Source organism: Oncorhynchus tshawytscha, linkage group LG24 (genome assembly GCF_018296145.1).
Source record: "Oncorhynchus tshawytscha isolate Ot180627B linkage group LG24, Otsh_v2.0, whole genome shotgun sequence".
In the NCBI taxonomy this organism is placed as follows: domain Eukaryota; kingdom Metazoa; phylum Chordata; class Actinopteri; order Salmoniformes; family Salmonidae; genus Oncorhynchus; species Oncorhynchus tshawytscha.
Window position 1 is genome coordinate 13524142 of NC_056452.1, and position 144179 is coordinate 13668320.

At 42.0% G+C, this 144179-nt stretch overlaps 3 protein-coding genes across 4 annotated transcripts in view; 1 reads left to right on the forward strand and 2 right to left on the reverse strand.

Annotated features, from left to right (window-relative positions):
• The window catches only part of LOC112223253 (SH3 and multiple ankyrin repeat domains protein 1), a 61378-nt gene extending 25810 nt beyond the window's left edge, over positions 1–35568 (reverse strand). The window contains exons 1-8 of the mRNA XM_042305209.1: positions 34875–35568; positions 15171–15751; positions 4242–4445; positions 1939–2010; positions 1721–1829; positions 1384–1535; positions 867–1034; positions 339–380 (exon numbers count right to left, since the gene is read on the reverse strand). Coding sequence (XP_042161143.1) covers positions 339–380; positions 867–1034; positions 1384–1535; positions 1721–1829; positions 1939–2010; positions 4242–4445; positions 15171–15689 — 1266 coding nt within the window. The 5' untranslated portion in view covers positions 15690–15751; positions 34875–35568. The remainder of the gene's footprint in view (positions 1–338; positions 381–866; positions 1035–1383; positions 1536–1720; positions 1830–1938; positions 2011–4241; positions 4446–15170; positions 15752–34874) is intronic.
• A 33696-nt stretch (positions 35569–69264) lies between these two features.
• On the forward strand, positions 69265–85496 carry LOC112223669. Of its 2 annotated transcripts, none has more exons than XM_024386784.2 (7): positions 69265–69384; positions 77810–77848; positions 78264–78482; positions 78830–79120; positions 83446–83937; positions 84246–84362; positions 84510–85496. In XM_024386784.2, the coding sequence occupies exons 1-7, from the start codon at positions 69351–69353 to the stop codon at positions 84938–84940; spliced, it is 1623 nt and encodes a 540-aa protein (XP_024242552.2). In that variant the 5' UTR covers positions 69265–69350; the 3' UTR covers positions 84941–85496. The 2 variants fall into 2 exon arrangements, with proteins under 2 accessions (XP_024242552.2, XP_042161279.1); XM_042305345.1 differs by lacking the exon at positions 69265–69384 and adding an exon at positions 73488–73640.
• Positions 85497–92532: 7036 nt separating this feature from the next.
• LOC112223668 (vesicular glutamate transporter 1) lies at positions 92533–117947 on the reverse strand. The gene is made up of 13 exons (XM_024386783.2): positions 117285–117947; positions 105171–105423; positions 103661–103779; positions 103156–103270; positions 102744–102831; positions 102345–102431; positions 101406–101548; positions 100266–100415; positions 99876–100008; positions 99089–99199; positions 94133–94260; positions 93609–93678; positions 92533–93265 (listed from the first exon to the last, which is right to left on the reverse strand). Exons 1-13 carry the CDS (start codon positions 117344–117346, stop codon positions 92979–92981), a joined length of 1746 nt encoding a protein of 581 aa, XP_024242551.1. The 5' UTR covers positions 117347–117947; the 3' UTR covers positions 92533–92978.
• Between the last annotated feature and the right edge of the window lie 26232 nt (positions 117948–144179).

Here is a 144179-nt window from a genome sequence, read left to right on the forward strand (position 1 = left end):
GCTAATATGAACAAAAGTAAAATAGCATGACACCACACTGGTGAACAGCACCGCACAGAAAAAGTGAGGAAATGATGCAAAGATAGAAGATGTCAGCACGGGATGGTCTATTCGCATTGGACTCAACTGTTACATGAGATTAAGGTATGGATTTGGCACTTGGGAAGGATCACTGTTTCAGGAAGAAATGACCAATCTCCCCTTTCTTTCTTTCTAGAATATTTTTTCTTAACCACTTTGAGACCATGGAAGGTTAGATAAGGTCATGACCCTAAGTGTTACTCTTCCCCCAACTTCATGACTTAAATCGAAGTATTAATGGATTACATGACGAGTACCTTGTGTATTTCTTGCATTCCAAATTCCTCTTCATCCCTGAGCTGTGGAGAGAAAGGAAGAGCGGAGGAAAGGGAATGAATGGAAAGAGATGAGTGAGAGTGTTTCTCAATGGAGGAGAATGGAGAGTAGAAAAAAGAGGGATGAAATGTTTAAGACATGGACAGGACAGGAGACTGAAAGTAAAGTAAAAACCTAATGTACTATACCAACGTATGATAATACACAGAAGACAAAAATATGAATAGACATAAAAACAACAGTATACATGTCACCTTCCACAAAAATATCCAGTTATTGTGTGTGACAAAACAAATTTCAGTTCATTACTGTAGCTACCGCCTTGGTCCAGTCAGTGTAGTTTTGTAGATATCATATCTCTATGGCAAGACACGTCCCTCAGCCAATTTGAGTCAAAATAGGGACAGTGCTGTCTGAGACATTGTTTGTGACGATCATACGGATGGAGGTGATTCTTTTTTAAACATTTTTTAGGGAAATTGATCTGCTTTAGACAGCCAGACGGATACCTGGTGAGACTCCTCCCAGCCGTTTTCATCTCTCACTCCCAGTCTGGCCCTGTAGTAGAGTAGGGTCTCGCAGCAGGAGGTGTCGCCACCTATCAGCACTGAGTGGTACAGCGGGGTCAGGCAACATCTGTCTTTGTAATCAGGAGACGCTCCCAGGGACAGTAGAGCCTGGCAAGGATGGAGAAAATACATGCTTATTAAACCCATGTGTGTGTATGTGTGTATGTGTGTGTGTGTGTGTGTGTGTATGTGTGTATGTGTTTATTTAACCTTTATTTAACTAGGCAAGTCAGTTAAGAACAAATTCTTATTTTCAATGACGGCCTAGGAACAGTGGGTTAACTGCAAGGATGGCAAGGATGGAGAAAATACATGCTTATTAAACCCATGTGTGTGTGTGTGTGTGTGTGTGTGTGTGTGTGTGTGTGTGTGTGTGTGTGTGTGTGTGTGTGTGTGTGTGTGTCTGTGTGTGTGTGTGTGTGTGTGTGTGTGTGTGTGTGTGTGGAGTCCTAGTTACCAGCAGCGCAACATGATTGTGTGCTTTGACAGCCTTGTGTACAGCTGTCAGTCCATCTCTGGTTCTGAAGTCGACATGGGCCCCACCTTGAACGAGCGCCCTGATCCCCTCCACTGTCATACCAGATTGCACCGCCACAGACAGGGGAGACTCTGAAGAGGAGGGAGCGAGAGAAAGGAGGGAGGGGGAAATGGAGGATCAAGAAGAGAGGGAGGGAGCAGGGAAAGAGTTTGAGATTATGGGGGTTGTTAATATCGGTAATGATCATTTGACATTTGACTGAAAACAGTGTCAGAGTCATGCAGTGGTAAGCCTATCAAGCTAGTTTTCAACTCACCTCCATTGTCAGGGTCATGGTAGTTTGGGTCGAGACCTTTGTCCAGGACCTTTGATATCTTATCTAATGATCCACTCACAATGTAGTCCATGAACTTTTTCAGACTCGCCTGCAATGGAAGATGTTCACTGGACATTAAAAACATTGGTCTGCCATAAACTTTCATTTCCATAGCTGTACAAATATATTTCACCTACAACAAGGGACATAGGAAGTACCTTGGTGTGCAGTTTAGTAAGTAGTTTTTCATCCAGGTTGGTTTGTTTGTATACCCTGGTCTTGTACCTAAACTGTGGAACAGAAAATATTTGCAGTAGAATCAAATCTTTAAAGCCATCTGAAGGATGAAAACACGTTATTTTCATACCCCTGGCTTCAACCTTGCCTAATCTAAACACTGTAGTCCTTCTGGAACCAACTCTAGCCCTGACCTCTTACATATTTGGAACCCCACCCAGGTCATAAACACCCACAACAGACATACCACTAGAGGGCATCATAATACCAGTGCATGGGTATCACTGTACTGTGTATTGGTTTCACAGTAAGTGGAGCTCCGCAGTGAAAAATCGAAGCACTGCAAACCCACTAAAAAGCAAATGTATATAAATACATCGATCCAAATCTGTTTTGACCTACAAGCTGGTTGTGGTTAAGGTTGAGGTCAAATCCATTCATATCAAGTCAGTTAAAGAAAATGCAATGAAAATCTGACTTGGGGGCAGCCCATTAGTCTTAGTGAGTTTTTAAATGCACTCCCCGAAAAGTCTCAAGCTAAATAGGATACAAATACACTACCTTTCAAAAGTTTGGGGTCACTTAGAAATGTCTTTGTTTTTGAAAGAAAAGCAATTTTTTTTTGTCCATTAAAATAACATCAAATTGATCAGAAATACAGTGTAGACATTGTTAATGTTGTAAATGACTATTGTAGCTGTCTTAGGTCAGTTAGGATCACTACTTTATTTTAAGAATGTGAAATGTCAGAATAATAGGAGATAATGATTTATTTCAGCTTTTATTTCTTTCATCACATTCCCAGTGGGTCAGACATTTACATACACTCAATTAGTATTGGGTAGCATTGCCTTTAAATTGTTTCACTTGGGTCAAACGTTTTGGGTAGCCTTCCACAAGCTTCCCACAATAAGTTGGGGGAATTTTGGCCCATTCCTCCTGATAGAGCACAGGTAACTGAGTCAGGTTTGTAATCTGTCTGTAAACAATGGTTGGAAAAATTACTTGTGTCATGCAAAAATTAGATGTCCTAACCGACTTGCCAAAACTATAGTTTGTTAACAAGAAACGTGTGGAGTGGTTGAAAAATGAGTTTTAATGACTCCAACCTAAGTGTATGTAAACTTCCAACTTCAACTTTACATATTGTAGGTGTACAGAGGCCCATTATCAGCAACCATCACTCCTGTGTTCCAATGGCACGTTGTGTTAGCTAATCCAAGTTTATTATTTTGAAAGGGTAATTGATCATTAGAAAACCCTTTTGCAATTATGTTAGCCAGCTCCTAGCACAGTTAGCACACATAGTACCCGCAAAACACCGGTCTCAACATCAACAGTGAAGAGGCGACTCTGGGATTTTGGCCTTCTAGGCAGTTCCTCTGTCCAGTGTCTGGGTTCTTTTGCCATCTTAATATTTTATTTTTATTGGCCAGTCGGAGAAATGGCTTTTTCTTTGCAACTCTGCCTAGAAGGCCAGCATCCCGGAGTCGCCTTGTCACTGTTGACATTGAGACTGGTGTTTTGCGGGTACTATTTAATGAAGCTGCCAGTTGAGGACTTGTGAGGCGTCTGTTTCTCAAACTAGACACTCTAATGTATTTGTCCTCTTGCGCAGTTGTGCACCGGGGCCTCCCACTCGTCTTTCTATTCTGGTTAGGGCCAGTTTGCACTGTTCTGTGAAGGGAGTAGTACACAGCATTGTACGAGATCTTCAGTTTCTTGGCAATTTCTCGCATGGAATAGCCTTCATTTCTCAGAACAAGAATAAACTGACGAGTTTCAGAAGAAAGGTCTTTGTTTCTGGCCATTTTGAACCTGTAATCGAACCCACACATGCTGATGCTCCAGTTACTCAATTAGTCTAAAGATGGCCAGTTTTATTACTTCTTTAATTCAGAACAACAGTTTTCAACTGTGCTAACATAATTGCAAAAGGGTTTTCTAATGATAAATTAGCCTTTTAAAATGATAAACTTGGATTAGCTAACACAACGTGCCATTGGAACACGGGAGTGATGGTTGTGGACAATGGGCCTCTGTATGCCTATGTAGATATTCCATTAAACAAATCAGCCATTTCCAGCTACAATAGTCATTTAACAATGTCAACATTAACAATGTCTACACTGTATTTCAGATCAATTTGATGTTATTGTAATGGACAAAAAAAAGTTGCTTTTCTTTCAAAAACAAGTACATTTGTAAGTGACCCCAAACTTTGGAACGGTAGTGTATTATTATTGCATCACTCTCTAACATCCAGTGTCTCCCATCAAAATACCTCCAGGTAAGGCACCCCTTTCTCAAAGGACTGTGGGTAGTCTCGGAGGCAGCGCTCCTCCTCCAGGAACATGGCGTCTCGTCCCTCTCCGGCGGGCTGGAAGAGGCCATAGTTGTAGATGTCCCACAGTGGCTCGCTCAGCGAACAGACGACCTGCTGCTTGGCACTCCACACCGTGAAGTCAGGGTCAAACTGCAGACACCTCTGACAGAGGAAGGAGATGAGAGACAAGAAGGCACAGTGGACAGTTAATAGGTATGAAAATCATGAGTGTATTATTTTCAAGGTGGTGTGCATGTGTGTGTGTGCATGTGTGTGCGTGCATGCGTGAGTGTTGGATGGAAGCAAGGATTGGGGCAAAGGTGAGTTCTACATTTTAAATGCCATTTGATTTGACTGGAAGGTGTATAATTAGCTTGACATACAATTTGTGATCCAAATCTAAAGCATCATGGCAGTTAATTATTCATAACATGGTGACATTTTAGCAACAAGGCTGTATTAACGGCATGTGATTGACAAGAGTTTGTTTTAAAAGTAGACGTAGAAAGTACTTTATGGAAATTGGTTTCACCTTTCTATCAATGGCCTTTTACTGGTCCCATTGAAAACGGACAATTATCATGTTTACTCTACTTGAAATGAACAAATACTCTAACTGATCTAGCACACTAACTACTGAGCATCAAATGTGCTCATTCGCTGCAAAGCTACCGATTCGCTTTCACCATTCTGACTCATTTGTATACAAATGAAAGGTGTGTAAATTATTAATCAGTCGCCATGTCCATTAACTATGTCTATTAACAAGACTCAAGACACACAATGAGAGCCAATTATTACTAGGACCCAGAGTACAACACTCACTCTGTCAACTAAACCAATTATCTGCCTTAGCCATAACCTTAGACCTGCATTGCAATCAATGGAAGACAGAGATTTTCTTCATAGACTTCTTTAGAGGATAAAGCGCGTTCCCCCCACGTATGTCTGTGTTTGATACATTAGAGGCTTTCTGGTCACAATGGACAATGTCTTTGATGTTTTAATATGCATCTGGTAACTTTGCATTAATTTGATTTTAGGCTGATGTTCGTGGAGTATATTTCCATATTATTGTTTAATTTTGGGGGGGGGGGACAACATTTTCTATAGTTTTCTCCCCTTCTGTCTATCCGTTTGATACTGTAGCCAACAGCACATGGCGAGATCATTAGAGGAGCAATGTACCCGTTGCCATAGCGATGCCGTCCCTTGGAGGAAATACCGAGTATGTGTGTCTGTGTGTCTGTGTGTGAGAGAGACGTGTGTATGCAAGACGTATGGTGTGTGTGTGTTGGTGTGTGATTCCTGGGAGAGAGCGGAACTTCAGAAAGTATTCACACCCCTGGACTTTTTCCACATTTTGTTGTGTTACAGCCTGGATTTAACATTTATTAAATATAAATTGTTTGTCACTGGTTCACACACAATAATGTCAAAGTGGAATTACTGTTATTCAAAATGTTTACAAATTAATTCAAAATTAAAAGCTGAAATGTCAATAAGTATTCAACCCCATTGTAATGGCAAGCCTACATAATTTCAGGAGTAAAAATATGCTTAACAAGTCACATAATAAGTTGCATGGACTCACTCACTGTGCAAAGACAGTGTGTACCCTCTTAATGGGGGACGGGACAGGGGGAAGGGGGGGGGTGCGTTGAATAACACATTAATTAATGGCAAAAAAAGACAGTCAAACAATTCATCACCAGGAATAAGGTTTTGAAGTGTCTGTCCTGTATTTAGTCTAGTAGATATAGACTACCAGTCAAAGGTTTGGACACACCCTACTCAAGGGTTTTTCTTAATTTTTACTATTTTCTATATTGTACAATAATAGTGAAGACATCAAAACTATGAAATAACACATATGGAATCACGCAGTAACCAAAAAAGTGTTAAACAAATCAACATATATTTTATACACTGCTCAAAAAAATAAAGGGAACACTTAAACAACACAATGTAACTCCAAGTCAATCACACTTCTGTGAAATCAAACTGTCCACTTAGGAAGCAATACTGATTGACAATACATTTCACATGCTGTTGTGCAAATGGAATAGACAACAGGTGGAAATTATAGGCAATTAGCAAGACACCCCCAATAAAGGAGTGGTTCTGCAGGTGGTGACCACAGACCACTTCTCAGTTCCTATGCTTCCTGGCTGATGTTTTGGTCACTTTTGAATGCTGGCGGTGCTTTCACTCTAGTGGTAGTATGAGACGGAGTCTACAACCCACACAAGTGGCTCAGGTAGTGCAGCTCATCCAGGATGGGACATCAATGCGAGCTGTGGCAAGAAGGTTTGCTGTGTCTGTCAGTGTAGTGTCCAGAGCATGGAGGCGCTATCAGGAGACAGGCCAGTACATCAGGAGACGTGGAGGAGGCCGTAGGAGGGCAACAACCCAGCAGCAGGACCGCTACCTCCGCCTTTGTGCAAGGAGGAGCAGGAGGAGCACTGCCAGAGCCCTGCAAAATGACCTCCAGCATGCCACAAATGTGCATGTGTCTGCTCAAACGGTCAGAAACAGACTCCGTCAGGGTGGTATGAGGGCCCGACGTCCACAGGTGGGTGTTGTGCTTACAGCCCAACACCGTGCAGGACGTTTGGCATTTGCTAGAGAACACCAAGATTGGCAAATTCGCCACTGGCGCCCTGTGCTCTTCACAGATGAAAGCAGGTTCACACTGAGCACATGTGACAGATGTGACAGAGTCTGGAGACGCCGTGGAGAACGTTCTGCTGCCTGCAACATCCTCCAGCATGACCGGTTTGGCGGTGGGTCAGTCATGGTGTGGGGTGGCATTTCTTTGGAGGGGCCGCACAGCCCTCCATGTGCTCGCCAGAGGTAGCCTGACTGCCATTAGGTACCGAGATGAGATCCTCAGACCCCTTGTGAGACCATATGCTGGTGCTGTTGGCCCTGGGTTCCTCCTAATGCAAGACAATGCTAGATCTCATGTGGCTGGAGTGTGTCAGCAGGTCAGGCAAGAGGAAGGCATTGATGCTATGGACTGGCCCGCCCGTTCCCCAGACCTGAATCCAACTGAGCACATCTGGGACATCATGTCTCGCTCCATCCACCAACGCCACGTTGCACCACAGACTGTCCAGGAGTTGGCGGATGCTTTCGTCCAGGTCTGGGAGGAGATCCTTCAGGAGACCATCCGCCACCTAATCAGGAGCATGCCCAGGCGTTGTAGGGAGGTCATACAGGCACGTGGAGGCCACACACACTACTGAGCCTCATTTTGACTTGTTTTAAGGACATTGCATCAAAGTTGGATCAGTGTGGTTTTCCACTTTAATTTTGAGTGTGAATCCAAATCCAGACCTCTATGGGTTGATAAATTTGATTTCCATTGATAATTTTTGTGTGATTTTGTTGTCAGCACATTCAACTATGTAAAGAAAAAAGTATTTAATAAGAATATTTCATTCATTCAGATCTAGGATGTGTTATTTTAGTGTTCCCTTTATTTTTTTGAGCAGTGTATTTCAGATTCTTCAAAATAACCACCCTTTGCATTGATGACAGCTTTGCACACTCTTGGCATGCTCTCAACCAGCTTCATGAGGAATGCTGTTCCAACAGCCTTGAAGAAGTTCCCACATATGCTGAGCACTTGTTGGCTGCTTTTCCTTCTCTCTGCATTTCAACTCATCCCAAACCATCTCAATTGGGTTGAGGTCGGGGGATTCTGTAGGCAGCATCATGCTGTGGGGTTGTTTTTCAGCGGCTGGGAGACTAGAGACTCAGGATTCACCTTCCAACAGGACAATGACCCTAAGCACACAGCCAAAACAACGCAGGAATTGCCTCGGGAAAAGTCTCTGAATGTTCTTGAGTGGTCCAGCCAGAGCCTGGACATGAACCCGATCGATCATACATCTCTGGAGACACCTGGAAATAGCTGTGCAGCGATACTCCCCATCCAACCTGACAGAGCTTGAGAGGATCTGCAGAGAAGAATGGGAGAAACTCCCCAAATACAGGTCTGCCCAGCTTGTAGCGTCATACCCAAGAAGAATTGAGGCTGTAATTGCTGCCAAAGGGGCTTCAACAAAGTACTGAGTAAAAGGTCTGAATACTTATGTAAATGTGATATTTAAGTTTCAGATTTGTTAAAAATTTGCAAACATTTCTAAAAATCTGTTTTTGTGCTATTGTGTGTAGATTAATGAGGGGAAAAAACTATTTAATCCATTTTAGAATAAGGCTGTAACGTAACAAAATGTGAAAAAAGTGAAGGGGTCTGAATACTTTCCGAATGCACTTTATATATGTGTGACAGTTCCACCCTATCATTCTGTTTTTTCTGACAGGGCTCTTCTGGGATGCTCTCAGCAGCTATCCTCATTGCAATAAATACAGTGGGGCAAAAAAGTATTTAGTCAGCCACCAATTGTGCAAGTTCTCCCAAGATGAGAGAGGCCTGCAATTTTCATCATAGGTACACTTCAACTATGACAGACAAAATGAGACAAAAAATCCAGAAAATCACATTGTAGGATTTTTTATGAATTTATTTGCAAATGATGGTGGAAAATAAGCATTTGGTCAATAACAAAAGTTTATCTCAATACTTTGTAATATACCCTTTGTTGGCAATGACAGAGGTCAAACGTTTTCTGTAAGTCTTCACAAGGTTTTCACACACTGTTGCTGGTATTTTGGCCCATTCCTCCATGCAGATCTCCTCTAGAGCAGTGATGTTTTGGGGCTGTTGCTGGGCAACACGGACTTTCAACTCCCTCCAAAGATTTTCTATGGGGTTGAGATCTGGAGATTGGCTAGGCCACTCCAGGACCTTGAAATGCTTCTTACGAAGCCACTCCGAAGCTGCTTACCTATTGCAGATTCAGTCTTCCCAGCCTGGTGCAGGTCTACAATTTTGTTTCTGGTGTCCTTTGACAGCTCTTTGGTCTTGGCCATAGTGGAGTTTGGAGTGTGACTGTTTGAGGTTGTGGACAGGTGTCTTTTATACTGATAACAAGTTCAAACAGGTGCCATTAATACAGGTAACGAGTGGAGGACAGAGTAGCCTCTTAAAGAAGTTACAGGTCTGTGAGAGCCTGAAATTTTGCTTGTTTGTAGGTGAACAAATACTTATTTTCAACCATAATTTGCAAATAAATTCATAAAAAAATTCTACAATGTGATTTTTTCGATTTTCTTTTCTCATTTTGTCTGTCATAGTTGAAGTGTACCTATGATGAAAATTACAGGCCTCTCTCATCTTTTTAAGTGGGAGAATCAAATCAAATCAAATCAAATTTTATTTGTCACATACACATGGTTAGCAGATGTTAATGCGAGTGTAGCGAAATGCTTGTGCTTCTAGTTCCGACAATGCAGTAATAACGAGCAAGTAATCTAACTAACAATTCCAAAAAAAAACTACTGTCATACACAGTGTAAGGGGATAAAGAATATGTACATAAGGATATATGAATGAGTGATGGTACAGAGCAGCATAGGCTAGATACAGTAGATGATATCGAGTACAGTATATACATATGAGATAAGTATGTAAACCAAGTGGCATAGTTAAAGTGGCTAGTGATACATGTATTACATAAGGATGCAGTCGATGATATAGAGTACAGTATCAACGTATGCATATGAGATGAACAATGTAGGGTAAGTAACATTATATAAGGTAGCATTGTTTAAAGTGGCTAGTGATATATTTACATCATTTCCCATCGATTCCCATGATTAAAGTGGCTGGAGTAGAGTCAGTGTCATTGACAGTGTGTTGGCAGTAGCCACTCAATGTTAGTGGTGGCTGTTTAACAGTCTGATGGCCTTGAGATAGAAGCTGTTTTTCAGTCTCTCGGTCCCAGCTTTGATGCACCTGTACTGACCTCGCCTTCTGGATGGCAGCGGGGTGAACAGGCAGTGGCTCGGGTGGTTGATGTCCTTGATGATCTTTATGGCCTTCCTGTAGCATCGGGTGGTGTAGGTGTCCTGGAGGGCAGGTAGTTTGCCCCCGGTGATGCGTTGTGCAGACCTCACTACCCTCTGGAGAGCCTTACGGTTGAGGGCGGTGCAGTTGCCATACCAGGCGGTGATACAGCCCGCCAGGATGCTCTCGATTGTGCATCTGTAGAAGTTTGTGAGTGCTTTTGGTGACAAGCCGAATTTCTTCAGCCTCCTGAGGTTGAAGAGGCGCTGCTGCGCCTTCCTCACGATGCTGTCTGTGTGAGTGGACCAATTCAGTTTGTCTGTGATGTGTATGCCGAGGAACTTAAAACTTGCTACCCTCTCCACTACTGTTCCATCGATGTGGATGGGGGTGTTCCCTCTGCTGTTTCCTGAAGTCCACAATCATCTCCTTAGTTTTGTTGACGTTGAGTGTGAGGTTATTTTCCTGACACCACACTCCGAGGGCCCTCACCTCCTCCCTGTAGGCCGTCTCGTCGTTGTTGGTAATCAAGCCTACCACTGTTGTGTCGTCCGCAAACTTGATGATTGAGTTGGAGGCGTGCATGGCCACGCAGTCGTGGGTGAACAGGGAGTACAGGAGAGGGCTCAGAACGCACCCTTGTGGGGCCCCAGTGTTGAGGATCAGCGGGGAGGAGATGTTGTTGCCTACCCTCACCACCTGGGGGCGGCCCTTCAGGAAGTCCAGTACCCAGTTCCACAGGGCGGGGTCGAGACCCAGGGTCTCGAGCTTGATGACGAGCTTGGAGGGTACTATGGTGTTGAATGCCGAGCTGTAGTCGATGAACAGCATTCTCACATAGGTATTCCTCTTGTCCAGATGGGTTAGGGCAGTGTGCAGTGTGGTTGAGATTGCATCGTCTGTGGACCTATTTGGGCGGTAAGCAAATTGGAGTGGGTCAAGGGTGTCAGGTAGGGTGGAGTTGATATGGTCGTTGACTAGTCTCTCAAAGCACTTCATGATGACAGAAGTGAGTGCTACCAGGCGGTAGTCGTTTAGCTCAGTTACCTTAGCTTTCTTGGGAACAGGAACAATGGTGGCCCTCTTGAAGCATGTGGGAACAGCAGACTGGGACACAGTCTTTGGTGGCAAGCTTACACAGTCTTTATCGGCAAGATGTGTTTTGATGGTATGACATCACTACTCTGATATTGTGACAGGTCCGCGAGAAATATGAGAAGGTGTTGGAGGATGTAACGTCCTACGCGCCTCGCTACATGGAGGAGATGGAGGCCATTTTTGACCAATCGCAGGAGGAGGAGAGGAAGAGGATCAGCTTCCTCAAACAGGCTTTCCTGTCCATCCACAGACACCTGGACATCACCAACAATGAAAGGTAGAGGAGCCTTGTCCTTCTCTCTCTCTCTCCTCACTCATGTGGGTGCGTGTGTGCATGTGTGTTTCAAGTTTTATTGTCACATGCAGTACAGTGAAATGCTTTTCTTGCAAGCTCTTTCCCAGCAATGCAGTAATCGATATCAGTAGTACTATTAAAAAAGTATTAGTTAAAAAAAAACACAAGAAAGTAAGTAACCTATATACAGAGTCAGTTTCAGAGTCAGTACCAATACCATATTTACAATGTTCAGGGACACTGGAGTGGTAGGGGTAGATATGCATAGGGGTAAGGTGACTATGCATCAGGATATACAGTTGGGAGAACAAGTATTTGATATGGTCCTTGACTAGTCTCTCAAAGCACTTCATGATGACGGATGTGAGTGCTACGGGGCGGTAGTCGTTTGGCTCAGTTACCTTAGCTTTCTTGGGAACAGGAACAATGGTGGCCCTCTTGAAGCATGTGGGAACAGCAGACTGGTATAGGGATTGATTGAATATGTCCGTAAACACACCGGCCAGCTGGTCTGCGCATGCTCTGAGGGCGCGGCATGGATGCCGTCTGGGCCTGCAGCCTTGCGAGGGTTAACACGTTTAAATGTCTTACTCACTTCGGCTGCAGTGAAGGAGAGACCGCATGTTTCCGTTGCAGGCCGTGTCAGTGGCACTGTATTGTCCTCAAAGCGGGCAAAAAAGTTATTTAGTCTGCCTGGGAGCAAGACATCCTGGTCCGTGACTGGGCTGGGTTTCTTCCTGTAGTCCGTGATTGACTGTAGACCCTGCCACATACCTCTTGTGTCTGAGCCGTTGAATTGAGATTCTACTTTGTCTCTGTACTGGCGCTTAGCTTGTTTGATAGCCTTGCGGAGGGAATAGCTGCACTGTTTGTATTCAGCCATGTTACCAGACACCTTGCCCTGATTAAAAGCAGTGGTTCGTGCCTTCAGTTTCACACGAATGCTGCCATCAATCCACGGTTTCTGGTTAGGGAATGTTTTAATCGTTGCTATGGGAACGACATCTTCAACGCACGTTCTAATGAACTCACACACCGTATCAGCGTATTCGTCAATGTTGTTGTCTGACGCAATACGAAACATCTCCCAGTCCACGTGATGGAAGTAGTCTTGGAGTGTGGAGTCAGCTTGGTCGGACCAGCGTTGGACAGACCTCAGCGTGGGAGCTTCTTGTTTTAGTTTCTGTCTGTAGGCAGGGATCAACAAAATGGAGTCGTGGTCAGCTTTTCCGAAAGGGGGCGGGGCAGGGCCTTATATGCGTCGCGGAAGTTAGAGTAACAATGATCCAGGGTCTTTCCACCCCTGGTTGCGCAATCGATATGCTGATAAAATTTAGGGAGTCTTGTTTTCAGATTAGCCTTGTTAAAATCCCCAGCTACAATGAATGCAGCCTCCGGATAAATCGTTTCCAGTTTGCAGAGAGTTAAATAAAGTTCATTCAGAGCCATCGATGTGTCTGCTTGGGGGGATATATACGGCTGTGATTATAATCGAAGAGAATTCTCTTGGTAGATAATGCGGTCTACATTTGATTGTGAGGAATTCTAAATCAGGTGAACAGAAGGATTTGAGTTCCTGTATGTTTCTTTCATCACACCATGTCACGTTGGCCATAAGACATACGCCCCCGCCCCTCTTCTTACCAGAAAGATGTTTGTTTCTGTCGGCGCGATGCGTGGAGAAACCCGCTGGCTGCACCGCTTCGGATTGCGTCTCTCCAGTTAGCCATGTTTCCGTGAAGCAGAGAACGTTACAGTCTCTGATGTCCCTCTGGAATGCTACCCTTGCTCGGATTTCATCAACCTTGTTGTCAAGAGACTGGACATTGGCAAGAAGAATGCTAGGGAGTGGTGCACGATGTGCCCGTCTCCGGAGTCTGACCAGAAGACCGCTTCGTTTCCCTCTTTTCTGAGTCGTTTTTTTTTTGGTCGCTGCATGTGATCCACTCGGTTACACTGGTTGTAAGGCAGAACACAGGATCCGCGTCGCGAAAAACATATTCTTGGTCGTACTGATGGTGAGTTGACGCTGATCTTATATTCAGTAGTACTTGTCGGCTGTATGTAAAGAAACCTAAGATGACCTGGGGTACTAGTGTAAGAAATAACACGTAAAAAAACAAAAAACTGCATAGTTTCCTAGGAACGCGAAGCGAGGCGGCCATCTCTGTCGGCGCCGGAAGTAAAGGTTTCTTGCACAATTGTTGGCTCAAAGGAACTTGCACAATTGTTGGCTGACTAAATACTTTTTTGCCCCACCGTATATCATTGTTCAGACATTAACTACTGAGAGATTTATCAATGTACAGAGATGTGTGTTGTAGTGTTGGGTCAAAAAAATTGATACAGTTACATATTGGGATATTATTTTTGGTGATATATCACAATATTATTGTTGACAATATCGCAATAATATTTTTGCGCTAGTCGGCTGTACCTGCACCAAAACTCCAGTATTTTTCCTTCATAGCTTGTTCTCCATCTTCTTTTTAAGTCGTGAGACAATTTGTTTTCAGCACCTTTATTTCCACGACTGATCAAAACAAATGTTCTCATGGGCTCACTCTTGTCCCCCTGCAGCAGACATATGGTGAGCAATATGTTTGGAACATCGATTCGCAATAAAATCGCAGTATCGAATTGCAATACATGTCATATCGGCACCAAAGTATGGTGATAATATCGTAACGTGAGGTCCCTGGGAATTCTCATCCCAAGTATGTTGTTTGTGACCTTTGTGACCTTGGTCCCCCTCTTTTGACCTATTCATGCCTCTTTTTGTCTCCCTCTCTAACATCCTGTGCTTCTCTCTCTCTCTCTCCTTCTCTTTCTCTCTCTCTCCCTCTCTCTCTCTCTCTCTCTCTCCTTCTCGTTCAGCCTCCACTCAACTTCATTTCCTCATTCTCTCCATCTAATTTTGAACAATTCTATTTCCTGTGTGAGGTCCTTGAAGTTGTTTGCTGGGGTGGGTGGTGGGTAGTCTAGGATGCCCCGTGGGTGACGGTGCTTTAAGACCAAGACACCAAATGCCCTCTTTTGTGTTCACGCCCTCCTCAAACTCATTAAAACTCTATTAGATAATTAGCAATTACTGTTATATTGAGGGCAGATCAGCTGACATGTAGAACAGTTGGGAATGTTCTGGGAATTGGAGTACGGAGAAGAGTCATAACGGGGGAGGGGTTAACAAAAGGTACTCATTCTCACCTGAAATGCCGCTGCAGTTTTGTGCAAGGGGGTTGGCCAACTCTCACCCACAATCACACCTATCTATGCAGTACAGAGAAAGCGAATTCATTGAGAAGTGAGAACACTGTCAATTACTTTGGATTATTAAGTGAGCCGTGTTTAGCACTTGCATGTAGCCTAACCTGAGTCAAGTCTCTGTTCTTCATAGATTCATAACCCATGTGAGAGAGACGGTTGTTCTGAATGTAGTATGGTTCCCCTCAGGATTGATCTCTGGCCTGGGCTTGGCTGTTACACTGTCTGTATCCAATGATAGTAATGTGAGAAGTATATAATAACAGCTTGACATAATTGTACTTAGCAGTACCATGAAACATGCACCTACTGTCTGTTTGATGTCAGGGATTCCAATGCGGAACACCATCATGGTCAGGTGAGTGTCCTCTATGGGCGCCACTGTGGTCATACTCCGCTCCATGTGAGCGCGTCTCTTCTGGGTCTGAGTGGACGGGGCCGGGTGATACTGCTGCTGATTGGCTGGGATGAGTTGGTGTTGCTGCTTTTGGGGAGCCTGATTGGATGTATAGGGGATGCCTCTATTTCTTGGATTGGCTGGCCTCAGTGTCCGGTCTCCTCTCTGTCTTCCAACCACAATGGCCGAGGGTTTACCTCCCTCCCATTTACCTTCGCGTGATTGTCTGCCTCCCTTTATCTCCATCTCCTCGAGCCCTTCTATCCCTCCATTCTCCTTCTCCCTACTCTCCCCCTTTCTGTTCTCTCGTCCCTGCTCCTCTTCCTCCTCCTCATCCTCCCCATACTTGTCGTCCTCCCCGGGATAATAGTGTTTGCTATTCCCCAGCATCCTTCGCTGTGCAGGGTCACTGCAGAGAGGGCCAGGTGACATTGCTGTCGTGGCAACGTGACATGGCTGTCCCGTGCGACATTGTCTTCACCCCCAAAAACATGCTGTGGAGGAGAGAGGGACGTAAAGGGTTAAACAAATGGCTAATTAACACATTGACTGACAATACTCAAATCAACACACTTCTCGAACTGCGAGAAAATAAATGAACTTGTAAAATGTAAAGCATTTGGTATTAACAGTAGCGTAGGCATATGCGATAGAAGCAATAACTCATTGGTGACATTGGCTTCTCGCATAGCCTAGGTGAATGAGTGCTGGTCCACATTTTACATTTTGCTGTCGGGAATACATGGGGGAATAGAGTTGATGAAAGACGGCCTATATATAAACTCTATGAATATTTGCAGGTTCATTGCAGGAGAGAGAGGACAGGCAGTTTAGTATTGAGCATGGTCAAAAGCTTTGTGCTTCGTTTTTTTAATGGTCATAGTCCCATTGTTTTCTCTAGTGAAACTAACAGCAAGTTGCCCAGTTTAATAATACTGTCCTTCCATGAGCATTTGGCTGGGAAATCCCTCCATATGCTTTTTGCTCGTTTCACTATGCGTCGTAGTCTGGCTACAGGGCCTGCCATCATGCAGAGTTGGATATGGTCCAAAAAAAAAACGTCTTAACGATGGTGGATGAAGTTGGGATTCCCCACTGCCCTATTGGCAGTTTTGAGGTCGGAATTGAAAATGAAAGCGGTGAGCCCCACATACTGTAGATGTGAATCTGTAGACTCAAATGGACAGACTGAGCTCAATAAAACATCCCATGATGCCACAGGGACAGCTTTCATTTTAGACTAGTAGCAGGCAAACTAACACAGAAAGGTTCTGGAAAGCTCATGATGCTTTGAGAATTACAGACATGAAAAAAAAGCACAGACACATCACTCACATAGGTTTACATGGCAAACATGATAGATAGATTCTAGTGTTTTCAACCAGTGTTTGTGTTAGTACCACTCAATGACAGTATGCTGGAGGTATGTTTGATGCATGCAGATCAATAGGGTCTGTCCATGTCTCAGTACCCAGAAGGCAAACAGGAAGCATACCCATTGAATAGCTGCTGTGTAAAGAGGATGGGGAACCGAGGGTTGAGCACGGTGGGAAAGTGATCCCCAAGGAGCCAGTGAGTGACGGGGATGGCCACTTCACCCTGAGCAACTGTCTGTCAACGGTAGTGAGGCGGGCAGGACAGAGAGATGAGCTGTCCGGCTGGAGAATGGTGAAGAAGGACACGTGTCTCTAACCACTTCAGTAAACACACATACTATACATTATAGAGGGGGGCTCGTTGAAAATCGCTTAGAAACAATGCATCAACACATGTAAAAGGAACTGCAGGGAACCACCTATGAAATGGACAGAGCTACCATTCATCCTACACTCTAGTTGTTGTTGGCGGCATTAGATTCGACATTCCCGAACCACGCCTCACATTGATGGTGATGGCGTCTATAATTCCCATGTTGCTAAACCGCAGCATGTTAAATGCTTAGAATATTTTAGGAGGTTGCCACCGTCATGAAATGAACAAGGAGGGACGGAGATAGGCTGATTTATGTACATTGTCTCATTAATTATTGAAGAACTTGGGAGTCTGCACTGGAGGAGAGAAGAGAAAGACAGAAGGCAGACAGGCCAATAGAGTGCCAAAGAGCTAACTCATTGGGGAGGGAAAGAGAGAGAGAGTGAGATGTATACTGCATAAAGCAGAGTAATCCGATTGAGGGAGAAATAGAGAGTGAGAACAATTGGGCGGTTGGAAGGCTGATGAGAGAAAGTTGAAGAGAGCGCTGAGAGGAAAAGTAGGATACAAGCGAAAGTGACTGGGTGAGGAGCGATGAGAGGAAGAACTCATTGGCAAACAAGGAGTGGAAGAGATGGTACTGGAAATAGGCCTACATCACAAGTTTGAGCAACATTTACAATCACAATAGGTACTGAAGCCTCATGAACCTCCCAATAAAAGGATAAAACTCTTATGATTTAAAAAACTGAACACACCACACTTGTTGGCTTGCTCCGCATGACCAATTGAACATGGAGGGCCCCCAAATGAATTAAAAACAGTGAGAGCTCAGCACCATCTGACGACTGTGTTTTTGAAAGGCTGCTGAAGTTGGCGAGAGAGGCTGCCAAGGGGAAAATTGAATGATCCCGAAAATCAGGGCCTAAAGCTCACAGGTTGGAACTCTGATTAGCACCATAAACCCTGGTGGAAACCCGGAGAAAGGGTTTGGGGCACAAACAGTGCCTTTAACAGGGATATGGGGAACAGAACACATGGGTTCACTGAGGTGTGTAGCCAAGGGGAGGGAGAAGGAGTTGAACATAAGAGGAGGATCAGAGGAGGATTAATCATGATAACGAGGAATAAGATGAATTGCCCTCCTTCAGGGCCCAGGAAGCAAAGATGGCTGGATGGATTTGGGGAAAGGTTTCATCATATATTTTCCTTCCATTTTTCTTTTCATCTTCACGTTGGAACATAGTATCTAGAGCTCATCAGTTGTGCATCTTGCAACAAAGTCACAATGACTTTGGGCTGGCATTGATGTCTAACCACCCTCAGTAGCTGTGTAAACAATCATAGACTCAACAAGACATGATACTGTATACAGTGCATTCGGAAAGAATTCAGACCCCTTCACTTTTTCCAAATTTTGTTACGTTACAGCCTTATTCTAAAATGGATGAAATATTTTTTCCCTCATCAATCTGCACACCATAGCCCAGACTGACAAAGCAAAAACTGTTTTTTTAGAATTTTTGCAAATTTATTATGAATCAAAAGCTGAAATAACACATTTACATAAATGTTGACACCCTTCACTCAGTACTTTGTTGAAGCACCTTTGACAGCGATTACAGCCTCAATTCATCTTGGAAAAAACTCTACAAGCTTGGCACACCTGTTTTTGGGGAGTTGATCCCATTCTTCTCTGCGAATCCTCTCAAGGTCTGTCAGGATGGATGGGGAGCATCGCTGCACAGCTACAGTGCCTTGCGAAAGTATTCGGCCCCCTTGAACTTTGCGACCTTTTGCCACATTTCAGGCATCAAACATAAAGATATAAAACTGTATTTTTTTGTGAATTTACCACAGGTGGATTACAATCAAGTTGTAGAAACATCTCAAGGATGATCAATGGAAACAACAAGCACCTGACCTCAATTTCGAGTCTCATAGCAAAGGGTTTGAATACTTATGTAAATAAGGTAAATAATTGTTGCTGTTTTTTTACACCATTTTAAGTTATATCCAATTGGTAGTTACGGTCTTGTCCCATCGCTGCAACTCCTGTACTGACTCAGGAGAAGCAAAGGTCTAGAGCCCTGCATCCTCCGAAACACAACCCATCCAAGCCGCACTGCTTCTTGACACAATGCCCGCTTAACCAAGGAAGCCAGTCGCACCAATGTGGCGGAGGAAGCACAGTACACCTGGCGACTGTGTCAGTGTGCATGAGCCCGCCCCGACACAGGAGTCGCTAGAGCACGATGGGACAAGGAAATCCCAGCCGGCCAAACCCTCCCCTAACCCAGACAACGCTGGGCCAATTGTGCATCACCTCGTGGGTCTCCCGGTTGCGGCCGGCTGCGACACAGCCCGGTATCGACCCAGGATCTGTAGTAACGCAGTGAAGAGGCGACTCCGGGATGCTGGCCTTCTAGGCAGCATTCCTCTGTACAGTGTTCTTTTGCCCATCTTAATCTTTTATTTTTATTGGCCAGTCTGAGATATGTCTTTTTCTTTGAAACTCTACCTAGAAGGCCAGCATCCCGGAGTCGCCTCTTCACTGTTGACGTTGAGACTGGTGTTTTGCAGGTATTATTTAATAAAGCTGCCAGTTGAGGACTTGTGAGGCGTCTGTTTCTCAAACTAGACACTCTAATGTACTTGTCCTCTTTCTCAGTTGTGCACCGGGGCCTCCCACTCATCTTTCTATTCTGGTTAGTGCCAGTTTGCGCTGTTCTGTGAAGGGAGTAGTACACAGCGCTGTACGAGAGCTTCAGCTTTTTGGCAATTTCTTGCGTGGAATAACCTTAATTTCTCAGAACAAGAATAGACTGACGAGTTTCAGAAGAAAGGTCTTTGTTTCTGGCCATTTTGAGCCTGTAATCGAACCCACGAATGCTGAAGCTCCAGATACTCAACTAGTCTAAAGAAGGTCAGTTTTATTGCTTCTACAATCAGAACAACAGTTTTCAGCTGTGCTAACATAATTGAAAAATGTTTTTCGAATTATCAATTAGCCTTTTAAAATTATAAACTTGGAATAGCTAACACAACGTGCCATTGGAACACAGGAGTGATGGTTGCTGATAATGGGCCTCAGTTGGCCTATGTAAATATTTCATTAAAAATCAGCCGTTTCCAGCTACAATAGTCATTTACAACATTAACAATGTCTACACTGTATTTCTGATCAATTTGATGTTATTTTAATGGACAGATTTTTTATTTTCTTACAAAAACAAGGACAGTTCTAAGTGACCCCAAACTTTTGAACGGTAGTGTATCTAAATATACAGTTGAAGTCAGAAGTTTACGTACAATTTAGCCAAATACATTTAAACTCATTTTCCCAATTCCTGACATTTAATCCAAGTAAATATTCACTGTCTTAGGTCAGTTAGGATCACCACTTAATTTTAAGCAGGTGAAATGTCAGAATAATAGTAGAGAGAATAAATTATTTCAGCTTATATTTCTTTCATATCATTCCCAGTTGGTCAGAAGTTTACATACACTCAATTAGTGTCTGGTAGCATTGCCTTTAAATTTCATATCTTGGGTCAAATGTTTCGGGTAGCCTTCCACAAGCTTCCCACAATAAGTTGGGTGAATTTTGGCCCATTCCTCCTGACAGAGCTGATGTAACTGAGTCAGGTTTGTAGGCCCCCTTGCTTGCACACCTTTTCAGTTCTGCCCACAAATTTTCTATAGGATTGAGGTCAGGGCTTTGTGATGGCCACTCCAATACCTTGACTTTGTTGTCCTTAAGCCATTTTGCCACAACTTTGGAAGTATGTTTGGGGTCATTGCCCATTTGGAAGACCCATTTGTGACCAAGCTTTAACTTCCTGACTGATGTCTTGAGATGTTGCTTCAATATATCCACATAATTTCCCCCCCTCATGATGCCATCTATTTTGTGAAGTGCACCAGTCCCTCCTGCAGCAAAGCACCCCCACAACATGATGCTGCCTCCCCCCCTGATTCACTGTTGGGATGGTGTTCTTCGGCTTGCAAGCCTCCCCCTTTTTCCTCCAAAGATAACGATGGTCATTATGGCCAAACAGTTCTATTTTTGTTTCATCAGACCAGAGGACATTTCTCCAAAAAGTACAATCTTTGTCACCATGTGCAGTTGCAAACCATAGTCTGGCTTTTTTATGGTGGTTTTGGAGCAGTGGCTTCTAACTTGCTGAGTGGCCTTTCAGGTTATGTCGATATAGGACTCGTTTTACTGTGGCTATCGATAGTTTTGTACCCGTTTTCTCCAGCATCTTCACAAGGTTCTTTGCTGTTGTTCTGGGATTGATTTGCACTTTTCGCAAAGTACGTTCATCTCTAGGAGACAGAACGCGTCTCATTCCTGAGCAGTAGGACGGCTGTGTGGTCCCATGGTGTTTATACTTGCTTACTATTGTTTGTACAGATGAACGTAGTGCCTTCAGGTGTTTGGAAATTGCTCCCATCCACAGGCACACCTCCAATTGACTCAAATGATGTCAATAAGGCTATCAGAAGCTTCTAAAGCCATAACATCATTTTCTGGAATTTTCCAAGCTGTTTAAAGGCACAGTCATCTTAGTGTATGTAAACTTCTGACCATCTGGAATTGTGATACAGTGAATTATAAGTGAAATAATCTGTCTGTAAACAATTGTTGGAAAAATTACTTGTGCATGCACAAAGTAGATGTCCTAACCGACTTGCCAAAACTATAGTTAACAAGAAATTTGTAGGGTGGTTGAAAAATGAGTTTTAATGACTCCAACATATGTGTATGTAAACTTCCGACTTCAACTGTATGTTGGCAAAATACATCCCTGACCGTTCTCACTGCAAAAAAAGCTGCAGATTAGGAGCAGCGAACGGAGGGGTGGGTGTCTGTGTCTGTGTCAACTTGCAGCGGGCAGCCAAGTCTGCTGTCACTCAGTCAGAATGTGCATTAGTTTAATCTACCCTTGCCCCATTTATTAGATATTATGCACATTGATATTAAACATCCTCCCCATGTGATTTATCATAGTAGTCGGCAGCAGCAATCTAAATGACCAGACCGAAAAAACATGCGAGGAAAAGTGATTGGGTGAAATGATGAATCGAGTAGATGGAGAAATACAGCTTCACTCTATCCAATCAGAGCAGCAGGATCAACGTACAGCCCGCCCTTCTCTTTACAGACAGGCAAACTAGCCCATTGAGTTATTTAGACCACATATGACTGACTTGAAGACAGTATAGAATGGTTTAGAAACTCTGTGACTAACTGACATGAGAAATATGCTAGCGCCACCTGAAAATATATCTTTTTTTCACAGAAAATTGCCCATATCCGTTACGATACTTGTTTTGTCTGACTATATGAAAGTTAACTGTGTTTGCGTGTGATCAGTGGTGGATTCATTCCGCCGATTCTGTTGAAAAACTTTCTTAAACGGAAGCAAATGGAACCAAGCGAAAATGAACATAACTGAATTTGTCCAATAGGAACTCTCGTTTGCAACTGTTGGACTAGTGATTACACTCTAGATCAGCTAGATGCGGGCAGGATTGCGCAAGGCTGAATTGAATGTGTTGATGTTTGTCGCCTTGATTACTCAAATTTCTCTCGACCCGTGTACCCACATTGTAAACTTTCATTCACAGGTTTGGTTGTAGCAACCTCATGATGGGTATAGGGAAAATGTGAGTATCATGTAGTTGCCTAAACCTATCAATGTTACATTGAGCTGGGGGAATGGAATATGAATGACAGTTATCTAATATGCTGTAAGAGAAAAAAAGATTTGTCCTCCCTCATCTTAAACAGCAGCAAACACTATTGCGCAAAATGCTGTATCATATGAAGCAAAATGCTGTATCATATGAAGCAAAATGTTGTATCATATGAAGCAAAATGCTGTATCATATGAAGCAAAATGCTGTATCATATGAAGCAAAATGCTGTATCATATGAAGCAAAATGCTGCATCATATGAAGCAAAATGCTGTATCATATGAAGCAAAATGCTGTATCATATGAAGCAAAATGCTGTATCATATGAAGCAAAATGCTGTATCATATGAAGCAAAATGCTGTATCATATGAAGCAAAATGCTGTATCATATGAAGCAAAATGCTGTATCATATGAAGCAAAATGCTGTATCATATGAAGCAAAATGCTGTATCATATGAAGCAAAATGCATCATACACGCTGTATTTCTGTATTTTGAAAGTTCTATGTATTGAAAACTTGATAGGTGACATGCAAAATATTTTGGGACTATATCAATGATGGACTAATTAAACAAATACCAAAAGATCGTTTTAGGGTGGAATTTTCCTTTAAAAGGCACAGCATTCCACTCTCTTTCACACTCGCTCTCTCCTCTCCCTCGCTCTCTATCTCTATGTAGGACAGAGCGTGAGTATAGATATATTTTCAGTGCATTGGTCCCCAGAAACTAGAATAGGAGAGTATCCAAGGAACAGATTGTCCCACTTTTACGTCCTGTTGAAAGTGGAGCGGCCAAGTTCTGTCCTCCATATCCCTCTCTTTCACTGGGTCTCCATCCTTCTAGTCCCCTCTGTTTAGACATGGGACAGTTAGGGATGTGCTGTAGCCTAGGTCTATTACAAATATAGAGAGACTGACGGAATAAACACTTTTAATGAGACAGGGGGCGATGATAAGTTGTATGGGAGGTACTGTACCTATGAGTGGGTCATTGGCAATCAAAGTGGGGAGTGGTCAGAGTTATCAGAGCTCTGACGTAGATAGTTACTCCCATGAGAGAAGATGAGGAGGAAGAGCTACAGTCTCGAGTGAAAGTCTACACACCTCTTGCATAGTCCTCACATTTTGCTGCGTTATATATATTTTTTATCTCAAAACTGAATAAATTGCGTCTTTTTCCTACTGATCTACACAAACTACTCAACATTGTCGAAGTTAAAGAAAATTACAGATTTTTTTCAAATTAATAACTAACTTTAAAAAACATATGTATTCACAACCCAGAGTTAATATTTGGTGGAAGCACATTTGGCAGCCATTACAGCTGTGAATAATTTTGAATATATTCTACCAACTTTGCAAAACTCTTAGGGCAATATTTATCTATTGTTTTTGTCAAAATTGCTCAAGCTCAGTAAATTTGGTTGGGAGTTCATTGATGGGCAGCCATATTCTAACCGTCTCAGATTTCAAGCAAATTTAAGTCAGGATTGTGGCTGGAACACTCAGGAAAACTCAACACCTCTTGGAAAAGCCATCTGACATTAAATTGTGTAATTGTCCCAGTGATAAATTAAAACTCTATCCCAGGGTTTTCAGAAGACTGAGGTGGGTTTTCCTCTAACATTTTACCAGGGCTTTGCTCCTTTCATTTTTATTTTGATCCTGACAAACTCCCCAGTCCCTGCAGGTGACAAGCATACCCATAACATGATGTGCCACCACAATAGTTGTTTTACATTTAATTTTAAAACAGCAAAATGTAAAGATTGTGCAAGGGGTGTGTAGACTTTCACTAGGCACTGTAAGCTTCAGTGGATCATTTCCAGGCCACAAACACTCCTTGAGGCCATGTTGTATGCTAGCTACGTTTCTAACTACTGTTTTATAACAAACTGAGGCAGCACTTGATGCAAAAATTCAATGTGAGACAGTGAACTATCTAAAATGTATACATTTTCAGATTTTGCAAGTAAATACAATTACATGTCTGTCAAAAATAAATGTCTGGTGCCTTAAAAATGTATTTTAAATCAGATAAGAACAAATAATAGTATAATTCAGCAACCTCAACAATGATTATCTTACTCTAATTTCATGGGGAAATGAAATTCAAACAGCTATTCAAACAGACATTATATCTAATAATTAATTAAGTGCTTGATTACACTATTTGGTAAACAATTCCCAACTCTTTGATCTACACTTAAGCCTCCCCATCCAACAACTTCCCTTCACAAAGGGTCATCCTTTTTCTGGAAACATCAAGCCATCCCCCAAGGTTACAGATGGGCTGACAACGTTTCAAACAGACAGCTTGGAATCACACTAATAGACAGCTATCACACTCATCTGTGCTGAGTCTAGCTAGAAAGCAGCTAAGGTGACAGACCACTCAATCCGGGCTAGGCTGGCGGTGGTCTGGTGCATATCAAAAGTGGGCTCTCTTTCCCCACCAGACTGGGTGTAAATGGGTCAGGTTGAATGTGTGTTGAGGGCCTTGCCTGCCTGGGATAGGCTATACTTGGTGGGGAGGGTGGGGAGCCTACTGTGCAGAGCACATTTTAGCTCTAATGTCCCCAATGCTATTTTTGAAAGCTCCCTTTCTACCGGAATGTAATTCTTTGGTTTTCAAACTGATAAATGTATTGCATTTACAATTAACTTTTAAATAAGACGCATGGTACAAATCTTGCTAAAGTGTTGGTCCCATGTTTCATGAGCTGAAATAAAAGATCCCAGACATTTTCCATATGCACAAAAAGCTTATTTCTCAGTTTACATCCCTGTAAGTGAACATTTCTCCTTTGCCAAGATAATCCATCAGAGACCCTGGGTTCCCGCCCAGGCTCTGTCGTAACCGGCCGCGGCCCGGGAGGTCCGTGGGGCGACGCACAATTGGCCTAGCATCGTCCGGGTTAGGGAGGGCTTGGCCGGTAGGGATATCCTTGTCTCATCGCGCACCAGCGACTCCTGTGGCGGGCCGGGCGCAGTGCACGCTAACCAAGGTTGCCAGGTGCACAGTGTTTCCTCTGACACATTGGTGCGGCTGGCTTCCGGGTTGGATGCTTGCTGTGTTAAGAAGCAGTGTGGCTTGGTTGGGTTGTGTATCGGAGGACACATGACTTTCAACCTTAGTCTCTCCCGAGCCCGTACGGGGGTTGTAGCGATGAGACAAGATAGTAGCTACTAAAACAATTGGATACCACGAAAAATTGGGGAGAAAAAGGGGTAAAAATTCAACAAACAAAAAACCCCAGCATGATCATTACAGAGGTGCATCTTCAGCTGGGGACAATAAAAGTCCACTCTAAAATGTGCAGTTTTGTCACACCACAATGCCACAGATATCTCAAGTTTTGAGGGAGCGTGCAACTGCAGGAATGTCTGCTGTTACCAGATAATTTAATGCTAATTTCACAACCATAAGCCGCCTCCAAAGTCCTTTTAGAGAACTTGGCAGTACGTCCAACCAGCTTCACAACCACAGACCATATGTAACCACGCCAGCCCAGGACCTCCACATCCGGCTTCTTCACCTGCGGGATCGTCTGAGACCAGCTACCAGCTGTTGAAACTGAGGAGTATTTCTGTCTGTAATAAGCCCTTTTGTGGGGAAGAACTCATTCTGATTGGCTGGGACTGGCTCCCCAGTGGGTAGGCCTGGCTCCCAATTAGGTGGGCTTATGCCCTCCCAGGCCCACCCATGATTGCGTTTATATTTTTGTTCAGTATAGGAACATTGTGCAGACTGCAGACTCTGTATGAGTTAGACTTCTGCAGATCTTATTACCAACACAATCCCGTCATCAAATGTTTCCTCAAGAATTTAGATTAATGACTTTCCAAATGGAAAGCCCCAGAGATTGTGGGTGGGGGGAGGGCAGTATATGGGGGATTCAAGGCAATAACAAACATGCTGTTAAATTAATATAGTACAAATTCATCGTTTTAACACCTATTTCCAATGTGAGGTGGCTGTCCCAAACCCTGACTCCTAAACTTCATGTTTGAAAATAAAGCAATTCATTATTTTAGTAATTTTTTAACAGTATTATTTTCATAGAACATCTTGAGTTGTTCATTTATAACATTGAAATGTACTGATCTAAATAGGTCTGTTCATTTTAAAACATCTTTCAAAAAAAAGTGTTCCCACCTTCTGATGTCACTACCAAATCACACACATTAAAAGACTATAGAATATCTGCCTTAAGCCGTATCCCTACAAATATCACCAGGTGATTTGGAGAAAATGAGTGAGCAAGTCAGTAAATTATGTGTTTTTAAAAAGTGTCACAACCGAACATCTAATATACAGTTTTGGGACTAAAATATGTTTGCTTGGACGTACACTATCATTCAAAAGTTTGGGGTCACTTAGAAATGTCCTTGTTTTTGAAAGAAAAGCCATTTTTTGTCCATTAAAATAATATCAAATTGATAAAAAATACAGTGTAGACATTGTTAATGTTGTACAGTAAATCACGGCTTCTGGTATGTGCGGTCATTGTGGGGACGACGTTGTCAATACACTTACAGTGCCTTCAGAAAGTATTCATACCCCTTGACTTATTCCACATTTTGTTGTGTTACAACCTGAATTCAAAATGGATAATAAAATAATCTAACAATATTTACCCATCTACAATACTCCATAATGACAAAGTGAAAACATCTTTGGAAATGTATTGAACATTTTAAACAGAAATATCTCATTTCCATAAGTATTCACACCCCAATACATGTCAGAATCGTCTTTGACATTTACCGCTGTGAGAGTTTCTGTGTAAATCTCTCTGCACTTCACAAAATAGATGGCTTCATGAAGAAGGAAAATTATGTGGATATATTGAAGCAACATCAAGACATCAGTCAGGAAGTTAAAGCTCATCGCAAATGGGTCATCCAAATGGACAATGACCCCAAGCATACTTCCAAAGTTGTGGCAATTGTCCATAGAGCTCCGAGACAGGATTGTGTCGAGGCACAGGGTAGCAAAACATTTCTGCAGCATTGAAAGTCCCCAAGAACACAGTTGCCACCACCATTCTTAAATGGAAGAAGTTTGGAACCACCTATACTCGTCCTAGAGCTGGCCGTCCGGCCAAATTGAGCAATCGGGGGAGAAGGGCAATGGTCACTAACAGAGCTCCAGAGTTCCTCTGTGTAGATGGTACAAACTTCCAGAAAGACAACCTTTTCTGCAGCACTCCACCAATTAGGCCTTTACGGTAGAGTGGCCAGACAGAAGCCACACCTCAGTAAAAGGCACATGACAGCCCACTTGGAGTTTGCCAAAAGCACCTAAAGGACTCTCAGACCAAGAGAAACAAGATTCTCTGGTCTGATGAAACCAAGATTGAAGTCTTTGGCCTGAAAAACAAGCGTCACGTCTGGAGGAAACCAGGCACCGCACATCACCTTGCCAATACTATGCCTGCGCTGAAAGATGGTGGTGGCAGAATCATGCTGTGGGGATGTTTTTCAGTGGCAGAGACTGGGAGACTAGTTAGGATCAAGGGAAAGATGAACAGAGCAAAGTACAGAGAGATCCTTGATGAAAACCTGCTCCATAGCACTCAGGACCTCAGACTTGGGCAAAGGCTCACGTTCCAACAGGACAATGATCCTAAGCACACAGCCAAAACAACACAGGAGTGGCTTAGGGACAACTGTCTGAATGTCCTTGAGTGGCCCAGCTAGAGCCCGGACTTTAACCCAATCAAACATCTTTGTAGAGACAAAAAATAGCTGTGCAGCAACACTCCCCATCCAGCCGGACAGAGCTTGAGAGGATCTGCAGAGAAGAATGGGAGAAACTCCCCAAATACAGGTGTGCCAAGCTTGTAGCGTCATACCCAAAAATACTCAAGTCTGTAATCGCTGCCAAAGGTCCTTCAACAAAGTACTGAGTATAGGGTCTGAATACTTATGTAAATGTGATATTTAAGTTTTTTATTTTTTATATACATTTGCAAAAAATCGAAAAACTTGTTTTAGCTTTGTCATTATGGGGTATTGTGTGTAGATTAATGAGGAAACAAATCTATTTAATACATTTTATAATAAGGCTGTAACGGAACAAAATGTGGAATAAGTGAAGGGGTTTGAATACTTTCCCGAATGCACTGTCTGTCCACTGTCTGTCCACTGTCTGTCCACCAGGTCTGTCCACCTGACGTAATGTATGCCGTAAAAAAATAGGTCATACAATTGAAAAAAAAAGTGGTTACCCCCAATTTACACAACTTCTGTGGAATGACCCTTAAACAGAACCGTAATGTGTACATGAGGCAGCACACTTTCTCCTAAGCTCCCTCCTCTCATGGCTGGCACGGTTTGACCGAGTGCATTAAAATGCCATGAAAAGAGCGACTGAACATGAAAGGGATCTCTGCTGCAGGTATCTTACTGTTTCACAACCACAGCAGAAAGACAGAAACACATAGGGCTAGTGGGAATATATATCAGGTTGAGAGAAAGGAAAGAGAAGAACCTGTCTCTGGGTCATTTCAATGGCCCAATAATTCCACTATAATCTGAGTGAGGCTCACTTAATATGTATGCCTGTTAGTACAAATGGTTCTGGTTGCAATTGTGAGGAACAGAAGCATACAAGATCCTAATAAACGTTGTCAGTTATGGCTGACAACTGGGGACTATGATGTCGGGTCTTGTTAAGGTTTGTTCTGTAACTCATTACTGTAGTGCAATTAGTTTTGGAGACTGTACTTCCTGACTATTAGGCACTTATTTGAGGGATGGAGTATAGACCACTGAGGATTTCTCTTCATCTGGCTCTGTGTTGGACTTGTTCTTAGAGCCTGTTATTACAGTGGAATCATTAGCTAGGAATTGTGGTGTTTCAGCAGAAGGGGAATGAAATTACTAGAGTATAATTCTGTCATGAAACCTACATTATGGTTTTGTTATTGGAATATAAGAGCAACTGACAATGTACATTTAGATTTTTTTACTTTATTTATTTTTATTTTTACAGTGCTCTATTATGATGGCTATGTCGCAGTTTACCAGCTCCAGCTTTGCTGGCCTGTCCACTAGCCTACATATTTACTCTAGGGACTGTCCTATGTAATATGAAAGGATTGCAGAGTCAGGTGGAACAGCTATTTTGTTGTGTTGCACCATCTTATTGAGTGTTGCTCTGGCAGGCTGTTACGCCAGTTACAGTAAACAACAGTCGAACGCTCGTTAAAAGGATACATCTGAGGATAGCTGTCTCAAGGCCTTTAATTGATGGCACTTAAGCAACAGAGCATATAGGACGTTTGACTTCAGTAAGTGTTTGTCCCATCTGCTGCAGTCCAGTTGTGATTTCCCCATGGGAGTGAATGAAGCTATATCGTATTGTAAATTCTGCATCTTACTGTGCAGTAGCTCGGAATTCACCCTCTTTATTCCTTGTAGGAGTCTCGCTGTCACAAAAACATGGTCAACATGTCTCCCTCTTGTCTTCCCCACTCTCCATAATAAAACCTTGAGAGATACTGCAGCAAACACCAGAGTTAAATCTCCTACACAGTGACCTGTCCATTGCTCTCCTTTATTCAGAAATGGTAGTAGGGGTACAAAGGGACATTTCCCAGTTCTGTCAAGTGGAAAAGCGCCCAATGAGACTAAGAGCATTGTGGTCTACATTCACACTTTCTTTCATTGTTGTGCTTTCCATGAACACCATTTTCTTTCGGTTCATTTGAACTCATTACGGTTTGTTAGTAATTTCACCGTCTTTGTGGAATTAAACTGCACTTCTGTGTATTTTCTCCTCTCTGTAAATGAATTCCCAGTTTCCCATAGAAAATATAAGTGTCTGCAGCAAGGCTGGTATAATGTACACTAAGTCCAGAGAGAGGCAGGCATAGACAATTACTTTCTGTATCTATAAGATCAACGTCTCCTTTAGTTGAATCTCATGTGCATGTCTTACACCATTGACGCATAGCACATTCCCATCTTATAACAACCTCTGCCACACACAACTTGGCTAGCTAATATGACTGGTTTTTATGCCAGGCCATGACCCCAGAGATACAACTAAAGTGGTGTGTGGCTGTCTTCAAGTAAACTGTTACTTAGTGCTCTCGGCAAAGCCTGAACCCATGAATAGAGAGATCAGGTAATGATATCTATTTTGTTGACAAGCAGCAGAAAAGGAAGTGTGTCAAATTGGGTGTTGATGAGTTCTGCGATGATTCTCCTCACCTTTCCATTTCCTCATTCTACCCCTCTGAACTCCCACAGCAAGATGCAACACATGTTATAACTCTAAAAGTTTATGCACCCATTGGATCAATATTTCCTTTCCAAAATTGTAGTACATAGGATGTAGGGTTGCAAAGGGAGGGTATATTACTGGAAAATGTCTAAGTTTACCAGTAAACTACCAGAAACTGGGTAACTTTAAATTATTGGGGGGAATTTTATCAGATGACATTTAGTGGCATTCTTGGGTACCTCTGATTATCCCAGGTGTCTAATTATCTCTCATCTCTGGCCCTCTGTGTGGCATTATCACATGTAAAATATATAAAATAATCTAATTAAATAATTTTAAAATAATATATAGAATGACGAAGCTGTAAAACATTATCCTAAATATAAACCATCAACTTAGCGAATACCATTGGTGTTTAATATGAAATTAAATATCGTTTTTCATTAGACTATGTCCATATGTCTTTGTTGTAAATGTTTTGGCGCCAAACTTGTTGCAGTTGTGAAAAAAAGTCAATATTTGGAAGAGTTGCAGAGTTCATTGAAAATAATGCCATTGTTGATTAGATGCTTTTTTCATTAATTAGGCTATTTTCGCTTGAACCTCATGGTTTATCCACTAGAAATTCATGGACAGTATTGTCACAGATGTAAAAAAATATATATATAATATAAATACATTTGTAAAAAATTATTCAAGCATAAATTACCTAAATTACCATAGACAAACAAAAATTACAGAAGATTGCGGTAAATTACCGGTAGCTTTGCAACCTTACTCGTTCTTCGGTTCTAGTTTGTACATACTCAACCATTTCCCAACCCTGGTCCATGTGGGGCACTACTGTACGTATTAAGGAATTATTCACACTAAGAAAACTCCATTTAAATGGATAAGGTGTAGACACTGTCAACTTCTACTATTTCATATTTCAGTTGTTAAACTGTTTTACCTACTAACTGTCCACAAGCGTTTGGCTACGTACTGTACAGTAATTATATGGAAATCAGGTATACATGGTATACAAGGCACAAGTAAGTCCTGACAAATCTGTAGAGTGATATTAAGGGATGGAGTTATATTAATCTACTCTTAAACTGCTACTTCAGGATTTTGGCAATGAAGCCCTTTATTTACTTCCTCGGAGTCCAATGAACTCATGAATACCATTTTTATGTCTCTGCGTGCTGTTTGAAGGAAGTTTCTAACAAGCGTTAGCACAATTGCTAACTAGCCTTCGCGCAATGTCTGGAAGGCTATAGTAACTGCTAGCATGCTAGTAGATACATAGCCTTCCAGTCATAGCACTAATGCTAGTTAGCATTGGCTTGTAAAACTTTCTCTATCTTCCTTCATACTGAATGCAGATACAGTACATGCAAATTATATTCATGAGTTCATCTGACTCTGGGGAAGAAGATAAAGGGCCAAAATCCCAAAGTATCCCTTTAAGTGATATGCCCGATTACACTAGTGTTGGCTTTGAAGAACCCCCGGTGATCATGTAATCCCTGTACTGTCCCACTTTGTATTCATTCCCATTGACTTATTCTACATTGTGTTACAGCCTGAATTCAAAATGGATAATAAAATAATATAATAATAATGACAAAGTGAAAAACATATTTAGAAATCTATTGAACATTTTAAACCAAAATATCTCATTTCCATAAGTATTCACACCCCAATACATGTTATAATCATCTCTGGCATTTACAGCTGTGAGAGTTTCTGGGTAAATCTCTTAGAACCTTGCACCACCAGGGTTGTACAATATTTGACGTTTGTATTCATACCCATTGACTTATTCTACATTATGTTGTGTTACAGCCTGAATTCAAAATGGATTAAATATAGGTTTTCACTCACCCATCTCACCCATGACAAAGTGAAAACATATTTTTGTACATTTTTGCACATTTTTTGAAATAAAATACAATAATATCTAATTTACATAAGTATTCACATCCCCTGAGTCAATACATGTTAGAATAACATTTGGCAGTGATTATAGCTGTGAGTCTTTCTGGGTAAGTCTCTAAGAGCTTTCCACACCTGGATAGTACAATATTGACATAATTATTAAAACAATTCTTCTAGCTCTGTCAAGTTGGTTGTTGATCATAGCTAGATTGCCATAGATTTTCAAGCTGATGTTGCCCTTCCCTGCAGTCAATGACCAAAAGAGCACTCTTTGGCCTCATGGGTGGAACTTTATTAATATTTTGTAAAGTTAATAAAGTTGTTTTTTTAAAATGGTGTTTCCATGTCAAACATTTTTGTTATATTTCAGTCTTCTGTATATAAAGTGTAACATTGGATGCAAACTCAAAATGTAATACATTTCAACTCTATATCTATTTTAAAGTTGACTTGTTTAAGACTACCAAGAATCACTCTGTGTGAACATGATTTAGCCCACTGCAGTAAAATGTTACAAAACTGTAACTAGGCCACTCAGAAACATTCAATGTACTCTTGGTAAGAAAATCCAGTGTATATTTGGCATTGTGTTTTAGATTATTGTCCTGCTGAAATGTTCATTTGTTTCCCAGTGTCTTTAGGAAAGCAGACTGAACCAGGTTTTCCTCTAGGATTTTGCCTCTGCTTAGCTCTATTCAGTTTATTTTTATCCACAAAACTGACAAGCATACCCATAACATGATGCAGCCACCACCATGCTTGAAAATATAAAGAGTTGTACTCAGTGATGTGTTGTATCTGCCCCAAACACGTTTTTTTATTCAGGACACATTTTTCACAGTTTTACTTTGTTGTCGTATTGCAAACAGGATGTATGTTTTAGAATATTTGTATTCTGTACAGGCTTCCTTCTTTTTACTTTGTCATTTAGGTTAGTATTGTGGAGTAACTACAATGATGTTGATCCATCCTCTGTTTTCTCCTATTACAGCCATTCAACTCTGTAAATGTTTTAAAATCACCATTGGCCTCATGGTGAAAACCCTGAGGAACCCTGTTTCCTTCTTCTCCGGCAACTCAGTTAGGAAGGACGCCTGTATCTTTGTAGTGACTGGATGGATTGATACACCATCCAAAGTGTGACTAATACTACTTCACCATGCTCAAAGAGATATTCATTGTCTGCTTTTAAAATGTTGACCCAGTTACCAATAGGTACCCTTCTTTGTGAAGCATTGGAAAACCTCCTTGGTGTTGGTGGTTGAATATGTGTTTTAAATTCACTGCTCGACTGTGGGCCTTTACAGATAATTGTATGTGTGGGGTACAGACATGAGCTAGTCATTCAAAAATCATGTTAACCACTATTAGTCCATTCACAACTAATGTGACTTGTTAAGAAAATGTTTACTCCTGAACTTATTTAGTCTTGCCATAACAAAGGGGTTGAATACTTATTGACTCAAGACATTTCATCTTTTTATTTTTTATTAATTTGTAATAAGTCCTCTTTGACATTATGGGGTATTGTGTGTAGGCAAGTGACTCAGAATCTCAGTCAAGGGGTGTGAATACTTTCTGTATAATGCATAAAACGTTATACATTATATTAGACCTCTTCACCACCATCACTCTGTAGTACACGCCCCCCCCGCCCTGCTTTTTCAACAGACTCCAGCGCTGTGCTCACTTCACTCTCTAAAGAACACAGCGCCTTTCCAGCTCACACCCCACTCTGTACAAATCATGCATCGCTGAGACTATGCCACAAACCCCTTGCGTATATCCAAGCTTCCTTCTAGGCGTCTTACCTTTCTCTTTTTGCACAGTGGATCCCTGTCATCAAACCATCGCCCCTGTCCTATTACTCGCTGTGCCTTCGCCTTCCTGACACTTCTCCTGTCACCTATCTCGGTCGGTCCCCAATCACCAAAACCTGCTCTACATTCCCGTGGCTCTTATGATTAATGATAGTACTAAATGTTACTCTATCAATTATTCTTTAAGACAATACATCAGCATATAACTAAAAAGAAACCTGAAGCATAAATACCTTTTACTGGACTGTGTTCTGTTTCTTTGTATCCGCAGTGACCTCCTTTATACACCCACAAAGAGAGCAAGGAGGACCAGTGGAGATGAGTAAAGATCCAGAAGGACAAATAAGGAAAGGTAAAAAAAGAGCAAATGTTTTTCCCTCCATTCAAAATGACATTTTCAGCTCTTCCCACTCTATAAATGAGTATTAATGGGACCCAGAGCAACTGCAATGAGCAGCAGCCTCTACTTCGAGGGGGATCTGACAACCTCTCTCTCACACACATGCACACACCATTTCACCTGCCCTACCCCCTCTATAGCACTGTCTCCATCTCTCCCTCGCACACACACTCACATACTCTCCCTCTCCAATGTGGCTCATTCAAACAGTCCTGCTCTCTCTTTCTCTTTCTCTCTCTCTACAGCTGGTAGGTGGATCTCACTCATTCACTTTACCCCCTCTCCCTTTACCCCAATTTTCCACTCACTCACTCACTCTAGCTGCTCTTGTTACTCTCTATTCTGACTTTCTATCCCTCTCTCTCCCTCTCATCCTACCCCTCTCGCTCTCTCGCTCTCACAAACACACACTTTCTTATTTCCTCTTGTCCCCCAATAATCTACCTCCCTCTCACAAACTCTCCTTCTCCTTGTCCCTTGCAATTCTCTCTCCCTGCATCCAACCTTCTCTCACATACATTCTCTCTTCTCTCATGATAGTATGCCCCCCCCTCCGGTGTACATCTACCACTGAACCTGCCGTCTCCAGCCTCTGTAGTACTGTTTCAGTACATATACGGTAAGGGCCCTCATAAGGGCTCTCTGCTTCACCGTTCTCTGAGCCTGAGATGGCGTGTCTGTTCTATTTAACACACTACACTCCAGTCCTACATTGGCTCTCTATCTAGTTTTACTGTGTCCTATGTCCTGATTCTGATAAACAAGCTTTCCTCTTGCCTTCTGAGTTAACCCTTTGCATGCCAATGGAAAGGAGAAGAAGTGGGTCATGGGCAGGCAGAGGAGAGAGTAGGGATTGTGTGGGTATCTGTGGTGTGTGTGTGTGTGTGTGTGTGTGTGTGTGTGTGTGTGTGTGTGTGTGTGTGTGTGTGTGTGTGTGTGTGTGTGTGTGTGTGTGTGTGTGTGTGTGTGTGTGTGTGTGTGTGTAAAGGGAGAGGAGAAAAATTATTTAATGATTAACATGAACGAAAGATTATATACTGTTGTATATATAGCTCATGCAAAGAAATGTAAAACATTGCTTCATTACACAGGGAGAATACATAGTAAGTTCTAATATAAAAGCAATTTTGGCTATTTATCAATTCATCACAAACAAAGGCCATGACCTAGTGAGATATGCATGGCAGAGGCTCAATCAAGCTAATCGTCTTGACTACTTTCATACGTCTTTCTCACTTGCACCAAAAGTTTTAAAAAGTGTTGAGAGGGGACAGAATAATTGGCATATACATTATTACCCTTGTAGAATTTCCACGTGGGCGAGGATAATGGAAATTTAATCAAAGCCTGTTGGATGACAACTTGTTTTTAACTAGGACAGAATAATTTATAACTGACTTTTTCCATCATAACATACAGTTGAAGTCGGAAGTTTACATACACCTTAGCCAAATACATTAAACTCAGTTTTTCACAATTCCTGACATTTAATCCTAGTAAACATTCCCTATCCTAGGTCAGTTAGGATCACCACTTTATTTTTATTTTTATTTATTTTTATTTTACCTTTATTTAACCAGGTAGGCAAGTTGAGAACAAGTTCTCATTTACAATTGCGACCTGGCCAAGATAAAGCAAAGCAGTTCGACAGATACAACGACACAGAGTTACACATGGAGTAAAACAAACATACAGTCAATAATACAGTATAAACAAGTCTATATACAATGTGAGCAAATGAGGTGAGAAGGGAGGTAAAGGCAAAAAAGGCCATGGTGGCAAAGTAAATACAATATAGCAAGTAAAACACTGGAATGGTAGTTTTGCAATGGAAGAATGTGCAAAGTAGAAATAAAAATAATGGGGTGCAAAGGAGCAAAATAAATAAATTAATTAAAATTAAATACAGTTGGGAAAGAGGTAGTTGTTTGGGCTAAATTATAGGTGGGCTATGTACAGGTGCAGTAATCTGTGAGCTGCTCTGACAGTTGGTGCTTAAAGCTAGTGAGGGAGATAAGTGTTTCCAGTTTCAGAGATTTTTGTAGTTCGTTCCAGTCATTGGCAGCAGAGAACTGGAAGGAGAGGCGGCCAAAGAAAGAATTGGTTTTGGGGGTGACCAGAGAGATATACCTGCTGGAGCGTGTGCTACAGGTGGGAGATGCTATGGTGACCAGCGAGCTGAGATAAGGGGGACTTTACCTAGCAGGGTCTTGTAGATGACATGGAGCCAGTGGGTTTGGCGACGAGTATGAAGCGAGGGCCAGCCAACGAGAGCGTACAGGTCGCAATGGTGGGTAGTATATGGGGCTTTGGTGACAAAACGGATTGCACTGTGATAGACTGCATCCAATTTGTTGAGTAGGGTATTGGAGGCTATTTTGTAAATGACATCGCCAAAGTCGAGGATTGGTAGGATGGTCAGTTTTACAAGGGTATGTTTGGCAGCATGAGTGAAGGATGCTTTGTTGCGAAATAGGAAGCCAATTCTAGATTTAACTTTGGATTGGAGATGTTTGATATGGGTCTGGAAGGAGAGTTTACAGTCTAACCAGACACCTAAGTATTTGTAGTTGTCCACGTATTCTAAGTCAGAGCCGTCCAGAGTAGTGATGTTGGACAGGCGGTTAGGTGCAGGTAGCGATCGGTTGAAGAGCATGCATTTAGTTTTACTTGTATTTAAGAGCAATTGGAGGCCACGGAAGGAGAGTTGTATGGCATTGAAGCTTGCCTGGAGGGTTGTTAACACAGTGTCCAAAGGAGGGCCGGAAGTATACAGAATGGTGTCGTCTGCGTAGAGGTGGATCAGAGACTCACCAGCAGCAAGAGCGACCTCATTGATGTATACAGAGAAGAGAGTCGGTCCAAGAATTGAACCCTGTGGCACCCCCATAGAGACTGCCAGAGGTCCGGACAGCAGACCCTCCGATTTGACACACTGAACTCTATCAGAGAAGTAGTTGGTGAACCAGGTGAGGCAATCATTTGAGAAACCAAGGCTGTCGAGTCTGCCGATGAGGATGTGGTGATTGACAGAGTCGAAAGCCTTGGCCAGATCAATGAATACGGCTGCACAGTAATGTTTCTTATCGATGGCGGTTAAGATATCGTTTAGGACCTTGAGCGTGGCTGAGGTGCACCCATGACCAGCTCTGAAACCAGATTGCATAGCAGAGAAGGTATGGTGAGATTCGAAATGGTCGGTAATCTGTTTGTTGACTTGGCTTTCGAAGACCTTAGAAAGGCACGGTAGGATAGATATAGGTCTGTAGCAGTTTGGGTCAAGAGTGTCCCCCCTTTGAAGAGGGGGATGACCGCAGCTGCTTTCCAATCTTTGGGAATCTCAGACGACACGAAAGAGAGGTTGAACAGGCTAGTAATAGGAGTGGCAACAATTTTGGCAGATAATTTTAGAAAGAAAGGGTCCAGATTGTCTAGCCCGGCTGATTTGTAGGGGTCCAGATTTTGCAGCTCTTTCAGAACATCAGCTGAATGGATTTGGGAGAAGGAGAAATGGGGAAGGCTTGGGCGAGTTGCTGTTGGGGGTGCAGTGCTGTTGACCGGGGTAGGAGTAGCCAGGTGGAAAGCATGGCCAGCCGTAGAAAAATGCTTATTGAAATTCTCAATTATGGTGGATTTATCAGTGGTGACAGTGTTTCCTATCTTCAGTGCAGTGGGCAGCTGGGAGGAGGTGTTCTTATTCTCCATGGACTTTACAGTGTCCCAGAACTTTTTTGAGTTAGTGTTGCAGGAAGCAAATTTCTGCTTGAAAAAGCTAGCCTTGGCTTTTCTAACTGCCTGTGTATAATGGTTTCTAGCTTCCCTGAACAGCTGCATATCACGGGGCTGTTCGATGCTAATGCAGAACGCCATAGGATGTTTTTGTGTTGGTTAAGGGCAGTCAGGTCTGGGGAGAACCAAGGGCTATATCTGTTCCTGGTTCTAAATTTCTTGAATGGGGCATGTTTATTTAAGATGGTTAGGAAGGCATTTTTAAAAAATATCCAGGCATCCTCTACTGACGGGATGAGATCAATATCCTTCCAGGATACCCCGGCCAGGTCGATTAGAAAGGCCTGCTCGCAGAAGTGTTTCAGGGAGCGTTTTACAGTGATGAGTGGAGGTCGTTTGACCGCTGACCCATTACAGATGCAGGCAAGGAGGCAGTGATCGCTGAGATCTTGGTTGAAGACAGCAGAGGTGTATTTAGAGGGGAAGTTGGTTAGGATGATATCTATGAGGGTGCCCGTGTTTAAGGCTTTGGGGAGGTACCTGGTAGGTTCATTGATAATTTGTGTGAGATTGAGGGCATCAAGTTTAGATTGTAGGATGGCTGGGGTGTTAAGCATGTTCCAGTTTAGGTCGCCTAGCAGCACGAACTCTGAAGATAGATGGGGTGGTCAGAGGGTGGTCTATAGCAGGCAGCAACGGTGAGAGACTTGTTTTTAGAGAGGTGGATTTTTAAAAGTAGAAGTTCAAATTGTTTGGGTACAGACCTGGATAGTAGGACAGAACTCTGCAGGCTATCTTTGCAGTAGATTGCAACACCGCCCCCTTTGGCAGTTCTATCTTGTCTGAAAATGTTGTAGTTTGGAATTAAAATTTCTGAATTTTTGGTGGTCTTCCTAAGCCAGGATTCAGACACAGCTAGAACATCCGGGTTGGCAGAGTGTGCTAAAGCAGTGAATAAAACAAACTTAGGGAGGAGGCTTCTAATGTTAACATGCATGAAACCAAGGCTATTACGGTTACAGAAGTCGTCAAAAGAGAGCGCCTGGGGAATAGGAGTGGAGCTAGGCACTGCAGGTCCATTTTAAGAACGTGACATGTCAGAATAATAGCAGAGAGAATGATTTATTTCAGCTTTTATTTCTTTCATCACATTCCCAGTGGGTCAGATGTTTACACTCAATTAGTATTTGGTAGCATTGCCTTTAAATTGTTTAACTTGGGTCAAACGTTTTGGGTAGCCTTCCACAAGCTTCCCACAATAAGTTGGGTGAATTTTGGCCCAGTCCTCCTGACAGAGCTAATGTAACTGAGTCAGGTTTGTAGGCCCCCTTGCTCGCACACATTTTCTATGGGATTGAGGTCAGGGCTTGCCAAAACTATAGTTTGTTAACAAGAAATTTGTGGAGTGGTTGAAAAATGACTTTTAATGACTCCAACCTAAGTGTATGTAAACTTCCGACATCAACTGTAGGTACAGCAGATCCCCTAATTGTATGGGACTCCTTTAAATGTGCCTTTAGATGCCATGCAATTCAGTACTAATTTCTAAAACAAAAGCAATTTAGGCCCAAAGACTCCATATTAACAAAGGAAATGGAAGGTCTAACAGTACAGATAGATAGCAATAAAAACTGTACCATAGAGGCACTGAATATGTTAGAGGAAAAACAAAAAGAAATGGAGGAACTGTAATATATGTGTAATATATTATAAAAAGAAAGAGAACTGGATAGAATATGGGGAAAATGCACCAAATTCTACTTTAAATCTTCAACATTTACATTTACAAATAATGGAGTCACCCTTGATTCACCAAACTATATTTTGAAAGAGGAAGCAAAGTACTTTAAGCATATGTTTTCATTTCAGTCTCCTCCATCTCCACTAGCCAAATGTAATTGCATGGATTTATTTCTAATAATAATGTAAAATTAAAAGCTGTATAGAAAGGCCAAATTACAGAGGAGGAACCTCTTGATACAAACAAAACCTTTAAGTCTGGGAAAACTCCAGGGCTGGATGACATACCAGTGGAGGTACACCAAACTCCAGGGCTGGATGACATACCAGTGGAGGTACACCAAACTCCAGGGCTGGATGACATACCAGTGGAGGTATACCAAACTCCAGGGCTGGATGACATACCAGTGGAGGTACACCAAACTCCAGGGCTGGATGACATACCAGTGGAGGTCCACCAAACTCCAGGGCTGGATGACATACCAGTGGAGGTATACCAAACTCCAGGGCTGGATGACATACCAGTGGAGGTACACCAAACTCCAGGGCTGGATGACATACCAGTGGAGGTACACCAAACTCCAGGGCTGGATGACATACCAGTGGAGGTACACCAAACTCCAGGGCTGGATGACATACCAGTGGAGGTATACCAAACTCCAGGGCTGGATGACATACCAGTGGAGGTACACCAAACTCCAGGGCTGGATGACATACCAGTGGAGGTCCACCAAACTCCAGGGCTGGATGACATACCAGTGGAGGTATACCAAACTCCAGGGCTGGATGACATACCAGTGGAGGTACACCAAACTCCAGGGCTGGATGACATACCAGTGGAGGTATACCAAACTCCAGGGCTGGATGACATACCAGTGGAGGTACACCAAACTCCAGGGCTGGATGACATACCAGTGGAGGTACACCAAACTCCAGGGCTGGATGACATACCAGTGGAGGTACACCAAACTCCAGGGCTGGATGACATACCAGTGGAGGTACACCAAACTCCAGGGCTGGATGACATACCAGTGGAGGTACACCAAACTCCAGGGCTGGATGACATACCAGTGGAGGTACACCAAACTCCAGGGCTGGATGACATACCAGTGGAGGTACACCAAACTCCAGGGCTGGATGACATACCAGTGGAGGTACACCAAACTCCAGGGCTGGATGACATACCAGTGGAGGTACACCAAACTCCAGGGCTGGATGACATACCAGTGGAGGTACACCAAACTCCAGGGCCTGATGACATACCAGTGGTGGTATACCAAACTCCAGGGCTGGATGACATACCAGTGGAGGTACACCAAACTCCAGGGCTGGATGACATACCAGTGGAGGTATACCAAACTCCAGGGCTGGATGACATACCAGTGGAGGTACACCAAACTCCAGGGCTGGATGACATACCAGTGGAGGTACACCAAACTCCAGGGCTGGATGACATACCAGTGGAGGTATACCAAACTCCAGGGCTGGATGACATACCAGTGGAGGTACACCAAACTCCAGGGCTGGATGACATACCAGTGGAGGTATACCAAACTCCAGGGCTGGATGACATACCAGTGGAGGTACACCAAACTCCAGGGCTGGATGACATACCAGTGGAGGTACACCAAACTTTTTTGATATACTCAGAGGACTGTTATTAGCATGTTTTAACCACTCCTATGAAAAAAATGTAGATTATCAGATACTCAACAAAAAGATCTGATTTCATTATTACTGAAAAAGGATCCAAGTGGTAAATATAAAGATCCAGTCCATTTTAAAAAATGGAGGCCCCTTACATCGCAGTGTGTGATGCAAAAAATTTGAGCAAAATGCGTAGCGCATAGAATTGAAAAGGTATTGTTGGATATTATTCATCAAATTCAGACAGGTTTTTTTTACATGGCTGATACATTGGAGATAATATAAGACTAGTACTGGAAACAATAGAACACTATGAAAATCGGGGAAACCAGGCCTGGTATTCATAGCTGACTTTGAAAAGGCTTTTGATGAAGAAATAAAGAATATTTCAATTTGGGAGAATCTCTTATAAAATGGGTTAAAGTTATGTATAGTAACCCGAGGTGTAAAATAGTAAATAATGGCTACTTCTCAGAAAGTATTAAACTGCCAAGAGGAGAAAAACAAGGTTGTCCACTATGGGCATATCTATTTAATATGGCCATCAAAATGTTAGCTATCAAAATCTTATCCAACAATAATATCAAGGGGTTAGTGATAGGTGAGAATTGTCTGTTAATTGAATGATTAGAATATTCTGCCCTGAAACATAGAATTGTATGGAATTGATTAGAATGTATAAAATCATAATCAATAAATGTGTAGTCCTAGTCAGAATTAGGGTAAAACAATATGTCTTTATGGTATTTTAAACACAGACTGTCTGAGCTTTGTGCCGACCTGACTAGAGATTTGGGAGAGAATGGGGAGTACGTCTCAAGGACAAGGTCACTATCTCTGTCGGCTGGGTAGTGAGACAGACAGCGTGTGCGTATGTTTGTGTATATGTGTGTGCGTATGTTTGTGCGTATGTGTGGGCGTGAGAAGTCAGTATAAAATGAATTGTTTTGTATTCTTGACTTTGGAACGTTCCCGTGAATAAACCTTTTTGACTATTTAGCTGGGCCTCCGTCTGTTTCATTCGACCAGGATCTTACAAATTCTGGTCCGCAGACTGAGAGTAATATAATTAAATTGGGTTATGTGCCTGGAGAACAAAATTCTCTTATCAGTTAGAAATCCAGGGCTAAAGACAAAAAGGTGTCATTGTACTCTGATGATTCATGTTTCCTTTTACACAATTTGGATCCCTCCCCAGCCTCATAGAGGGTCTAGATACTTTTCCTAACCTTTCTGGATTACAACCAAATTATGATGTGTACTATATTACGTATTGGATCACTAAAGAATACACCTTTACATTACAGTGTAGTTTACCAATAAAATGGTCTGACGTGGACGTGGACATACTCTGTATACATATCCCAAAAGAAAGAAATTATGTCACTACAATATATTTTAATAGAAAGTTAGCAAAAATAGATCTTGCTACCATGGAAAGGAAAATACCGATCTATTTGTGGAAAAATCACCCTGATTAAGTCTTTAGTCATATCCCAGTTTACCTATTTGCTTTTGGCCTTCCCTACACCTAGCTGTAAGAACCGACGCTGGAGATGAGAAGCAGGTACAGGGAGTGAACATTTAATGAACGGACAAGTGACAGAACAGGAACAGCATCAGAACAGAGCGAACAAAATGACATGACAACAATTAATGCTGAATCCAGGAACAGAGCTGGGTAACAGTCAGATACAGTGCCTTGCGAAAGTATTCGGCCCCCTTGAACTTTGCGACCTTTTGCCACATTTCAGGCTTCAAACATAAAGATATAAAACTGTATTTTTTTGTGAAGAATCAACAACAAGTGGGACACAATCATGAAGTGGAACGACATTTATTGGATATCTCAAACTTTTTTTACAAATCAAAAACTGAAAAATTGGGCGTGCAAAATTATTCAGCCCCCTTAAGTTAATACTTTGTAGCGCCACCTTTTGCTGCGATTACAGCTGTAAGTCGCTTGGGGTATGTCTCTATCAGTTTTGCACATCGAGAGACTGACATTTTTTCCCATTCCTCCTTGCAAAACAGCTCGAGCTCAGTGAGGTTGGATGGAGAGCATTTGTGAACAGCAGTTTTCAGTTCTTTCCACAGATTCTCGATTGAATTCAGGTCTGGACTTTGACTTGGCCATTCTAACACCTGGATATGTTTATTTTTGAACCATTCCATTGTAGATTTTGCTTTATGTTTTGGATCATTGTCTTGTTGGAAGACAAATCTCCGTCCCAGTCTCAGGTCTTCTGAAGACTCCATCAGGTTTTCTTCCAGAATGGTCCTGTATTTGGCTGAGCAAAAACACACTTCTTCTTCAGATGAAAACAGGAACACAAGACGATTATCTTTAAACTATAACAAAAATCACAGGTTTGTCACCGTCTTAATGGTTCTTCGGGGACAGCTCCTCTCTCTTGGTGGCCATTCTCCAGAGATAGTTTATCTTAACCCCCCCCCCCTGCTGGTTCCCTCCTCCCTTTTGTAGGGAAAAGAGAATATGTCATTAGTACCGTAAGCTGTGCTTAATTGCCTCTGGTCACATTGACTCACATGCCTGGTTGGGCTACTATGCGTGAGCCCAGCCTGCCCTCTGGTGGCCTTTCCACAGTTATATATATGGGAGAAACAACAATCCCATCTCTGCAGATTTTCTTGCGAAGAGACAATCATTAGATTATTTGTTTTGGTACTGTCCATATGTAGCTTGTTTTTGGTTGCAGGTCCAGGAATGGCTGAATAATTGCAACATTTACCTGCAGCTATGAAAAGTCATAGTCAATCGATCAATAATTTAATAATAAATTGTATTTAGTTTACAATCTGTAGAAACTATGAGAATAGAAAGTTTCAGAACTTTTGTGAAACATCACAGCACAGTTGAAAAATATATGGCTAATAGAAATCCAATACGGATGTTGTTCAGAGATAGATGGGAGAAGTTGAGTGGAGTTGAAGGGTGGGACTAATAACAAGATAACTCATGTCAAATATACAGTGTCCGTAAAATGTATATAGGTCCGGAACTTCTGTGAAAGAGCACAGTTAAAAATACGTGGCAAATAGAAATCTTCAGAAATAGATGGGAGTGGTTGAGTGTAGCAGGAGGATAGGATTAAAAACAAACAAAATACAACTATTGTAAAATAGATTGTGTCCATATATAATATGTATAAGCTGGAAGTAGAAGCCTAAGTGTTGTTGTTCATTATTTTTGCTCCAATTAGGGGAGGGCTGGTAGGGTTAGTGGAAAATAATAAAGGAAAATATATAATACAATTACAAAAATGGAAACAATTGCCACCATACAGTTTAAGGGCATTTCTGCAGTGACAAAGGAGCGCAAAAAAAGATATCAGTCCAGAAAGATCATTGCTACACTCAACTTTGACCTCAAATCACAAAGCCATCTGGTTTATCTAAGAATGTAGGCTTAGCATACAATTATTTAGTGAAAAACAACACTAGTGGTGTTTATTAGTAACTGAAAGAAGATAAGCTGCCTGTGGCCAATACACTGATCAGGGTTTCCCCAACTCGGTCCTTTGTTTTTTTGCCCTAGCACTACACAGCTGATTCAAATAAGAAACTAATCACCAAGCTTTGATCAGCTGTGTGGTGTTAGGTAAAAAAATTTAAAAAACGTGCACCTCTTGGGGTTCCGAGGACCCAGTTTGGTAAACGCTGCACTGAGTGTAGAAAACATTAGGAACATCTTAATATTGAGTTGCATCCCCTTAGAACAGCTTCAATTTGTCGGGGCATGGACTCTAAAAGGAGTCGAAAGAATTCCACAGGGATGCTGGCCAATGTTGACCTCCAATTGACCTCCACAGTTGTGTCAAGTTGGCTGGATGTCCTTTGGGTGGTGGACCATTCTGCGTTGCAGTTCTTGACATACTCAAACTGGTGCGTCAGGCACCTACTACCATAACCCGTTATAAAAGGCACTTACATCTTTTGTCTTGCCCATTCACCCTATGAATACACAATCAAATTAAAAATGTAAACATTATAAAGCCCTTTTTACATCAGCAGTCACAAAGTGCTTATACAGAAACCCAGCCTTAAACGCCAAACAGCAAGCAATGCAGATGTAGAAGCACAGTGGCTAGGAAAAACTCCACGTCTCCGTGTCTCAATTGTCTCAAGGCTTAAAAGTCTTCTGTAACCTGTCTCCTCCCGAGTGACGCAGCGGTCTAAGGCACTGCATCTCAGTGCTAGAGGCGTCACTACAGACCCTGGTTTGATTCCAGGCTGTATCACAACCGGCCGTGATTGGGAGTCCCATAGGGCAGTGCACAATTGGCCCAGCGTCGTCCGGGTTAGGGTTTGGCTGGGGTAGGCGGTCATTGTAAATAAGAATTTGTTCTTAACTGACTTGCCTAGTGAAATAAAGGTTAAATTAAATTAATCTACACGGATCGAGGTGGATTTAGCAGACAGACATCAATAAGGGATCATAGCTTTCACCTGGTCAGTCTATGTCAACTGGTCAGTCTATGTCAGTCTATGTCAACTAGTCAGTCTATGTCATAGAAAGACTGGGGTAATAAGTCATACAGACTGTATTACAGGAAACTCTTGCTAACAGGCACTTACTATAAGTTACTCAATTCCGGTTATCTGCAGTGCAGTGGTTAACACTTTTCAGTGGAAGTGGACAAAGGGCCTGACACCAGTAGCGTTTGGCCACTGGTTCCTCTTTCATTATGAATGCATAGCTATTTCTACACAGTACTCAAAATCTCACAGGAAGCTAAAAGTTATTTACTGTCTTTTTTAATCATCACATTGAAACCACATCTCCTCTGCCTCTCTGGTCGGCCATCAAACAAAATCTATGGCCTGTCTGTAACAGAAGACAATAACAAGTGTTCCTCTTTTAGTGTAAAGTCTATCAGACTTTGTTGTTGCAAAGCTCACAGACCCAATCATGGATTTATTAAAGATGAAAGATAGATGAAAAAGTCAACCTTAGCCCAAAATGACTTCAGTTAAAAGTTCAGTTAGACCTGTTGGTTGTATACCCAATCCCCTGTTTTCACAGGAAGTCTTGTTTCTTCTTTCATGGTCTGTTTTGGGACATTATTACATTCTACAAATGTCGAATCATCTGATGTTTGCTGACCTTTCTTGCACTTCTGCGTTAGCATTTTGCAGATTGCACAAATGGTAATTGTTGGGTCATTCCACAAAAAGAGTGCCTTTGCCTCCCTTTGATATTTTAAGTAGAAATTGTGCACCAATATTGAGTTTTAAAAGCCTGTTACAATATATTAAGTGCCCTTTAATATAGACCACAATCAATCATATTTTGGATATGAATAAAGGCCTGGTAGTGCCAAAATTCAGCATTTTGATGTGTCCCTCCATCAACTCTGCATCACTTCGAGAAAGATTTTCAACCCACTTAATCCCAAAATGTTTTTTATGAAGTAGAACATATGCTCTTTATGACAGAATTTTCAAATTAGGTGAAATTAAATGTTTTTGTTGGTGTTGTTTTTTTTTAACCAAGTTTACACCTCTCAAAAGGCACTGAGTCGGTGGAATGACCTGGTTATCTGACTACAATGAATTCTTCCCTAACTAGTTTTGAATTTTGTCTATTTCTCTATGCCCGATTAGTCATCAGTTCACAGATTTTGGTTCTGTGGTGATCCTACTGTTTCACATCCACAGAGAAATGAAAGGAACTCAGAGAGTCAATGGAAAAATATCTGTCTACGCAACAGTTCATCCCTGTGTACCCATTATGCCGTGCATATTCCAAGGGCACGTTTTGCTTTTCAGATCTCGTCTCAGAGCTCTTCACTAAAGACCCGTGGCCTGAAGAGCTAGAAAAGCAGGACAATAGCAGCATGAAAAAAAACTCCCTCAGGTTGAGAGAAAGGAAAGAACCCTTCTCTGGGTCATTTTGATTATGGATCATCATGGCCCAATATTCCACTGAATCTGACTGACAGACTCACTTAATAATCTTTTGCTGCAGTGGGCTAAATCCGGGGCACACAGAGTGTTTCTTGGTAGTTTTAAACCAATCTACTTTGAAAAAAGAAGTGTACACCTCACACCTGTATCATGTCAGATATAGAGTTGAAATGTATTCAATTTGGAGTTTGCATCCCAATATTACACTTTTTATACATCACAGAAGAATGAAATATAACTCAATCATTTGACATAGAAACACTGTATTATTTGGTCGTGTAAAACATGCGTTTATTAATCATGAAAAATATCAATAACATTCCACCCATGAGGCCACAAGAGGGTGATTTGGTCATTTGACTGCAGAAAAAGAATACTATGTATTCCTGTATGTATTCCTGTAATATGTATTCCAAAGGGTTCTGGTTGCATTTGTGAGTTTCAGAAGTATACAAGATCCTAATAAACGCTGTCAGATATGGCTGACAACAGTGGGACTATGATGATGCCTGAGATTAGAAGTGTGAGAAGAAGTGACTGTCGGGTCTTGTTGAGGTTTGTTCTGTAACTCATTATTGTAGCGCGATTTGTTTTGGAGACGGACATTTCTGTGCTTCCTGACAATTAGGCACTTCTGAAGGATGGAGTATAGACCACTGATGATTGCTCTTCATCTGGCTCTGTGTTGGACTCGTTTTTCAAGGATGTTATTACAGTGGAATAATTTGACCAGCTCCAACTTTGCTGGCTTGTCTTCCAGTCTACATCTAGGGGTTTGCAACAGGCAACCTGTGGGCCAAAACGGTCCCACAAAATTGTTTTCAGTGTTTGGTTAAAAAAATATATATACTAAAATCACCAGGAATTCACAAAAAAAAAAGAGTTTAATTTAGGAAAACTGTTCCCAAGTTGTCCCACATTTTTTTTAAATTAAAAAATATATATGTGATTATGTCTCAATGTAATCAAGGTATGCCATGATAGTTATTTTCCAATACAATCTATTTTTGGGCTTATGGTCAATTTGCAGTGTACAAATTATTATTATTAGTTTCTGTCCACGGTTGAATCTAGTTGCCTGCCCCTGCTCTAGGGACTGTCCTGTGTAATATGAAAGGATTGCAGAGTCAGATGGAAGGAACAGCTATTTTGTTGTGTTGCACCATCTTATTGAGTGTCGCTCTGGCAGGCTGTTACGCCAGTTACAGTAAACAACAGTCGAACGCTCGTTAAAAGGATACATCTGAGGATAGCTGTCTCAAGGCCTTTAATTGATGGCACTTAAGCAACAGAGCATATAGGACGTTTGACTTCAGTAATCCTACGTTTTTCATTCTAATGTGTTTCTTTAGATATGTTCGCAACTACTGTGTGTGTGTGTGTGTGTGTGTGTGTGTGTGTGGTGTGTGTGTGTGTGGCCCATCTGCTGCAGCCCAGTTATGAATTCCCCATGGGAGTGAATTAAGCTATATTGTATTGTACATTGTGCATCACTATTCTACCTCCCTCTCACACACTCTCCTTCTCCTTGTCCCTTGCAATTCTCTCTCCCTGCCTCCAACCTGCTCTCACACACATTCTCTCTACTCTCATGATAGTATGCCCCCCTCCGGTGTACATCTACCACTGAACCTGCCGTCTCCAGCCTCTGTAGTACTGTTTCAGTACATATACGGTAAGGGCCCTCATAAGGGCTCTCTGCTTCACCGTTCTCTGAGCCTGAGATGGCGTGTCTATTTAACACACTACACTCCAGTCCTACATTGGCTCTCTATCTAGTTTTGCTGTGTCCTATGTCCTGATTCTGATAAACAAGCTTTCCTCTTGCCTTCTGAGTTAACCCTTCGCATGCCAATGGGAAGGAGAAGAAGTGGGTCATGGGCAGGCAGAGGAGAGAGTAGGGATTGTGTGGATATCTGTGGTGTGTGTGTGTGTGTGTGTGTGTGTGTGTGTGTGTGTGTGTGTGTGTGTGTGTGTGTGTGTGTGTGTGTGTGTGTGTGTGTGTGTGTAAAGGGAGAGGAGAAAAATTATTTAATGATTAGGATGAAAGGAAGGGTGAGCTTATATACTGTTGTTATGTCCAATGTCCTAAAAAAAAAACTTTCTACTGGCACTTGTGTATAACTGCAAACGGACTCAAATGCCCGACACGCAGTTGATAGGGGTGCTCAGTTGATGAATCCAATGCTGCATACTCTGGTTGTAAAACCGTTATTCTGGTTGTAAAACCATTATTCTGGCACCTGACAAGTAACACCTATGCTGCCAAGATCTCCCCTGAAAACTGAATATTTTAGCCGTACAAATAGATAAACATGTCTTGGTTAACTACCTTGCTTTGAAGTCACCCACCTTAGCCTTTTGATCCCTGGTTCCTTGTATTAGGGAATTATTTTATAAAGACATAACAAGTATTTGGTTGTAATTGTAATGTTGCAGGGTGCTTAACCATCCTCCAGGACAGTCCAGGAGAGCTACTTAATAATTACAAATAATTTGTAGAATCCAAATTGACAACAAGAAGCCCAAACAGAGATAATGTTTGATTAAAACATAATCATCTAAAACCTTGCTCTCATTTCTATTTGATCACGTCTCACTAACATGTGTGAGAATATTTGGGAACCGATTTCTTGAATTCAAGTCACTTGGATCTGTTTTCACAATCTTTTTTTAAATTTTGCTTAGAAAGCTTGGGGGCCCTGCTCTACAGAATAAGACTTGTCTACGCCGCGGGGGGGGTTCTACTAAGCTATATGGAATTGTTTTAAGAAGGTCATACCAAGGACCATTAGCTATTTTATTTTGAATTGTAAGACTCCTTGAAGTATCCCCCCCCCCAAAAAAATATATAAAAATGTCATGACCATTTTTATTTGACCTTACTGCTATTCGCCCATACAGACACACTGAATAACAGATTCATTACATGGAACAACAGACAGTCCCCCCAAAAAATCTAAAGGAAGTTTGAGAGATATAAGAAAGATAAGGAAACATGTAAAAAAATATATATATTTAACTCCTTATTTTCGGAACTGAACAGTCTCCATATATACTTCCATTTATTTTTGTAACTGGTAGAGGGGGACTTTCAGACGAGTCTTGTGAGGCCTGTAGGCGTCCTTGAGCAAAGCACCTTTCCACAGAGGGGTCATATTGGTGTGAAGCCCAAACTGCTTGGTCGCTACTGACAGAAGTTGTCAGATCGGTTGTACCTACGAGTCCCAAGACGCTTGTGGGGGTCGTAGAGCAAAATGGAGAACACCATCGTTTGCAAAAATTGGCAGATGCAGTGGATTGAGATGCATCCAATGCAAAAAAATGATATCTCTTGCTTAAACTGACAGATATTTATGGAGATGTTTTTATTATGCTAATTTGATTTCCTTGAAGGTTAATGTCAAGTGACTTTTATCTCCCTCACGAACTTTAAACATCTGCTATCTGAGCAGCTAACCGATCGCTGCAGCTGTACATAGTCCATCGGTAAATAGCCCACCCAATTCACCTACCTCATCCCCATACTGTTTTTATTTATTTACTTTTCTGCTCTTTTGCACACCAGTATCTCTACCTGCACATGACCATCTGATCATTTATCACTCCAGTGTTAATCTTCTAAATTGTAATTATTCGCCTACCTCCTCATGCCTTTTGCACACAATGTATATAGACTCCCCTTTTTTTTCTACTGTGTTATTGACTTGTTAATTGTTTACTCCATGTGTAACTCTGTGTTGTTATCTGTTCACACTGCTATGCTTTATCTTGGCCAGGTCGCAGTTGTAAATGAGAACTTGTTCTCAACTAGCCTACCTGGTTAAATAAAGGTGAAATAAAATGTTTAAAAAAGATTGAGGTTTGGCCACTGTTTCCTCTTTCAAGAAGACTGCATTGCAATTTCTCTACAGGACATCTGATTCCCACTTTCACAATAAATTGTTGAACAAGATGTTGTTCTTCTCAGAAATGTACAGGAAGCGAAAAGCTATTCACAGTCAATTTTTGTCACCACATTGAAAACACATCTCCTCAGCCTCTGGTTGACCATCAGACAAAATATATTGCCTGTCTGTGATGCACAACCATATCAAGTGTTCCACTTTTAGTAAAATGACTACCACTCTTTGGTGTTGCAAAGCTCATGGAATCAATCATGAACTATAATTGGTTTGCCTCCCAGGCCCATGTTGCCCAGGGTTAAAAACATAAATTGTAGATTAATAATAATACATTGTATTGTATTTACAGCCCCTAAACTTATTCCACATATCCCTTGTCCAAAATGTGTTTAATCTATTGTTAGTAATATATATATATTTTTTAAATATATAAAAATAAATATTATTAAAAATAAATGTTGAGATCTGTCTGCTGACCGCCTGCAAGTACCTTGGACTTCACTTTGAGAACCCCTGGGTTAGACAGACAAATGTCTATTACATCCTGTTGACATCGACAAATGTTGGTGGAGACAAGTCCCTGTAATACTGAACTTTTGCTCCAGCATTTGACCAGATTTTTCAAATGGTCATTACTATCTCTTAAACAGAATACATTTGAATGATTCCTTTAACTCGATTTTAATTTGGTCTCTTTCGCTCTACATGATTAGTCATCAGTTCACAGAAAATAGGATGTGTTAGAACTGCCAAGCTTGCTGCACATTTCTGTTTCTGTGATGATGGCTAGGCTTGGCTCTGTGGTCGTGTGCTTAGTGTGAAACTTGCTAAACAGGGGAAGTACAGCTTCAAAATAATACCACATGTCATGTTGCAACCCAATGAAGTAACTTCACACTAAGACAAAGAGACACGCTCTATAGACAGAAGAAATTACTGCAAGACAAGTTATCCTAAATAACTATCAGTACAGTAATTTCCCACTATTGATATTAGTATCTCTGGCTGAACCAGAGAAAACATCACATCACTTGAGCAGTACAGGGCTACAACTGAACCCAAATTTATACTGAGCAGGGCTGAGTATGTCTCTACAATACAACACAAGTCGGTTTGGTGCAGTCCAATTGTATAAATAAACAGAGGTTTTGACAAATACCTCATGACCTAAACTTTGTTTTAATGGGGAAATCTGCAGTTCATCAAATAACTTCAAGTTACTTGCATAACCCCGATTCTCTGATAATATGAGTGTGTAATCTCACATATGGGACATGGACCTTCGGGGAGGGGACCACAGGAAGCTCCTATCACACGTCTTTCGTAGGCAGACAGAAAGTGTATTGGACCACGTCAACAAGATGATAGTGTCCTTTAAAAAAGGATGAATTATGAGGCTGGAAATTAGGTGTCTGGTAGGTGGACAGCTTAGCTCAGAATTTTCTTTTGGTATCAAAAATGATAATTTCATACTGTTAAGTTCTACTTTTTCAGAGTAAATAACTCACGGACACTAGAGAAGCTTAATCAAGTTTAATTCCCAAAGGGTCGACACAGCTGTATTCAGACAAAAGCATGTTTCCACCATCACAAATATATATACTCCACTTTAGGCACTCCTCTTTCTCTCCAATCCTTACATCTTAAGGTTCGACAAGAAGAGGGTAATAGGATAATAAACCATAATTTCTCCCTTCAGGGGATCTGACCTGACCGGCTGACCTCAACCCCTCCAGTCCATCTGCTTCCCTTATAGCAATCTGGTGACTTCCACCTGTCCACCCAACACATTCCAAAGCCATCTGTCTTTCTACAGAGAACCATTAACATCTGACATAAAACCCAGTCTCTTTCACTCCTTTATATACTATGCTTCTGATCTCTCATGTCTTCAGTATCTCAATGTTCAAAGTTTACCCCGAATCCAACAATACAAAAAGCAATCAGTCACATATACAGTTGAAGTCGGAAGTTTACATACACCTTAGCCAAATACATTTAAACTCAGTTTTTCACAATTCCTGACATTTAGTCCTAGTAACAATTCCCTGTCTTAGGTCAGTTAGCATCACCACTTTATTTTAAGAATGTGAAATGTCAGAATAATAGTAGAGAGAATGATTTATTTCAGCTTTTATTTCTTTCATCACATTCCCAGTGGCTCAGAAGTTTACATACACTCAATCAGTATTTGGTAGCATTGCCTTTAAATTGTTTAACTTGGGTCAAATGTTTTGGGTAGCCTTCCACAAGCTTCCCACAATAAGTTAATGTGAATTTTGGCCCATTCCTCCTGACAGAGCTGATGTAACTGAGTCAGGTTTGTAGGACCCCTTGCTTGCACACATTTTTTTCAGTTCTGCCCACAAATTTTCTATAGGATTGAGGTCAGGGCTTTGTGATGGCCACTCCAATACATTGACTTTGTTGTCCTTAAGCCATTTTGCCACAACTTTGGAAGTATGCTTGGGGTCATTGTCCATTTGGAAGACCCATTTGTGACCAAGCTTTATCTTCCTGACTGATGTCTTGAGATGTTGCCTCAATATATCCACATCATTTTCCTTCCTCATGAAGCCATCTATTTTGTAAAGTGCACCAGTCCCTCCTGCAGCAAAGCACCCCCACAACACAATGCTGCCACCCCCGTGCTTCACGTTTGGGATGGTGTTCTTCGGCTTGCAAGCCTCCCCCTTTTTCCTCCAAACATAACGATGGTCATTATGGCCAAACAGTTCTATTTTTGTTTCATCAGACCAGAGGACATTTCTCCAAAAAAGTATGAGCTTTGTCCCCATGTGCAGTTGAAAACTGTAGTCTGGCTTTTTATGGTGGTTTTGGAGCAGTGGCTTCTTCCTTGCTGAGTGGCCTTTCCTGTTATGTCGATATAGGACTCATCTTACTGTGGATATAGATACTTTTGTACCTGTTTCCTCCAGGATCTTCAAAAGGTCCTTTGCTGTTGTTCTGGGATTGATTTGCACTTTTCACACCAAAGTACATTCATCTCTAGGAGACAGAACGCGTCTCCTTCCTGAGCGGTATGACGGCTGCGTGGTCCCATGGTGTTTATACTAGCGTACTATTGTTTGTACAGATGAAAGTGGTACCTTCAGGCATTTGGAAATTGCTCCCAAGGATGAACCAGACTTGTGGAGGTCTACAATTATTTTTCTGGGGTCTTGGCTGATTTCTTTAGATTTTCCCATGATGTCAAGCAAAGAGGCACTGAAGGTAGGCCTTGAAATACATCCACAGGTACACCTCCAATTGACTCACATGATGTCAATTAGCCTATCAGAAGCTTCTAAAGCCATGACATTTTCTGGAATTTTCCAAGGCACAGTCAACTTAGTGTATGTAAACTTCTGACCCAATGGAATTGTGATACAGTGAATTATAAGTGAAATAATCTGTCTGTACATTTTTGGGGGAAAAATTACTTGTGTTATGCACAAAGTAGATGTCCTAACCGACTTGCCAAAACTATAGTTTGTTAACAAGAAAATTGTGGAGTGGATGAAAAACTAGTTTTAATGACGCCAACCTAAGTGTATGTAAACTTCCGACTTCAACTGTACATCATCAATCACAAACACGTGGAAATACAGTGCATTAGGAAAGTATTCAGACCCCTTGACTTTTCCCAAAGTTGTTTAAGTTACAGTCTTATTATAAAATGTATTAAATGTATTCTTCCATCATCAATCTACACACAATACCCCTTAATGACAAAGGAAAAACTGTTTTTTAGAAGAAAAAAAAATAAAAATTAAATCTGAAATACAACATTTACATATACAGTGGGGCAAAAAAGTATTTAGTCAGCCACCAATTGTGCAAGTTCTCCCACTTAAAAATATGAGAGGCCTGTAATGTTCATCACAGGTACACTTCAACTATGACAGACAAAATGAGAAGAAAAAATCCAGAAAATCACATTGTAGAATTTTTTATGAATTTATTTGCAAATTATGGTGGAAAATAAGTATTTGGTCAATAACAAAAGTTTATCTCAAAACTTTGTTATATACCCTTTGTTGGCAATGACAGAGGTCAAACATTTTCTGTAAGTCTTCACAAGGTTTTCACACACTGTTGCTGGTATTTTGGCCCATTCCTCCATGCAGATCTCCTCTAGAGCAGTGATGTTTTGGGGCTGTTGCTGGACAACACAGACTTTCAACTCCCTCCAAAGATTTTCTATGGGGTTGAGATCTGGAGACTGGCTAGGCCACTCCAGGACCTTGAAATGCTTCTTACGAAGCCACTCCTTCGTTGCCCGGGCGGTGTGTTTGGGATCATTGTCATGCTGAAAGACCCAGCCACGTTTCATCTTCAATGCCCTTGCTGATGGAAGGAGGTTTTCACTCAAAATCTCACGATACATGGCCCCATTCATTCTTTCCTTTACACGGATCAGTCGTCCTGGATCCCTTGGCAGAAAAACAGCCCCAAAGCATGATGTTTCCACCCCCATGCTTCACAGTAGGTATGCTGTTCTTTGGATGCAACTCAGCATTCTTTGTCCTCCAAACACGACGAGTTGAGTTTTTACCAAAAAGTTATATTTTGGTTTCATCTGACCATATGACACTCTCCCAATCTTCTTCTGGATTATCCAAATGCTCTCTAGCAAACTTCAGACGGGCCTGGACATGTACTGGCTTAAGCAGGGGGACAACGTCTGGCACTGCAGGATTTGAGTCCCTGGCGGCGTAGTGTGTTACTGATGGTAGGCTTTGTTACTTTGGTCCCAGCTCTCTGCAGGTCATTCACTAGGTCCCCCCGTGTGGTTCTGGGATTTTTGCTCACCGTTCTTGTTATCATTTTGACCCCACGGGGTGAGATCTTGTGTGTAGCCCCAGATCGAGGGAGATTATCAGTGGTCTTGTATGTCTTCCATTTCCTAATAATTGCTCCCACAGTTTTCTTCAAACCAAGCTGCTTACCTATTGCAGATTCAGTCTTCCCGGGCCTGGTGCAGGTCTACAATGTTGTTTCTGGTGTCCTTTGACAGCTCTTTGGTCTTGGCCATAGTGGAGTTTGGAGTGTGACTGTTTGAGGTTGTGGACAGGTGTCTTTTATACTGATAACAAGTTCAAACAGGTGCCATTAATACAGGTAACGAGTGGAGGACAGAGGAGCCTCTTAAAGAAGAAGTTACAGGTCTGTGAGAGCCAGAAATCTTGCTTGTTTGTAGGTGACCAAATACTTATTTTCCACCATAATTTGCAAATAAATTCATTAAAAATCCTACAATGTGATTTTCTGGATTTTTTTTCTAATTTTGTCTGTCATAGTTGAAGTGTACCTATGATGAAATTTACAGGCCTCTCTCATCTTTTTAAGTAGGAGAACTTGCACAATTGGTGGCTGACTAAATACTTTTTTGCCCCACTGTACATTACTTGAGGCTTGGGCCGATTCCGGTGTGAGTTATCTGGCACAAATGTATTAATTTGGGCTCGGGCCGATTGAGGCTAGTCTCTGGCAGATGATTACACGGGCTGCTTTATATAATTAACATTTAATTATTTATTTGTCCATATTTTCTCATTGTTTCTGTGATCATAAAATACAATTAACATTTCAATTAAATTCTTTCAGAGTCCTGTGTAGTATTTCAGTATTTTGATACTTTGTGCAAGGCAATTGATAGGCATTAAAAACTTTGGTGACTCCCAATTGGTGCCGTGGTCTAAGACACTGCATCGCAGTGCAACCTGTGTTGCTACAGATGCTGGTTCGAGACCTGTACCAGCTGCTCCCGGGAGAACCATGAGGCAACGCACAATTGGCCCAGCGTCGTCTGAGTTAGGGGAGGGTTTGGCAGGCCGGGATATCCTTGTCAAATCGCGCTGTAGGAACTCCTGTGGTGGGCAAGGCGCATGCATGCTGACACGGTCACCAGGTGTATGGTGTTTCCTCTGATCACAAAATATAACAGGTTATAGAGCACACAATTTTTTTAGGGGATGCTTCCCCGAAGATTTTACCCACGCACCGCTACTACTCTTTTTGGACATTTTCTGGTGTTTTGTGGTGGAAAACTGAGAAGGTCGAGCATAACACGTCAACCCTTGTCACGCCCTGGTCTAAGTATTTTGTGTTTTTCTTCATGTATTGGGTCAGGCCAGGGTGTGGCATGGGGTTTTTGTATTGTGGTGTGTTTTGTCTTGGGGTTTTGGTGTGTATGTATTGGGATTGTAGCTAGTGGGGTTATCTAGCAAAGTCTATGGCTGTCTGGAGTGGTTCTCAATCAGAGGCAGGTGTTTATCGTTGTCTCTGATTGGGAACCATATTTAGGCAGCCATATTCTTTGAGTTTGTCGTGGGTGATTGTCCTTAGTGTCATTGTTCCGATCTCTTTATTTATTTACACAAGTATAGGCTGTTTCGGTTACGTTCTTTGTTTTGTAGTGTTTTGTGTTTATTCGTGTTTCACGTTGTTCATTAAACATGGATCGCAATCTACACGCTGCATTTTGGTCCGACTATCCTTCACACCTAGAAAACCATAACAACCCTGTTACACATAGATAGACAGGCTAAAAATGTTTGGCTAGATAATGGCGCTAGAGGGGATGGCTGCCGTTTTACGGGCTCCTGACCAATCGTGCTATTTTGCGTGTTTTTTTCAAATTGTTTGGAACTTATTTTGTACATTATTGCTCAATCTAGTATTTATATGTTTCTTATTTCCATTCTTTTACTTTTATATTTGTGTGTATTGTTGTGAATTGCTAGATACTACTGCAATGTTGGAGCTAGGAACACAAGCATTTTGCTACACCCGCAATAACATCTGCTAAATATCTGTATGTGACCAATAACATTAGATTTGATGTTGCTGCTACCATCTCTACCGACCGGAAAAAGCTTCTGGAAATCAGAAAAGCGATTACTCACCTCGTAATGGACAAAGATTTTTTGTCCATATAATGTTGCTCCCAGACAAGTCCCAATCCCTGTCATTCGCATAAAGAAAAGACGAAAAGGCGCACAGATCAGGGTTCACTATGAGAAATCGTCGGCGATCGGGTAACCCCCCTCTACCATCCGTTCTTTTGGCCAACGTGCAATCACTGGAGAATAAACTGGTTGACCACCGTTCGAGACTATCCTACCAAAGGGACATTAAAAACAGTAATATCTTATGTTTCTCTCAGAGTCTTGGCTGAACGACGACAGATACAGTTGGCTGGGTTTTCCGTGCATCGGCAGGAAAGAACAGCTCCGTCCGGTAAGCAGACAGGTGGGGGTGTGTGTCTATTTAATGCCGTAAAACTTAAATAAGTTTTACCAGCATGTCACATGTACAACCAGAGGGAAAAAACAACTCTAGACCACCTTTACTCCACACACAGAGACACGTACAAAGCTCTCCCTCACCCTCCATTTGGCAAATCTGACCATAATTCTATCCTCCTGATTCCTGCTTACAAGCAAAACCTAAAGCAGGAAAAACCCATGACTCGCTCAATACGGAAGTAGTCAGATGACACGGATGCTACGCTATGCAGGTAGCCTAGTGGTTTGAGCGTTGGGCCAGTAACCGCAAGGTTGCTATTTCGAATCCCTGAGCTGACTAGGTAAAAATCTGTTGTTCTTCCCCTGAGCAAGGCAGTTAATCCACTGTTTCCTGGGCGCCGAAGAAGTGGATGTTGATTATGGCAGCCCCCTGCACCTCTCTGATTCAGAGGGGTTGGGTTAAATGTGGAAGATACATTCAGTTGGACAACTGACTAGGTATACCTCTTTCCCTATGGGACTGCTTTGCTAGCACAGACTGGAATATGTTCCAGTATTCATCCAATGGCATTGAGGAGTATACCACCTCGGGTCACCGGCTTCATCAGTAAGTGCATTGTCTTCCAAGATGGCGTAGCAGTAAGTCGTCCTGTCTCGTCGTGTCCCTTGTATATATCGTATATTTTTCGTTTTTTACATATTTTTCTTCGCATATCTCTTCAAAAACATTTTGCTAAACCTAAACTTCCAAATACTCTCCTGCAACCCGCCTCACCCAATGTAGCTATTTTTCCTAAAGTATTTATATTTACTTCGGAACCGGAACCCCTCAACTGAAGCTAGCCAGCTAACCACCAGCTATGCTAGCGGTCTTCAGCTAACCGGTCATCAGCTAAGCTAACCTTTAGCTCGGAAAGCTCTCGCCAGCTCGAACAACGCGACTCTAACCAGAGCATAACGGACCTATTTATTTTTCACCCCCGGATTCATCCCCGGATTCCCACCGCAAACGGAACATTTTTCAGCTGGATCTTCACAACTAGCTATCTAGCTAAACCGCAACCCCGGATGATTACTCCTGGCTAGCGCTTCCACCCACTTAGCGTGAAGCTAGCCCGGCCAGCGCACCTGTACTACCACCGTAGCATACTCCTGGGCTACAATACCCGGGCCCACGACCGGTCTATCGATGTCACCGCATGAAGAGGAATAAACAGACTCACCCCATCGCGACGTCCCCCAAAGGCTAACTCTCTAGCCCTCGCTATCTCCCTGCTTGCTCACTCGGCCTGCTAACTGCTAGCTTGTCTAGCCCCGGTCCGCTAACTGCTACCTTGTTTAGCCCCGGCCTACTAACTGTTAGCTTGTTAGCACAGGCCTGCTAACCGTCTGAATCGCCGCGTCCCAAACACGCACCGGACCCATACTCACTTTCTATCTCTTTTTGATTTTTAATCTGTTTATACCTTTCCGGAAACCTGCCTCACCCAATGTGACACGGAATCGCAATTATTTTTAATTTTTAGAACACACTCAAGAACCTCCAGAAGCCAACCAGCTAACTAGCTACAAGCAATTTAGTCATTGTTAACTTTTTTTCAACCTGGATAACACTCGCCAGTCCAGCTCCCCTGCCCCATCCACCGCTGCCCCCTGGACACTGATCTCTTGGCTACATAGCTGATGCACGCTGGACTGTCCATTAATCACGGTACTCCATTCTGCTTGTTTATGTTTTATCTGTCGGCCCCGTTGCCTAGTCAACGCCATTTTACCTGCTGTTGTTGTGCTAGCTGATTAGCTGTTGTCTTACCTACTGTTTTAGCTAGCTTTCCCAATTCAACACCTGTGATTACTGTATGCCTCGCTGTATGTCTCTCTCAAATGTCAATATGCCTTGTATACTGTTGCTCAGGTTAGTTATCATTGTTTTAGTTCACAATGGAGCCCCTAGTTCTACTCTTCATACCCCTGATACCTCCTTTGTCCCACCTCCCACACATGCGGTGACCTCACCCATTACAACCAGCATGTCCAGAGATACAACATCTCTCATCATCACCCAGTGCCTGGGCTTACCTCCGCTGTACCCGCACCCCACCATACCCCTGTCTGCGCATTATGCCCTGAATATATTCTACCATGCCCAGAAACCTGCTCCTCTTATTCTCTGTCCCCAACGCTCTAGGCGACCAGTTTTGATAGCCTTTAGCCGCACCCTCATACTACTCCTTCTCTGTTCCGCGGGTGATGTGGAGGTAAACCCAGGCCCTGCATGTCCCCAGGCACCCTCATTTGTTGACTTCTGTGATCGTAAAAGCCTTGGTTTCATGCATGTCAACATCAGAAGCCTCCTCCCTAAGTTTGTTTTACTCACTGCTCTAGCACACTCTGCTAACCCTGATGTCCTTGCTGTGTCTGAATCCTGGCTCAGGAAGGCCACCAAAAATTCAGAGATTTCCATACCCAACTATAACATCTTCTGTCAAGATAGATCTGCCAAAGGGGGAGGAGTTGCAGTCTACTGCAGAGATAGCCTGCAAAGTAATGTCATACTTTCCAGGTCCATACCCAAACAGTTCGAACTACTAATTTTGAAAATTACTCTCTCCAGAAATAAGTCTCTCACTGTTGCCGCCTGCTACCGACCCCCTCAGCTCCCAGCTGTGCCCTGGACACCATTTGTGAATTGATCGCCCCCATCTAGCCTCAGAGTTTGTTCTGTTAGGTGACCTAAACTGGGATATGCTTAACACCCCGCCAGTCCTACAATCTAAGCTAGATGCCCTCAATCTCACACAAATCATCAAGGAACCCACCAGGTACAACCCTAACTCTGTAAACAAGGGCACCCTCATAGACGTCATCCTGACCAACTGGCCCTCCAAATACACCTCCGCTGTCTTCAACCAGGATCTCAGCGATCACTGCCTCATTGCCTGTATCCGCTACGGAGCCGCAGTCAAACAACCACCCTCATCACGGTCAAACGCTCCCTAAAACACTTCTGTGAGCAGGCCTTTCTAATCGACCTGGCCCGGGTATCCTGGAAGGACATTGACCTCATCCCGTCAGTTGAGGATGCCTGGTCATTCTTTAAAAGTAACTTCCTCACCATTTTAGATAAGCATGCTCCGTTCAAAAATGCAGAACTAAGAACAGATACAGTCCTTGGTTCACCCCAGACCTGACTGCCCGTCGACCAGCACAAAAACATCCTGTGGCGGACTGCAATAGCATCGAATAGTCCCCGTGATATGCAACTGTTCAGGGAAGTCCGGAACCAATACACGCAGTCAGTCAGGAAAGCTAAGGCCAGCTTCTTCAGGCAGAAGTTTGCATCCTGTAGCTCCAACTCCAAAAGTTCTGGGACACTGTGAAGTCCATGGAGAACAAGAGCACCTCCTCCCAGCTGCCCACTGCACTGAGGCTAGGTAACACGGTCACCACCGATAAATCCATGATTATCGAAAACTTCAATAAGCATTTCTCAACGGCTGGCCATGCCTTCCGCCTGGCTACTCCAACCTCGGCCAACAGCTCCTCCCCCGGCAGCTCCTCGCCCAAGACTCTCCAAGTTCTCCTTTACCCAAATCCAGATAGCAGATGTTCTGAAAGAGCTGCAAAACCTGGACCCGTACAAATCAGCTGGGCTTGACAATCTGGACCCCTATTTCTGAAACTATCCGCCGCCATTGTCGCAACCCCTATTACCAGCCTGTTCAACCTCTCTTTCATATCGTCTGAGATCCCCAAGGATTGGAAAGCTGCCGCAGTCATCCCCCTCTTCAAAGGGGGAGACACCCTGGACCCAAACTGTTACAGACCTATATCCATCCTGCCCTGCCTATCTAAGGTCTTCGAAAGCCAAGTCAACAAACAGGTCACTGACCATCTCGAATCACACCGTACCTTCTCCGCTGTGCAATCTGGCTTCCGAGCCGGTCACGGGTGCACCTCAGCCACACTCAAGGTACTAAACGATATCATAACCGCCATCGATAAAAGACAGTACTGTGCAGCCGTCTTCATCGACCTTGCCAAGGCTTTCGACTCTGTCAATCACCATATTCTCATCGGCAGACTCAGTAGCCTCGGTTTTTCGGATGACTGCCTTGCCTGGTTCACCAATTACTTTGCAGACAGAGTTCAGTGTGTCAAATCGGAGGGCATGCTGTCTGGTCCTCTGGCAGTCTCTATGGGGGTGCCACAGGGTTCAATTCTCGGGCCGACTCTTTTCTCTGTGTATATCAATGATGTTGCTCTTGCTGCGGGCGATTCCCTGATCCACCTCTACGCAGACGACACCATTCTATATACTTTCGGCCCGTCATTGGACACTGTGCTATCTAACCTCCAAACAAGCTTCAATGCCATACAACACTCCTTCCGTGGCCTCCAACTGCTCTTAAACGCTAGTAAAACCAAATGCATGCTTTTCAACCGATCGCTGCCTGCACCCGCATGCCCGACTAGCATCACCACCCTGGATAGTTCCGACCTTGAATATGTGGACATCTATAAGTACCTAGGTGTCTGGCTAGACTGCAAACTCTCCTTCCAGACTCATATCAAACATCTCCAATCAAAAATCAAATCAAGAGTCGGCTTTCTATTCCGCAACAAAGCCTCCTTCACTCACGCCGCCAAGCTTACCCTAGTAAAACTGACTATCCTACCAATCCTCGACTTCGGCGATGTCATCTACAAAATGGCTTCCAACACTCTACTCAGCAAACTGGATGCAGTATATCACAGTGCCATCCGTTTTGTCACTAAAGCACCTTATACCACCCACCACTGCGACTTGTATGCTCTAGTCGGCTGGCCCTCGCTACATATTCGTCGCCAGACCCACTGGCTCCAGGTCATCTACAAGTCCATGCTAGGTAAAGCTCCGCCTTATCTCAGTTCACTGGTCACGATGGCAACACCCATCCGTAGCACTCGCTCCAGCAGGTGTATCTCACTGATCATCCCTAAAGCCAACACCTCATTTGGCCGCCTTTCGTTCCAGTACTCTGCTGCCTGTGACTGGAACGAATTGCAAAAATCGCTGAAGTTGGAGACTTTTATCTCCCTCACGAACTTCAAACATCAGCTATCTGAGCAGCTAACCGATCGCTGCAGCTGTACATAGTCTATTGGTAAATAGCCGACCCATTTTCACCTACCTCATCCCCATACTGTTTTTATTTATTTACTTTTCTGCTCTTTTGCACACCAATATCTCTACCTGTACATGACCATCTGATCATTTATCACTCCAGTGTTAATCTGCAAAATTGTAACTATTCGTCTACCTCCTCATGCCTTTTGCACACATTGTATATAGACTCCCCCTTTGTTTTCTACTGTGTTATTGACTTGTTAATTGTTTATTCCATGTGTAACTCTGTGTTGTCTGCTCACACTGCTATGCTTTATCTTGGCCAGGTCGCAGTTGTAAATGAGAACTTGTTCTCAACTAGCCTACCTGGTTAAATAAAGGTGAAATAAAATTAAAAAAAAAAAAAAAATTGAGGACGTCGTCCCCACAGTGACCGAACGTACATATCCCAACCAGAATCCATAGATTACAGAAAACATCCGCACCGAGCTAAAGGTTAGAGCAGCTGCCTTCAAGGAGCGGGACACTAATCCGGATCCTTATAAGAAATCCCGCTATGCCCTCCGATGAAACCATCAAATAGGGAAAATGTCAATACAGGACTAAGATTGAATCCTACTACATCGGCTCTGATGCTCGTGGCAGGGCTTGCTAACTATTACGGACTACAAAGAAAAACCGAGTTGCCGAGTGACATGAGCGTACCAGACGGGCTAAATGCCTTTTATACTTGCTTCGAGGCAAGCAACACTGAAGCGTACATGAGACCACCAGCTGTTCCGGACAACTGTGTGATCACCCTCTGTAGCCGATGTAAGCAAGACCTTTAAACAGGTCAACATTCACAAGGCTGCGGGGCCAGACGGATTACCAGGATGTGTACTCAGAGCATGCGCGGACCAACTGGCACGTGTCTTTACTTGCACTTTCAACCTCTCCGCGAGTCTGTAATACCTGAGTCTGTAATACCTACATGAGTCTGTTATACCTACATGTTTCAAGCAGACCACCATTGTATAGTCCCTGTGCCCAAGAAAGCAAAGGTAACCTGCCTAAATGACTACCGCCTCATAGCACTCACGTCAGTAGCCATTAAGTGGACAAAAGGAATCTGGACAAAAGGAACACCTATGTGAGAATGCTGTTAATTGACTACAGCTCAGCGTTCAACACCATAGTGCCCACAAAGCTCATCACTAAGCTAAATGGCAACTGCTCGGCATCTGACCATAAGGCGCTACAGAGGGTAGTGCGTACGGCCCAGTACATCACTGGGCCAAGCTTCCTGCAATCCATGACTTATATACTAGGCGGTGTCAGAGGAAGGCCCAAAAAATGGTCAAAGACTCCAGTCACCCAAGTCATAAACTGTTGTTTCTGCTACCGCACGGCAAGTGGTACCGGAGCACCAAGTGTAGGTCCAAAAGGCTTCTTAACAGCTTCTACCCCTAAGCCATAAGACTCCTGAACAATTAATCAAATGGCCACCCGGACAATTTGCATTGACACCCCCACCTTTGTTTTTTAAACCTTTGTTTTTACACTGGTGCTACTCGCAGTTTATTATCTATGCATACTCACGTTACCCCTACCTACAAATTACCTCAACTAACCTGTACCACCGCACATTGACTCGGTACCGGAACCCCCTGTATATAGTGTCATTATTGTGTAATTTTATTGTGTAACTTTTTTTTTTTACTAGATTTTTCACGTTTGGGGGTCTCTCTGTCAGAGATCCATTACTACTCACAATGGGCCTGCCTGGTATAGGTGATGTCTTCCTCTTGTGAATTTTGGGTAGAGCGTACAGTATGTGACAGGTGTGGGAACCCCACTACCAGGCGCCACGGTCCCGCTCTCTGACATTCTCAACCATATGTATTTCTCCTTACGCTTGTAGCGAGAAGGGGAACGCGGTGAGATACCTCACTCATTTTATCAGAGAATTGGGGTTACGCAAGTAACCTTAAGTTCTCTTTCAAAGAATTGTTTCGGTATCTCACATATGGGATATAGCAAACTCCCGTATCGCTCATATGCACTCCAGATAGTCCTGGCAGACTCATCCCTCCGATGCCCCAAACTAAGGATTGTTTGCGCCGAGCAGGTGCAACAATATCCGTACGTTAAAAGCTTGTAACCTATGAGGGGTAACTAAAGTGCCGCATTACAAATCTCCTGACAGAGATGCCACAAGTGTTGCCATTGATTGGCCATGACCACAATAGCAAAGGGACCCTCAAGCCTCACCGGGGTAGCATACATGTGCCAACATAATGAACCTCCGCTATCCCATGGGGACAGACATTTGATGAGAGAGGGGACCTGCCCCCCTACCCAAACTAGGGAGGCACCCCTTTGGGACCCACGTCCCCTGAATGGGACAACGTCCTGCCGGATACCAGGCACAAGGTAGGGTTCTGTTCTGGAAGAAAGCCGGGCAAGCTGCTGGCAATAGCAGAATTTGATCAGCAGATGAAGCAGATCATCCGTCCGATAGTGCAACCCGAAAAGGAAAAAGGAAGACACTGGAATCCAGACTTCCTATTCCTGGATAGGACAACAGCTATACGTATTTGGTCAGCTTTGGCCCGTCTCCTGTGGTGGAGGGGCTGCAAGAGCTGCTGTGTCCCTCACTGCTTGTACCTGTGAAGGGGAGCAGAGAGGGTAGTAGCCCGAGTGTGTGAACCAAACACAGGATTGAAAAGAAGGGTGTGAGAGCACTGTGGACTTGTGAAATACCAGATAGCCGTCCGCCCACCAACGTCTTCAGGTAACAGTAAATATAGTGGGTATCCACCGTGCTGACGGTTCCCTAGTTCTAGTTCAATAGACAGCTGGAAAGAACAATTATTTAATCTGAGTCCCAGATATTATTTTATTTGCATGGGCACTGAACAGCTTTGTCAGGATGATCTTGAACCCCAGTTCAATGAGAAGGGCTACAAGAGCTGCTATGTCTCGTACCACTTGCTGTAATACGTCTCTCCCCTCCCCCCTTTTCTCTGGGGAACAGGAAGAACTGGGAGTAGGGCCTGTAAGCTCTCTCCTCATAGTACTATTCTGATTGCCCCTTTGGTTAGCAGAGAGGAGATATAACGTCCTCTTGTATCTGAGCTGAGTGGCAGTTAGTGAAACATTAAAAAAAACGTTGCTTGCGTCATAGCAAACTGAAGCCTGTATACCCACTGTGATCAGTGCCCAGGGATGAACTGCTCATTTGCGCCAGTTCTCCATTTGGAACTGGCTGAGGACTCACACTCACCAAGGGTGGAATGAAGAAGGATTGCCTTCCTTACTGAAATCACAGTGCTCTGTGTTCTTGCAACACCTTGCCTCCTCATTGACCATGTTACCTTGCGGTGTAATCAGTCAGCTTACCCGACATAAACAAATGAACATTAGGTGTACTAAACAAGAGAAGCAAGCCAGTAATGGGCGTCGTCCAACAGTCCCCCAGCCCACTTCACTTCCCTCCATTGAAAATGAATGGGGCTCTGTTATTTCATCGCCCCCCGTGTTATGTGGAAGTGCATTTCCAGAAGGTAGGACCGGGGCGCCTGATGAAAAGTGGGGTTACCCACTAGTCTCCACACTTAGGTGATTGGAGCTTCATGTGGTCCCTTCCCAGAATGGTCATTTCCCATACGTGAGATACTGAAACTATTATTTAAAAGAGAACAGCGTGGGCTCCCCAACGCTGTTTTGGTGAAAAGCTAAGGGATAGGGCTAAAGAAATGTATCCACTCTCAAATTCATAGCCAGAGCTCTGGATGCAAGGACTGACCATCCATGATATCAAAATATATAGTATAGTTTTAACCATGGTTTGAGTCCATACAGTGTTTGTTTACATTTATGTTGTTTACAAACATTGAAGTAAAACAAGCTTATATTTTAGGTTCTGGTGGGGTATGACAGTTGAACTAAGTTCATGAGGCATTTATACGTTACATTTAAGCGATAAGGCATGGGGGGGTGGTATATGGCCAATATACCACGGCTAAGGGCTGTTTCCAGGCACCACGCATTGTGGAGTGCGTGGACACAGACGTTAGCCGTAATATATTGGCCACATACCACAAATCCCTGAGGTGCCTTATTGCTAATATAAACTGGCTACCAACGTAATTAGAGCAGTAAAAATAAATGTTTTATCATACAAGTGGTATAAGGTCTGATATAGCACGGCTGCCAACCAATCAGCATTCAGGGCTCAAACCACCCAGTATATAATCTTCAATAATCAATGGGTGTATATAATTCATTTCAAAGACTATACAATGAATTAAATAGTGCACCAGCAGTTTCTCTTGTCATGTCAGTCATTGCAGACCTCAGAGCTATTTATAACTCAGAAATGTCCATATCAACTAGTTCAAGTCAGAGAATGCTTATTAGCTAGGTTTTTATTCAGCTCATTGATTTTGTTGTAATGTTTGAGTCACTCAAATATCACATGAACACATATAAGACACGGCAAAATGTGTATAATAGCAGGAAATTAGCTTTAAAACTGCTTAATTTTCTCTGCACCCCATGACAAAATGTGTATAATTGCATGAAAATAGCTGTAAACCTGCAAAATGTTATCTCCGCCAACAAGAGGGGTGTGACCAGTTTGTGTCATGAACAGTGCTCTTACCCATAGAAATAGAAGTGGCGCACATGTGCAGGGGGGCGCGGGATGTTCCCCAATGCTGGAAGGGGGGCCTGAGTGAAAAAGTTTAGGAACCCCTGCATTAAGAGACTCATGAAAATACTGTGGAACAAACAAGAAAGCCAATGTGCAGAAGTTTGTTCTGGAGTGTAAAATAAAAGAAAAAAATCAAGAAACAAATATTTTGGGTGTCTTCCAAGTCTCAACTTCCTCAACATTGTTCCGTCTGTAGCACAGCCCCCATATGTATTCTCCATTCGCTGTCCTCTTATTGTTAGTCACCCAGTCATTTCCCTGATGTGCAGATCTTAAGGAGGCATACTGAACAGAGATGGGAATGACATACCTTTTCCTGATATTGGCAGGTAAGCCCCCCCATCTCCACCAATGAATGGTGCTACCAGTCTTCTGCTCTGTTTAACTCTGCATACAATTGTTTTTCTGTTATATTATGACCCCAAAAAATGTATGTTATACAGTATTATAACTAAATATATACTATATAACTGAAATTGTGAATTGTGTGCACTTTTTCTGTGGATTTGTAGACTCCTTGGGTTGAATTCAAATGTAAAGATTAAATAATTATACCTTTAAATGACAAGAGGGTGAATGACAGTCGCCTATTCAAAGGCATTTAATGGTGTTTTTTGCGGTTTTTGAGAAAATAACTAGTTTAGATGCAAAATGGATATGAGTCAGTAACAAGGTTTGCATCCAACCATTTAATTCAGATGAATGACCTGATGCATAAAAAAATAGTTATGACAGGTCATTTTCTCGGTATTGGATCAGTTTGGGTCTGTAAAATGTATTATGCGAGAATTGGTGGTGGAAAAGCCTTAACGCACAAATATTGATACAATAACCATCATATCAAAGTAAACTTTGAGTTACGCGAGGATATGCTGTGTGGTCCTAACCACTACTACTTGGGAGACGTGATGATTGATAGAAAAACCATCATGTAGCAGTAAGCTTGGAATCACACGATGATGTTGTAGCCTACCACGACATTGAAAAGCATGCAGAGTTTATAGGCAGATGGAATAAGTTATGATTAACTTAATAATGTATTTCATAACTTCATAACTTATGGTGATTAAGTACATGTTGATGAGCTTCGTGCAAATGTCCAATAAATATCGAGGGTAGGCAATCATGTGAATGATGCTGGTGACATGATGATCGGTAATTGTCTGGCAATTGTTTTTTAAGGATGTTTCTTTTATTCATTTCTCAACGTATAACCTAGAGCATGTGCCCAAACCAGAGTTTGCAAGTATGCTATTTATCGCAACAGTTTTAGTGGGAAAAAAATGCAGAGTTGAAAATGCAATGGAAACACATTAAACTTCAGTTACTATTCCATTTAACCCATCTGAACAATACAGTTCTCTTGACATGCCATATTTGAAGTCCACATCTTTTGACTCAAATGTGTATAGCGCCTCATAAATCATCACATATTTCCCAAACATTAGGCTACTGTTACGGCCCTCCCTTCTCTTAATTGTCAACTCTACATTTCACAGCTTTTCTCTTATTGAATTCAACTCCGACATTGTATTTTTTGCCTCAGTGGATCGACCGTAACTTTTTCTGCCCAAGTTCCCGAAAATATTTTGTCAATTGTCGTGTATTTGACGCACGTAGTTAGGCCCTAAAGCACTAAAAGCAGATACAAATGAAAGAAAACACTCAATGTATAGATATGAATTGCACAATAATGATATATTTATGGATTTTTTAATGCATTGTTTTCTCTTTATTCAACCCGCACCCCCTACCCGCTCGTCATCCACACAAGATTTAATGACCCTTAACCCACCCACCCCACGGATATAACCACGGAGATTGCGGGTTATGAGTGAACCAGCGCATCACAAGCAGAGGGAAGATAAATGACTTACACCAATGATGGAAGGACTCATATCTCCCGGTTCCTCTCTATAAAGTGCCTTTAAAGTTGATCTTTAAAATGGCCTCGTAATTACTTCTGGAGTTGATTCTACATTTAGTATTCATTTCTAGGCACTGAATTACCCATTCCATTTAAAAAGGTAGTCTGCCGTTTGGACAAGAAACATTCTATCACGCTGCATGTGTCCACAGTTGCGCATTTTAGTTCCAGATGGATACGGGGTATTTTCCAAACTCTATAAGATAGAACTACATTTATAAATTAATCATCTGTTGAATAAGACATAATAATGGATATCCAAAAGGATAAAGAAGGATGCATCAATAATATGGGGAGCTATAAGATATATTAAACTACAAACAGCGTTACAATATTTATTAGAATCACCTTTATTTGCCAAATACATTTACAGTGCCCATAATAAGCATTGTATTTATATTGTATTTTAATGTATCTTTATTTAACTAGGCAAGTCGGTTAAGAACAAATTCTTATTTTCAATAGTGGGTTGACCTTCAGATTTATACCTTGTCAGCTCGGGGGTTTGAACTTGTAACCTTCCAGTTACTAGTCCAACGCTCTAACCACTAGGCTACCCTGCCGCCCTTAATCACCATCCTCAGATCTCTAATCACAGCCATTCAACTCCGTGACTGTTTTAAAATCAACATTGACCTCAGCGAAATCCTCTCCAGCAACTGAGTTAGGAAGGATGCCTGTATCTTTCTAGTGAATTGGTGTATTGATATACCACCCGTAACCGAACGAATAACTTCACCATGCTCAAAGAGATATACCCATCTACCAATCCGTGCCCTTCTTCTCGAGGCATTGGAAAAACTCTCTGGTCTTATTGGTGGAATATGTGCGTGAACTTCTGTACTCCACTGAGTGACCTTAAAGATAATTGAGTGTGTGGGGTACAGAAATGGGGTAGTCATGTTAACCCCTATTATTGCACACAGAGTGAGTCCATGTGACCCATTATGTGATTTGTTAAGCAAATGTTTTTTCATATTTGTGATGTCTTCACTATTATTCTACAATGTAGAAAATAGTCAAAGTAAAGTCAAACCCTGGAATGAGTAGGTGTGTCCAAACTTTTGACTGGTACTGTACACATTATGAAGTATTTTGTGTAGCGAAGTGAAATAAATCACAATTAAATCACTAGCACAGCCCCCACTTTGTAACGCAACAAAATGTGCATTACAAAGTGAGAAGGTTTGTAAGAAGGTCAGTTCTGGTGACTTTTCAAAAATAAAATTATATAAAATGTCATTTCCCCCTCCAGAAATAAACCCAAGAACATATTGGTCCATATTATCAAGCAGGTGTTATTTAGTAATAAGCGTTATCACCTTCTGTAGCCTAACTGATGCAGGATAGTGGCAATATATACATTGGCCGAGAGTTTTCCATCTGCATTTACCCAATTGCATTCGGCTAATCATTTGCAAAATCACAAACTCTAAACATTAGCTTGTTGCTAGTTAGCAACATACGCATGACTTGAATGTCCCCCAAAAAACGTTCCAATGTCACTCAGCCAAGGATCATGTACTATGAATATAATGTAGGCCTACCTGTTACAGCTGACCCGTGTTACATTTAAACCCGGTCTCCCCTAAGCATTCAACGCCGTTGGCACCATTGGTGAGGACTAACTAGCATAAACCATGTCCCTGCTAATAACTCCGGTTCTAAAATGGTTCAGTTCACTAATATTTTGGATACGAGAAGTAAGTAACAAAAAGAAAGCTCTGGATGACTGACCATCCATGATATCAAAAGAATAGTTTTAACCATGTTAGGAGTCCATACAGTGTTTGCTTACATTTACGTTGTTTACAAACATTGAAGTAGATCAAGCTTATATTTTGGGTTCTGGTGGGGTATGACAGTTGAAATAAGTTCATGAGGTGGTTATATGTTATGTTCTTCAATAATCAATGGGTGTATATAATTAATTTCAAAGACTATATGATGAATTAAGTAGTGCATCAGCAGTTTCTCTTGTCATGTCAGTCATTGCAGACCTCAGAGCTATTTATAACTCAGAAATGTACAGATCAACTAGTTCATGTCAGCTAATGCTTTTTAGCTAGGTTTATTTTTCAGCCCATTGATTTTGTTGTATTGTTTGAGTCACTCAAATATCACATGAACACATAAGGCACGGCAAAATGTGTATAATAGCAGGAAATTAGCTTTAAAACTGCTTAATTTTCTCTGCACCCCATGACAAAATGTGTATAATTGCATGAAAATAGCTGTAAACCTGCAAAATGTTATCTCCGCCAACAAGAGGGGTGTGACCAGTTTGTGTCATGAACAGTGCTCATGCCCATAGAAATAGAAGTGGAGCACGTGCGCAGGGGGGCGCCGGATGTTTCCCAATGCTGAAAGGGGGGCCTGAGTGAAAAAGTTTGGGAACCCCTGCTTTTAGAGAACAATGAAAATACTGTGGAAAAAACAAGAAAGCCAGCGTGCAGAAGTTTGTTCGGGAATGTTCTACTAAAATCAATCAAAACAAAAATATTTTGGGTGTCTTCCAGCTGTAGCACAGCCCCCATATGTATTCTCCATTCGCTGTCCTCTTATTGTTAGTCACCCAGTCATTTCCCTGATGTGCAGATCTTAAGTAGGCATACTGAACAGAGATGGGAATGACATACCTTTTCCTGATATTGGCAGGTAAGCCCCCCCATCTCCACCAATGAATGGTGCTACCAGTCTTCTGCTCTGTTTAACTCTGCATACAATTGTTTTTCTGTTATATTATGACCAACAAAATGTTCTGTTTATATTATGACTAAATATATGCCTTATAACTGGAATTATGAATTGTGTGCCTTTTTTTCTGTGGATTTATAGATTCCCTGGGTTGAATTCAGTATAATGATCACATGTAAAGATTAAATAATGATAACTTTAAATGACAAGAGGGTGAATGACAGTCGCCTACTCAAAGGCATTTAAGGGTGGTTTTTTTGCGGTGTTTGAGAAAATAACTAGTTTAGATGCAAAATGGATATGAGTCAGTAACAAGGTTTGCATCCAACCATTTTAATTCAGATGAATGACCTGATGCATAAAAAAATAGTTATGACAGTTCATTTTCTCGGTATTGGATCAGTTTGGGTCTGTAAAATGTATTATGCGAGAATTGGTGGTGGAAAGCCTTAACGCACAAATATTGATACAATAACTATCATATCAAAGTCAACTTGGAGTTACGCGAGGATATGATGTGCGGTCCTACCACTACTACTTGAGAAAGCATGCAGTTTATTAAGGTCTTATTCTGGTGACGTGATGGTTGATAGAAAAACCATCATGTAGCAGTAAGCTTGGAATCACACGATGATGTTGTAGCCTACCACGACATTGAAAAGCATGCAGAGTTTATAGGCAGATGGAATAAGTTATTATGACCTTAATAACTTATTTCATAACTTCATAACTTATGGCGATTTAAGTGCATGGTGATGAGCTTTGTGCAAATGTTCAATAAATAGAGGGTAGGCTATCATGTGAATGATGCTGGTGACATGATGATCGGTGCTTGGCTGGCAATTTTTTTTTTTAAGGATAAAAAAAAAACATATCTCATCGTATAACCTACCATATCCACTGTCAGCTACCTGTTGTCTATACAGCATGTTCCCAAACCAGTGTGCAAGTATGCTATTTAATGCAACAGTTTTAGTGAAAAAAACATCCATAGAGTTGAAAATGCAATGGAAACACATTAAACTTCAGTTACTATTCCATTTAACCCATCTGAACAATACAGTTCTCTTGACATGCCATATTTGAAGTCCACATCTTTTGACTCAAATGTGTATAGCGCCTCATAAATCATCACATATTTCCCAAACATTAGGCTACTGTTACGGCCCTCCCTTCTCTTAATTGTCAAATCTACATTTCACAGCTTTTCTCTTATTGAATTAAACTCCGACATTGTCCTTTTGCCTCAGTGGATCGACGTTAACTTTTTCTGCCCAAGTTCTCAAAAGCATTTGTCAATTGGCGTGTATTTAACGCACGTAGTTAGGCCCTAAAGCTTAGGCTTATGCACTCAAGGCAGATACAAATGAAAGAAAACACTCAATGTAGACTATAGATATGAATTGCACAAGAATTATACATTTATGGATTTTTTAATGCATTGTTTTCTCTTTATTCAACCCGCACCCCCTACCCGCTCGTCATCCACACAAGATTTAATGACCCTTAACCCACCCACCCCACGGATATAACCACGGGGAATGCGGGTTATGAGTGAACCTGCGCATCACAAGCAGAGGGAAGATAAATTACTTACAATGATGGAAGGACTCATATCTCCCGGTTCCTCTCTATAAAGTGCCTTTAAAGTTGATCTTTAAAATGGCCTCGTAATTACTTCTGGAGTTGATTCTACATTTAGTATTCATTTCTAGGCCCTGAATTACCCATTCCATTTAAAAAGGTAGTCTGCCGTTTGGACAAGAAACATTCTATCACGCTGCATGTGTCCACAGTTGCGCATTTTAGTACCAGATGGATACGGGGTATTTTCCAAACTCTATAAGATAGAACTACATTTATAAATGAATCATCTGTTGAATAAGACATGATAATGGATATCCAAAAGGATAAAGCAGGGTGCATCAATAATATGGGGAGCTATAAGGTATATTAAACTACAAACAGCGTTACAATATTTATTAGAATCACCTTTATTTGCCAAATACATTTACAGTGCCCATAATAAGCATTTACCCCCCTTGGATTTCTTCACAATTTATTGTTTTGAAAAATACTTTTGCCAGTGATTACAGCTGTGAGCCTTTTTTGGTAAGTCTCAAGAGCTTTGCACACCTGTATTGTGCAATATTTGTCCATTTTTTGTATTTTATTCATCATGCATTGTCAAATCTTGCCATAGATTTACAAGCAGCTTTAAGTAAAACTGGAAATAGATATTAACAGTCTTCTTGGTAAGCAGCTCCAGTGAAGATTTGGCCTTGTGTTTTAGGTTATTGTCCTCCATGCTGTTTCATTTTATCCTGGGTTGCTGCCTCGCTATGTTGTTGTCTTAGGTCTCTCCTTATGTAGTGTTGTGTGTTGTCTCTCTGGTTGTGATGTGTGTTTTGTTCTATATTTATATTGTATATATATTTATTTTTTTATCACCATCCTCAGTTTTCTCTAAATCACAGTCATTCAATTTCTTAACTGTTTTAAAATCAACATTGGCCTCAGCGAAATCCTCTCCAGCAACTGAGTTAGGAAGGATGCCTGTATCTTTCTAGTGAATTGGTGTATTGATATACCACCCGTAACCGAACGAATAACTTCACCATGCTCAAAGAGATATACCCATCTACCAATCCGTGCCCTTCTTCTCGAGGCATTGGAAAAACTCCCTGGTCTTATTGGTAGAATATGTGCGTGAACTTCTGTACTCCACTGAGTGACCTTAAAGATAATTGAGTGTGTGGGGTACAGAAATGGGGTAGTCATGTTAACCCCTATTATTGCACACAGAGTGAGTCCATGTGACCCATTATGTGATTTGTTAAGCAAATGTTTTTTCATATTTGTGATGTCTTCACTATTATTCTACAATGTAGAAAATAGTCAAAGTAAAGTCAAACCCTGGAATGAGTAGGTGTGTCCAAACATTTGAGTGGTACTGTACACATTATGAAGTATTTTGTGTAGCGAAGTGAAATAAATCACAATTAAATCCATTTCATTCCCCCTTTGTAACGCAACAAAATGTGCATTTCAAAGTAAGAAGGTCTATGAGAAGGTCAGTTCTGGTGACATTAAAAAAATAAAATTATCAAATGTATAATTTCCCCCTCCAGAAATAAACCCAAGAACATATTGGTCCATATTATCAGGCAGGTGTTATTTAGCAATTAGCGTTATCACCTTCTGTAGCCTAACTGATGCAGGATAGTGGCAATATATACATTGGCCGAGAGTTTTCCATCTGCATTTACCCCATTGCAATCACAAACTCTAAACTTTAGCTTGTTGCTAATTAGCAACATACTGATAACTTGAATGTCCCCAAAAAACGTTCCAATGTCACTCAGCCAATGATCATGTACTATGAATATAATGTAGGCCTACCTGTTACAGCTGACCCGTGTTACATTTAAACCCGGTCTCCCCTAGGCGTTCAACGCCGTTGGCGACATTGGCGTGGACTAACTAGCATAAACCATGTCCCTGCTAATAACTCCGGTTCTAAAATGGTTCAGTTCACTAATATTTTGGATATGAGAAGTAAGTAACAAAAGAAAGCTCTGTGATGCCCTCTTTTAACAGTGGCCATCAAAACTGCTTTCAAAATGTGTGTTTTCCCATGACTGCATTAAGAATGTTATACAATGACGGGGCATGCATTCTCTCCCTGTGTGGCACCCGCAATTTGAATGTGCCTCGAGAGGAATATTATTTTCTGACATAGAATACGACAAGCTGACCAAACTATTCTACTGGGGTTATCTGATCTTGCTGTTGCTTACTCGTGTTGTTGGCTCAGGAAAGTTAATTGTGGACAATATTTTTCATGACCAAACTATTCTACTGGGGTTATCTGACCTTGCTGTTGCTTACTCGTGTTGTTGGCTCAGGAAAGTTAATTGTGGACAATATTTTTCATTAGATAATTAAAAATGTGCATAACCAAAGGTAGCTTCTGGGGTCTCCGTTCTGCCTATCTTTCATTTGGATCATAGGTCGCCTCACCCGGCCCAGTTTAACACCTGGATACGGGTGAAACGCTACCACAGCGTAGAGGGAATGGGAAGTGCGTACAGAATTATGTAAAAACCATTTTCTTTTATTTTTTACAGTGTTTTCTGTTGTGGTCAAGAGTCAGCTCAAACCCCAGGGTAAGTACACAGCGTTTACAACCCCACGCAAATATGTATTTTTCACTTGAAGCCAGAAACCATACACGCCTATCTACCTAGTCCGCCCGCCAAGCCTCCACCTGCTCCCCCCGGGCCCCGCTTCTTTCTACTTCCGCCCATTATTTGGCACAATATCTCTGAAAGTGTGATAAAGGCGTTAGCCATTACAGCAACTTTCATATCTCTTCTAAAATGCCATGTCTCAAACGCTGATGCTTGTAATCTACCGCTAGGTGGCAGCATAAACCTAACCTCAGACTGCAGTTGGCAAGTTCACTGTCATTCCGATTTACAGTAGCCAGCAGTGACAATCATAATATTGTGAGAATTCCCATTTGCACCAAGAGAAAAAAGCATCTCCTCAAACGGTTCTCTCTCCTGTATCTCTTTTCAGTTTCCATGGTCCTCACATTCAAGCAAGTCTACTCTGGGGATACAATAATTCTGAGTTGTGACAACAGCACAGGTAAGGTAAAATGGTTCTTCAACAAGGTTGAGGATCAAAATCAAGCCAAGACATGGAGCATAAGGGCTGTCTCCGCTAAGAACTCCGGCTCATATCAGTGTGAGAACAATGGACAGAAGAGTGACAACTTCAACATCACAGTTCTAGGTAAATATACCACGCCAACTCCCGAATGCCTAAGCCTCATGGACATATCGTTTCAGCTCAGTGGCATAAAATGTGGGTAGTTTAAATTAAGCAGAGAATTCATAAACTAACAGATATGGCAAGAGTTTGATGTTATAGTATATTTGTGGGTTGTACAGACATTTGGTCAATTATTACACTTTTTTTATACAAGTATTGCTGTGTTCAAAATGCATGCGTCATATACATGCTGTTTTCATGCTCAACCTCTCCCCTTACTTAAAAAAAAAAATCTCTCCCTTTACTTTACTTTTGAACCTTCCACTCCACTACAACCTACTCTGGACTCACCTGGGACTGCATCACAGAGTACCTTCCACCTGCCACTCTGTTGATCAAGTCAGGGGAGCCAGTCATCAACATAGATGGCTCAGTAGTCCTGGAGCTGCTGGTGGAGGAGGATGAGAGTCTGAATGGATGGTGCTGTTGGGTGTACAAGGCTGGGAGAGTACAAAGAATAACACTCAAGAAAAGTCTGACGACCGAAAATCACAAAGTGTTGACCTTTCAACCCAGCAAACTGAAAGACAACGTCGCCATCTACTGGTGTAGTGACGAGACTAACCTGAGGAGCACCCCCCTCACCATCAAGACCTCAGGTAAAACAACCATTGGTGGCTGCAATGTTTCCATAATTTCAAAGGAATTATGGAATAAATATGAACTCTCGAATTCATGTTTTGGCAATTGATCATCTCGATCCTAGAAACCCAGGACTAAAATATTGTGTCAAGTGCTCATACCATTATGTTACATACCTAGTCTGTCCACGATTAGGAAGAATTATAGCCTCCTTGTCAACGTGTTAATGGTTACAGTAGGCTCTGTGTCAGACCTCCAAGTTGTTGTAGCCTAGGCCTAGCTTTTCACACCTAGTCCTGAGCTATGTTCGAATCAGAGTGCGATTATTTGTTACATTGTATTATTTTTCATTTGTTCCGTTTCGTTTCACATTGCCAAATGTCAAACGAACTAAGATGCCTAAAACAAAACCACGTGGTCATGTACATCTATTGTTTGTTGAGTTCATTGTTTATTGGAGAAAAATGAATGAAACTATGATTATCAAAAAGCAGAACTTGTGTCCCCCAAAAATGACTTTGGCTTTGGTCTTCAACAACATGCGTTAGCAAACAGCGCAATAGCTGCTCTAACTGGGAAGTAAAATAGGCTATATTCTGTAGCCTATTGGCGCTTTCAACACAACTGAGAACTAAACAACAAAAGTTAGGTCAAATTATGATTTCATTGTTCTTCTGGTCGGAAAGTCTCTAGAAATATGCCAGAATTGTCCATTTGGAATTCGAGTTGGATGGCCATTCAAAACATTTTTCCCAGTCGGGGCTCGTTGTTTTCCGGAGTTGCAAGTTGTCTTGAACACACTGAAGTTGGAAGTAGAATAATGCTTGCAGTCAAACAACAAATAATACTGCGCGTTCCTGGTTATTTTCCTGTGTTTGGTCCAGACTGCGTTCTCACCTGCAGCAAACTGCACCACAGTATAAAATGGAATTGGACCAAGACCACAATTTTTGAGCCAACCACTGTGTGTTGTTCACACCGGTCCAAACAAAGAGAATTTAAGGGGGAAACAAATGATGTATATAAACCTTGCATTGCAGATTATATGTGTTGGCCAATGAGAGGCTTTGAAGCTACCGGTCGGCCATATTGGCACTCCTCAGAAGAAGAAGCAGTCCTCCAGGAATGATTGGAATTTTAAAGCATTTCAATTAAATGTTTCAAGGAAACAATTACACATATTTAAGTATTTTTTGTAGTAGTGGGGACAGTAACATTAGTACTTTATTTTTTTAAAATTATAACCTACAATTAAAATTATAACCTATAATTTTGCACGCCCAATTTTTCAGTTTTTGATTTGTTAAAAAAGTGTGAAATATCCAATAAATGTCGTTCCACTTCATGATTGTGTCCCACTTGTTGTTGATTCTTCACAAAAAAAGGCAGTTTTATATCTTTATGTTTGAAGCCTGAAATGGGCAAAAGGTCGCAAAGTTCAAGGGGGCCGAATACTTTCGCAAGGCACTGTATAATATGCAAAAATAGAGAAAAGGGGGGAAATACTTCTTCACGACACTGTATAAATCATGGAAAGAGGTGCAACGCTTTCAACCGTCCTACAGGAATCTCATTTGTATCACCCATTGTTCATACAGTATGAAGGGTTTTAAGCCACTATGATTAGACAGACATTTTAGAAACTGAGCACACATGAAACTTCAATATGTCCATCAGTTATTTGAAAAGGGTACTCTAAAATCCGTTGAACAACTGAGCTCTGAGTTGAATATACTGTACCAAGGTCAGACTTCTTCAGGTATCTACAAGTAGGTATCTCTAAGCTATATACTGACTGTGAACATGGAGATACAGTGGGACTAAGGGTTCTGTCTGATCAACGATCTCTTCCTTTTTATGGACTTTAACCTACATGTACAGTGCATTCGGAAAGTATTCAGGCTTTGACTTTTTCCACTTTTTGTTACGTTACAGCCTTATTCTAAAATGGATTAAGTACAAACATTTCCTCATCAATCTACACACAATACCCCATAATGACGAAGCAAAACAGGTTTTTAGAATCTTTTGCAAATGTATTAAAAAAAAAAAACATGGAAACTTATTTACATTAATATTCAGACCCTTGCTATGAGACTCAAAATTGAGCTCAGGTGGATACTGTTTCCATTGATCATCTTTGAGATGTTTGTACAACTTGATTGCAGTCCACCTGTGGTAAATTCAATTGATTGGACATGATTTAGAAAGACACACATCTGTCTATATAAGGTCCCACAGTGCATGTCAGAGAAAAAAAATCAAGCCATGAGGTCGAAGGAATTGTCCATAGAGCTCCGAGACAGGATTGTGTTGAGGCACAGATCTGGGGAATGGAACCAAAACATTTCTGCAGCATTGAAGGTCCCCAAGAACACAGTGGTCTCCATCATTCTTAAATGGAAGAGGTTTGGAACCACCAAGACTCTTCCTAGAGCTGGCTGCCCGGCCAAACTGAGTAATCGGGGGAGAAGGGCCTTGATCAAGGAGGTAACCAAGAACCCAATGGTGACTCTGACAGAGCTCCAGAGTTCCTCTGTGAAGTTGGGAGAACCTTCCAGAAGGACAACCATCTCTGCAGCACTCCACCAATCAGGCCTTTATGGTAGAGGGGCCAAACGGAAGCCACTCCTAGGTAAAAGGCACATGACAGCCCGCTTGGAGTTTGCCAAAAAAGCACCTAAACGCCTCTCAGACCATGAGAAACAAGATTCTCTGGTCTGATGAAACCAAGTTTGAACTCAGACTGGGGCAAAGTTTCACCTTCCAACAGGACAACGACCCTGAGCACACAGCCAAGACAACACAGGAGTGGCTTTGGGACAAGTCTTTGAATGTCCTTGAGTGGCACAACCAGAGCCCGGACTTGAACCCAATCAAACATCTCTGGAGAGACCTGAAAATAGCTGTGCAGCAACTCTCCCCATCCAACCTGTCAGAGCTTGAGAGGATCTCCAGAGAAGAATGGGAGAAACTCCCCAAATACAGGTGTGCCAAGCATGTAGTGTCATACCCAAGAAGACGAGAGGCTGTAATTGCTGCCAAAGGTGCTTCAACAAAGTACTGAGTAAAAGGTCTGAATACTTATGCAAATGTGATATTTCCATTTTTAATTCAAGCTATAGACACCAAACACACTTTCACATGTTCAGGCTATCCTATCCTATCAATAAATACTTCACAATTTAGCATGCACACCACAATTATTATTTGATTTATTTGGCTTGCTTTAGCGCTTAAACGATTTAAGCCATTAACACAAAACCAACTTCCAAATGTGCAGACTGCTCCAACTTAGATTACTTGAGAAAATATTTTTGGTAGCATTTTTTTGTACTACAACCATATTTAAATTAGCTACCAATGCATTTCAATGGCAAAAAAGGGCCACAGACTTAAATGGTAACAATATGTTTTCATTCTTCACCTGCTGTATCTTCTCCTACACCATTTAACCTATCAACACCAAACCAACATTTAGATGTTCAGACTGACCCAACTTAGATTGCTTGTATTTAGATTTTTAATGCTATTTAGACTTTTTAAACTATAAGCATTTCAACTTTGTGTAAATGAACATAGTATTGATTGAGAACCATAGAAATACAAAGTTTGTTAACCAAAATGGTCCTGCTCCTTTGCCAATAAAGCTATAGGCGATTCTAAATTCAAATTCTTTAAAATCGTTATAAATTATAACGGTATCCATTTGCTTAAAATAACTCACCAACAGTAACTTTTGAACCATTCAAGCTAGACACCAAACCGGCTTTCACATTTTCAGGCTATCCTAATTATTTCAAATTCTTTAACATCTTTATAAACTACATTTTCTTCAGGAACAGTGCTTTTCTAGTTTGTATTTAAATCCTGTCAAGCCATTCCTCGGTTTCTTTCCAGTTGTGGGCGTCCAAGTTTAAGAGTAGGTTTGTTTCCTGTTTTTCATGTACAGTATATTCTAGTTAAGTCATTGCGTTTGAGATGTATTGGTTCAATAGGTTTATCCAAATCACCTTGACCTTTTATGCTATGCAACATGCTCATGATGCCTCTCCTTTGTTGCAGAACCACACACAAACCTTTACCATATCCAACCACAAGTCCTCAATAAATATGTGAAATTTGTCATCTGCTTACTCTCTAACCGGGGAAAAGTACTCCTGGTGAAATCTAACCACCCAGTTACCTATCTTGGGTTCCTGAGCCATTTTTTTTGCTACTTTACAGGATGTCTGCATCAAATGATAACCCTATTTTATCTGATCCCTCCCTTCTCACTTTGCAACTATGCCCTTTTTTCTCTTCCTCTCTTCCACCTTCCCTGTTTCTATCTCTCCTCCAGACCGGGTCGTACGGATGATGATATTGCCTGGGCCTGCTTTTTTGGGGGAGAAACTGAGTCTGCGGTGTGTTGTGTCGGGGACCGACCGAATTAGCCACACTATATTCTACAAGGATAAACAGACGATAAAAGACAGTTCCAGTTCTTCTCATGTTATCAACAATGTGACCGAGTCTGACCAGGGGATATATAGCTGTCAAGCCACCTTTACGCGAAGCGACAAAGGAATGCCAAACACAGTCAACTCAACTCAACAAGAACTGATTGTTTCAGCACCCCCTATGAAGGCAGTTGTCTCGGAGTCCGCTGGCCTGTCCTGCTCATGCTCCAGCTGCCCCAACGGCGCCTATCACTGGTACTACAAACAGCACAATCCTCAGTGGCTACCTAAAGGCATCAGCGAAAGCTACACAGGTTTCATGTCGGCTGGTAGTTACGCATGCAGAGCAGTGTGGAAAAACGGGAGGTCTGCACTAAGCAATATCCATCATTGTGAGTTCTACACAAATGAGAGAACCTGAACATATATTATTGGAGCGTGAAAATATGAGAGTAGATTCTTGTTGAAGGACATGCCTGATAGAAGTTTGAAATATTCACATAAAAGTTAGTTGCTCAAGCCAACTCTGCTTAAGCCAACTCTGATGTGTAATTTGAAGAGAGAGCATCATACAGTGTAGTAGGTCTATGATGTTTTTTTTTAGTGATACACTTGTCAGCAAAATTAAACAAAGTTAATAAACCTTTAGAATTGGACAAACCTAACATTGATCATCTTTCTGCTTTACTCATATTGACAGATGACGTCGACGCTCAAGAGACACATGTGCTACTGATCACCATTGGGTTGATCATCTTGGGGGTTATGCTGGTCATAGGAGCCATAGTCATGTATCGCAAGAGGAGGACTAGGGAAGGTAAGCCTACAACTGGTATCCTCAGCGCGTTTTTGTGTGCACACACATACATGTTTGTTTAAATGACACAAGTCTTTTACATGACATCAATTGTTTACCATTCAAAAGTTCTTCATTTAAAATGTATTTTCTGTGTTTCTCTGCTAGAGGCCATTTACCAAGATATGCCCCTGATGACAGTGAAGTCGCAGGATGGAGGAGACGGGGGGTACGAGGAGCTCCACAAAAAACATGGTCCCAAGAGAGAGGGAGAGTACGACACCCTGAACACAACTCCAGCACAAGCAGCAGGAGGAGAGAAAACAGAGGGAGCGTACGAAGCGCTGAAGAAAGCGGAAGGAAAGGAGGAGGAGTACCACACCTTGGAGGAAGGAGCGGCGAAAGGTGGGGATGGGGGGTATGAAGCATTGAAAAAGTCCAAAGATGAGGGAACTGGGGATCTGTACCACACCTTGGGGGAAAAGGGGGCGAAAGGTGGGGATGGAGGAGATGGGGGGTATGAAGCGTTGAAAAAGTCCCAAGATGGGGGAACTGAGGATTTGTCCCATGCTTTGGGGGCAGAAGGAGGCAAAGAGTGAGATGGAGAGTTTGAAGCATTGGAGAAGGCTAAGGAGGGGTATACCGATCTCTGGGAGCAGAAAGGGGAGAGGAGAAGTAGGCCTAGATCTGAGACAATAGGAAGTCCTGTAATGACAAGAGGAAGCTAGTGTGTAGGATAATGCTTTTATCTCTGTAATGTGTGAAGTGTTTAAAAGGAGGGATTTCAATACTTACTTTTCTTTGTAATATTAGACATTTTCAGTATTGTTTTAGACCGATATCAACTGCAACACTGAATGTTTGACAAAAAATGTTTGTATATGTTTTGGTGTTGTATACATTTGAGCTTTAAGGCAAATATGCACTGTTCATTAATTAAGCACTTTCTCTTTTTTGGGTTACGAATTAAACAGAGTCTGTAATGTAAATAGAATGTATAAAACATATTATGCTTAAGTTGCACAGTATCTGAGATATCTAAATGCAGAACTCCAAACTGTATATTCATGTCATTTACAGTGGGCGGCAGTGTAACATTGGTAATATGTCATTATGATAATTTAGTTTGCTGAAATAAAGTATTAGCATAATCAATTCTCGTGTTTTTTTGTTTGTTTTGTTTAATCAGTTGTTTGAATCCCACACTCAAGATTGAATCGGTATCATTTTACCATGATACTTTGGTGTACGTTGGTGCAGGATCACCTGTGCTGGAATAATAATGTTTTATTTTATTTCACCTTTATTTAACCAGGTGGCCAGTTGAGAACAAGTTCTCATTTACAACTGCGACCTGGCCAAGATAAAGCAAAGCAGTGCGACACAAACAACAACACAGAGTTACACATGGAATAAACAAGCATACAGTCAATAATACAATAAAAAAAAGTCTATATACAGTGTGTGCACTAGGCCATAGTGGCGAAATAATTACAATATAGCAATTAAACACTAGAGTGATAGATGTGCAAGTAGAGATACCGAGGTGCAAAATAAATAAATAACAGTATGGGGATGAGGTAGTTGGATGGGCTATTTACAGATGGGCTATGTACAGGTGCAGTGACCTGTGAGCTGCTCTGACAGCTGGTGCTTAAAGTTAGTGACGGATATATGAGTCTCCAGCTAAAGTGATTTTTTTCAGTTCGTTCCAATCATTGGCAGCAGAGAACTGGAAGGAAAGGCGGCCAAAGGGGGAATTGGCTTTGGGGCTGACCAGTGAAATATACCTGCTGGAGCGCGTCCTACGGGTTAATATTTTATCATATTAAAATAAGGTTTGAGAACAATGGAATGAGAAGCAGAGTTTAATAGCACTAGACAAGATGGATGGGTAATTAACACGGTCTACAACTGGTTACTGTTTTGGGCCTGTATTCACAAAGCATCTAAGAGTGGATGAGTTTATCTAAGATCAGCTCCCCCCTGTCCACGTAATCTTATTCATTATGATTGAAGGCAAAACTGATCCTAATCAGCATCATGCCTTGTAAAAACGGACCTTGCTCCTAACAACCTTGAAGCCAGTAGCTTTGACCCAAGAAAAACCACTGAGAGGGAAGCTGAGTGAGCAGTGCTGGGCGGGCAGAGGAGGAATCCTCCTGCTCCACACTCATCCATCTTGACTTTAATTTGCAGAACCCACTGTTCCCTCCAGGAAGCTCCTCAGCCCGGCGCTGCGTGTCAGAGAGAGACCTCAGCTAACCTGACAGCTTCTCTTTCCTCCCTCCTGCCTCACTCCCAGTCTCTCTCCCCTCAACCCCTAACAGAGAAATGCCAAGAGAATACAGAGTGCAGTTAGAATTCAGGTGTCATATTAAAGTACCGTTGTCTGATATCACTTACCAATGGCTCTCCCTTCCCCCCTCCTTTTCTCTCTCTGTCGGGCAAAGAGATTATCTCTCCCTGATGTTAGACAACGACAAGAGAGGAAGGGAGAAAGAGAGAGAAACAAACAGGGAGAGAGAGAGTCCTGTCCCATATGACCAGTGTCGAAAACTATTTTCTGACATGACGACATAGACCCTACAATCTTGGAAAAAAGGTATCCAAAAGGGTTCTTCGGCTGTCCCCATAGGAGAACCCATTTTGGTTCCAGGTAGAATCCTTTCTGGTTCCACGTAAACCTTTTTTGGAAAGGGTTCTACCTGGAACACTAAGGGTTCTACAGTGCCTTGCGAAAGTATTCGGCCCCCTTGAAATTTGCGACCTTTTGCCACATTTCAGGCTTCAAACATAAAGATATAAAACTGTATTTTTTTTGTGAAGAATCAACAACAAGTGGGACACAATCATGAAGTGGAACGACATTTATTGGATATTTCAAACTTTTTTAACAAATCAAAAACTGAAAAATTGGGCGTGCAAAATTATTCAGCCCCCTTAAGTTAATACTTTGTAGCGCCACCTTTTGCTGCGATTACAGCTGTAAGTCGCTTGGGGTATGTCTCTATCAGTTTTGCACATCGAGAGACTGAAATTTTTTCCCATTCCTCCTTGCAAAACAGCTCGAGCTCAGTGAGGTTGGATGGAGAGCATTTGTGAACAGCAGTTTTCAGTTCTTTCCACAGATTCTCGATTGGATTCAGGTCTGGACTTTGACTTGGCCATTCTAACACCTGGATATGTTTATTTTTGAACCATTCCATTATAGATTTTGCTTTATGTTTTGGATCATTGTCTTGTTGGAAGACAAATCTCCGTCCCAGTCTCAGGTCTTTTGCAGACTCCATCAGGTTTTCTTCCAGAATGGTCCTGTATTTGGCTCCATCCATCTTCCCATCAATTTTAACCATCTTCCCTGTCCCTGCTGAAGAAAAGCAAAGCCCAAACCATGATGCTGCCACCACCATGTTTGACAGTGGGGATAGTGTGTTCAGGGTGATGAGCTGTGTTGCTTTTACGCCAAACATAACGTTTTGCATTGTTGCCAAAAAGTTCAATTTTGGTTTCATCTGACCAGAGCACCTTCTTCCACATGTTTGGTGTGTCTCCCAGGTGGCTTGTGACAAACTTTAAACGACACGTTTTATGGATATCTTTAAGAAATGGCTTTCTTCTTGCCACTCTTCCATAAAGGCCAGATTTGTTCAATATACGACTGATTGTTGTCCTATGGACAGAGTCTCCCACCTCAGCTGTAGATCTCTGCAGTTCATCCAGAGTGATCATGGGCCTCTTGGCTGCATCTCTGATCAGTCTTCTCCTTGTATGAGCTGAAAGTTTAGTGGGACGGCCAGGTCTTGGTAGATTTGCAGTGGTCTGATACTCCTTCCATTTCAATATTATCACTTGCACAGTGCTCCTTGGGATGTTTAAAGCTTGGGAAATCTTTTTGTATCCAAATCCGGCTTTAAACTTCTTCACAACAGTATCTCGGACCTGCCTGGTGTGTTCCTTGTTCTTCACGAGGCTCTCTGCGCTTTTAACGGACCTCTGAGACTATCACAGTGCAGGTGCATTTATACGGAGACTTGATTACACACAGGTGGATTGTATTTATCATCATTAGTCATTTAGGTCAACATTGGATCATTCAGAGATCCTCACTGAACTTCTGGAGAGAGTTTGCTGCACTGAAAGTAAAGGGGCTGAATAATTTTGCACGCCCAATTTTTCAGTTTTTGATTTGTTCAAAAAGTTTGAAATATCCAATAAATGTCGTTCCACTTCATGATTGTGTCCCACTTGTTGTTGATTCTTCACAAAAAAATACAGTTTTATATCTTTATGTTTGAAGCCTGAAATGTGGCAAAAGGTCGCAAAGTTCAAGGGGGCCGAATACTTTCGCAAGGCACTGTACATGGAACCAATAAGAGTTCTTTAAAGGGTTATCCTATAGGGACAGGCGAATAAACCTTTTAGGTTCTAGATAACACCTTTTTTTTCTAAAAGTGTACACGCGCTCCCTGGACAATGGCAACGGCCTCTTTCAGATCCCATCAAAATCTTTATTTCTCTCTGACATTATCTCTAGCCCAGCGATCAATAGATGGAGAATAAATAGGTGGAGCGTATTAGTAATACGACACCTCGCATCTGGAGAGAAGGGTTCTTTGCCCGTTAGCAGCCAAACCAGAGGGGGAGGAAAGCAGGGGGTGAAGAAGGGAAAGTTGTGGGCTGACAGAGTGGGAAGCTGAGGCTTTGTGTAATATACAGTTTGTTCATTAAGCATTTGTTTAAAGGTATTTCACGATTCACATTCACATACAAACCTGAACAGGCTCACAGAGAAAATATAATGTCATGTTAAAAAATAATCATTTGTAATAATGTTGATAGTAGTAGTAACAATAATATGAATAATATAGTAATAATAACATTGTACTCTAGCTTTTTTTTCACAATATTGTTTCACATTAATATGTTTTTGAACATATACAATTGTACATTTTATAGGAAAGAACCAAACAAAAAGAAAATAAACAAACATTCAAAAAGACAACAGTAAAATCCCTAACAGTTATTATTCCTATTTTCCTGGAATGTGATTTTTATTTTTGATTGTTTACAATATGGACTGAAGCAAATTCTCCAGTCAAAGCATCGGACCTGGGTCAAATACAAATAACAAACGGTTAAATACTTGAGCTGCTCTTGAGTTAGTTTGCATGTTTAAATCAGGGGCACCTCAAATACCTTCAAGGTTTTGACATACAGTATGTGTTTGATCCAAGTGACACACCTCTCTGCTCTACCAATGAAAACATGGGTTTTATATTTGGGCTCCGAGGCTCACTAAACAACTCACAACGCTTACCAGTACAATTATTATTTCTGTACAGTGACATACATAATTCATTATTTATTGCTTTTCGACTAAGTGCGTAAAAATCACTAGCCTACAGATGTTTCTAAGTAGTAAAACTCCAGTGCAGGCTACAATATAAAGGAAGGAATTGAAGAGAGAGAGATATTCCTCCATAGGAGAGAGATCTCGGTTCCCCTTCTCTGCTCTGTATGAACACCAGGGTCGTGTTCATTAGGGCGCAAGAATAAGCATTTCTTGTAGGATAAGTCCAGGTAGTTCCTCCCTGTTTCAATCTGGGGTTTTTTCCCGTTTGGTGCCTAATGAACACGGCCCTGCAGGAGAGGGAGCCTGGGGCTCCATCAATCCCATGGTTGACATGCACTGTCAGCAATCGACTGGTACATAGCTTCATGCACCATTTTGCCCTTCAAAGCAGTCACTATTTGATTGGTTCGAATGAGTGATTGATAGGGTCGTGGTGGGTGCTCGTTGGGATCACGACACCATGGTCTCTCTTCCTCAGTGTGTTATTGATTCGCGATGGCGGGCACAGGCTGGCGTGCGTGGGTTTTAGGCTCCTTGGTGCAAGCAAACAGCTTCTTCAGTGAGAGCGCACTGACACTGCACTATATCAAGCGTGACCGTCCAGACAAAGTGGAAACCGATACAATGCTACAATACAATAACTTCCAGACTATTGGAGGTGGAGAATACAGTATATATGGAATGCAGACTTTTTTTGCGTTTTACGCGATTGTGAATGTTCCTTTGCCAAAACACGTTCAGACAGCCATATATGACATAAAACAGATCCGAAATGTCCTGAAGAGTCCAACAAATATATGTGAAATATGTACCATATACTGTACTTCTTCACTGTATTTTGTAGAGCTTGGATTGGATGGAGATGCTGTGTTGGTCTTTGAAGCAACTATTCTTCTCATCCTTCTCTTCCCATCTCAATTGACAATCATTTTCAACCAGGCAGACAGGTTAGGCCTAATATATATATACACAATTCGTTGACATGATAGACTGTAAAAGTGTGCTTATCGAAGTGACACTGTGGAAGCAACACTGAACGGACTAAAGAGACTTCATTGTGACCAGTATGCAAGTCAATAACTTTGAATTTTAAAACTGCCTTTCACCAGATTAAGCAAACCAATGTTACAGCACAGAATACTGTGCTTTATTGGCACAAGTAATATATTTTTCTTAAAAGTGTGAACATTATCAGGAATTGATTAATTTAGCTTTCAAGGACGTTAGCCGCCAGATAGTGACGACATACATGGCCATCAGTTGTAGCTACATCTACTGATAGTCGTGTAACAAAAACTGTCACAAAAATCAGGCTCATACTCATTATGAAATAAAACCAGACTGACAACCCACATGGTGGGTTATAATAAACACACTGTTGATGAAATAACCAAACTAGGCCCCAAAAAAACCCCTCTTCAATAAGAGGTGTAATACCACTATCGACATAGAAGCTTTGGTGCCCTAAAATACTCTTAGAGAGCCTGTCACACACACGGTGCACAAACACAAAACACACTCACATAGAGTGCATTCAGAAATTATTCAGACACCTTCCCTTTTTACACATTTTGCTACGTTGCAGCCTCATTCTAAAATGGATTAAATAAATAAAATCCTAATCAATCTACGCACAATACCCCATAATGACGAAGCAGGTTTTTAGAGATTTTAGAAAGTTTATTTAAAAAAAAAACTATTTACATAAGTATTCAGACCCTTTGTTATGAGACTCTAAATTCAGCTCAGGTGCATCCTGTTTCATTGATCATCCTTGAGATGTTTCTACAACTTGACTGGAGTCCACCTGTGATAAATTAAATACATTGAAAATCATTTGGAAAGGCACACACCTGTCTATATAAGGTCCCACAGTTGACAGTGCATTTCAGAGCAAAAACCATGAGGCCCGAAGGAATTATCCATAGAGCTCCGAGAAAGGATTGTGTCGAGGAACAGATCTGGGTAAGGGTACCAAAACATTTCTGCAGCTTTGAAGGTGCCCAAGAACACAGTGGCCTCCATCATTCTTAAATGGAATAAGTTTTGAACCAACAAGACTCTTCCTAGAGCTGGACGCCCGGCCAAACTGAGCAATCAGGGGACAATGGCCTTGGTCAGGGAGGAGGCCAAGAACATGATGGTCACTCTGACAGAGCTCCAGAGTACCTCTGTGGAGATGGGAGAACCTTCCAGAAGAACAACCATCTCTGCAGCACTCCACCAATCAGGCCAGACGGAAGCCACTCCTCAGTAAAAGGCACATGACAGCCCTCTTGGAGTTTGCCAAAAGGCACCTAAAGGACTCTCAGACAAGATTCTCTGGTCTGATGAAACCAAGATTGAACTCTTGGCCTGAATGCCAAGCGTCACGTCTGGAGGAAACCTGGCATAATCCCTACGGTGATGCATGGTGGTGGTGGCAGCATCATGCTCTGGGGATGTTTTTCAGAGGCAGGGACTGGGAGGGAAAGATGAATGGAGCAAAGTACAGAGAGATCCTTGATGAAAACCTGCTCCGGAGCGCTCAGGACCACAGACTGGGGGGCGAAGGCAAACCTTCCAACAGGACAAAGACCCTAAGCACACAGCCAAGACAATGCAGGAGTGACTTTGGGACAAGCCTCTGAATGTCCTTGAGTGGCCCAGCCAGAGCCTGGACTTGAACCCGTTTCAAAAATCTCTGGAGAGACCTGAAAATAGCTGTGCAGCGACATCTAACCTGACAGAGCTTGAGAGGATCTGCAGAGAAGAATGGGAGAAACTCCCCAAATACAGGTGTGCCAAGCTTGTAGTGTCATACCCAAGAAGACTCAAGGCTGTAATCGTTGCCAATAGTGCTTCAACAAAGTACTGAGTAAAGGGTCTGAATACTTATATAAACTTATATACGTTTTTTTATTTGAAATACATTTTCAAAAATTTCCAAAAACCTGTTTCTGCTTTGTCATCATGGGTTATTGTGTGGAGAATAATGAGGGGGAAAACGATTTCTTCCATTTTAAAATAAGGCTGTAACGTAACAAAATGTTAAAAAGTCACGGGGTCTGAATACTTTCCGAAAGCACTGTACAGACGCTTTGTACATGGCTCATCCTCTTTCCGCTGTTGTACAATCTGTTTCAGTTCTCCGTAAATAATACTTTGGTCCTCCCCTTCTTCCGCTCCTCACCCTCATCCCAACCACCCACCCCACCTCTTTCCAAGTTCCTGTGCCAAAAGGAAACCATCTACTCTTTCTGTCTGCTACCCCACTCTGTAACTCCTACCTGTAAGTCCCTCTATGTTAGTTCCCTGTCTTCCTCTCCTCCATATAGGTAGCTATTGGTTCCTGGTGGTTGTACTAACTCCTCAGTCTTATCCCAGTCCGAGACCCAGGTTCCTGCGCCTCCTCCTCCTCCGTTGGGATCCTGAGCTTGGATCGTTGCACCGTAGCCTCCTTCTCCGCTAGTACGGTACAACTCCTCTGTCTCATTGGCCAGCTCATCCTCATCCAGAATTCCACACTTCTCATCGCTAAGTTGCTCGGGCTCTGCCCACCACTGCTTTTCTCCGGAGGCAAAAAGTCCTAGAATTACAAAAGATAAATGAAATCATTCTTCCCAAAACTATACTTACTTTGACTTGGATCTAGATTATGTAGTTCAACTCTAAAGGGTTGCATGCCTAGTTAAATAAAAATAAATGAATTCAAATGAATATAAGAAATAAAAAAAATTGGAACCAAACTTCATTATATCTTAATATTAGGACAATATGGAATACAATCGTGCAAGAGCGAATATCAATACAATACACAATTGAAACACATTAATTTACTTCAGGGTCAATTCAAACAATTGTTGCATCACTATACAGCTTCATTATGACGACAGGGGAGGGGGGGAAGAGAAAACAGACAGAATACATACCGTAGAATATAACACCCCCGTAATGAACGAGTGCAGCAATGAGAAACACATACTGCCACTCTTCCCGCGTCTAAGGCGTGAGAGGGAGGGAGAAAGATAAAGAGGAGTTTTATTGTCACGTGCAGAAGTACAGTGAAATACCTAATGTGATTGATAGATGGCGGGATAAAGGCGGGATAAAGAGTGAGAGAGTGTGCGCGTTTGCGTGTGTGTGTGTGTGTGTGTGTGCATTTGTGTGCGTGTGTGTGTGCATTTGTGTGCGTGTGTGTGTGCGTTTGTGTGTGTGTGTGTGTGTGTGTGTGTGTGTGTGTGTGTGTGAGGGAGGGAGAGAGAGAGAAAATAAAAATAAAATGAATGGGAGTGAGAGAAATAAACTAAAACAAGTGATAAAAGAGGGATGAATATTGAGTAAGAATGTCTATCTATTATCCCTCCATAGATAATGATGTATATGATGTGTGATGGTGGGTGTGCAGTAGGCAGTGTGCTGTATGGTGTAGGGTAGAAGCAGGGTCATTTCGTACCTTATGTTTGGTCATGGCACCAACAATGAGCGGGCACACCATGCCAGACAGAGTGCCCACCCCATTGGAGATGCCCATGAGGATACTGGCATAGCGGGGAGCAATGTCCAGGTGGTTCACATTGAAGCCTAATGGGGAAACAGAGAGAAAGGTCACCAATAAATTGTTGTTGTCATTGTTGTTGTTGTCGTACCGACACAGACCATCAACTTTCAAGAAGTATGATATAATAGTAGCCAAACTCTACAGTATGTCAGATAGCAAAGACAATCCCCTAAATAACTGAGCTTGAGAGATTATGCAATTCTCTATGGACAATTCAAGGTTAGCTGTTCTGCTGACGGAGCTTATCCGTTTCTGTGAGGAGCTGGAGTGAACTCTCTGATCTGTTGTGTGATAAACCTGCCAAAACCTGTCTTGAGAGAATAACAGAAGACCGAGAGGTAAGAGAACTATGTGGACACCTCTTCAAATTAGTGGATTCGACTATTTCAGCCACTCCCGTTGCTGACAGGTGTACAAAATCGAGCACACAGCCATGACATTTCCATAGACAAACGTTGGCAGTAGAATGGCCCGTAATGAAGAGCTCAGTGACTTTCAATGTGGTGCCTTCATAGGATGCCACCTTTCCAACAAGTCAGTTTGTCACATTTCTGCCCTGCTAGAGCTGCCAAGGTCAACTGTAAGAGCTGTTATTGTGAAGTGGAAACGTCTAGGAGCAACAATGGCTCAGCCGCAAAGTGGTAGGCCACACAAGCTCACAGAACGGAACTGCCGAGTGCAGAAGCACGTAACGTGTAAAAATGGTCTTTCCTCGGTTGCAACACTCTACCGAGTTCCAAACTGCCTTTGGAAGCAATGTCAGCACAAGAACTGTTCTTTAGGAGCTTTATGAAATTGGTTTCCATGGACGAGCAGCCGCACACAAGCCTAAGATCACCATGCGCAATGCCAAGTGTCGGCTGGAGTGGTGTAAAGCTCGCCACCAAGCTCGCCGCCATCACCATCGGCAGTCCGACGGACGAATCTGGGTTTGGCGGATGCCAGGAAAACGCTACCTGCCCCAATGCATAGTGCCAACTGTGCCTTCTTCTCCCCAATTTTGTGGTATCCAATTGGTAATTACAGTCTTGTCTCATCGCTGCAACTCCCATACGGACTCGGGAACATGGCTCACTGGAGAGACGCTATCGGAGGCGGTGCAGCCAGCGGGTTTCTCCACGCATCGCGCCGACAGAAACAAACATCTTTCTGGTAAGAAGAGGGGCGGGGGCGTATGCCTTATGGCTAACGAGACATGGTGTGATGAAAGAAACATACAGGAACTCAAATCCTTCTGTTCAACTGATTTAGAATTCCTCACAATCAAATGTAGACCGCATTATCTACCAAGAGAATTCTCTTCGATTATAATCACAGCCGTATATATCCCCCCCCAAGCAGACACATCGATGGCTCTGAACGAACTTTATTTGACTCTTTGCAAACTGGAATCCATTTATCCAGAGGCTGCATTCATTGTAGCTGGGGATTTTAACAAGGCTAATCTGAAAACAAGACTCCCTAAATTTTATCAGCATATCGATTGCGCAACCAGAGGTGGAAAAACCTTGGATCATTGTTACTCTAACTTCCGCGACGCATATAAGGCCCTGCCCTGCCCTCCTTTCGGAAAAGCTGACCACGACTCCATTTTGTTGATCCCTGCCTACAGACAGAAACTAAAACAAGAGGCTCCCACGCTGAGGTCTGTCCAACGCTGGTCCGACCAACCTGACTCCACACTCCAAGACTGCTTCCATCACGTGGACTGGGATATGTTTCGTATTGCGTCAGATAACAATATTGACAAATACGCTGATTCGGTGTGCGAGTTCATTAGAACGTGCCTTGAAGATGTCGTTCCCATAGCAACGATTAAAACATTCCCTAACCAGAAACCGTGGATTGATGGCAGCATTCGCGTGAAACTGAAAGCGCGAACCACTGCTTTTAATCAGGGCAAGGTGACTGGTAACATGATCAAACAGTGCAGCTATTCCCTCCGCAAGGCTATCAAACAAGCTAAGCGTCAGTACAGAGACAAAGTAGAATCTCAATTCAACGGCTCAGACACGAGGCATGTGGCAGGGTCTACAGTCAATCACGGACTACAAGAAGACCAGCCCAGTCACGGACCAGGATGTCTTGCTCCCAGGCAGACTAAATAACTTTTTTGCCCGCTTTGAGGACAATACAGTGCCACTGACACGGCCTGCAACGAAAACATGCGGACTCTCCTTCACTGCAGCCGAGGTGAGTAAGACATTTAAACGTGTTAACCCTCGCAAGGCTGCAGGCCCAGACGGCATCCCCAGCCGCGCCCTCAGAGCATGCGCAGACCAGCTGGCCAGTGTGTTTACGGACATATTCAATCAATCCCTATACCAGTCTGCTGTTCCCACATGCTTCAAGAGGGCCACCATTGTTCCTGTTCCCAAGAAAGCTAAGGTAACTGAGCTAAACGACTACCGCCCCGTAGCACTCACTTCCGTCATCATGAAGTGCTTTGAGAGACTAGTCAAGGACCATATCACCTCCACCCTACCTGACACCCTAGACCCACTCCAATTTGCTTACCGCCCAAATAGGTCCACAGACGATGCAATCTCAACCACACTGCACACTGCCCTAACCCATCTGGACAAGAGGAATACCTATGTGAGAATGCTGTTCATCGACTACAGCTCGGCATTCAACACCATAGTACCCTCCAAGCTCGTCATCAAGCTCGAGACCCTGGGTCTCGACCCCGCCCTGTGCAACTGGGTACTGGACTTCCTGACGGGCCGCCCCCAGGTGGTGAGGGTAGGCAACAACATCTCCACCCCGCTGATCCTCAACACTGGGGCCCCACAAGGGTGCGTTCTGAGCCCTCTCCTGTACTCCCTGTTCACCCACGACTGTGTGGCCACGCACGCCTCCAACTCAATCATCAAGTTTGCGAACGACACAACAGTGGTAGGCTTGATTACCAACAACGACGAGACGGCCTACAGGGAGGAGGTGAGGGCCCTCGGAGTGTGGTGTCAGGAAAATAACCTCACACTCAACGTCAACAAAACTAAGGAGATGATTGTGGACTTCAGGAAACAGCAGAGGGAACACCCCCCTATCCACATCGATGGAACAGTAGTGGAGAGGGTAGCAAGTTTTAAGTTCCTCGGCATACACATCACAGACAAACTGAATTGGTCCACTCACACATACAACATCGTGAAGAAGGCGCAGCAGCGCCTCTTCAACCTCAGGAGGCTGAAGAAATTCGGCTTGTCACCAAAAGCACTCACAAACTTCTACAGATGCACAATCGAGAGCATCCTGGCGGGCTGTATCACCGCCTGGTACGGCAACTGCTCCGCCCACAACCGTAAGGCTCTCCAGAGGGTAGTGAGGTCTGCACAACGCATCACCGGGGCAAACTACCTGCCCTCCAGGACACCTACACCACCCGATGTTACAGGAAGGCCATAAAGATCATCAAGGACATCAACCACCCGAGCCACTGCCTGTTCACCCCGCTATCATCCAGAAGGCGAGGTCAGTACAGGTGCATCAAAGCTGGGACCGAGAGACTGAAAAACAGCTTCTATCTCAAGGCCATCAGACTGTTAAACAGCCACCACTAACATTGAGTGGCTGCTGCCAACACACTGACACTGACACTGACTCAACTCCAGCCACTTTAATAATGGGAATTGATGGGAAATGATGTAAATATATCACTAGCCACTTTAAACAATGCTACCTTATATAATGTTACTTACCCTACATTATTCATCTCATTTGCATACGTATATACTGTACTCTATATCATCGACTGCATCCTTATGTAATACATGTATCACTAGCCACTTTAACTATGCCACTTTGTTTACATACTCATCTCATATGTATATACTGTACTCGATACCATCTACTGTATCTTGCCTATGCTGCTCTGTACCATCACCCATTCATATATCCTTATGTACATATTCTTTATCCCCTTACACTGTGTATAAGACAGTAGTTTTGGAATTGTTAGTTAGATTACTTGTTGGTTATTACTGCATTGTCGGAACTAGAAGCACAAGCATTTCGCTACACTCGCATTAACATCTGCTAACCATGTGTATGTGACAAATAAAATTTGATTTGATTTGATTTGATTTGAGAGGCGAAGGTCAAGAGCTGTGCGTCGTCCGAAACACAACCCAACCAAGCCGCACTGTTTCTTGATACAATGCCCACTTAAACCGGAAGCCAGCCACACCAATGTGTCGGAGGAAACACCATACACCTGGCGACCATGTCAGCTTGCACTGCGCCCGGCCCACCACAGGAGTCGCTAGTGCGCGATGGGACAAGGACGTCCCTGCCGACCAAACCCTCCCCTAACCCGGACAACACTGGGCAAATTGTGCGCCGCCCCATGGGTCTCCCGGTCGCGGCCGGCTGCGACAGAGCCTAGTAAAGGGAAATCTTAACACTACAGCGTACAATAACATTGTAGACAATTCTGTGCTTCCAACTTTGTGACAAGAATTTCGGGAAGGCCCTTGTCCCTGTGCACAAAGCGAGGTCCATACAGAAATGGTTTGTCGAGATTGTTGTGGAAGAACATGACTGGCCTGCACAGAGCCCGGACCTCAACCCCATCGAACACCTATGGGATGAATTGGAACGCCGAGCCAGGCCTAGTCACCCAACGTCACTAATGCTCTTGTGGCTGAATGGAAGTCCCCGCAGCAATGTTCCAACATCTAGTGGAAGCCTTCCCAGAAGAGTGGCTGTTTTAGCAGCAAAGGGGGGACCAACTCCATACTAATGCCTATTGATTTTGTAAGGAGATGTTTGACAAGCAGGTGTCCACATACTTTTGGCCATGTAGTGTATATGAGAGATATGTAAAGATAACCACCAAAGTCTCACCTGAAATAGCGAACCCACTGAAGCCCACAGCCAGAACCAAAAAGGTGATAGCCACAACTTTCGTATGAGAAAATCCGACCACTAGCAGCAGGGTGGCTTCCATTCCGAAACCTATCACGAGAAAGTTAAGACACATAAACAAATATGGAGGAAGTCAAGAATCAAGGTAGCATTCTTTCAATACTCAGGTAAATGAACGGGGATAAAACAGCACACAAAGACAGTGGTGAAACTTGATAGAGGATATTCTTCTAGTTAAAAGGTATTGAGTGCAGTCTGCCAGAAATGTGGCTCTATGTGGTTCAGCTTCCCACAGTGATATAGATATGTATAAGCTTCTCATTCCCCTCACTCCACTATTCTCTGCAGTACAAAAATAGTTTACTGTGGCAAGCAATGCTGCGTTACTGTAAGTCATCATTTGCCTTGTGCCGTGATCGTTTTCTCACGCACCGACCGGACACCATGGTTACCACAAGACGAGGTGTTGTATTTTCCAAGTAAATATCTCTCTTACATTTTTTTGGTGAAACTTTTTTTACCTTCTATTTTTCCTTCTAGCTGAGTTGTTTTGTTCATGTAAAAGTAGTCTTTGGTTATATATGACAAAACTGGCACGAGCTGTCAACGAACGGAAATAACGAACAAACCAACAATCTTACACGGTTCTTAAAAAGCAACACTTGATAGCTAATCACGAAATCAAAGACATTTCTTGCCCTGTCGCCTGCTTCTGCTTCCTCCTTCCTCCTCTTTTCCACCTTCTCTTTTCACCCTCCTCTCTTACCTCCGCAGTTCATCATCTTCCGGACGTTGGTGGTGCTCATGATTTTGTTTGTGCGCAGGTAGTCAGCCAGCTGGCCACCGATCGGCACGATGATGGTCATCACCAGATGGGGGAGAGCCGACACCAAGCCCACCTGGGATGAGAGGTGGAGGGGTGGATAGGAGGTGGCCAGAGGGTGGAGGATATTTTTTAGTACTGTACAACAAATAAAAAACAGTCTTGGAGGAGCATAACAGTACTTGTTAGTAGTCCTCATAAGAAAATCTAAAAAGGCCATTTGTGCACCCCGGGATCACACAACCCTGGGTTCACATAGGGCCACATAAAACCTGCACCAGCACAGTACTAGCTCTAGGCCAGATGTACATGGATATTCCTTGTCTTAGTCACCTTGCTGATCTCAAACCCAAACACTTCTTCAAAGTATGCAGGTTGGCTGATGAGGAGCAAGTAGAAGGTCCAGCTTCTACAGAAATTGGCCACGATGATGGCGTAGACTGGCATCGATGTGAAAAAGGCTCTCCAAGGTGTGTTCCATTTCTAGAAGGACCAGAAAACATTCAATTTACAGTAAGGAGGCAGGCAATAGTGCATGGTAAAATACAAATAAAAGATTGAGTAGATACTGGACAGAATAGCGAATACAAGATACCGACATTAACATTTTTTGCGTATTATGACCAAATCATTCAAAAGTATCTAAAATGTTTTGTGTATCTCAACAAAGTCACTTACAGATGAGTTGTAAATGATGTGAGAAAAATGCTACTATACATATGTAGGATCTTAATTTTGAGCCAGTTTGCTACAGCAGGAAAGTGATCCTGCAGCAACAGGAAGTGAATTATTATTATTATGTGGTCTATAATCAATGTACATTTTTTGTAGGGGTTGATATATCTTTTGTTAGGGCAAATCAAGTCTGAGATTTTAAAGTGGAAATTACAAACTTTAGAAGCCTTTTTAAACATTGAATACTCTACAAGCTTGCATTTCCTGTTGTGCAGGAAAATAATTCTCAGCAACAAAAGAGTGATCAAATTAAGATCCTACATCTGTAAATACCATGACTTGCCTGGGATTTGTGCCATTTGTGCCAGCATTTGGAAACAGTGCCAGGGAAACTAAACCAAAGCATGGATTGCTGTCATACTTTGTCCATAGATTGCTTACAGGGGTAAGGAGACCAACGTGTCATTTTGTCATTTGAGTGAACTATCACTTTACAGCTTTTGTAACAGCCACCACATTGAGACCAGGGTTGATCGTGATCATCTTATCATGATTCCATTGTGTGTTCTAAAAGACACCATATCCCCTATATAGTGCACTACTTTTGGCCATAGCATGCCACTTCAGATGAAGACACTGTAAAAAAGAAATATTAGTTTAAAGACTCAAAACCCCTAAATCACATCGTCAGAACACAGCAACGAGGGGCCATGAAAAGTGGATCTGCAGAGGAAGAGAAACAAAGTGATGTTTAGCTTAGAAGCGAGATAGTGGATAGTGGAATTGGTGTAGACTAACCGTAACAGGTGTAGAGTTAGCGGCTGACATTCCAATAGCCTCCTCAATGTATTTCCGCTCTTGTTCTGTGATGGTGGGGTGGGCTGCCGGGCTCTCGTACGACACCAGGATCCAAAAGAGATACCAGAAGATCCCAAAGCTGCCTGGGAGGTGGAAGGTAGAGTGAAACGAGTGTAGAGAAAAGTGTAAGAATAGAGAAAATTAGGTTTCTTAAAACTAGGACAGACTGAGGTTCAGAGCTACAGTGCATACGTTTCACAACAATTCATAAGCCTTTGTAGCATTTGCTTACGTGAACTGAACTGAAGGATTGTTCACTTTTGCACCGCTAACCGATACAATCCATTTCCACTAGCATTGCTACATTCTCCAAAAATGCTAGCCAGGAGATTTAGGACTTTGCTAAATACATAGATAACCAGGGTTGTGGTCAATTCCATTTCAATTCAGGAAGTACACTAAAATTCAAACTCTCGTCAATGCTTTTCAATAAGGAAAAATGTGAATTTATATTGGAGTTTGGTCCACATTTTGAATTGACTGGAGTTTAAATGGAATTGACCACAACCCTGCAGCAAACTTTTTAAAACGGTTTGGAGGAAACAACCACAGTCGAAGATAAGCTTAACTTCACATAAAAGTGAACTACACATGTAGGATCTTAATCTGAGCCATCTTGTTAAGCAGGAATATAATCCTGCAGCAAGAGGAAATGTGTATTATTATGAGGGTTATAATTAATGGACACTTTTGTAGGGATTGAAAGATTTTTGCTAAGGGGAAATCAGTTCAAATTTCAAACCTTTTTAAACCTTAAATACACTGCAAGTTTAAAATGTCCTGCATTGCAGAAAAGTTCTCCTGCAACAGGGTGATACAATTAATATCATACACCTGTATCACTTTAAGTTGGGAACAGTTATGACAGAGGTTACTAACCATAGACATAGAACACAGATGACCACCCTGAATACTGGACTAGTACTCCAGCCAGTGGCATGGCTATCACGGCTCCTGCATAGGACCCTGAAATACAGAGGCAGAAACACTCAAACATGAGTGAGACAGAAAGGTCAGTCATATGTAAGTGCACATCAATAAACAACATTGCTTTGGAACTAGAACTACTATCTTGAGCAATCCGAGCATGATTATTAATGATTACAATGGTAGAAATAGTCAAAGTAGATGTTGAGATGGTTCCAGTCATATAGGATTATGGAGAATTAAGTCATCACAATAAATTATATTAATTGTAGTAGAGAGCACAACTGTGACCCTTTGTAGTGCCCAGACAAAGACAGGAGAGAGGATGACAGAAGAGTGAGTTGACCTCACCACAAAAGGCTGTCGTGGCCAATCGACTTCTTTCAAGAGGTGGGGCCCATTTTGCCCAGATACCGTGGCACGCTGGGTATGAAACACCCTGCGAGAGAAAGAATTACAGTTAAGTGACCAGGAACTTAAACTGATTGTTTTCTCTATGGTGAACTGGCCACTGACCATGTCATCATTTTTTATGTTTTCTCTCTAATATGAAAATCTCCTAACATCCATGACATCACTTCCTGGTGCAAATCTTTCTCTCAAAGGGGTGTTTCAGGTGAAATGCACTCTACACGAGAAAAGAAACCTTCTCGTCATGTATGACACATGGCCAGTGACCAGTTCACCATAGAGAAAACAATCAGTTGTCAGCATAGTGAAATCTGATATATGCTAAGGAAAGCCATGGAATGTAGCCAAGCACCTCCACGAGTCCTTGACATATCCTGACAAGGATAACACAGGCAATGTGAGTTCGTGCTGCCGAAGGGATCAACATATTCAGGCATGAGGTGGCCACTATGGCAAAGCCAAAGACTCTGCGTGATAGAGGAGAAAAAAGAGGGAATAGAATCAGATATGTACCTACACTCTTAGGAAAAAAAGGTGCTATCTAGAACCTAAAAGGGTTCTTTGGCTGTACCAATAGGAGAACCCTTTGAAGAACCCTTATTGGTTCCAGGTAGAACCCTTTTAGTTCCAGGTAAAAACCCTTTTGGGTTCCATGTAGAAACCTTTCCACAGAGGGTTCTACATGGAACCCAAAAGTGTTCTACCCGAAACCAAAAAGGGTTCTACCTAAAACCAAAAAGGGTTCTCTTATGGGGACAGCCAAAGAACCCTTTTGGAACCCTTTTTCCTAAGAGTGTTATTGAAATATTATGAAATATTCACAGCATATTATTCACATATAAGTATAAGCAGCTGACCTGTTGGCTGCAAATTTTTGACAGATGAATCCCCCGGGTATTTGGGTTACTATGTATCCCCAGAAAAATGACCCATGGATCATTCCAACCGTTTCTGGTTCCCAGTTGAACTGAGCTTTCTATGGAGAGATGGAGAGAGTGAGAAAAAAAATGAAAGGAGAGTTCAAGGCAAAGAAATGGGAAGGAAAAAAATACATGTGAGATCGCTAAACCAAAGTAGGCGACCCTTACTACCACCCTTCAATGGTAATCATTAATCAAAGCCTTATCAACCCAATAAAAGACAAAGTTGACAATCAAACTATTTAATTGCGATAGATGAACGTTTTCACTAGCTGTAACAATCATCTTTTAGCTAGCGCAACATGGCATGCGTCTCGTGTTTGCTGGTCAATAAGGTCATTATCATTATCCATTTAGGAGAAGGAGGTAAAGCCAAACCAACCAGATAGGTCCAACTCTCTGACTCTTAGAGAGCATACAATACCATCACTGACAATAAGGATTCAGTCTCCCAAAAAGTCACACATATCACTCATGGAAACAAAGGTGCTACCTAGAACCATAAAGGGTTGTCCCTGTAGGAGAACCCTTTTTGGTTTCTGGGAGAACGTTTCATCCAACAAAGAACATTCAAACGATGGAAAAGGCTCCATGAACACTGAACAAAAATATAAGCACAACATGTGAAGTGTTGGTCCCAGTTTCATAAGCGGAAATAAAAGATCCCAGAAATGTTCTATACGTATACAATTTTTATTTATTTCAAATGTTGTGTACAAATATGTTTACATCTCTGCAAGTGAGCATTTATCCTTTGCCAAGATAATCCATCCACCTGAAAAGTGTGTCATATCAAGAAGCTGATTAAACAGCATGATCATTACACAGGTTCACCTTGTGCTGGGGACAATAAAAGGCTACTCTAAAATGTTCAGTTTTGTCACACAACACAATGCCACAGATATCTCAAGTTTTGAGGGAGCATGCAACTGGCATGTTGACTGCAGGAATGTCCACCACAACTGTTGCCAGAGAACTGAATGTTCAATTATCTACTGTAAGCCTCCTCCAACATCGTTTTAGAGAATTTGTCAGTACATCCAGCAGGCCTCATAACCGCAGACTATGTGTAACCACGCCAGCCCAGGGCCACCACATCCGGCTTCTTCACCTGTGGGATCGTCTGAGACCAGCCACCTGGACAGCTGATGAAATTGAGGAGTATTTATGTCTATAATAAAGCCCTTTTATGGGGAAAAACTCATTCTGATTGGCTGGGCCTGGCTCCCCAGTGGGTGGGCCTGTTCCCTCCCAGGCCCAACCATGGCTGCGCCCCTTCCCAGTCATGTGAAATCCATAGATTAGGGCCTATTAAATATCTTTTAATTGACTGATTTCCTTATAGGAACTATAACTCAGTAAAATGGTTGAAATTGTTGCATGTTGTGTTTATCTTTTTGTTCAGTATAGAACACTACCAGTCCTCAAATAACCCTTTTGGACTCACCACAAGGATTGGTTTGTCGCCCTTGTAGATGGTTTGGTTGTTGACCATGCTGACGATGGCCACGCCCAAGTTGCATCGGATGCCAAAGGAGATGCAGAAGCCCAGGCCGGAAAGGATGGCAATGATATAGCGCCGTGGCAGGCCGAAGCAGGTGCAGTCCACCACGGGCATCTCTTTCTCCTCCACGATAACTGCCTGGCCCTCATCGGTGAGCTCGATGGTCTCGCCATTTTCCTGTCGCTTCTCTAGGATTCTGAGAACAAAGAGGAGAGAATATATATACTGTATATATAGAGACCGTTGGCTTGTGACTTACAGCGATAGCTGTAACATACAGACGGCAAAGAGACATGATTCAGCAACATTGCACAGTCGAGCATTTTGTTGATATTAATTGAAAGTATTTGAAGACATATGTTACATTTACAAGTAACTGCCAAAATAAAGGAAACACCTACACAAAGTGTGTTAATAGGGCATTGGGGCACCACGAGCCACCAGAGCAGCTTCAATATGCCTTTGCATAGATTCTATAAGTGTCTGGAACTCTATTGGAGGGATGCGGCACCATTCTTCCACGAAAAAGTCCATAATTTGGTGTCACAGGCACCGCTCCTGGCTTGAGATCTGGTTATTGAGATGACCATGGTATGCTCATCAAACCATTCAGTGACCACTTGTGCCCTGTTGATGGGGGCATTGTCATCCTAAGTGAGCACAGCCATGGTAGCCAAAATAATGGGCAACTGGGGCTGCCCAGCATTTTTATACATGGCATGATGGTTAATTACTTAGGAATTGCTCAGAAACCACACCTGTGTGGAAGCACCTGCTTTCATTGTACTTTGTACCCTCATTTACTCAAGTGTTTCCTTTATTTTGGCAGTTACCTGCATGTTCTTGGTAGCATCAGTCTGAGGTATGATTGTGTAGGTGTGTGTGTGTGTCTTCCATGCATTAGTTATGCAAGTTGTTTTGCATGGCATTAAACGTCCATGAGGTTGTATTCATTGCTAATGTATTTTAATGGCTATGCTTGACAACACAAACATATTTCCATTGTGGAAAAATCAAGACTCATCCAAGACTGAGACTTTCCTTCCTGTAAACCTTTTAAAAAAATGTCAACCACCTCTGGGCACTTCAATGTCACCTTGGCCAAGCCATGGCTTGCAGTGATTATTATTATTTTTTCTTATATATTCTTTGCTGACATGGCCAGTCTGACAGGCCTGGCTGGCAGGCTGTGGTAGAGTAGAGCCAAAAGGTGAAAACAGTACTTGTCTCTTTGGCAGAACTCAAGCCCCACCCCGCTCTCTCCTGCTTTCTCCCGACTCATCCAGCTCACTGAGCAAACATGCTAACGACCTGTGCCAGCCTCCAGTCTGGGAAACATCAAATATGTATTCAGCCGAGGCACATCATCCATTAAGCATGAGATCTGCCTGGCCCCAGTGCGAGGCTGTACCTCTGCTGCAAGGCCAGGGAATATGGGGAGATGTGGGGGAGACTGAGGTTTCACATGCCCCTGCTTTATTTACATTCTGGTCATACGTTTTTAATGCTCAAGTGATTAGGGGGAAGGAGAGCCATTGGTTACGAGCAGACTGTAGGAAGCGGTAGAACACTAAACTGTCAATCAGTCAGTGGTGAAGCCAGCATTGTTTGAACTGTAAAGTTGACCGTTTCTCGTCTGAGGAATCAGACTATTGGCTTTGTATATATTTTAGCTAGTTGGGTATAGTTCTTGGGAATGGTAAAAAATGGGTACTGTCTTGAACCACACTGTGATTTGATATGTTATACTTTTTTTTGCCCAGACCTTTTCATCCCTCCAAAAATCTCACTTTTGTCATTTTACAGACGTATCAGAAACAACGTAATATGAAGTGGAAGGAGGAAACTGCTGTTTAAGGTAAAAAGCTTCACAAGAAACAGGGAAAGGTGATGCTTAGACGGGATGTCTCGCAAATAGAGTCTCTGAAAACGGTACAGAAGACATTTTTTTGATACATTTGTCCATTTCAAGACACAAGTATTTATCATACTGGGTCAATGCTCTGATATCCTTACCTACCAGAAACTTGACCAGAATTTCAGAACCACCAGGGCAATATCTCCCGAGACAGACTACCCAGGTCCTGTCAAACCCATGATAAATCAAGCTAGGGTAATCTACTGACAGTGTCACCAAAGCAGTACGTAGACCAATGTCACAATGGCATAGCGATCTGTCACACAGCAGCACTGTCACTGGGCACAAGGTGTGTGTCTGTCACCCCATCAACATGCAAGGCCATTTTAGAAGGTGAGCTTCCTATGTGGAGGCTTGAGAATGATGCGAGGGTAAAATAGACATGTCCTCTAATACGCCTTTGAGAGCAAACTTTATACCATATTTGGCATCAATCTATAGTTCGAAAACGGCTGTGGTATGCGGAACCTGTGTACGCCAACACATGGGAGGAAGCAACATCCACAAGACGGGTGCCACTACGGTAGCCTGGCTGACTCGTGACTCCCACGTGACTTACGTCGAGGGAGAGCTGTGACACGCTGGTCTGGACCGGAAGCCGTTTGATAATGCAATAGTCACTCAGAAATTAAGGGGACTTATTGATTAGTTCTCTCAAATGCTTTGGATTTGAAAATCCAACAGTTGTAATGGAAGGGGACAGCGCTCAGGGGCTGTCCATGGCTGTGCGTGTGGGTTCGAGTGAGAAAGAGACGAAGGAGAACCAACCAGTAAAAGCACAGCACCCTTCATTATCGACGCATTGTTCCGACAACATCAAAACAGTCTTTCCAGACACTGAAGTCAGGAGGACTTTTGAATTTGGTATCAGCCAGACTACCACTACGGTGCCTTTACCAATAGCAGTTCACACAAGCAATGGCTCCAACATTCTTCGACATTGATGAAGTATTAATGACTTTCTCTGACGATTAATTATTTATATCTCCTCCTATTTCTGTCTTAGTGGGCCTCTCTTTCTTTCTATTCCTCCTGTCCCTCGTTCATCTTTTTTTGGGTCTGGTCTCAGTCCCTGCCTCCCATCCTCAATTCCCTCTCCTCTCACATTGTCACACCCATCTTGCACGACTGTTCTTCTAACACCAATTCCCCCTTTCTGCGTCTTGAGAAATCACTCCCTGTCTGAACAGGAGAGCACACAGAAGGACACATCTGTGCAGGTGAAACAATGTCCTTTTGATACCTGTCAGGTGTTTATGAAATGTGTTCAAGGGGGAAATGTGCTCAACACTACTGTCTTGCAAATAACCGCTGAAAAAGTGCGAGGAGCCAACTGTCCCATAGTAATGAAGTAGAAGACAGGCCAGAGCTCACTTGATATCATTGCAGCAGATGCTTAGATTTTTTCAAATGCATTTCCTTTTCTGTCTTTTCTCCTCCATGTCTCAACTTCCGGTTGCCTTCGCCTGGCCCCGAGACGTATAGCCCTTTAAACCCTTGGCTTTTCACTAACTCCTCTCGTTTTGACTCTCTAAATAACATCACACAAACCGACAGAATGATACGTACCAGTGTAGTAAATGTGGGTGTCTTTCTGCACAAAACTCTTTTGAGACATATTACAGGAGAGGAAATGAAATAGAGGTCAATGACTCTGAATAGTTGTTCACTGGTTTGTCCCAATGAGTATACCAGGTTCTCTCCAACTTAATCTCTTAATTCATTCATCAAGGACACTGACGTGAGGACAGTTCAGAGTTGCAGTTCAGAGTTCAATCAACAGGTTAAGATGATTGAAGAATCAGTTGTAATGTACATGAAGAGTAGGACTAGATCTGGGAAGCAACTAGAATGGGAATTATTTTCAAGATAACGTACCACCTGAATATGACCCTCTTGATATGAGGTTGCAGACTTCTGAATACACAAAGGAATAGTTAAGTCAATTGTTGAGAAAAATGTGAAATGGCATAGGAAAACCTTTCGCCACAGAGCTGAGGGCATTGGAACTCTCTCTTGAACAATACGATCATAGATGTAGGAATTAAAAATACATCTCTATGAATACAATAACCAAACATCTTATTCTCTCAACAATCCACACAGTGTACCGGGACAAAATGAGCTTAAGAAACATTCAGCCATTTTTTATTTGTTTTATGAAAACTCAGCTCTAAACTCACAATAGATGGCTGATTTGTGACTGATAATATTTTGTGGAAATGACATGACATCACATGGTCAAAAACACTGGCTACTTCCCACTGGGCACAGACATCAATTCAACATCTATTCCACATTGGTTCAAGGGAATTTAATTAAAATGACGTGGAAACAACTTTGATTCAACCAGTGTGTTGTGTTAATAAGAGAAACTATACCGCAGACACAAGTTAATCTGCAGAAAATGTCCCAGAGTATTATCACCATGTGGGCAAGGGACTCAGCCTTAATCAATTGAATTGCATTCAGCAACTAAATGTGATATTGTTAAGACCCCAATGCTTGACAAAACATCTAACTATATACTCTCTGCCTTGGGGACAATGTTAACCAAATGTCATTATGCAACTGTTTATACAATGTTTTGTAAATTACGAATTATGACATGGATTGGTTATATCAAATTAGGGGCACTGCACTTGAGTTGCTATTTTACTACAAGATGAGACACTCTCTCATCCTTTCTAAAAGTTCTGAAAACAAAGATACTGTAGTTCTAGGCAAAAGCCTCCATTTAATGCCACCTCTTTGTGTTTGAAACTTGCAGAGAGCAATGTCAGGGTAATTAAAGGAACATTCCACCCAAAAACTATCTTTTGGTATTTGTTTCATTAGTCCATGGTTGACATAGTCTAAAATGTTTTGTTTGTCAGCAATCAAGTTTTCAAGATATGTCAACTTTCTAAATACAGACATCATCCCTGTATGATGCATTTTGCATTATAGGAAAAAATGCATCAGTACAATCAAAATTAATTTAATGAGTCTGGCAACCTAAAACATATATGTATATGGAGAACTATTGCTATGGCGTAGTAAATGTCACAGACATACACGCATGACAACTACAACTTTATATTGATACGCATATGCTTGTTAACCTAGCCACAAACCAACACCTCTGGGAAACACCTTCGCGCACGCACGTGCTGAGGAAGTGAGGGTTTACCGGACACTATCGCGTAAGGCAATAGCCTACAGTAATCCTGAGTTTAAATGCTTTTGGAAGGGACAATGACGAGTTATCGAAAGGGGCGGACCTGGAGAGGTGTAGGCTACTGAAAGAAAGAGAGGGGGGGGGGAGAGAGAGAGATTGTAAATACAACCCATATTTATGTTGATTTGTTTTCCCTTTTGTACCTCAAGTATTTGCAGATTGTTACAACACTGTACATAGCCAAAATATGACATTTCAAAATGTCTCTATTTCTTTGAAACTTTTTTTAAGTGTACTGTTTAGACCTACTGTTCATTGCTGATTGTTTATTTCACTTTTGTTAATTATCCATTTCACTTGCTTTGGCAATATAAACATGTTTCCCATGCTAATAGAGCCCTTTGAATTGAAGTGAGAGAGAGAGAGAGAGAGAGAGAGAGAGAGAGAGAGAGAGAGAGAGAGAGAGAGAGAGGGGTATATGGTGATTGGGATTTATGTGGGCCAACAGCTTGGAGGGGGAGGGTTATTTCGGGAGAGGATTTGTGTGTTTAGACACATCTTAAAATCCAGAGAAAAAGAGAGACCGCAAACTCTTTGCCCTCCGATATCCATCCAATGTTTCTGAAGATTCATCATACCTTTTCTTGCATCGTGGGCGCGCCAAACAAACACTATGTTCCCTTTTGAAAGATGTGTCTTTCACATTTCTTGAGCAGAGTAGCCAGCTCTCGCAAGTGGTCACACTGCATCTCACTAGGCAAATTAGCTGCTGATCTAACTTTCATTTTATGTAGGCCTAGGCTAATTCCAAATGCTTTTTTTGTATTTAGTTTTTATTTAACCTTTATTTAACTAGGCAAGTCTGTTAAGAACAAATTCTTATTTACAATGACTGCCTACTTTTACAATGTGACAGTACTTAGCTGACCAGCTGGAGGTGGTGCCAGGTGCACTGGTTTAAGTGTGTCAAGAACTGCAACGCTGCTGTTTTTTTTTCACTCAACAGTTTCCTGTGTGTTTTAAGAATGGTCCACCACCAAAGGACATCCAGCCAACTTGAATCCCTGTGCAACACTTTCGACACCTTGAAGAGTCAAATGCCCCAACGAATTGAGGCTGTTCTGGGGGCAAAAGGGGGTGCAACTCAATATTAGGAAGGTGTTCCTAATGTTTTGTACACTCAGTGTATACCGTTCTTTTGCACACAAAAAATACCTAAAATGCATGCAAACTCTGGGCACAAAGCCACATAGAGATCAGTTTGTTGTACCCCCTGTATATAGCCTTGTTATTGTTATTTTATTGTGTTACTTTTTTTTAAACTTTAGTTTATTTAGTAAATATTTTCATAACTAGTTTTTTAAAACTGCATTGTTGGTTAAGGGCTTGTAAGTAAGCATTTCCACCTGTTGTATTAGGCGCGTGTGACAAATCAAATTTGATTTGTTATCGTGTCATTACAGTAAAATAACCATGATTATTGGGGGGTAAAATATGAACCAAGCATAAACTTAAATGAAACTTCATGTCTCCTCCTTCATAAAGTTCTAAAAACGAAGATACAGTAGTTCTAGGCTATAGCCTCCATTTAATGCCACCTCGTTATGTTTGAAACTTTCAAAGAGCAATTCGACTGGGCACACCACGACTTTTCAACGTGGATAATTGGATAATATTTGGTTGAGACGTTGATCAATGGGATTGCAACCTACAGTTGTGGCCAAAGGTCTTGAGAATGACAAATGACAAATGACAAATATTAATTTTCACAAAATCTGCTGCCTCAGTTTGTATGATGGCAATTTGCATATACTCCAGAATGTTGTGAAGAGTGATCAGATGAATTGCAATTAATTGCAAAGTCCCTCTTAGCCATGCAAATTAACTGAATCCCCCAAAAACATTTCCACTGCATTTCAGCCATACCACAAAAGGACCAGCTGACATCATGTCAGTGATTCTCTCGTTAACACAGGTATGAGTTTTGACAAGGACAAGGCTGGAGATCACTCTCTCATGCTGATTGAGTTCAAATAACAGACTGAAAGTTTCAAAAGGAGGGTGGTGCTTAGAATCATTGTTCTTCCTCTGTCAATCATGGTTACCTGCAAGGATACACCTGCCGTCATCATTGCTTTGCACAAAAATGGCTTCACAGGCAAGGATATTGCTGCCAGTAAGATTGCACCTAAATCAACCATTTATCGGATCATCCAGAACTTCAAGGAGAGTGGTTCCATTTTTGTGAAGAAGGCTTTAGGGCGCCCAAGAAAGTCCAGCAAGCGCCAGGAATGTCTCCTAAAGTTGATTCAGCTGAGGGATCGGGGCACCACCAGTACAGAGCTTGCTCAGGAATGACAGCAGGCAGGTGTGAGTGCATCTGCACGCACTTTGAGGCAAAGACTTTTGGAGGATGGCCTGGTGTCAAGAAGGGCAGCAAAGAAGCCACTTCTCTCTAGGAAAAACATCGAGGACAGACTGATATTCTGCAAAAGGTACAGGGATTGGACTGCTGAGGACTGGGGTAAAGTATTTTTCTCTGATGAATCCCCTTTCCGATTGTTTGGGGCATCCGGAAAAAAGACAAGGTGAGCGCTACCATCAGTCCTGTGTCATGCCAACAGTAAAGCATCCTGAGACCATTCATGTGTGGGGTTGCTTCTCAGCCAAGGGAGTGGGCTCACTCACAATTTTGCCCAAGAACACAGTCATAAATAAAGAATGGTACCAACACATCCTCAGAGAGCAACTTCTCCCAACCATCCAGGAACAGTTTGGTGATAAACAATTCCTTTTCCACCATGATGGAGCACCTTGCCATAAGGTAAAAGTGATAACTAAGTGGCTCGGGGAACAAAACATAGATATTTTGGGTCCATGGCCAGGAAACTCCCCAGACCTTAATCCCATTGAGAATTTGTGGTCAATCCTCAAGAGGCGGGTGGACAAACAAAAACCCACAAATTCTGACAAACTCCAAGCATTGATTATGCAAGAATGGGCTGCCATCAGTCAGGATGTGGCCCAGATGTTAATTGACAGCATGCCAGGGCGGATTGCAGGTCTTGAAAAAGAAGGGTCAACACTGCAAATATTGACTCTGCATCAACTTCATGTAATTGTCAATAAAAGCCATTGACACTTATGAAATGCTTGTAATTATACCTCAGTATTCCATAGTAACATCTGACAAAAATATCTAAAGACACTGAGGCAGCACACTTTGTGAAAATGTATATTTGTGTCCTTCTCAAAACTTTTGGCCACGACTGTATATTCAACCACTTCAAAAGACAGCCAAAAGTTCGTTGAATTTCCAATGTGTTATCAGTATGCTTTCAAACATCTAAAATCTGAACCAAATTCCAATGGATAAACAATGTCCGATTTGTCACCCAAATGCCTAACACTGCACTTTCAACGACTTAAAAGCAAAGCAAAGTTCAAATTGGAATACAGTAATTCTAGGCTATAGCCTCCATTTAATGCCACCTCTTTTGCTCTCTGCAAGTTTCAAACACAAAGAGGTGGCATTAAATGGAGGCTATAGCGTAGAACTACAGTATCTTTGTTTTTAAAACTTTTAGAAAGGTGAGAGAGTGTCTCATCTTGTAGTAAGGCCAGCATCCCGGAGTTGCCTCTTCACTGTTGACGTTGAGACTGGTGTTTTGCGGGTACTATTTAATGAAGCTGCCAGTTGAGGACTTGTGAGGCGTCTGTTTCTCGTCTGTTTCTCAAACCGCTCCTCTTTCTATTCTGGTTAGAGACAGTTTGCTCTGTTCTGTGAAGGGAGTAGTACGCAGCGTTGTACGAGATCTTCAGTTCCTTGGCAATTTCTCGCATGGAATAGTCTCCAATAACCATTTCTCAGAACAAGAATAGACTGACGAGTTTCAGGAGAAAGTTCTTTGTTTCTGGCCATTTTGAGCCTGTTTCAACCCACAAAATGTACGCCTACGTAGATATTACATTTTTAAAAATCTGCCGTTTCCAGCTACAATAGTCATTTACATCATTAACAATGTCAACACTGTATTTCTGATCATGTAGATGTTATTTTGATGGCTTTTCTTTCAAAAACAAGGACATTTCTAAGTGACCCCAAACTTTTGAACGGTAGTATATATTCACTACATGGCCAAAAAGTATGTGGACACCTGTTCGTTGAACATTTCCTTCCAAAATCATGGGCATTAATAAGAAGTTGGTCCTCCCTTTGCCGTTACATCAGCCTCCACTCTTCTGGGAAGGCTTTCCACTAGATGTTGGAACATTGCTGCGGACACTTTCTTCCATTCAGCCACAAGAGCATTAGCAAGGTCGGGCACTGATGTTGGGCGATTAGGCCTGGCTCGCAGTCGGCGTTCCAATTCATCCCAAAGGTGTTAGATGGAGTTGAGGCAGGGTTCTGTCCAGGCCAGTCAAGTTCGTCCACACCGTTCTCGACAAACCATTTCTGCATGGACCTCGCTTTGTGTACGGGGGCATTGTCATGCTGAAACTGGAAGGGGCCTTCCCCAAACCGTTGCCACAAAGTTGGAAGCACAGAATCGTCTACAATGTCATTGCATGCTGTAGTGCAGGGGTAGGTAATTCCAGTCCTTGAGGGCTTGAATGGTGTCACAGTTTTGCCCCAGCCCCAGCTAACATACCTGACTCCAATAATCACCTAATCATGATCTTCAGTTTAGAATGCAATTTGATTAATCAGCTGTGTTTGCTAGGGATGGAGAAAATGTGTGACACCAATCAGGCCCTCGGTGACTGGAGTTTCCCACCCCTGCTGTAGTGTTAAGATTTCCACTCACTGGAACTAAAGGGCCTAGCCTGAACCATGAAAAACATCCCCAGACCATTATTTATCCTCCACCCAACTTTACAGTTGGCACTGCATTGGGGAAGGTAGTGTTCTCCTGGCATCTGCACAACTCAGATTCGTCCATTGGACTGCCAGATGGGGAAGCGTGATTCCTCACTCCAGATAATGCGTTCCTGCTACTCCATTGTCTAATGGGGGCGAGCTTTACAACACTCCAGCCAACTATTGGCATTGCGCATGGTGATCTTAGACTTGTGTGCAGCTGCTCGGCCATGGAAATTATTGTGCTGACGTTGTTTCAAGAGGCAGTTTGGAACTCGGTAGTGAGTGTTGCAACCGAGGACAGACAATTTTCACGCGCTGCGAGCTTCAGCACTCGGCAGTCTTGTTCTGTGAGCTTGTGTGGCCTACCACTTTGCGGTGGAGCCATTGTTGCTCCTAGTCTTTTCCAACAGCACTTACAGTTGACCGAGGCAGCTCTAGCAGGGAAGAAATTTTACTAACTGACTTGTTGGAAAGGTGGCATCCTATGACGGTGCCACATTGAAAGTCACTGAGCTCTTCAGTACGGGCCATTTTATTTCCAATGTTTGTCTATGGAGATTGCATGGCTGTGTGCTCAATTTTATACACCTGCCATCAACGGGTGTGGCTGAAATAGCCGAATCCATGAATTTGAAGCGGTATGTTCAATGGCTAAGGGGTGTTTTTAAGCATGATGCAACTCGGAGTGGATACAGTCCTTATCTGTGGTATATTGGCCATATACCACAAACCCCTGAAGTGCCTTATTGCTATTTTAAACTGGTTGCCAACGTAATTAGAACATTTTTTTCATTTTCATATCAGTCTGATATATTATGGCTTTCAGCCAATCAGCATTCAGGGCTCAAACCATCCAGTTTATAATCATGTTTAGATCATCATGGCATATCTATATAAAATAATGTACATGTCATATTAGAATAAACTAATGTTGGCTATTCGGCCTCTTCATCCATCCATCCCATCACAAGCTGAGCTGAGGCTAACTTCTTTATTTAGGTTCGGCCTACAGAAAACGTCCGTGAACTCGAAGATACTGCAGGTTCAAATCTAGCCTTTAGGGAAACTATTTGAGGTAAGACCTATCTATAGACTTTAGAATGGACGGAACGGAAACTGTCTCAAGTTAACAGGTAAAAGTGAAGACATTTCCACATCGATATTAATAGGGCCTGAATTAAGTTAATCTAGTTAGCTATATTTCAAATCAAATCCAATTGTATTCGTCATATGCTTCGTAAACAACAGGTGTAAACGAACAGTGAAATGCTTACTTACGGGTAATTTTCCAGCAATGCAGATTTAAAGATACATAATAAAATACAATAATAATAACAACAGAAATAGTGACACGAGGACTAAATACACAGTGATTTACGAATAAATATAACGAGTAAAAATAACACGGCTAATATAGGGAGTACCAGTACCGAGTCTATGTGCAAGGGTACGAGGTAATTGAGGTAGCTATGTATCTCTTTGCAATGTCCTTGCTCTGACATTTGACATAGAACAGAAGCTATACATTTACACACGATGAAAAATCAAATATATTCTATTAGAGCAACCATAAACCTTTTTGAAATGAACAATTTAACATGAAAGATAATCAAATAACCCACATTAAAAACAGTTGGCTACTCGTAAAATACATCACTGAACATAAATATAAATGTAGGCTAGGCCTATCTTTAATTTTACTCAGAGTTGTCTCAAATGTTTAAAAAAATTGAAATTGACAGAAACACCAAATTGATCATTGCAAACAGATGTTTCGTCAGGTCAACCAACCCCGCTCAGGCCTTTGGGCATCTTGATATTCCCTAGCCTACAGCCAAATGTGTCTACTGGCCGGCCCACCGGTTCCTTTTTAGCCAAAAGTGCAGATAAAAGTAATCCCTGATCTTTTACAACGCTTAATAGGCCTAGGTTACTTGAATATACATACATTTAAACTCTAAATGCGTGCCGGGCGGGATGACAGGTGACTATTTTGTAATAAAAAATCAAGACCGCGCTAAACTGGATTTCACGCGCTACGATAACAAAGTAGGCTACACAATTTGCACCAATAAGCCACACAGAAAATGTAATAAAGCTGTTGTTTTAACTTACTTGTGTAATTTTCCGAGGGTCTGGCCCGCGACGATTTTAAACCTATCTGGTCGTATCTCCATCCTTGCGACTCCAGTCACCGACCGATTTGCTGTCCGCGCGCACTCCCGCTTGAGCGCGCAGTCCTATTCACTATCACCTTCTCTCTCCGCCCTTAACCTCTCACTCACATACCATTAAACCTTGCTTCCCTTTATCAACTCTCTGGTCCACCCCCTATGCTGGTCCACCTCCTATGCTGTTCCTCCTTTTCGTGATTATTTTAGCCCAATTCAACCCAACGTGAGCAAGGAGTAGAAATTCAAGAAAAAAGTAAAAAAAACTTCCCATGCCTACATTTTACACAATCGAGATTAGAAAATACGTTGTTTTAGCAGTGTTTAGCAATTAAAAAATAACTTCTCAAACAAATCCAAATGTATATCTCGAATGAATGATCGCGCGCTGTTTGGCCGCGAGTGTCACTATCCATGGTGCTGAAACCAGATTACTGACCTCAAGACTAATCTGCCCGATTGTGTGTAGCGAGTATCTGTCACTTCCTTTCCAGAAGCCCGGCGTCTTAAGTAGCCTGGCTATTCTCGTACCACACTGAATGACGGGCATTAGATTAGTCTATACAGACACACATGTAGCCTACTGGAGGAACAGGTAATTTAGGGCCAGAGTGGTCGCCTGAGATTAGACGTGAGTAAAGGTATAACCACTATCTTGAGTAAACTCACTTAAGGAGACGTACATACCGTGGCTGTTTGAGTTCTGTTTGTTGCCACAATAACTGTAAGACCACAAACATGGATGCGCTCTGATCCGGCCATATTATCAGTAGTACTATTGGCTTTTATTTTAGGCTATTTTGTTTTGATTGAATAGATGAGATGCTTATTAATATTTTAATTCCTGCCATCAATGACGTCTTTATCATAAAATAACTCTACAGTACCACAAGTATCACCAATAGCTAGGTGTTCTAGCACCTACTGGCTTGAATATAACATGACATGTAATCTACAGTAGACTACTCATCTATGACCATAGTACTGCAGACAAAATAAATGCAGTTCTTGAATTTCAGAATTTCCAAAAACCATAGGATCACAGGAAATGCACAGTGTAAACATCAATTAAAGGTAGAGAGAGAGTCACGTTTATTATGTGTTCAACACCACCAACTTTAGTTAATTACAAAAATATATATATAGAATGTATGGTGAGTATAACTCCTACCAATTATCCGGTTCGTATGTCGCTAGTCACTGGTAATCTAATATAAGATGACGCTTCTCTCCAGATTTCTAACTGATATGGTCCTGAGAGGGTAAGATGAGAGAAAGAGGGGAGGGTAGGGTAGGGCACTGCAGCGGGAGGAGGGGCCAGCATGGGTGGTACAGAGATTATGGAGGTGGTGTCAGAGAGGAGAGATCCATTACTAGCCCTCCACACCTCTTTCTTTCTGTTCATCACTCTGACAGAACAGTGGAAAAAACAGGAGATGCCTCTGGGAGGTCATGGGTCAACTTTTTAGAGAGAGAGAAGGTGAGAAAGAGATAAAGAAAGAGGGACAAACAGAGAAAGAGTACATATTGTCAAAGTGCAGTACATATTGATTGAGAACAAAAATAATAAACATAAGTAGCCTAGAACTTGCTTCTCTGACGTGGCCCACGTGGTACACAGTGAGGAAGAGTTGTGGCCCACTGATCTAGAAAGGAGTCCGTTTGTTGGTGCAACATTCATCCAGGAATTGATTGAGCTTCGATTGGTTCTCTCAAAAGGTTTTTTTCCCTGGGTTTATGGAGATGTATGCTCAATACAAAAGTATAATCAACTCATTGCAGCTTTGCCACAAAAATGGAAGAGGCAATTACTCAAAAGAGAAAGGAATTAATTGGTTTCTCTGCCTCCAATGAAAAACCATGCATGGCTTAAAATGACTAGCTAGCATCATTCGTAAATCGTATGTTTTACTTATGGTCGAGAGGTTTGACAACTATTCCGCGTAAAATTCTAGATAGTTGGAAACAGATGTTTTATGTCCCAATACCATGGCATTGGGTTTATGAACTGATATACAAAAAAATCATTCAGTTCATTTCAATTTAAACTATTAGAAAGAAATTCTCGCCACAAAAAGAATGCTCAACATATGGGGCATTGAACAGTCAGCCTTGTGGAGACTCTGCCCTAAGGAAACAGAGTCAACAGATACTCTGTTTTGATTACTGTCCTTCGGTGGCTTGATTTTGAAGTCATGGCCAGGAGTGGTTCTTAAGTCATAATGTCTGTGTTCAGATAGATCTACAAACAGCACTGTTATGATATTTGAAAAACCACATTCAATCAATGGGAAAATGTATTATACTCTTAGATAAAGTATTCATTTTTAGGGAAATCTCTACAGAAATGGTACACAGCAATTCTTCAAGACCCTCATAAGACATCACAGTAAAATAGAAGGATGTATTGCAAAAGGAAATAGTAAAGGGGTAGTGTACTGGGAAAGATGGGTTATGGGTTGATGGATATCGGAGTGTTGGAATTAAGATTGGAGTGATTGGATGATTGGCAAAACACTTGGAGTCCAGTACAATTCAACAAAAAACGTTATATATACATATATAGAGTTGTAATGTTTTCCACCCACCAAAAAATATAGTGAATAAAAAGGGGAATTAAAAATTGTGCAAGTAATGTTATTTGATAGACTCCAATTCTATCTTCTAATTTCATAGCTGGTCTATCCCCTAAAAAAAACAAAGACACCTTTTCCCCAACTCCAGGCCAGTGGCTATTGATGGGCCAAACCCCCATGTTATCGTTCAAACTAAAAAAAAAATATCTCTCACAACACAAGCAGTGGAGCGGCTTCTGTTGTGAAAAGCAACTACGGATCCGGGCTGTCTGCAGTTGTTTTTCAAAACAGAAGACGCCCACTGCTTGTGTTGGGATAGTGAAAAAACAGAGTTTGAACGAAAACATGCGGGTTTTGGCCACCATACAGAACCAATCAGTCACTTTATTATCGATAACTATCATCAGAAATCACGCGATATGAATCAGACGCGTCTTTCTTTTCCTCAACGCAGTTAAGCCAAAACCACGCCCCGTTATTCAGATCGACAGTTCGACAACGCTTTGAGCGTTCTCCAAGTCCGGAAGTGAATATCACGTAGCGCGAAATTTCAGTCACTGATTAACATTTGCCCTTGTATTTCAAGATAGAAAAATATAATAACATAATGTTGTGGACCATTAACCTCCCTTAACGCTCAAAGACAGATTGAATGGCTGTGGCATAGCTTATTCTACTGAATGATTAGCTAATACATATTTGAGAAATGATATAACATATAACGACTTCAAATACTGAGCTGGTAAGGCTAAGTAACGTTAAGCAGCCTAGGTTATTGTAGCTGACCTTCAATTGAGGGAATTCAGCAGAGTTCTCTGAGACATTTTTACAACTCATTGAAACTCTGAAAATAAATACATGGGCAAATGTTACCAAACATGATAATAATAGGCCTGCATTATGGTTGCCAGCTAATTGTTAAATTACACTTTCCATCCTTAACTTGGAAGGTTACTGTCTGCACTGATTGCCTATGAGTGAGACAACGCTAGCTAGCCAATAGGAGCGTAGTAGAACGTCTCTCTGAATAACAGGGCGTGGTTTTGGCATAAAGAAAGACGTGAATCAGACAGAGGGGCGCCGCCTCACCCACTAATTGGTCAGAAGGTTCAAATCAAATATTCATACCATAATTTCCAAGTGAAATGTTTAAAGTAGGCAAAAAGCATCAACCACTGCTGTTATTGGACCCTGTACTAGTTACTGGGGGAGAACTTTTCATGAGTACAATTCGATCCGAATGTATTAACAATTTCCCATGATTTGCAATTTTGCATTAGCAGTCGTTTCAGGTTAAATTTCCCAGGAACCATGACATGATGTAATTTCCTGTTTTGGATGATAGACTGTATCCAGTGGCGATTTTAGCATGTAAATCTTTGTGGGCCAAACTAAAAACATAATTTCTTGTTCAGCACTTTTGAAATGTACAGCAACAGAATTCAGAACATGGGCCGTTCTTACAGTATTCACCCTGTACACCAAGTCAGAACTGTAGGATAAATTAAGGAGGCATATAAGCAGACATTGAAAGCTCTTACAATATGCAATGATTACATTTCTCTACATGTGCACACCACCAAATCAGAACAGCTAAATTATGAGGGTGAAAGGGACCAAATTATTAGGGTGAAGCACATGGACTACTAACAGCTTACTACACAACACACACTTAGTAATACTTTATCAGCAACAGAAAATATATCTCCCTGTCACGCCCTGACTTTAAAGATCCTTTTTATGTCTCTATTTTGGTTTGGTCAGGGCGTGAGTTGGGGTGAGCATTCTATGTTTTGTGTTTCTATGTTTTTCTATTTCTATGTTTTGGCCAGGTATGGTTCTCAATCAGGGACAGCTGTCTATCGTTGTCTCTGATTGGAAACCATACTTAGGTACCCTTTTTCCCACCTGTGTTTGTGGGAAGTTAACTTTCTTTGATGGCACATAGCCATAGCGGTTTGTTTAGTATTGTTTATTGTTTTGTCGGCGGCATTTCAAATAAAAGAGAAAATGTATGCTCACCGCGCTGCACCTTGGTCCAGTTCTTTTAACGGCTGTGACAGAACTTCCCACCACCAAAGGACCAAGCAGCGTGGTAAAGAGGACTCCTGGACATGGGAGGAGATCCTGGATGGTAAGGGACCCTGGAGGCAGGCTGGGGAGTATCGCCGTCCACGGGAGGAACTGGTGGCAGCTAAGGCGGAACGGCAACGTTATGAGGGAACACAGCTGGCAAGGAAGCCCGAGAGGAAGCCCCCCCAAAACATTGGGGGGCACACAGTGAGTTTGGCAGAGTCAGGCTGGAGACCTGAGCCAACTACCCGTGCTTACCGTGGCGAGCATGTGACTGGTCAGCCCCCCTGCTATGGGGTGATGCACATTGTTGTTTCGGCCGAGCATTCACAGGCCAGTGTGCTCGGTGCCAGCGTCCCGCATTTGCCGGGTGGAAGTGGGCATCCAGCCAGAACGGGTGGTGCCAGCTCTGCGCTCGAGACCGCCAGTGCGCCTGCCTCCACGGGCCAGTGTATCCGGTGCCTCGGCCAAGGAAGAGGCCTCCTGTATGTCTCCCCAGCCTGGTGAGTCCTGTGCCTGCGTCCAGCCCGGAGCCTCAAGAGACGGCCTCCAGCCTGGGAGCCTACAGAGACGGCCTCCAGCCCGGGGCCTCCAGCCCGGGGCCTCCAGCCCGGGGCCTCCAGCGACGGCCTCCAGCCCGGGGCCTCCAACGACGGCCTCCAGTCCGGGGCCCGCTACGAGGGTCCCCAGTCCGGGGTCGGCGGCGAGGGTCCCCGCACCAGAGGTGCCACCAAAGTGGGGTGAGCCAGCGGTGGAGTGGTTTCTGCGTCCCGCACCTGAGCCGCCGCCGTGGATAGATGCCCACCCAGACCCTCCCCTATAGGTTTAGGTTTTGCGGCCGGAGTCCGCACCTTTGGGGGGGAGGGGGGTGTACTGTCACACCCTGACCTTAGAGACCCTTTTTCCCACCTGTGTTTGTGGGAAGTTAACTTTGTTTGATGGCACATAACAAGCCGTGAAGCTTAAGGCTTTCTATTGTTTATTGTTTTCTCTGCATCATTTCGAATAAAAGAGAAAATGTACGCTCACCACTCTGCACCTTGGTCCAGTTCTTTTAACGGCCGTGACACTCCCTTGCATATTACATAATTTATGCAGCAGCATACAATACATGTTTGGACTCACCTTGTTGTGCTGCGCTCACATGAACTGGAAGGTGGCACGGTGGTCCTTCTTGTGGGCAAATTTACAGTGCTGTAGATAACTACAGTGCATTCGGAAAGTATTCAGACCCCTTGACAGGATTGGGTCAAGCCACAGATCTGGGGAAGGGTACCAAAACATTTCTGCAGCATTGAAGGTTCCCAAGAACACAGTGGCCTCCATCAATCTTAAATGGAAGAAGTTTGGAACCACCAAGACTCTTCCTAGAGCTGACTGCCCTGCCTAACTGAGAAATCGGGGGAGAAAGGCCTTGGTCAGGGTGGTGACCAAGAACCTGATGGTCACTTTGACAAAGCTCCAGAGTTCCTCTGTGGAGATGGGAGAACCTTCCAGAAGGACAACCACCTCTGTAGAACTCCACCAATCAGGCTTTTATGGTAGAATGGCCAGACGGAAGCCACTCCTCATTTAAGGCACGTGACAGCCTGCTTAGAGTTTGCCAAAAGGCACCTAAAGGACTCTCAGACCATGATGAAACCAAGATTGAACTCTTTGTCCTGAATGCCAAGTGTCACGTCTGGAGGAAATCTGGCACCATCTCTACGGTGAAGCATGGTGGTGGCAGCATCATAGTGTAGGGGTGTTTTTCAGAGGCAGGGACTGGGAGACTAGTCAGGATCGAGGGAAAGATGAACGGAGCAAAGTACAGAGAGATCCTTGATGAAAAACTGCTCCAGAGGGCTCAAGGACCTCAGACGGAGGACAAGTTACACACCTTCCAACAGGACAACAACCCTAAGCACACAGCCAAGAAACACAGGAGTGGCTTCGGGACAAGTCTCTGAATGTCCTTGAGTGGCCCAGCCAGAGCCCAGACTTGAACCCGATCGAACATCTCTGGAGAGACCTGAAAATAGCTGTGCAGCGACGCTGCAAGAAGACTCAACGCTGTAATTGCTGCCAAAGGTGCTTCAACAAAGTACAGAGTAAAGTCTGGTGAGACTGGTAAGACGAGGGGTTGGGGGTGTGTGTCTTTGTCAATAACAGCTGGTGTGCAATGTCTAATATTAAAGAAGTTAATATTAGCTGTAGACCACACTATCTACCAAGAGAGTTCTCATCTATATTATTCGTCGGCGTCTATTTACCACCGCAGACCGATGCTGGCACTGAGACCGCACTCAACCAACTCTATAAGGCCATAAGCAAACAAGAAAATGTTCATCCAGAAGTGGCACTCCTAGTGGCCGGGGACTTTAATGCAGGCAAACTTAAATCCGTTTTACCTCATTTCTACCAGCATGTCACATGTGCAACCAGAGGAAAAAAACTCTAGACAACCTTTACTCTACACACAGACATGAATACAAAGCTCTCCCCCGCCCTAAATTTGGCAAATCTGACCATAATTCTATCCTCCTGATTCCTGCTTACAAGCAAAAACTAAAGCAGGAAGTACCAGTGACTCGCTCAATACGGAAGTGGTAGCCTAGTGGGGCGGCAGGGTAGCCTAGTGGTTAGAGCGTTGGACTAGTAACCGGAAGGTTGCAAGTTCTAACCCCCGAGCTGACAAGGTACAAAATCTGTCGTTCTGCCCCTGAACAGGCAGTTAACCCACTGTTCCTAGGCCGTCATTGAAAATAAGAATTTGTTCTTAACTGACTTGCCTAGTAAAATAAAGGTAAAAAAAAAAAAAGAAAAAAAAAAGATGATGCGGATGCTACTCTACAGGACTGCTTTGCTAGCACAAACTTGAATACGTTCCGGGATTCATCCAATGGCATTGTTTAGTATACCACCTCAGTTATCGGCTTCATCAATAAGTGCATCAATAACGTCATCCCCACAGTGACCGTACGTTCATATCCCAACCCGAAGCCATGGATTACAGGCAACATCCGCATCGAGCTAAAGGCCAGAGTTGCCGCTTTCAAGGAGCGGGACACTAATCTGGACGCTTATAAGAAATCCTGCTATGCCCTCAGACGAACCATCAAACAATACAGGATTTTTATACTTTAATTTTTTATTTTACCCCCTTTTTTCTCCCCAATTTCGTGGTATCCAATTGGTAGTAGTTACAGTCTTGTCTCATCGCTGCAACTCCCATACAGACTCGGGAAAGGCGAAGGTCGAGAGCCATGCGTCCTCCGAAACAGGATGCAGTGCCTTAGACCACAGCGCCACCCGGGAGGCCACAATACAGGATCAAGATTGAATCCGACTACATCAGCTCTGACGCTCGTCGGATGTGGCAGAGCTTGAAAACTATTACGGACTACAAAGAGAAACCCAGACACGAGCTGCCCAGTGGCGCAAGCCTACCAGACGAGTTATATGCCTTTTATGCTCGCTTCGAGGCAAGCAACACTGAAGTATGTACGAGAGCACCAGATATATGGATGACTGTGTGATAGCACTCTAGGTAGCCGATGCAAGCAAGACCTTTAAACAGGTCAACATTCACAAAGCCACAGGGCCAACTTGCAAGTGTCTTCACTGACATTTTCAACCTCTCCCTGACCGAGTCTGTAATACCAATATGTCTCAGGTGGATTCCCTCCAGGTGTACTCTCCCCCCAATTTATTGGCCCGTTCCCCATATCCAAGACCTCTACCTTACCCTGACCCTGAACCTGCCTACCGCCGGTACTGTTGCCCCACCTCTGGTTTACTGACCCCTGCCTGCCTTGACCTGTCTATTTACCTGCCAATGTTGGGATATTAAACTATTGTTTATTCAACGTGGTCTGCATCTGGGTCTTACCTTCATACCTGATAGTAAGGCACTACAGAGGGTAGTGCGTATGGCCCAGTACATCACTGGGGCCAAGCGTCCAGCCATCCAGGACCTATATAATAGGCAGTGTCAGAGGAAAGCCCAAAGAATTGTCAGAGACTCCAATCACCCAACACATAGACTGTTTTCTCTACTACCGCACCGCAAGCGATACCGGAGCGCCAAGCCATAAGATTGGTGAACAATTTGTTTGTACACTGCTGTTTGTACACCCCCCCACCCATTTATTTGTACACTGCTGCTACTCTCTGTTTATTATCTATGCATAGCAACTTCACCCCTACCTACATGTACAAATGACCTCGACCAACCTGTACCCCTGCACATTGACTCTGTATATAGCCTCGTTATTGTTATTTTATTGTGTTACTTTTCATTATTTTTTACTTTAATTTATTTGGTAAATATTTTCTTAACTCTTCTTGAACTACACTGTTGGTTAAGGGCTTGTAAGTAAGCATTTCACGGTAAGGTCTACACTTGTTGTGTTGACAAATAAAGTTTGATTTGAACTGCAACAAACACTCAAACTGGACAGTTTTATCTCAATCTCTTCATTCAAAGACTCAATCGTCGACACTCTTACTAACAGTTGTGGCTGCTTTGCGTGATGTGTTGTTGTCTCTACCTTCTTGCCCTTTGTGCTGTTGTCTGTGCCCAATAATGTTTGTACTCTGTTTTGTGCTGCTACCATGTTGTGCTGCTGCCATGATGTTGTCATGTTGTGTTGCTACCATGCTGTGTTGTCTTGTGTTGCTGCCATGCTATGTTGTTGTCTTAGGTCTCTCTTTATGTAGTGTTGTCTCTCGTCGTGATGCGTGTTTTGTCCTATATTTTATTTTTAATCCCATTCCCCTGTCCCCGTGGGAAGCCTTTTGCCTTTTGGTAAGCCGTCATTGTAAATAAAAATGTGTTCTTAATAACTGACTTGCCTAGTTAAATAAAGGTTAAATAAAAAATCTAAATAAATTGACATTTCAGGAAAAAAATGTTTTGTAAATTTGCACAAAAATCTAAAAACCTGTTTTTGCTTTGTCATTATGGCGTCTTGTGTGTAGATTGATGAGGGGAAAAAACGATTTAATACATTTTAGAATAAGGCTGTAACGTGACAAAATGTGGTATAAGTCAAGGGTCTGAATACTTTCCGAATGCACTGTATATTAAGTGCAGTGCGTTAGATAACTATAGTATATTAAGTACAGTGCAGTAGATAACTACAGTATATTAAATACAGTGCAGTAGATACCTACAGTATATTAAATACAGTGCAGTAGATAACTACAGTATATTAAATACAGTGCAGTAGATACCTACAGTATATTAAGTACAGTGCAGTAGATAACTACAGTATATTAAGTACATTGCAGTAGATAACTACAGTATATTAAATACAGTGCAGTAGATAACTACAGTATATTAAGTACATTGCAGTAGATAACTACAGTATATTAAATACAGTGCTGTAGATAACTACAGTATATTAAGTACAGTGCATCAGGTAACTACAGTATATTAAGTAAAGTGCTGTAGAGAAAAGGAGTATATTAAAACCAGTGCAGTAAATATCTACAGCATATTAAGTCCAGTGCAGTAGGTAACTATAGTATATTAAGTACAGTGCAGTAGATAACTACAGTATAGTAAATACAGTGCAGTAGATAACTACAGTATATTAAATACAGTGCAGTAGATAACTACAGTATATTAAATACAGTGCAGTAGATACCTACAGTATATTAACTACAGTGCAGTAGATAACTACAGTATATTAAATACATTGCAGTAGATAACTACAGTATATAATATACAGTGCGTTAGATAACTACAGTATATTAAGTACATTGCAGTAGATAACTACATTATATTAAATACTGTGCAGTAGATAACTACAGTATATTAAATACAGTGCAGTAGGTAAATACAGTATATTAAGTATAGTGCCGTAGGGAAAAGGAGTATATTAAAACCAGTGCAGTAAATATCTACAGCATATTAAGTCCAGTGCACTAGGTAAGTACAGTATATTAAGTACAGTGCAGCAGGTAACTACAGTATATTAAGTACAGTGCAGTAGCCAGAAGTTGACAGGTTTGTTGACATAACATAAAATACATTACATTCCATAACTCCAACTGGTGGAGAATGTTGGAAGTGCTGGGAGTTCTCACAGCACAGGTGGCACAGAAATATTTATCTGAGACACAATCCCCACAGCGCCATAGATCAGCCTCCTCCAAACTCCACACACACTGCAGATGGCATTTGGTGGTGGACATTCCAGCTCCACTGCAGGCATGTGGGGTAGCTCCCTCAACCCTTTCCCGGATTCTAGTCAGGTCTCTGTAAACCAGCGCTGCTTGTTTTCTTCTAAAAGATGGCATCTCTTAAAGAAAAAAAAGACAATGACAACTATGTTTGATTAATTCTAAATGCAGATATAATATACATATATACATGATACATAGTTATCAACCATAATGCATGACGAGTGGAGGTACATTCCTTACACTCTTAATTATTTTCTTATAGGAAATCTTAAGACGGTTATGGGAAGGAAGTTGTGCTTCGCACAGGCATAAGTAGTCTGAAATGGATTCAGAGACAGGTGATGACACACTTCAACAAGCATGGGACAGGTAGATATTGGGCATCTAATGAATGATTATTGTTGGAATTGTTATAATATACTATACTATCTAATACTTACCTAGTCCAGTGGTTCCCAGACTTTTTTGGTCATTGTGGCCCCAATCACATCTTGCTCTGCTCAGAGTGCCCCCAAAGTACCCCCACATATGCATTTTACATGTAGGCATATGAAAATAGTCTTTCCAAGTACCCTCTTTGGATATGTCACAACTTCTCCCGAAGTTGGTTCCTGTCCTTGTTCGGGCGGCGTTCGGCGGTCGACGTCACCGGCTTTCTAGCCGGCACCGATCTACGTTTCTTTTTCAATTTGTTTTGTCTTGATTGTACACACCTGGTTTCCATTACGTTATCATTTATTCCCTATTTAATCCTCTGGTTCCCACATGGTTTTGTGCGTGTTTGTTCTTTGTTAAGTGGTCGCTCTTTTGTGTCGAGCTGGAATATGATTCCCTGTATGGAATTAGTTTGTGATTCATTCGAGTAAAGTACGTTTTAACTCAGTTCTGTGTCCTGCGCCTGACTCCGTCCTACCCACTGCACACTGACACTTGACAGGATATTGGTTCCTGATTGGGAACCACTGGCCTAGTTTATCTATATAAGCCACATTAGATCATGGCTTTTGTCTACCTGTTCCTTTCATCCCAATTATCATCTCATTTGATTGGTGTAAACAAGGGATAGAGGGATTTTCCACCACAATTTATTAAGGCGAGTGATCGTGATCAAGAGTGCACTTCAGGCTTAAGGATATAGGGTGCATCCTGATTCTGGATGCCTGATGAAGACTTAAGGGTCGAAACGTTGTGATCAATAAAGTCCACGAGATGCATACAACTCCAGCACCCGCGGAAAGTACTTGGATGTGCGTTAATTCTTCAGCTTTTGCACTTGCACACTCCCTCATGGATTTAAAAGTATAGTAATGGTGTAAGCATTGGCTAGAGGGAGTTTAAATCCATGCGGGAAAGTGTACTAATGCACACTTTGCCTAGTCCCCTTACCTCTATATATATCTACCTCCATCACTCCAGTATCCCTCCACATGTAAATATGGTATTGGAAATATTTCCTGTATATAGTATGCTTACTTACTTACTTACTTTATTGTGTATTTCATATTTCCTATTCTTATTTCTTGTGTTTTATTTTTTAGTAATAGATTGTTATTGATTATTGCATTGTTGGGTTTTGAGTTTGCAAGAAAGGCATTTCACTGTACTTGTGCATGTGACATTAAAACTTTAAATGAATTAAGACACTGCCAGAGAAAGGAGATGCAGCCTAGCACCCAAGACAGGAAATAACACCGTGCCCGGGAAATTTAAGTCAAAAATACTCTTGATGAAAAATTGCAAATCATCATCATCACTCAACAAATGATATCCCCTACTATGGGTCATATTCGGGGACTACCCCAGTATAATTGTTTTTTAAAATCCATTACATTAGCATGTAAATCACAATTTTTTAAAACAATGCGATTGGGTACCTTTGACCTTGAAGAAAAAGGAAGTCAGAAGATCTAGTTTTAGTTACAGCACAATCAAAAATGTATGAAAATTGTAATTACCTCCACTAACTTGTATGGGGTGTAATAACAGGCGTGGTTGATGATTTTTTGCCTACTGTAAACATATTGCACTCTGAAATTATGATATTAATAGGATTTTTAACCAGTCTGACCAACTAGTGTGCAAGACTTAGCCCCTCTCTGAATTATATTGTGTTATTTCTGATGATAATTCTGGATTATATCGACTGATGGGGTATGGGTGGGGGCAAAGCCCCGTGTATTCGTTCCAACTCTATTTTTACTCTCACAACAAAAACAGTAGGCGGCTTCTGTTGTCAAAAACAACTGCAGATCCGGGCCACTGCTTTTTCATAACAGAAGCCGCCCACTGCTTATGTTGTGAGAGAGAAAAAATAAGAGTTTGAGCGAAAACATGGGGGTTTAATTTTGGCACAACCATAGCCTCACTCCCAGCGTTCCGTCTCCTCCATTCTCTCTCGCCTGCTTTTGAAAAAAATCAAAGTTAATGTAGGACAGTCAGCGCGAAGCGCAAACGTGGATGAAAATGCGCTTGCTTGAAATTAGACTGGGAATTCAAGACCTCGGAAATCTCTGACTTCAGGCAATTTATGTTCAAGACAACTGGGAACTCAACTGGGAAAAATCTTTTGAATGGTCGTCCAACTCGGAATTCCAACTCGGCATCTCGAACCTTTTTCTGAAACTCCGACTTTCCGACCCGAAGATCACTGATGTCATGATTTGACCTTGATTTTTCCAAGTCCCCTGTTTCAACAGTCCTTATCCACTTGCGTGTTATTATGCAAATTACATTTACAAGGGTGGATCCCAAAAGCCGGGGCGCAACTTTCACTGGGGACATGTCCCCCCCCCCCATACTGAAATTGCATTTTTGTCCTCCCCCCAGTTTCATCATTGGAATGTGATACAAAACAAGGCAACGGTGTGCTTTAGGACCAGCCGACACCTCTGAGCGGTCAGGTTGGAGTGTCTATCTGATTGTAATTAGGACTACACAGACACCACAGAGCGGGCTGACAGGTGGTGTGAAGGCAAAACTTCTGGAAAGCTGGCTGGACCAGCACGGGAGAGTTGAGCATAGTACAGTGTGTACGTGTTGCACTCTTTCATCGAGTTGTAAAAGGAAGCAAAACAGAAACGGGCTACTATTTAGTTGACTGATGTAGCTGGCAAGGTAACTTCTGTTTAACTTTACAGAAAAAAAACTAAACTAGTGTTTATTTGCAGTGCTGAGCTAGTATTGTAACTGACATGTAACGTTAGCTAATGTTTCATCCCCTCTCGACTGAGGTGAATAAGCTACGCTAGTGAGTAGCTACCACAGCCATGTCAGCTCTAGCCTCTAGTTATCTGTCAGATAGGAGTAATAGCCACCACATATCACTATCTAACAGCAGTTGTTTGTATGGAAATGTTTTGTAGCCTTTGTTTTGTCATGTTTCAGAGGTAAATTAATTTGGCAAGCTTAACAGTTGATGTACCGTTAGAGAGAGAGAGCTTGCCAAATGTTGGCTTACATTAGCTATTATTTTTGCCTCAATCAAGTTAGACCTGAATCAAAAGATGAAACCATCGGCCAAACGATTCAAGATTGATATTTTGGCATTTTTTTAGTGCAATGTGAGTTGTATTAGTCAGTATGTCATTGTAACGTTATTGATCTGTCAGTTTCCCTTAGCTAATTCCCTACTTTTTCAGACACAGTCATAAACAGCTCTAAAGTTACAGGCTTCCCTGTCATGGTGCAAAGTAGAGGTCTGCGCAGGACCGATTTCTTCATCCCGCTCCTGCCCAGACCCTCTGGCTTTCAGTCTGACTCCCGCCCTCAGTCTGCCTCCCGCCCACTATGGCAAGAACTGGTCCCAAAACCCAACCGCAGTCCCGCAATTATTTGATGCGTATGTGATGCAGCTCACTTGACAGCCATGGTCCCAGAACTTTTGCACCCTATAGGCAATATCAAATGCGCAAAAATAACTTAAGAAATATGTTGAATTCTCACATGGCCTTTACATTGTATTTCTGGGCTATATCAGCCAATATGCTAGATGTAGTTTGAAGAGAGCAGAGTAGGAGAGACTTAAACTTTCTCTGCAAGTTCAAATCCCCGAGCTGACAAGGTACAAATCTGTCGTTCTGCCACTGAACAGGCAGTTAACCCACTGTTCCTAGGCCGTCATTGAAAATAAGAATGTGTTCTTAATTAACTGACTTGCCTAGTTAAATAAAAGGTAAAATAAAATAAATAAATAAATAAATAAAACAATTGCCAAAGTAAAGGGAAACGCTGATAGTGTTAACTGGGGAAACTCTAAAAGTGGTCAACAACCTTTTCTGAGTCCAAATTCAAGTCAAAATCTCCCAGGTCCTCCCGGGTGGCACAGTGGTCTACGGCACTGCATTGCAGCGCTAGCTGTGCCACCAGAGACTCTGGGTTTGCAACCAGGCTCTGTCGCAGCCGGCCGCGACCGGGAGTTTCGTGGGGCGACGCACAATTGGCCTAGCGTTGTCCGGGTTAGGGAGAGCTTGGCCGGTAGGGATATCCTTGTCTCATTGCGCACCAGCAACTCCTGTGGCGGGCCGGGCGCAGTGTGCACCAACCAAGGAAGCCAGGTGCACCAATGTTCCACTGACACATTGGTGCGGCTGGCTTCCGGGTTGGAGGCTCTCTGTGTTAAGAAGCAGTGCGGTTGGGTTGTGTTTTGGAGGATGCATGGCTTTCGACCTTCGTCTCTCCCGAGCCCATACGGGAGTTGTAGCGATGAGACAAGATAGTAATTACTAACAACAATTGGATACCACGAAAAGGGGGGTAAAATGTATCAAATAAAAAAATATTTTAAAAATGCAACAATTGAAAACAGTACTGTAGGAATTAAGTTTGTGCAGTAAGCTATAGGTCCAATGCATTATCACTGCATATTGGCTTTGCTTGAATTGCCCAGCATTTTTGTTCAGGCCATTTTTTAAAAAGTATTTTTTTAAATATATACTTGTGAGGCACAGTTGAGTGAGCATAAATTTAAATAATTTGCTTTTTATTTTACTGGGATGATGGCATCTGCTTCCAGTGGTCAGTCAGTGGAGGGAGAGAGCAGCAGTCTGCCTTTCAACAGCTCGTCTAGCTAATGGCGAAACTCGAGTCGCACCTCATTATTTCTGCCTCATGCACAAATTCATATTGTTACTCCTATGAACAGAGAAAGTGAAACATTCCTCTATATTAAAAAAGACCTAAGCCACTGATAATAACAACAACGTAAGCCTTTAGATCAGTGGAGGCTCCTCCTCAGAGAAACGGGAGGACCATCCTCCTCAGTGAATTTCATAAAAAAATTGAAATTGTAAAACATTTCAAAAGTTATCCTTTTTAGATAATTGATTAAAACACACTATTTTGCAAAGAAGGTCTACAGTAGCCTCAACAACACTCTGTAGGGTAGCACCATGGTGTAGCCGTAGGACAGCTAGCTTCCGTCCTCCTCTTGGTACATTGACTTCAATACAAAACCTAGGATGCTCATGGTTCTCATCCCCTTCCATAGACTTACATAATAATTATGACAACTTCCGGAGGACATCCCTCCAGCCTATCAGAGCTCTTTCAGCATGAACTGACATGTTGTCCCCCCAATCAAAGGATCAGGGAATTAATCTAGCACTGAATTCATAATGTGGTGAGTAGACTCAAAGACAGAAAAAGACAATGGTTGAACAGTTTTGAATAAATTAATTTCCTCACAAATGAAGGAGAAGCCAGAGAGAAATAGGGACAGAAAGATTTTGTCCTTTTTTTCACTTTCAGTTTCACTTTCTTAGATAGCAAATGGAGCTAGCTAGTAGCCAAACAGAGGGATGCTATGTTAGCTAGCTGGCTATGACTTTCCAACAACACTGGAACTCTTCTGAGTCAAGGTAAGCTTTTGGTATTACTAATTTATTGCCACCGGGGCACTCCAGTGTAACTGCTAACTGACTGTACACTGTAACATTACCGCATGATTTTAGTGGGTTCACTAACGCATTTGTTTTTTCTATGCTGACTATGACATTACTTTAGCTAATATGGTGACAACGATGTAGGCTGTGTGTAGCGGTTTGGCTTGGAAAGTTGTTTTCTCCTGGTCACATACAGCTGATGTGTTGTGCATTGAAGTCCACAAGCGAAGGGAAAAGGTGAGAGGAGGAGAGCGCATAGATGCGACAAAGCATACAACGTGGCTGCTATGAAAGTGAACTGTGTTCACACGTTATCAGGGGTGTATTCATTCCACTGATTCTGTTGAATTTTTTTTCTTAAACAGAAGCAACACGGTATTGAATGTCACTGTCTGTGACCTCAAATTTGTCTCTTGACCTGGGTGCACCTACGTTGGTTGTAGCAAATGCATGAGGGCTATAGGGAAAAGTAGAGTATCATGTAGTAGCCTAAACCTATCGCTGTTACATTGAACTGGGTGAATGGAATATGAATGACAGTGATCCAATTTGTTCGTAATAGAAATAAGGCCGTGCTCATAAAAAAGAAAATCATCCTCCCTCATCTTAAATGGCACTGACCGCCACTTACTATAGATACACTTTGCTACTCATTCATTACTGCTGCAGTGCTTGTTGTAGCTGTGGAAATAGGAAGAACGTGCATTTTATGGCTTATACAATTTGAATACAAAGTGTTGACAGTGCTGAGTAAGAACTTAAACATGAACTCACTCATAAAAACAGCAGCTCTTTGCTGTATTCATTGACAGTCTCTCTCTAGTCATGGTTTTACACTTTTTTTAAAAATCTTACAGTATCAACTTGCTGTAAATTTTTATGCCAAGTAAAATGTTCAAAGTTTCACAGAAATGTTCACAGAAATTGCCATTTTGAAATTGGCTGATTTAAATGAAAACTCAAACCCTCTAACTTTATTTGGTACCTAGGCACCTACTATAGTAATTTATTTAACTTAACATAGCCTTGTAGTCCATCTTTTTGGTATTTTGTACCAGTTTCCATCTCTGTACAAGGCATGGTCGTCAAGCTATGGAAGATGGCAAAGCATTAATAATTAATTGGACCCGCATGGCACTTTTCTAGACACCCAAAGATCTTTATAGTGTAAGTGGAAACTCATCACCCAAACCCCACTTCCATACTCTATTTTATTGGCCCATCCAGCCCCCTCTTCCGGGGACAAAAGTAACTGTTTTACATTTTAGTATTGAATAGATATTTTGTTAAATATACATTATTCATACATGGTACTTTTATACACAGTATTACATGATAGGAATACAGTTTGATATACACATTACACATACAATGGTACTCATTCATAAGTCTTTGTGCCCACAACTTGAAACTGAACACCATTAAATGGGAGACTTTTACTCTCCCAACTGATTTTTTTTCTGCCAAAGACTGTTCATCTATTGAAGGTCAAGAATATATTACTATTATACTCTTAGAAAAATCTAGAACCTAAAAGGGTTCTTCAACTGGCCCCATAGGAGAACCCTTTTTGGTTCCCTGTAGAACCCTTTCCCCAGAGGGTTAAACAGGGAAACCAAAAGAGTTCTGACTGGAACCAAAAAGGGTTCTACCTGGAACTAAAATGGGTTCTCCTTCTCTTCGGGACAGCTGAAGAACCCTTTAGGAACCCTTTTTTCTAAGCGTGTAGAATGAAAGGCTTGTAGAGAAACTAACAACGTTGCTCTATGAAATAGAATAACTAATGTGTGGTTGGAATGGGACCCCTTATGCTAAATAGCTAGCTCATTTTAGATGAGAGTAGCAACAGTTAGCTACGAGTTATCTCAAAAAGAAAAGACAACTCACACTTTAGCTCAAAACGTTTGTCCTTTCTCACTAACCAGGTTTCCATCCAACCTTTTTATTCGAGTAAAGTACATGTCGGATAAAACATTTCTTGACAGGCCTGATGGAAACAGAACATTTTCCGGTAAACTTTCCAAATGAGACAAAACAGACGCTAGACAAGATTGGATCTTTTTGTGTCGGTAAAATTAATTATGCAAAACAATTCGGTGGGAACGCTTTTATGTGCAAATATTGATATAGCCTAACAACCATCATATCGAAGTAAAATTGGAGTCACGTGATGACATGTTGTGTGGTCCTCCCACTACGACTCATCTGGAAAGATTAAATAAATGATGAACATCACAGGGTGGTGAAAGTGGAAGGTGATTAGTTTGATGCACCTTCCCAATAAATATCGAGGTTTTATTCTGGTGACATGATAATCGATGCTTGGCTGCCGTTTGACAAATACAAATAATCTCATAGTGTCGTTTATACTACTGCTCGAGTCAACATCATCTCATCAGACTATATATAGGCCTACATGCGCTCTAGCCAACCGCAAGCAGATAGCGCTGTTGACTGGAGCACACTCGCTATATAACACCATTTTTTTTTGTGAGAAAACTATCCGTAGAGTTGAAAATGCGATGGAAACCCACTTAAATTGTATGTTGATTTTGGGGGGTAATAGTTTTTTTAATATGAATTACGTCATCACGCAGTCTTTTATCTGCAACAAGTCAAGTTGATGGAAACCTCTATATGCTTGGAAAATACGCATATTGTTTTTTTTTACGCAGATTTTAGAATATTCACATGAAAATCTGTCACCAATTGGATGGAAACGTTTTGTGAATTTTTGTAACGTTGCCAATTATTTTTCCCGAACGTATTTTGTTATTTGGCCCTCAAACTTGGACTCCATATGCCATTTCGAAAACGAGGCGTTTCCCGGGAACCGGAATTTCGCGTCATCACACTCCCTCATCTAATTGTTCGGGTAGGCGGGCCTTCTGAGCCGGCATACGTGTCATCACACTCCCTCATCTGATTGGTAGACTAGGCGGAAATTTAGACTTTGTGGCAGTGGCGATTTGTTAAATTTTATTTTACTAGACAAGTCAGTTAAGAACAAATTCCTATTTTACAATGACGGCCTACCCTGGCAAAACCCTCCCCTAACCAACGCTAGGCCAATTGTGCGCCGCCCTATGGGACTCCCGATCACGGCTGGTTGTGTTACAGCACAGGATCGAACCAGGGTATTTAGTGATCCCTCGAGCACTGAGCTATCAAGGAGGGGGGTTTGGGAAGATGGTGGAGGCAGATGTTTTGTTTCAAATTGATGGCGCGTCGAATATAGATGAGAAGGAATGGATTAGAGTGGCAAACAAAAAAGGGAAACAAGATAAGTAAAAGTGGTTGTGGAGTCTAGTAAATCCAAGCCTAGTTCTGACTCTTAGTCAGAGTGAGGATTTTAGATCGATCGAGATACCTGGGAGATCCGTTTGAAGTCTCGATAACAAGAAATATGTTTATTTTTTGTGTGTCCGAGGAGCTGAAGGAGAGTGCTTTGCACCTGATACAGATATTAGAAGGTGTCGTGTGTGGATCTGCGAAGCAGGGCGCCTATGGTGCCTGCCGACTGACCAGTATGGTGTATGGAGTGAGGAAACCGACTCCATCCATTATTTTGTTATTTTCTCCGTGCAGCGTCATATGTATATTTGGGTTATGTGAGATATTCTGTAGGAGCCTTCGTGCCCAACCCTTTGCAGTGTGATAAATGTTAACTATTTGGACATGGGGCGGACTAATAACCGAAAGGTTGCAAGATTGAATCCCTGATAAGGTCAACATTTGTCATTCAGTCTGAACAAAGCAGTTAACCCACTGTTCCTAGGCTGTCATTGAAAATAAGAATTTGTTCTTAGCTGACTTGCCTAGTTAAATAAAGGTGTCAAGTGTATGTAGACTGGAATAATATCGTATGCTAGTTGGAGCGACATGCTGCAATTGTGGTGGCGAGCATGCACCCAAATTCAGGAAGTGCCCTGTTAGGGTGAAGGAGACCAAGGTGGCAAGAATAGATAGGAGACATGTCCAGCATGTTCCCTATCTGGAGGCAGTAAGAAGAAGGAAGTCATGTTTAAGAAACCATAGTAGTTATCACCAACAGGATCCTGAAATGTTGCATGTTAAAAAGGTGGACTTTGTATCGTTTATTGCATTGGTTATAAACTGCACAGCGCTAACAACGAAATCAGAGAAAATAGGCATTGTTGTGAATGCGGCTGAATGTTTTTTGGGACTTTACAGCAGAGGCAAGGAATCCTGTCAATTAATGTTCCGTCCACACAGGCCCCAGAGAGATGTGATCCTACCATTAATTAATATATTGTGTCCCTTGCCTGAAAGGATGGAAGTTCAATGTAGCTTGATGTAGTAGGCTAATCGTTGCCCATAAAAGGAAGTTAGGCTAGCGAGCAAGCATTTTCGACAGATAACCTAGGACAACAAAAAATAAAAGCGTGATATGACAAGAGTCAGAGACCGTTTCGCCAAAATGAAAGCGGGCAGGATGGCATCGGCGTTTCTCTACAAGTAGGGTGAGTCAACAAGTAGAAAACACACACAGAAATCAGTACCCCCATTGACAGCCACATGATATTTAGCTTACATTGATTGATTGGACTAAATTGTTGTGTGAATCTTTTAGTCACTGTATTAGACTAAACATAGGTGATTTGATGATGTTGAAATGGTGGTGGAATAGCGGAGGCAGCTCCGGTTATTCTTTGCGACATGCGGTAACTCTCCAGTGTTCTAAATCAATAGTTAAGTAGTCTGAAAATGTCGGAAACATTAACTTGATTGACCATGCTATCGTAGGTCATGTAACTGTTTGTTACATGTAATATCCTTTGTGGACTCCACTGGACAGATGTTGCTCTCCGGTTTTGTGATGAAACAAAGGTATGGTTGAATTTATTCTGCCACTGTGTCTGTCTGTCTTATTGTTTCGGCCTTAAGCCTATAATAGCACGGTGGCAAGGTAGATGAACGAACAGGTTATGGAGCAAACAATGCAATTATCATAACACACAGGTGTTTTTTTTTCTGGCTTGGCTTCCTTAGGGATTTTACCCACCCACTGCTACTGCAATAACCTAAAACACAAGGCCAAATTTACAGTGGAGTTTAACAAAAAGACAGTGTATGTTCCTAAGCGTCCGAGTTAACGTTTTGACTTAAATCTGCTAGAAAATCTATGGCAAGACCTAGAAATGGTTGTCTAGCAATGTTCAAAAACCAATTTGACAGAGCTTGAAGAATTTTGAAAAGAATAATGCCAAATATTGCACAATCCAGGTATAGAAAGCTCTTAGAGACTTACCCAGATCGCTGCCAAAGGTGATTCTATCATGTATTGGCTCGGGCTTGAATAAATATCTAATCAAGATACATGTGTTTTATTTTTCATAAATGTTTTGCAAATGTTAGTTTTCTTCCACTTTGACATGACTATTTTGTGTAGATCGATGAAAGAAAAAAGTTTATTTAATACATTTTGATCCTACTTTGTAATGCAACAAAATGTGGAAAAACTCCGGGGTGTGAATACTTTCTGAAGGTACTGTATTTTAGAGGCTATACAGAAAATGTGTATACAACTTATATAAACTGTATTTATAATTATGACAATATTTTAGGTTGTCAATAATTCTAGTACACAATTTCTGATATCGCATGCTTTACCTTTAAGATCCTGAATCTCCTCCTCAAGCAAGTCGTCCAGATCCTGAGGCAGCAAAGCATCCCCAAACCATCACACTACCGGTCTTTCCCACCCGTACGTACACACCTCGGGTGGCAATACTTGAAGATCTGATAACATTCAATATCAAAAATATGCAAAAGTAGAAAAAAATCTGAACGGAGCATATACTTTTTCACGGCACTGTACATGTTGGGGTATGCTATTCACAAGGACATATTGTTCCGTCTCACGATTCCAGAGCATGAACCGGCACAGGGGATACTCAGTGTTCTTCATGGCTATATTGACGAAAAACAGATTCCATAGGATCGAATGGTGGGCTTTTGCACAGATAGGGCTCCATCTATGGCGGGTAGGCAGGCAGGCCTCTGCATTCTTGTTATGAATGTGTTTCTCTCTGCCATATGGATGCATTGTATGACACATGAGAACAACTGGCGGCAAAAGAGCTAAGCACAGAACTCTTGAGATATACTGCAGCAGGTAACTTCGATTGTAAACATGGTTGGGTAGGTTACTTTCTAAATGTAATCCTGTTAGTTACTAGTTACCTGTCAAATTGTAATCAGCAACGTAACTTGGATTACCCACACTCAGTAACATATAAACTGATTACATTCTCCTTAAGAGGCATTAGAAGACAAAAATGTATGTTACCAATTGAATGACATCTGTTTCAGGATAAATCAATGTTACATATTACATAGCTGGCCATATATGGATGTAGGCTTCTTCTAACCCATCGCTTTCTACTACATATAATAAATCTATGATTAAATTACAACTTTACATTAATAACCAAAGTATCAGAATTCTATTCATTCCAATAAATGTTATACCCCTTGATCTTCAAGAATAAGACTTGGCAATATGGATGTATAGATTACCCAAATTGTTTTACCTGAGCATAACCCCAAAACTAAGGCTCATTGATTCGAGTTGAAAAATAAATGCTGTTTTTATGGAATGGCATGCTTGGAGCACTACTGAAAAGTGATATTTACATGTGAAAAATTAATTCTGCATTTGCTATAGGCCTAATGTATGCCTTTTTGTTGGTGAGACTTTGATATCCTGGTAATATGCAGCTGTTTAAAGGGCAAATCCACAGAAGAAACAATGACAAAACCCTCACCCCACCTCTGTTTTGGTAAAAAGCTGAGGGATGGGCCTGGAGAAATGTAACCACTCTCAGATTAATAGACAGGGCTATGGATGCAAGGAATGACCATCCATGATATCAAAATGATTGTTTTAACCATGTTATGAGGCTACACAGTGTTTGTTTATATCTACAATGTTTACAAACATTGGAGAAAAACAAGTTTCTATTTTGGGTTCTCATGGAGTGTGACAGTTGAATTAAGCTCATGAGGCATTTTATAAGTTATATTATTCAAGAATCAATGGAGATATACAGTACCAGTCTCAAGTTTGGACACCTACGTTTTTCTTTATTTTTACTATTTTCTACAATGGTGAAGACATCAAAACTATGAAATAAAAGTGTTAAACAAATCAAAATAGATTTCAGAGTATTCAAAGTAGCCACCCTTTGCTTTGCACACTCTTGGCATTCTCTCAACCAGCTTCATGAGGTAGTCACTTGGAATGCATTTCAATTCACGTGTGTACCTTGTTAATTTGTTGAATTTCTTTCCTTCTTAATGTGTTTGAGCCAATCAGGTGAAGCTGGTTGAGAGAATGCCAAGAGTGCAAAGCTGTCAAAGCAAAGGGTGGCTACTTTGAAGAACCTCAAATATAAAATATATTTTGATTTGTTTAACTTTTCTTTGGTTACTACATGATTACATATGTGTTATTTCATAGTTTTAATGTCTTCACTATTATTCTACAATGTAGAAAATAGTAAAATTAAAGAAAAACCCTTGAATGAGTAGGTGTCCAAACTTTTAACTGGTACTGTATGTATGTATGTATGTGTGTGTGTGTATATATTTATAAGTCCAAAAATGGATGTAGCAACTTTAAGTCTATCAAGTTTGAGTGGATTTTTTTTTATCAGCATGAATTAGATTGAGCAATAAAAGCCCCACGTTTATTCCATAGGCTGGGCTGTAGCCTACAAAAGCCTATTCCTACTCTTATCCCGCAATCCATCAAACCCATTTTGTGTGCCATCATAGTGGTCTCTGATTTGTGGTCAGACTTTTTATTTAACTAGGCAAGTCAGTTAAGAACACATTCTTATTTTACAATGATGGCCTACCCCAGCCAACGCTGGGCCAATTGTGCGCCGCGCTATGAGACTCCCAATCACGGCCGGATGTGATACAGCCTGGATGGAACAAACGTAAACTTGCGCCTTTTTCAATGCTGATTTGAATGTCATTGAGAAAACAAGTGTCAAAGATTTTTTTTTTCGCAAACATCGTTTATGAATTTAAAAGTAATCCTCGAAGTAATCTAGTTTTTCAAAAGTATCTAATCTGAATACACTACTTTTGCTGGTAACGTAACGGTTTAGTTACCATTTTTATAATCCCTTACATGTAACGGGTGACATGTAATCCGTTACTCTCCAACCCTGATTGTAAACTTTATACTGTGCATCAAACCACATCCACTGCACGCACGCCTGTTCGCAAAACTATGTGGAGATATGGGATCAGAGCATGCCAATGTTCTATTTCACACCGAGGCTTAGTTGTTATCGAGGGGGAGTGCTGAAAAGACTTCCGCAATGAGAGAGGAACTGTTGTCATTCACAATGGATGTAAAACAAATGACTTGGTTGATTTTCTATGTAATGAAAATAAAATGTAACCTTGCCTATGTAACAGACTGGGAAACTGAACGCAAGCATGCACGGTAAATACAAAAACATTATTCAGTGTATTCAGAGGAAATCATTCTTATTGAAGTCTTTCAAAAGCGAACCATGCCCACTTCCCTCCGCTGTGCATGTTTCTAACAGAAAACAGCATAAGTAAATGTCATCCCTCGTGTGGGACTGCTCACCTCCAACACTTGGAAGAGCACTTTGGGATCTACTTACCAATCAATCCATTTGATCCTGGCTAAATTGACATGCCGGTGTTGTCGAAAATCTCCCCCTGCCAGAGCCCCCCCGTTTCTAATTTTGTGGCTAGAGTCATACTTTCTATAGAACAAACTGGATAGGCAACCGAAATTAATATATGTGTGTTATTAAACGGAGGGAGTAAAATGTTGGCAAGCAATAAACATTTCAGAACAACTATGGCTGAATTATTATCCTTACACTTTCAAAAATACTAGTCGAATAAGACATGAAATAAATTACGAATTTTGGAAAATAAATGTATTTATAGACTAATACAAATCAGTAGCGGATTTCGGTACGGGCGACATCTTGCCAGGGTCAACGCATTCACGGGTCATTATGGATGAGTTTTGGTTCCTGACAAATCGAATACCCTGCAGTCTCCTGAGCTTTAATGCCTCGTTCAAAGCAACTGGGAACTCGGAAGAAAACGAGCTCCGACTGGGAAAACCTTTGAACGTTCAACCAACTTGACTTCCCAAACTGGGGAACACTGACGTCATGATTTGACCTCGTATTTTTCAGAGTTCCCAGTTGTCTTAAAAGCACCATAAAACTCATGGTACCCTTCGCCAGCTCATATCGTTGTGAAGCTGGATTCAATGCTCTCGACTGCATTAATGCGACATTTCCATTTAGGTTGGATGTGAAAGCAGAGATAAGGTGCGCACTGTCGGCCACGCCCCCTGACGCGACATGCATCAAGCACACCCACCTCATTTGTGGGGTGAAATAAAGAACATGTTAGACGGCAATTGATTGTCATAACCCCACATCAAAAGTATGCGATGGTGAAATAGCCTACCGTTAGAATGTCTCAATTGATTGCCATAGCACCAAATAAAAAAGTAAACATTGTCTGTTAATTACAATATCTACACATGGTTGGGGTCATGAGAATTTACAGATATCAAAATAGGGTCGTGGGCAAAAAAAGTTTGGGAACCCCTCTAAGCAGCAATCTGTTACTGGTAAGGAACAGGCTCTATTCCTCTTACTGGTATTGTCATGGCCCTGCCTAAATTTAGAACCTCCATAGGCATGTGCTTCTATCTTCAATTGTTGACCTTACCTCGAAGTTGAGTTCCACATCCCTCCTGGTCCTTGTTTCACAGGAACTGGCCTGCCTTAATCAGGAACTGAAACTGAACTGTTGCTCTTTTCCTCCTTCCTTATTAATATTCAGCAATAACATGTGACAAACTTCCTGTACTTCCCCTTGTCTCTCTATTCACCCCTACATATAAATGTATTATAATCAATATGTTCTAATATGGTAACAGGAATAAGTATATTTCAAGTTAGAACCCAAGTCATTAATTTATTAAATCCCAACATTTGTGGCAACTGCAGATAGACACTAAGGCAGGGGTGTCAAATCAACTTGAGGGTGTAGTGTCTGTAGGTTTTTGGTTGTTCCTTTCAATTAAGCCCT

What these genes read in the sequence shown, in the direction of transcription:
- LOC112223669 (XM_024386784.2), top strand. Translation starts at nt 69,351, where the DNA reads ATGGGAATGACATACCTTTTCCTGATATTGGCAG. An exon ending in GAGTCAGCTCAAACCCCAGG is followed by an intron (nt 77,849 to 78,263) that starts GTAAGTACACAG and finishes ATCTCTTTTCAG; the next exon opens with TTTCCATGGTCCTCACATTC. An exon ending in ACTAAGCAATATCCATCATT is followed by an intron (nt 83,938 to 84,245) that starts GTGAGTTCTACA and finishes TCATATTGACAG; the next exon opens with ATGACGTCGACGCTCAAGAG.
- LOC112223668 (XM_024386783.2), bottom strand. Translation starts at nt 117,346, where the DNA reads ATGGAGATACGACCAGATAGGTTTAAAATCGTCGCGGGCCAGACCCTC. An exon ending in CTAACTCTACACCTGTTACG is followed by an intron (nt 100,416 to 101,405) that starts GTTAGTCTACAC and finishes TGGTCCTTCTAG; the next exon opens with AAATGGAACACACCTTGGAG. An exon ending in TTGGGTTTGAGATCAGCAAG is followed by an intron (nt 100,009 to 100,265) that starts GTGACTAAGACA and finishes CTCTCATCCCAG; the next exon opens with GTGGGCTTGGTGTCGGCTCT.